Source organism: Macrosteles quadrilineatus, unplaced genomic scaffold (assembly GCF_028750875.1).
Source record: "Macrosteles quadrilineatus isolate MER2022 unplaced genomic scaffold, UCM_ALF_1.0 Scaffold_2__2_contigs__length_208266976, whole genome shotgun sequence".
Classification (NCBI taxonomy): Eukaryota; Metazoa; Arthropoda; class Insecta; order Hemiptera; family Cicadellidae; genus Macrosteles; species Macrosteles quadrilineatus.
Window position 1 is genome coordinate 29,376,599 of NW_026542595.1, and position 131,858 is coordinate 29,508,456.

General features: G+C 36.8%; 1 protein-coding gene across 3 annotated transcripts; it reads right to left on the reverse strand.

The window, feature by feature from the left end:
• Window positions 1-11,005: 11,005 nt before the first annotated feature.
• LOC128987148 (nuclear factor NF-kappa-B p110 subunit) lies at window positions 11,006-120,489 on the reverse strand. 3 transcript variants are annotated; one of them, XM_054407878.1, is made up of 21 exons: window positions 120,409-120,489; window positions 112,721-112,843; window positions 108,338-108,486; window positions 103,036-103,229; window positions 86,911-87,049; window positions 85,898-86,051; window positions 83,218-83,322; window positions 78,580-78,691; window positions 78,224-78,354; window positions 72,282-72,472; window positions 68,296-68,437; window positions 66,766-66,993; window positions 65,225-65,414; window positions 58,148-58,268; window positions 46,992-47,193; window positions 39,496-39,692; window positions 32,394-32,507; window positions 27,624-27,728; window positions 24,756-24,795; window positions 17,999-18,186; window positions 11,006-13,253 (listed from the first exon to the last, which is right to left on the reverse strand). In XM_054407878.1, the coding sequence occupies exons 2-21, from the start codon at window positions 112,758-112,760 to the stop codon at window positions 13,131-13,133; spliced, it is 2,865 nt and encodes a 954-aa protein (XP_054263853.1). In that variant the 5' UTR covers window positions 112,761-112,843; window positions 120,409-120,489; the 3' UTR covers window positions 11,006-13,130. The 3 variants fall into 3 exon arrangements, with proteins under 3 accessions (XP_054263853.1, XP_054263852.1, XP_054263851.1); XM_054407877.1 differs by lacking the exon at window positions 120,409-120,489 and adding an exon at window positions 120,304-120,403; XM_054407876.1 differs by lacking the exon at window positions 120,409-120,489 and adding an exon at window positions 120,073-120,380.
• Between the last annotated feature and the right edge of the window lie 11,369 nt (window positions 120,490-131,858).

Genomic DNA, 131,858 nt, shown 5'->3' on the forward strand with positions numbered 1-131,858 from the left:
AGCAAAATTTTCAGAACTAGTTTGGGTTTTATTCAGATTTGGTAAAACATGATGTTCCACCATATCAGCAAAATTATTGTTTAATATATTTGAAACAGCATATGGGTCCTCTATTTCGGCACCATTCTGCATTAGTATAACATTATTATGCACCTTATCTTTTTTACTTTTAGTTTCAGAGTTCACAATCTGCCAAACAGTTTTGTTAACATTGGTCGAGTTCCTAATTTTATTGTTAAAATGATTTTTTTTCTTAAGCTTTATAATTTTTCTATATCTTTTTTTACGTTCTTTAATACAATTCTTTAACTTAATGTTACTTCTATCATTCCTGTACAATTGGTGCTCTGCAATTAATTGACGGTGCTCATTGATAATTTCATCATCGATCCAGCTGTTATTTACTTTACTCGTGACTATTTTAGTTTTTGGAAAATGTAAATCAAAATAATATTTAAGTGTGTTATAGAAGTAAGTAAATTTGTCTTCAACATTACAGTTATAAAGCTTTGTCCAATCCTCCTTGGAGAGATCATGAATGAAGAGTTTAATGTTTTCAGGTTTAAATCTTCTTTCAAATTTATGTATTTTAGAATTTATATTCTTTTTACTTTTTAAATTTAAAATTTTGAAGAGTTGTCCATCATGGTCTGACAAAGCTGTGATTAAACTTTCTACTTTAAAACATTTGTCATCTATGTTGGTGATAAAATTATCAATAGCTGATTCATTATGTTCAGTAACTCTAGTTGGTATTTTAATAGTATATTGAAAACCATGCATTTGTATTATATTCACAAAACTTTTTAGCGAATTTCCCTATAGGGAAGTAGCTATTACCGTAGGTCTCATGGTAAGACTTAGGCCCGGGACCGATTTACTTTTTCATTTTGATGTCCCCAGAGGCCAAAAACACCATTCGTTCAAATTTTTATATATGTATATATATATATATATATAGATATATATATATATATATAGATTTATATATATATGTGTCCGTGAACACGATAACTTGAGTAATTTTTATCCGATTTTGATGAAATTTGGTTTGAAGGTGTAAGGCGGGATAAACTTGAATGAGTTCGCGATCCAGCATGATCGGACCATGGGAACAAGATTTTATGGGGGGTTTTATGGGGTAAAAATTGGTTTTTCTCACTTTTGACCCTCAAAACAAAAAATTTTCCAATTTTTCTCTAAACCTTCTTAAAGAGCTTAAAAAAACAAACAATTCAGTATATCAAAGTGTTTTTGTACGGTTATTGGTTACTGTTTTAATACCGTACAGTATATAGATTAATGAGAATTCATTAGTTTTGATTCAAAGTATATTATTTAATTCAGATACAGTTATAAAGCAAGAACCTTCAAAATATTTACAATTCAAAGTCAATAAACCAACAGATGTTAATTATAACATCTGCTTAATATTACAACATCTCTCCTTTTTAGTTGCCCTCGTATCTTTTCACAGGTTTCACGATTCTTCCAAACCTTGTTCTAACTTCTTCATTAGATTGGAGACTTGGTTGTGAATAAGAAGGATTGTTATTGTTTACAAACAGCCTTGTATTGAAAGTTGGTGTACTGGTATTTCTAGAGACTTGTCTTGGTGCTTTCTGATTACTCTGATTAGTGTTGTTGGTTTGAGAGGTAGGGGTTTTGAGTAAGCTCCGTTCATTGTTTAAGTCTATAGGAGTTTTCGGAGACTGATCGTTATTTTTAGAGAAAGGAAGTGGAGTAATACTTGCTGATTGTTCAGGACTGGTTTGGCTTTTGTACGGAATCAAGTGGTATCTGTTTCGGCGTACTGTGTTTCTTTCAGTATTTACCCAATAAGATCTTGGCTCATTGGCTAGGTTTGTTATTGTACCCTGACGTTTTAGATCTTTGATCCACACTTTTTGTCCTCGTTGCAACTGGGGTAAATCCCTGGTACCGTGATGCTTATCATATTGATTTTTGTAGGATTCTCTGTATTTTTCCTCCCTCTTCTTGAAACTGGATAAGTCAGGTCTTTCAGAAAGCTTCTGTGGCAATACAGGTAAATTATCTCGTAACCTCCTGTTGAACAAAAGTTGTGCTGGGCTAAGCCCGTTGGCTGTAAGGGGTGTGTTCCTGTAGGTGCAAGGTATGGGTCTTCTTTGTTCTTTCGTAAGACACTTTTAGCTATTTTTACAGCAGCTTCTGCAGAGCCGTTACTTTGATGATGTCCGGGACTGCTTGTTGTTAGTTTGAAGTTGTACTTTTGTGCAAAAACTTTAAACTCAGAATTTTCTAAGCATGTCCGCTGGGAAGCAAACTGAGTTCCACAGTCTGATCTAAGTTCGACAGGTATTCCGTGGCGACAAAAAATTGATTTGCATTTCTCTATTATCTCACTTGTAGTTAATGTTTTTAATGTTGCTATTTCAAAGTATCGACTGTAACAGTCTGTCATTACTAGAAACCAAGTCCCATTAATTTTGAATAAATCGATGCATGCTTTCTCCCATGGACGAGAAGGAATTTCAGATGTCATTAGTGGTTCATGATGCTGGGATCTAAATTCTGTGCATTTAGGACACTCATTAACCGTTTGTTCTATGTCCGAAGATATACCTGGCCACCACATGCTGTGACTTGCTCTAAGTCGGCATTTACTGATTCCAAAATGTCCGGAATGAATTCTATTTAGCATATCAAGTCTTAGGTCACTAGGAATAATGAGTCTATCTCCTTTCAGCAAAACACCTTCACAGAAGGAAATTTCGTGGCGGACTGGGAAGTAAGGTTTTAATGCATTAGGCAATTTGGATTTGTCCGGCCATTCAGAGGAGCAAAACTGCTGAATTCTTCGGAGAATCGGGCATGATTTTTGTGCATCACATATTTTCTGGATTATAGCATCGGTTGTACCCAAATTTGTAATTACTGAACTAACAGCAAATTCAACTTCTTTTTCTAAGTCGTATGATTCTTTAGAAGGCAGAGGGCTTCTTGAAAGACAGTCGGCTGTCGCAAGATGTTTTCCTGGAGTGTATGTAACTCTATAGGAGTATCTCATAAGTCTTAGACGTAGTCTCTGAATACGGGGTGTTAGGTCATTCAAATCTTTGTTTGTTAGAATACTAACGAGAGGTTTGTGGTCTGTTTCAATGATTATGTCTTTGCCAATTATGTATTGTTTTAGTTTATCACAGCTCCAGGTTACAGCAAGGGCTTCTCTTTCTATATTGGAGTAGTTTTTTTCGCTCTCAGTAAGTGTTCTTGAGATGTATGAAATAGGTTTCCATTTGTTGTCTACTTGTTGCTGAAAGAGTACTCCACCAAGACCTGTTTGAGATGAGTCAGCAGACACCATGGTAGGGCGGCTAGAATCATAGAACGCCAGTTGGGGAGCGGAAGCAAGAAGTGACTTTATCTCTTCAAAGGCTATATTTTGTGTTTTGCCCCAAACAAATTCATTTCTTGTACTTAAAAGGTCTGTAATTGGTTTAAGTATTTGGCTTTTATTTGGAATATATTTTCCTACAAAATTTACCATTCCAATAAATCTTTGCACACCTGCTATGTTAGTAGGAGGAGGCAATTTTGTTATGGCTTCCACCTTTGATTCATCAATTTTGATACCATCCCTTGATAATTGGTGGCCTAAAAATGTGAGAGACTTTTGTGAAAACTGGCACTTGCCTTTATTTAGAGTAAAGCCTGCATTTTGAAGCTTTCCAAGTACTTCTTCAAGAGCATGATCGTGTTCTTCTTTGGTTTTTCCCCAAACAATGATATCATCCATATGAGCGACTGCATTCTTTTGTCCATTGAGGGTCTTGTTCACTAACTGTTGGAAAATCTCTGGTGCTGAACTTATACCAAAGGGCAATTTTAAAAACTTGAAACGACCGAATGGCGTTAAGAAAGTGGTCAAATCTTGTGATGTCTCATCTAAACTGACTTGCCAGAATCCGTGGTTGGCGTCTAATTTTGAATATAGCGTTGCTCCAGAGATTTGAGCTAGAGTTACATCAACTGGTTGGATAGGATAGTATCTTCGCTTTACACTCCGGTTTAATTTTGATAGGTCTACACAAATGCGAACTGTATTGGAATCTTTCTTGGGAACAACAACCATTGGAGCACACCAATCTGTTGCATGGTGGACTTCAGCTATGACTCCCATGGAGATCATGTTTTTCAATTCTTCTTTTGTAGCCTGCCACAGAGGCAAGGGGATCCGGCGAGGGGCATTGATAGCATAAGGAACGACATTATCTTTTAGTTCGACTTTATACTTTTCAGTAACATTCCCTAAGCCATTGAAAAGTTTTGGGTAATTAGCGAACCACGAGTTAGAACTTATTTCATTTATTCTAGATACAAGCTGGAGCTTTTCAATTGCTGGTTTTCCTAAAAGAGGAACAGAAGTCCCTTTAGAAACATATATTGTTTCATAGCATGTTGTATTCTTGTATGACATTTTGACAGTAGCCATCCCTAAAATTGACAGATCTTGCCCATTAGCCCCTTTAAACTGTTTAAGGGTAGGCGACAATCTAATTCTTCTGTTTAATTTAATGTCTGATGGCACGACTGTTACATCTGCTCCTGTATCTATTTTGAATGCAACACTGTCACTGTCATTGATATTTAATAATACTGTCCATGGATCAGTAGGCCTAGATGAATAAATTTGGCTTGGAGTCACCGAACCAATAAAGTCTTGTGATTCAGGGTTTAGATTATCAATTGATTTAAAATCGTCAGTTTCAACATGGTTTACGTTTTTTGATCGACAAACTTTTGAGAAATGTCCAACTTTACCACAGAGTTTACATGTGTGGTTTCTAGCAGGGCACAAATACTTTTGGTGAGATGGAGTCAAACCACACCAAAAACAAGATTTGATATTTTTATGAATGGCTTTAGCATTATTGGGTTTGTTAGGAAAAGTATCATTTTGTGAACTAAATTGATTAGTACTTTGGTTTGCATGGGAATGGTTGGAAAAGTTAGGATTCATTTTAGTGATTGTGTCTACTTCAGAGTGTGATAGTTCATGCTTTTGCTTCTTTAGTTCCTCAGACTTCCGAATAGTGTTTACAGCAAAGTCAAGTTTTAGGTAATTTTCTAACTGAAGACGATCGCTAAGGGGTTCGTCATGCATACCAACTATCAAGACCATTAAAATCATTTCCTCTTCAATCTGTCCCCATTCACAACTTTTTGCTAGAGAATGAAGAGCAGTTACAAAGTCTTCTATAGACTCTGTTGATCCTTGTTTACGCTTTAAAAATTTAGCTCTTTCAAAAATTATATTCTTTTTTGGAATGAAATACTGTTCAAACCTATTCAAAACAACATTGTAATTGTTGATATCTGATTCATTTAGTTTAAATGAATCGAGTATTTGTTCTCCCTTTTCTCCCATGCAGTAAATAAGCATATCTACCTGTGTTATGCCGCTGGCTTCTTTAAGGCCGCTCAATGAATGGTATCTTCCAAAACGTTTTCTCCATCTTGGCCATTCACTGGGTTTGAATGTAAAAGGTTCTGGTGGTTTCACATTTAGGGAAATTGCAGCTTCATGAGGCACATTAAGGGAAACATTAGGTTCATTCGACGACTGCGCCATGTTTTAATACCGTACAGTATATAGATTAATGAGAATTCATTAGTTTTGATTCAAAGTATATTATTTAATTCAGATACAGTTATAAAGCAAGAACCTTCAAAATATTTACAATTCAAAGTCAATAAACCAACAGATGTTAATTATAACATCTGCTTAATATTACAACAGTTACGGAGAAAACTAAAAAAAATTTAAATTTAAAATTCCCATGTTATTCTTATGGAGAATATTGTAAAATGTTGTAGTTTGCTTGTTTATGGATATCTTTTGATCAAACTTGGCAAATATATTCATTTTATACTAAGCATGTAGCAGCAAACCTAGGTACTCGTTAAACCTAATGTTATTTAAATAGATCAATTGAAAATCAATTCAGCCAAATGGAAATTCGCTTAGACGGCAGGTTTGCTGCGGCGGGGGTATTTTCTTTTTGTCTTCCTTCAAAACATCAATATTAAAATCGGCCCCCAGTAGAATGTTACGGTTAATTTTATTTAAAATTCGCAACAGTTCATTTAATTTGTCTAGATAGATTTCAGCATTATCAGATGGGGTTCTGTAAAGACCCACAACTAAAAATTTTTCTTTCCCAATTTTAATTTCAGTTATACAAGATTCAAATGTTTTATCTTGATTAAGTGATGTCAAAGAATTAAATGATACATTTTTGAAATTGATATTTGTTGATACCAGTATTAAAACGCCCCCTCCTCTAAAATCAGTTCTAGCAAACCAGGTAGCCACTTGAAACCCAGGTATTTTGAGTGTCATAATTTCATTTTGGTTTAATTTATGTTCCGTTAAAATAATGATTTGCGGCTTTAGTTCTACAATAGTAATAATTAATGAATCAATTCTAGTAGCTAAACATTGTATGTTTTGGTGGAAGACAGTTATGCTAGACTGCTTATTTATGTTTGTTAATACAGCCTTAGTTGCTTTAGAATTAGGCTCAATTACTTCACAGGTAACCCTGGCCATAACCATAAACCATAAACCAGATATTTACTTTGCCTTCACTTTATATATTTAAAATGATGGTGAATTTTAAAATTAATTATTAAATGTACAATGATAAACAAATCAGTCATCCGTATCCTACAACGCTCAAAAAATTTTCAATATCCAAAATTTAAAAATGATTTCAAACAAAACCTTTTACAGAAAAATTATTATTTGATTTCTGATTATTTAAATGTAAGTAAATGTATTTTAATTTAAGCTATGTAGATGGTTTTATTTTCTAGTCTTTTTTATCTTTGACAATATCACATGTTTCACCAGCTAACGCTGGATTTGTGAAATGTTTCGTGATAATCAAGTAATATTTCATTTTATTTCAGAAAAGAAATAGGCGTCTAGTCTTACTTTAAAACAATATTAACCATTTGCCTATGCTTGGGCCGGCGACTTCCCATCTCTGTCCCTCGGGACATTTACTTGGGATGCCCTCTTCCAAGTTAACCCATCTAATAACAAAAGCTCAGTGTGAGCTCGGGATCGGTTGGAGGAGGGCGATATTTCAAGTGCGTGGAGAAACATCCTTTTTTGGTGAGTCGGTGGCTCAGTTGGTAGCGTCATGGACTTCGGGCCTAAGGCAACGATGTTGTGGGTTCGGATCCTGGTCACTGCCACTAAAATTTATCAGAACAGGTCACCTTCGTACTTTACCAGCTCACCCCTTGCTTTGCTGGATACGTTCCACGCACAGATCTGTAGTCTATGTGAACGGGCAAATGCAAGGTTAAAAGAGGCCGCCAACTCTTAAAAAATAAAAAATTACTTTCATCCCATTTCTAATAATCGTATAGGCTTATACGATATGCATTTTGAATCTGATAATTTAAGAATATGACGGAAACTAGTTGTGTTGATTTGAAAAGCCTTGAAGTGAGATTGGTGGCTGATTCACACACACTGGTTTCATACCACCAGTTCAGTTACATACCACCTTCCATTGCATTCCTTCACTTACCGTACATTATCTTACCTCCTTGGCCACTGAAACCTTAAGAGGATTCTGGCCTCCCATTCTCTTCTGATGTAGATCCCAGTTTGGAGATGTCTTCTTGGTCTTTCCACTTCATTCTTGGTCTTCCCAAGTATCGTCTATCTTGTGGTACTCCTTGGAATACACTTTTAAAAGATTATGTATCTCTCCACTGCGGATAGTGGGTGTTTGTACATTTTTTGCCTTCTGTTCTTTTGTATCTCAACCTCTGTTTTAACTGTATCTGTGTCTGTACTTTGAAATGGCCCTTATATTTTCTTTGCACTCTATTCTCAAACCCAGTAAAAAGGTTTTTCGATTCTTTGGTCAGTGCCCAAGTTTTTGAACCATGCAGTACTACTGGGATAGTTATAGTTTGGTATGGATTGATTTTGATTTCTACTGACACGATGCAGCTTAGTCAACAGTTTTCCAGAGACCTACTACACCAGTTGACATTTTCATTACTAACCAAAATTTTGTTATGCCGACAAGTTGTAAGACACTTGCATATTATACTTTATATTACTTTACTTTGAAATGGCGACCATACGAAAGTAGGTATTTTAAGCCAAGTATTAATGGACATGAGTGTAGTATGAGTTGCGCGATCTTGTAGTCTTGTTAGAGACTAAGGGCGACAAATTCCTTAGCATACTTGGGAATAACGAATAGAAATTCTAACAATTATTGATATTCGTTAGTCTTTTCGGCTAACTTCTATCATATTTGTTAATTTTTCAAAAGTACTGGAAATAACTTCTACTCAGTTAGATTCTAGCTAACGAATAGATAATATACTCATTAGTAGTTTTAGAGGTTAAATAGCTAGATTTTTGGATGGACGGAAGAACCTCAAGTACGAGTTTTTTGCGCATTCAGTAAGATTTGAGTGTGGCCATAAGGGTCAGCGCCCTTTGTCACAATCAACGCAGGGGGTGGGGAAAGGGAAAGTCCAGTTGCTTTGGTATGCGCGTAAGCAGTGGGCCCCTGGCAGCCAATAACAAAACTGCAAGTACTGAGGGGTGGGGAGGCGGGATGTTTGTTTGGTGATTTGTCTTTTTAAAACATTGTCTTCATTTAATGTCCTGTCCATTCTCTGACAAGTGTGAAGTTATTTTTTCTGTGGTAGCAGCCTAGACCCATGATAATCAACTCCCGATTAACCGGGTTAAAGTAGGGTTAAGGCTTCCCGGATAAAATCTAGTTAATCGGTAAAATAGTATTAAATCGGAAAGTGTATTAAAATACTATAAAGTATTAAATTATGATAATTAACGTGTAAGCATTAAAACACAACTGAATGTTATATTTGACAGAAATCACAATGAATGACATACGTATTTGAACACAATGACACTTACTTGTGCTGTTTTGTTTTGGTTATTAAGACTGGCTGTCTACATTTAATTTTACATATTTTTCCTGGAAAGTGTCCCTGTACTTGTCCCTGTTAGGCCCCAATGCGGTTAAAACGATTACGGTATTTCGCGAGTTGAGGGTACATGCTTTAAGCTTTTTAAGTGTTTCTTAGTTGTCATATTTTAGTAATAGTTAAGTAATGGGTTTAATAAGTTATTAAGGTAATTTAACAATGTTTAGTTAGTAATAGTTAATAGTTAACACAACTACAAGTTAGTTACTACTAAAATGTGTCATTATTACATTTAATACATAATCCTTTAAAACAACTGCCCAACAAACAACAAACTTCTCCGAAAACTAACTTTATTTTCTATCAGTTAGTTTTTAACTAACTACTGTAATAACTTCTACCAGTTACTTTTTATGGGACTAACTAATAAAAACTTGTAACTAGTTAGAATTTTTGACTAAATTTCCCAACTATGTAAAAAAATATACAGCTGTTAACTAATAGCCATATAGCCAATGGCAACTAAGGGACATACAATTTATAGTGGAATCCGATCCACATTTTTACCTTGTAATAAACCAATTGGTCTAATTATCAGGGTAGTACTGCGAATAGTCGTAGTACTCACTAGTGCGGATGTTAATCCACACCAGGGAGTATCGCATCCACAGTACATGCCTATAAATATCCACAATTTGTAACCTCCAAGTAGCTGGATTACAGGACGACGGCACCACCCCAGTCATCGCTTTATCAAACAAGTTTTGCTAAAAATTAGTTAACATTTGTACTGTACCTATTTATGAACTTATAATTAAAGAGATTGCATTTACAACAAAATTTGATTATACGATGTTTGAGATATATAGTTCAAAATTACACATTTCCTGATAATGCAGATCCTTTACGATAGGAAAAAACTACATTTTAAAGTGAAATCGTGTTTAGGCAAACACTGACTAGCAATATGTTTGTAAACAAATAACTTGTAACATAAACATACAGCACAAGACAAAAAAATAGTATCCGTATCAATCAACCATCGCAGAACTACACTAGCACAGACTAGCCCTCAATACTCAGGAAGCAAAATTTTCAATAAATTACCACAAGAAATAAGATTTTGTGAAGATCAAGCTAAATTCAAGAAAATGCTGAAGATGTTTCTATTAAATAAAGCCTATTATTCAGTAGAAGAATTCCTTGAAGAGTGAAGGCTGACAACTACCAATGACGACCACGGCTGAAAAGCTTCCAGTGGGATAAATACAAGTATGCAAGTAAGTAAGTAAACATTTCAATGACAGTTTGAAACCAGTTGTTGTTAAACCAGGACTGAAACGGCTTTAAATTGTTAGTGTCGGCTGCTAGGCTTTTTACAAATTATAAATTAATAAAAAAAACTCAAACCCTAAACTAAAATTATGGCTTCTACATTCACTTCTTTTTAAAATTATATTTCTTTCAAGACAAAACTAAAGATAATCGATCAAATGGTAGATTCAGAATTGTGAAATTTAAAAAAACCCTGTGACGTGTTATATGATAGCTTGTTTTAGAGTGGTTTTAATTAGTGATTAGTGGGTGAATTAGTGAACTACTTCACCAGTGCTCAAGGAACATGAGCGTCCGTCATGGTGGACACTTCCTCGGTGCTTGTGGTTGATTATTGTCCTATAGTTTGATAACGTCACTTACTGCTGAATTGATGTTTATACATATTTTGTTGTTAAGAAGTATAGATCGCGCCACTCATCCTACACTCATCTCCATTCATACTTGGCTTAAAATACCTACTTTGTATGGTCGCCATTTCATTGAAAAAATAATATAACAAAACAAAAATTTCAGTTCTGCCTAAAATTTATTTAAACATTTTATTATTAGTCAATGTGTCAAACTAACTCATGGATAATTAATTGTGTTAACTGACTAAAGGGTGAAAAATTAATATCTGTCCAAACATTAATATCTCTTGGATTCATTGTTTACGGCCATGGGTAAATATTGAATGAATAAATAAAAATATTACACAATTAAAAGTTTATTAAACAACTTCTTTTGGAATTCAGAAACATAATTGTTGTACACAAGTCATGACTACAATAATGCGTAGGATCAACAAACGCAACCCTTCACTTAATGTATAATGTACTTGATTGCAAATTTGTTGATTGGAAAACAAAATTTTACGTGGGACCAACAAACTTGCAAGCACCTAATAAGGCAGCTGAACCAAGACAAAAGACAAACCTCTTGTAACAATTTCCCCCTAATATGGCCTCAGTGAAATCCAAGACCATAAAATTTAAGTTCCAGGCATACTCAGTTAAATATTAGTGAAAAGTATCCGGCCAAAGTTCTGCATTTAGCATGATCATTGCTCATCAAACATATTAAAAATTATCACCAGTCTTCATTAATGCTTTAACATACACATTTGGGAAAGTATACCAAACAATAGCTTAATAAACAGTCTTATCATATTTACTAAAAGGCACTTCCAAAACTTTACAGTTATACAATAATTACAAAGTATTGTATGCATCTACATGAGGAATTCGTTTGGATAAAATATGTTGTACAATACACTTAGTAGTATATTTACATAAATTGCATGATAATGTTAGTTGACCATCGTGATGATGCTTATTTACATTGGACCACTCACTCTTGAACTTTTTAAAATACAGTAGACCCCCTCTTAACCTATATTAACGGGACCAGTGCTAGGTCGGATAACTCAAAAGATCGGTTAAAACAGGCAATCCCTAAAAAAATAAAAATAATTACTCCTAAATTACTTTTTATTATTTTTTTAAACAAATGAAGTACTATTAATTTGGAATCATATAATCATTATTCTGAAGTTGTGTATGCAAAATTTACAAATTAAACTACACTTCTCTCCTTTTTTTTAGTATTGGCAAAAGAAAAATCACTAATAAACCCAAAACAAGGTAAAGTCAAATACTTTCAGTTAAATAAATTATAGTCAGAGGCAAGAGTCAATAAAAATTCTTTTTTAATACCTTTGGTAAATAATATTAATTTATGCTTTAGAAATCCATCGTAATACAGTAGATACTAAGTAAAAGCAACAATTTTGTTACAAGACTGGATGTTTATTTAAAGCTGAGCGTGGGAGCGGAAATGCTGAGATTCCTAGAAAGCGGCGTTTAATCCAAACTGCTCTCAAAACAAAAACAAACTTAATATTTTACGAGCGAGGGCGGATAATCTGGTTATCGGTTAATGTGAGGCCGATTAAGAGTGGGTCCACTATAAGAACAATGATCTAAATAAAATTAGCAACAAGAGTAATAGTATGCTAGCATCATTTCTATACGTACTATTCAGTGATACATAAAGTTTATCATGATTAAACAATAGTAAAATGTACACTAGCACAATTGCAATAGACAAAAAGATTGACAATTGACAGCTGTCTAAACAGCTGCTTATTTACAATAACAATCTTGAAAATAAGTTTCAAGTAGTTTTGAGGGGTTATCTTTACATGAAAGTATTTTTTCCTATCACTTCGTGGAAATGATCAGCTGTCGATCCGGTAACAACCAGTAAGCAAATAAAATAACCTTAAAAAAACAAAGATAGCCTAAATGGCATTTTATACATCTACAAAGTTAATCTGTCTGTTGTAAAAAGTTAATTAGGGTGGTAGGAAGAATCTTGTGTGTATTACGAGCACCAACAGTCATTGCAGCACTCAGCTGAGCGGCAATGATGTACTTTGTGCTCTTAAGTGTTTTCTAGTTTTCCAAATAATGTTGCAGAATGACAAAAAATTTAGTTCATCACACGGGCAAAAAGTGTCTTTTCAAAGAGTCAGAATAAGTCACATTATGCCACCACTTTCTTAGTGATGAAATATATAGTATTTTAGTCATATAAAAATTTTATGTTGTTTTAAGGAACCACTGAGAAAAAAAAATAATAAGGATGTTTTGCTTTAATTTATGTTTCTAATTACAATCATACACCCCTCAAAACCTTAAATTAATATAAATTTTAGATTACACAATATACAAATACACAACTAAGTAGTAATTTTATATAGTCAATTGGACAAAATGTGTCATTCTAAATGCTTTACATGTTAGGTAGAATTTACAAAGTTGATGTAGGCCTTAGAACACACCCATGTTTGTCAGAACCATATCATCTATGAACTGAGCTGCTTTTCTGCACTCAGCATTAATTCCCATAAGTAGGTCTCGCAAAGTTTCTTTTGTCAGATTTGGCATTTCTTTCTGGAAAATAAGTATCAAACTGAATGCAATAAAAAGACAATACAAATCAAAGTAAATATTGTACAGCATTATTACAAATTAAGATTCTTCTGAAATGTTCAAATCAAGTAGATTAATAGTGTCCTCCATAAAATCTACCCCTGGTTATTTTAGTAGGCATGTTTTTGAGTATATATATATGTATATATACATATATATATATATATATATTTCTAAGTGAATATTAAAATACCAAAGTACTCTATGGACACAGAAAAAGTTTTAAGGGTACTTTTATCTTTTTGCTACTTTTTTTTAAGTAGCCCTCATTTGTGTATATGATAACAACAAAAATTATATATATATACAGGGTTAGTAAAAAGTCTGGAGACCCCCTGTTAATTTTTTAACGGCCCATACTAGAAAAACCAAACTCGGCACACCTTTATGGCATGTTATGAAGTACTTTTTGGGCATAAGCGCTACTGGGTGTACATCCCCAAAATGGGGGATTTTGGGGAAAACTCAAAAATTTCAAATAGTAAGACACATCAAGCGATCCCTCATTTTGAAGGTCCTGGTAAAATAAAACGAACAACGCAAACTAGAGGTCTCTGTCTAAATCCAGTAAAAAATGGCAGTCAATTGAAATTCTCCGAATTTAAATTTAACTTACAGCTTTCCAAGACTTGAGACCCCTTGTAAAGTTTATAACATCTCACATTAGGAAAACTAAACTTTTGCACACCTTTATGGCATGTTATGAAGTACTTTTTGAGCTTAATTGCTACTTGGTTCCCAAACCCAAAATGGGGGATTTTGGGGGAAACTAAAAATTTTTAAATGTTAAGCCCCATCGAGTGACCCCTCATTTTGAAGGTCATGATAAAAGAAAGTTAACAACGCAAACTAAAGGTCTGTACCTTAACACAGTAAAATATGGCAGCCAATTGAATATAAAATTGCAAGTTAATTCTGTTTTCTAAAGATTTCAATCAGCTGCCATTTTTTACTGGATTGAAATAGAGACCTCTAGTTTGCGTTGTTAGTTTTCTTTTATCAGGACCTTCAAAATTATGGGTCGCTCGATGGGTCTTACCGGTACCATTTGAAATCTTTGAGTTTCTCCCAAAATCCCCCATTTTAGGGATGTATACCAAGTGGTGGTTGTGTCCAAAAAGTTACTTCATCACATGCCATAAAGGTGTACCGAGTTTAGTTTTTCTAGTATGGGCCGTTAAAAAATTAACAGGGGTCTCCAGACTTTTTACTAACCCTGTATATAATGAAATGAAATGAAATGAAATGAAATAATGAAATATGCTTTATTGTCTTTTGAATTTGTACAAATCATCGACAATGTCAAGATACAGCTACAATTATAGCATAGTCAGGTAATTAATTAATAAAATACTTATAGCTAACTTAACAAAGGGAGACATATTATAATATATATTCTAAATGAATAATTACAACTGAAGAATCTTATTCTTAAAAAAATCTTCCAAACTATAAAATGGGTTATTGGTCAGCCAACAATAAAATTTACTTTTGAAATCCTTTATATTGTGTAATTTAATTATGGATTCAAGAAAGTTGTACAGTTCAGTATTGTTCACATTTCCAGTATCTTTAAGCAAACTATACAAACACAATAGCCTTTCTTTCATTTGACCCAACTCTTTAGTATACCATCCCTTGTTCAGTTTGTTCAAATACTTAGGTTTGAATAGTTTACCTTTATTTTTATTTGGGACCATAAAATAATTAATATTGTTGATTAGTATATTAAATAAACATTGTAACTGCATATTAGCACTACTACTCTCAGACTTGGACATTAAAGATAGCCAATCATAAGTAGACAATTTTAGAGACAGATGTACATGACTTTTAATAGGTAGATAAAACTGAATGGGATCTTTTGAGACTAAATGAGATGTATTATCTATAACTAATGGTTCATTCTGCATATTAACAATAATTCCATCATGGTCCGAAAAAGGAAATTTGAACAAACTTAAAAAAGAGAGCCTAGCAGATTTTTGGTTTACAAACACATTATCTAGACAGTTTGTGCCTCTAGTTGGTGAATTATTTAAATGATAAAAGTTGTACTGTTTAAATAGATTTAACAAGTTTTTTACATTTCTTTTGCTTTTAGTAACATCAAAATTGTGGTTGAAATCACCACCAATGACAATATTATAGTTGTTCCACTGAGTTATAAAAGGTAAAAAAACATCCAAAATCCTTAAAAACTCCAAAGGTCTACCATTAGGCGAATGATACAAAGAAACAAATATAGTTTTTAAAGAATCTATAAATACGGATGAAACCTCAAAATCCAATTCCTGACAGAATTGGCTTACATCACACAATCTTGAGTTAAATTTAGTATGTACAAATATACAAGTATTCCCTCTTATATGTTTGATTCTATTATAGGAGCTGGCACAATGAAAATTATAAGGAAAAGCTAATTTTATTTCGTCTTCCTTCAACCAGTGTTTAGAGAGACAAATAACATAAATATTTGTGTTAATTAAAAAACTCTCCAAAGCTGAAACCTTGTCTTTTAAACCTTGGACATTTAAATATAAAATATTCAGACTATCATTTCGCCTTGATGAAGGTGTACCATTATGAGCAAGGACCTTGGATGTGTTAAATACAAGGACATAGAGAGTTATATATGTGTCCGTGAACACGATAAGTTAGTTGAGTATTTTTTTCCGATTTTAATGAAATTAGGTTTAAGGGTAAGGCAGGATAAACTTGAATGAGTTCACGAACCAGCATTATCAGACCATGGGAATGGGGTTTTACAGGGGGTTTTATGGCGTACATATCTCTCAATTATCTATTCTTCCTAATTCTCCAGCCTTTTTTTTCTCAGAATCTTGTTTTCAAAAATAATAAGTTTCTTTTCCCATTATTTTGTTAGCGCCTATGTTTCCGATCCATACAGTAGTACTGGAAGAATGATCGAGTGGTAGATTTTAATTTTGGTATTTTTTGACAGAGTTATTGACTTAAGCATATTGATTAGGGACCTGTAATTGCTGAGGCTACAATTTTTCTCTATTTTGAATTTCTTTTTCCTCTTTGTTATCATGTGTTATTGTTATGCCGAAGTATTTAAACTCATTCACATGCTCAAACTCCAAATCTCCAACTTTTAAATTCTCTTTCCGGGCTACTCCTTCGGTTCTAGCTACTTTCATAGTTTTTTGATGGTTTATTGTTAGTCCAACATGGTTGGCTTCTTTTATTAGAACTTTTGTTAAGCTCTCTAGATCCTGTCTGTTTTCTGCAATAAGTGCCACATTGTCAGCAAACGCTAGCACATTTATTTTGGTTCCAATATCAATTCCTGCTGCTAACTGTATAGTCTTATTGAGGGCATCTTCAATACTAAATTAAAAAGGAGAGGTGAAGGAGAGGCTATCTCCTTCCTTGACGCACTCCTGCTGTTACTTCAGAACTTGAAGTCTATTCTCCATTTATTTTCACTTTGCAGCGCAGTGGCGGATCCAGAGGGGGGGCGAAGGGGGACCGCCCCCCCCCTTGGGCATACATAAACATATATTTTTACTGTATGTAATACAGTATTGCATACAAATTGCGTAACATAATTTGTCACACTAACTTTGGACAAAGAAATGGTATAAAACTGCCATTTCGGAGACTTAGTTTACACAAATTTTTCCCCGAACCCCACCAGGCCCCCTGGTTCGCCCCCTTGAGACTGTTCTAGATCCGCCACTGTTGGAGTGTGGTTTTTGAATACACATTCTTGTCAAATTAATAAATTTGTCAGGAATGCCAAACATTTTCATTTTTTCATGCATTTTCTTCCTAAGTACACAATATCATATGCTTTTTGAAAATCAATGAACAGTAGGTGGAATTCTTTATTATATCCCCAATATTTCGAAAGATATTGTTTGATGGTAAATATCTGGTCCGTTGTGGAGCAACCTTGGATAAATCCAGCTTGGTGGTCTTCTATTTTTTATTGTATATATACTTTTGGCCTATTTAGAATTACTTTTTGTTTCTAAGTCTTCCTGTTCTTGGGCTTGAAATTGTTTTATTTTTGCTTGAAGGTCTTCTGAGCTGGTTTTTTCTTGACATGCTGAGGTTGTTTCCACCCCTTTGAAGTTTACATTCCTTGCAGCTCCATGATTTGTAACCAGCTTTAATGATTTTTTTAAAATCACTGGTTGACATTCCAGTACATTTAGAATGGAACCACTTTCTGCAAGGACCTGTGCAAACTATTGCTGAGTCCCTTGACTCCAAGATTACATGCACCATAAAGGAGTCTTAGACATTGTTTGATTTTAATGGATGAAATTAAGTACACAGTTTTCAGAGTTTGTTTTTAAAGAAAATATTGTGTTTTATAGAAGGTATAATAGTTAATTAAATAATGTGAAAAGGCAGTTTTTTGTTTGAGGTTTGGCTGGTTTCTCAGACTAAGTTAAAATCCATCATAAGTAATATAAAATGGGTCCAGTTTTTTCTTGGAGGTTTGGCTGATTCCTCAGATTCAGCTTGATTAACTGACAATCAAGTGTCATGTCAATGTAAGCAGATGTTCTGTGTAGGTAGGCAGAGTGCCTAGGTCACAGTTGCTTAGGTTTCAAGTGTAGGACAGAGTTTCTTCTTCTGCAGAGTCCGCTACCAATTTTTATGACACCCTGTATAAAGGTTACAAAGAAGGTAGATGCGTAAAAAACTTACTGGCGGAAACTTACCGCAATAAACTTTAAGAGATACAATGTTGGGCTCCATCTAGTGCTCAGTTGGTGAAGTAACATGTCCTCAAATAGTGCAGGGTGATTTTTTGCCAAAGCTTCAAAAAGGTTCAGCCAGTTACGATTGTCATCCAAGATTTGACAAAAAGGACTAATAGTCTGTTTATCCATCAGCTTCAATTCAGCAACTGCAACAACAATGAAATTAGTTTAACAATTTAGGTAGGCATGTTTAGCATCAGTTAAGCTTTCAACAGTAACCTGTCATGAGGGCATTTAATTGCTACTTGATTGGAATCAAGTGTAAAAAAGAACAGGTGGAAAGTAAAACAAATATTTTATATTGTAACATTAAGTCAAAAATAACAATTCTTAAAGCAGGAAACCCACAACATGATATTTTTGACAACATACACAATGAATACAAAACTTTACAAAATACAGGCTGGCAAATTATCTTGGTGACTATGACATCTTTCATACGAAGTTTCAACGATTTAAATTAAGTCTAAATAGGCTAAATGTCAAGTTATTTTGAAGCTAGACATTGAGTTTTGGTGCCGTTTTCATTGGCATCTACCACTTCTAACCTGCACTAAGATGGCGGACCTGGCTTCAACTGCTTGTATGTTAGTTAGATAGGCGTGCTCCATCTATTGGTCTTATGTGATTGTTGATTTAAACTAACGGAATTCTGATGAAAATTTTAACATGAATTATTAGCAGTTTTGCAGGGATGATAAACAATAGTTTTTTTTTTTTTAATTTGAATTGCTTGTCAGTTGGCAACAAATCTTAGAGATGTGTATACATTTTTTAGGACAAAATTGAATTGGCAGATATCATGGTAAAGAAGCGTACTAGAAAAAGTTACTGTCGCCTCATCCAATTTTTACAACAGTCAGCTGTTGACATGCTAGGCGAGCAACCGCGACAGTGAGGACGGGGAACAGCTTATTTCATGTTCCTCGTTGGCAAATTGTCTGCTAGCTACTAACATACACATGCATAAGCCATCAGCGGTAGCACAGTAGCCTCATTGACTATATAAACACTTGTGTTAAGGTTTAAATACAGTAGTCAATGCTATAACTGAATTTGATACTATACATATTGTTACTAATATATGAAATGGAGAAAAACGTTACCTTAAAAATACAAAATTTCCCAATTTATATCCAGACCTTTTTAAATAGCTTAAAAAACAAATAATTTTGTATATCAAAGTGTTTTTGTACGGTTATTGGTAACAGGACAAATTCAAAAATTGTAAATTTAAAATTCCCATGTTATTCTTATAAAGAATATTGTAAATTGTTGTAGTTTGCTTGTTTATGGATATATTTTGATCAAACTTGGCAAATTTATTTAAACCATTACAAAACTATTTGGATCATGAACGGTACTCTAGTTTTCTCAAAGTGGAAACGTGAATTGGAATTTTGACAGAAACAATCAAACAAACGTACAGATATTGACATAAGACTCGTTTCGGCTTTCTTATTATATAACACGTAGAAATAACCAAACATGGATCTATCATAACCATTCATGAATCTACGCAATGTACAGACAAAACAGTAAAGACTTTATAATCTTATAATTAAGTATAGTGTTTCTGCCCATGCTTCGCAACGGGGTGAGAATCTTTGGGTCTCTAAATCCACCGTAAAAAATAGTATATTTCGTACCTAGGGCCGAAAGCGAGGTTTTGCCGACTCGAGATCAGGTTTCAAGTTTGAGACGAATTCGAGAACGTGAAACGATCGAGAGCTGCAAACCCATTTTGGCTCGTGGTACGAACGCTATTTTTTACCCAAGTATGTTTTGCAATATAACGTCCCTCTTATTTATGTGAAATATTTTGAGGAATCAGCAAAATCAAAAATAACAATAAATAGTTGTCTAGGCAGCAGTGACAAAAAAACAAGTCTATTGCAATGCCATGGATACAGCTTGTGCATTTAATATAGCCTACATTAATCTTTTAAGTAAATAAGCGATCAAGTGATTTTGCGGCCCTAGGGATGTAAACGCCTGCTCGGCCCCTATATGAAGATGACATATATAGGCTTACCTCCGTCAGTAGTCCAAAATTGTGTCTTTTTCAACTAATGTTGTTCAAAGCTTACATGTTTCGTTGCACTGCAACATCGTCAGAGCTTTTTGTCAAAAACATCAAATGATTTACACATAAAACAAAACACGGAACACGAAACATTTAAACACGTAATAACACGATAGCGCTATCGACACGGCACGGCAGCGGTTGTAGGTAGACTGGACACGGGTTAAGTAACTTCGTCCCGTCCTTCTTCGCGAAGTTACTTAACCCGTGTCCAGTCTACCTACAACCGCTGCCGTGCCGTGTCGATAGCGCTATCGTGTTATTACGTGTTTAAATGTTTCGTGTTCCGTGTTTTGTTTTATGTGTAAATCATTTTATGTTTTTGACAAAAAGCTCTGACGATGTTGCAGTGCAACGAAACATGTAAGCTTTGAACAACATTAGTTGAAAAAGACACAATTTTGGACTACTGACGGAGCCCAGGGGCTATCAGAATGAATAATATGAAGATGACAGCTGGCATGGTCAGAAAAACATAACTTTCAGCCACCAATTAACGTATGTAAAACAGCTAAAACATTATAGTGTGGTGAAAAATTCGTTACACATACTTTTACATTACCATGAATTAATTATATGCATACAGAAAAAACGGAATCACTCTTATTGCGTATTTTAAGGTAAATTTCTTGTATATTCCCATGAAACTGATAATTTACCCAGCACATTAAGGCCTTTAATCCAAGTATCTAAGTTCGTAAACCATACATATAATGTGGCGATAAAATATCAACGACATAGGATGTAGTTTTATGTAATCCTCACGACATTTCATTTGGTCCATTGACTTTAAATCCAATAATTGTCAAAATTATTGGAGCTTGGAAAAAACTGCATGTAAAAAATCGTTACACTAATAAAAGACGACGTGAGGAGCGCGGGCAATGAGCTACAGCGGCTAGAGCATAGCCACATGAATACAGAACGGAATGAAGGAATTAGAACAGAGAACTGGCAACAGCACACGCGAGAAGTAGGGGGGGCGAACACACCGCGCAAGCGCTACAACGCATTAGTGGCATCCTGTCCACACACTGTTGATATATACCGATTTGTGGCAAGGTGCCACAATTAAAAACTGGAATGTTAGATGTTAAAATGGAGTGTTCATTAAAAATATCGATGCACACATGTTTCTACCACCTTCCTTCATCCACTGGTGGCCGCAGTTTGAAAGATGCCACAATTAGGTGTTTGCGAGTATGCGGTAAAACCCCGTATGTGTGTGTGTGGGTGTGTGGGCGCGCGCGTGTGTGTGTCTGAATGCATGTGTTGGGAATGATACATTGTGAGTTCCGATGTATGGATACACACCAACAACGTGAGCTCCGTTTTCAATGTGAGTTCCGACCCCCCGGAGCTCGGATTGAGAAAGCTTCTGATTCATTGTTCTGATGACTTCGGCATCACGGAAATACCCGAAATAACTCGACATAGGTTGGACCTCACTTTACTGCTTTTTACCAAAGTGTGCGAGTGCAAGAGCTTCCTGGACTCGACACCACGTCGCGCTACGATCGCTTTTACACACTACGATGCACACCAACTTAGTTCATACAGCCAATGTGAGCTCCGCCATTGTTCTGACTTCCGCCCCGCAATCCGTTGTTTTCAGCACGTTATTCTCGTATTTATTGTGCCAGGACGTGTTCCAGTTCGAATATATACATCGAGGTTGTGTCTATACGCACTGAGGAGGGGGAGGTAGCTTCGTCATAACATTGTTGTAGTCTGTTGCGTTCTCCAGCTGTGTTTACGGCTGGAATTAGAAATAGACTGCAAATAAAGATAAAGATAAATGACACTGACCAAAGCCTACTCTCAGGCTCCCCAGGTACTTATTTATTATTCTAGTTGCTCTACCAATTCTCTGAATCAGTAATCAATAGTCAGCTATCTTGAAACAGCTGTACCCGTCTTCTGTTCTTTACCATGCTAAATTGTATCCACAACTGTTTACATTTCATGTCAGTATTTAAAGTTACTGTACTTGTAATTCGGGACGTGATTTTTATTTCCTTCCCAATTTTCGGGGTAAAAAAACTAGATTAAATATTATTGCAGATAGCAATAATAATGAGAAACAAAACCAATTTCCACTGTAATAAAAACAATAATGGATAAAAATACACAAGTAACAAGATCTGTTGTTGACTAAACAATTTTAATTCCAAACCAACTCCAATTAACTGTGAAGCATCAATCTAATTATAAACCACTGCTTGCTAACCTTAAATTAAATAGGTATTTCACACGAATACATTTTAAAAAAACTGTGTAAAGCCTTAAAGCCTGATAAATGGTTGCTTGTAGAAAAGCAGTAGAGTTTTTAGCACGCTAAATCATAAATGTTTTAACGTGTGCCTTTCGCAATGTCATTATTTTTTCATGACTTTAATATGCTTTAATGGTCAGTTGTAGCATAATTGTGATTAACCCATTTGTACCGTTTATTTATTTACCAAAAATCCCAGTATCACTGAAACATAAGAAATAAAAAAATATTCATTTGACTATTTTTTATGATGATTTATAGTATTTTATAGCTGAAAATAATAATAAAATATTTATTTTTATATTATTTTGAATTTTGTATGTATATTTATATGTATTTAGGATTAGGATATGTTTACACTATTTTATATATTTCTTAAAAAAAAAAATAGATACAAATACCTGCCTGAAAAAATATTAGACTATTTTTTATTTTATTTTATGTATTTTATAGCTTAAAATAATATAAAACATATAATGTATATAAAATTATATATTTTATATGTATATGTGTTTAGGACACGTTATCACTATTTTTCATACAAATAGTTAAAGCTGCCTGTATTACGTAAATATGAAATCATCGAAGGAACATAATATTTTGAAGAACAAATTTAAATATTATATGTATATATTGTAAGTATAAATGGTTCATTTTTTAAAAAAACCAAATTTTCTAATTTCATGGATGACGTACCAGTATGTCAGCCGTGATACTGTACATCACTGACTTGACGTACTGGTACGTCATCCGATGCAAATGGGTACCCCATCTCCCGCGATAACAGATTCTTCGTAACTATGTTCGCCGCGCTATATTCAGTTTCCCAGCTGTCACGATTGTTATTTAGTCAACACTTCTCGCAGTGTCGGCGCCTGATCCACACCACAACATATCCTATGCTCACTGCCGGATCGTCAACATGACCGCGGTCAAAGCGCCATCTGAACATCTTCACGTTCATGGCACCATCGCCAACATGTCCCACGCTCATGGCACAATCATCATCATGTCTCACGGTTGTGGCACCATCGTCAACATGTCTCACGGTCATGGTGTAATCTTCAACATGTTTTGCGGTTACGGTGCCATCATCAACATGTCTAACGGTCACAGCGTTATTGTTAACATGTTTTGCGGTCATGGCACCAACGTCAACACGTCTCATGGTTACAGTGTTATCGTTAACGATTTTTGCGGTCAAGGCGTTATCGTCAACAACGTATCTTGCACTCACGGTGCCATCGTCGACTTGTCTCCATATCACGGGGTTAACTTCAACATACCTCGTGGCACAGAAAACATACTATTCGGCGGATCCAGGAGACATCATCATTGTCTCCTGGGTCCGCCGAACCATTGTGAAATTCTCTTGCAATCACGGAAGTGTCATCATAGTCGCTTGCGACGCACCGAATCCCATCCCGATGATCGGAAATATGTTCCGAACTGTCCATCCCTCTTATGAAGTAATAGGGGATTTTAAGGAAGTATATAGCATACGTTACTCCAAATGGATTTCATTTGCAATTTATTTCTTAGATTTTCCTTTTGGAATATGCCATCCCAGTTATTGGGGTGTCGGGTCACTCGGGTCAGTTCAATTTGTGTTGTTGCGAGTGTGTGATTGACCTCCAATTTCCAATCTAAATATTGTTATAGCAACTTTCCGTAGAACGAAGAGGAGTATTGGTGTTAGCTTCGAACTTACCATTCCCGCAGCTCACATTGATCATACACTATACCGGAGCTCACATTGAGCATACACATTACCGGAGCTCACATTGAGCAAACACACTTCCGGAGCTCACATTGAGCAAACACACTACCGGAGCTCAGATCGACTTACATACCGGAGCTCACATTGCATTACAAAATCCAAGTTGTAAATTTTAATCAAACCTTAAGTTTTGAGTGTCCACAGTTAAATACAAAACATCTTTAAACAAATTGACATATATTTTCTTGAAATAACCTCTCCTTCTACAGGACCTCACATTACTGTGTAATACCATGGAGCTCACATTGGTTGCCAAACTCGTATGTGTGGATTTTACAGAGCTACAGACCACACCTGTGGTCCGATTTTGATAAAATTTGGTATGTGGTTGGGTACCAATCCATAGTATCTTCAGGTGTTTTTTCTTCATTTTTACAAAATATTGATACCATTTATTTTATATAATAACACAATAGATGCAAGCTGGAGACGGATAGAGGAGAGCTATTGTCAAGGTCAAAAACCTTCTTAGGTGGGTGTATAGGAAAGGTAAGATTCTAATGAAATTAAAGTGACTGATTATTATAAAAAGCCCTTCAGATAAGTATAATTAATTAAATAAAAACTGCTATACCTGATTTCCAGTCTTGTGCATGGGCTGATAAGCTTTCATCCTGCAAAAGATCATAAAAAGTTACATCAGTGTACAGCTTTGGACAATTAAATTTGAAATTTATATAGTTATTGCAATCACTAAGATAATTAACCAGATAAGCAAAGATAATTCACCAAAGGAGCGAAGATAAAAATATTCAGTTACTTTACAGTTATCAGGTATATCACTGAGCCGTGACTACTTTCCACCGACGAATGTCATGACTCATTTTCTGTTTCAATGTTCAAGTTGTTTAGTATAGTATGTGTTTTGCCATGTAACTGTTCGACATGCCTAGTGAATCTGTGTGTCACACACTTCTTCTTACTCCTGCCTGTAATTAAAGGCTCAGCGGTGTGTCCACTATCAACATTGTATCACTTTACATCCAAGTTATTTTCTCATATAATGTTTTATTACGGATATTTTCTTCATCAGAGTGACACATTTTTATCGATGGAATAAGTTTACTCTGCCGCTGGCACCTGTTGGGGCTCCGGAGGAGGACTATGGAGTAGGCCACATCAACCTCGGCAGAGGGGAAGTTCACACCCTGGCTGACTACTGGACAATGGCCCCCCTCTCTACCCTGCTTTGTCGCCCCTCCGGTGCTGTGCACCCGCCCACTATAAACTTGAAACCGTCCTACCGAAGGTTTTGAGAGATTGTGTTATATATATTTTTTAGATTTAGATTTTATTGTTGTTGTTGTTGTTCTTTTAGATATTTATTTAAGCCCAACATACTAGGTACCGTAAATGTAATTTTTTTTTCCAAATTTCATTATCTAGCCTATTTATTAACTATTTGCTTTATTTATCTAAAATATGGGGCCCCTAAAGTTATTAATTTTTTACCAAGACTAAATGCTTTAAACAGGAATATCTTAAAACTGTTTTAATTTTGGTAATTTTTTTAAGTTAAATCTATTGAATTCTTTCCATGATAATTTTTTTGATAAATTAAAGTACTAGCTGTGAGCTAGTAGGTTAGATGGGTATTCAAATTTGGAGTTTTTTCAGAAACATGAATTGTTGTTGATAATTATCGTTGTTGTTTGTTTATTAATTGTTATTACAGCTTGTTTCTCTCAAATGGTGCGTTCTTCCAGAACCTTCCTCCACAGGTTTTCTGGTTGTTTGGTAGTTTTGTGAGCCACTCCTCGTCCCTGCGCATGGAATCATGGTTCCAAGTAGTTTGTCTGGGTTCAGGTGCGGGGGCGTGGTTTAGATGGTAGCAGAGCATGGTTCTTTGTTTTTTTCTTGCGGTAAAGGTGGCATGCTTGGGCAGGTTTTTTTCTTTTGGGCCTCATCAAGTGCGTAGGCATTCACGTCCAGAAGCCTTAGGAGTCAAGTTGTGATCAAGTGATGTTTCTTGTTGAATGTGTTGAGTTTGATACTGACTGGGAGCAGGATGGGGGGTTTCGAAATGTTGTGTTGGGGGGGGGGGAGGAGGAGATAGGGGCGCAGACTCGGAAGTTTGTTTGCACCTCTGCCTCACCCTGTTGCGTCTGTTTTAAGTGGGTTTTGTCATGTACATTGTATTCCAAAAGATGTTATGAGTTAATAAAGAATTTCAATTTGAATTTTGAATTAAAAACAAAAAGGACAATATGAAAATTAAAGAACGAGACAGATCTGTACACTATATCAGATATTTCTTTTCTTTATAATTTATTATATAAAATACTAAAATATATTTGAATTAGGTATGGAATAAATGATTAAACTACTGTCGGGGAAATAAATAGGTGCACTCGAGTTTGAGCCTAATAATCTCTGAGATGAATTATCCGATTTTGTTGAAACGAAAATTAAATGTAAGCTTGTTTAAATACATTTTACGTGGTAACAAACATTAAAAAAATTTCCGTTTACTAGAAAAATTTATATAGTTGAAAGATCCTAAAAAGTACCGGTTTTTAAGAAACTCTCCACCAACACTGAAGTTTAAAAATTAATTGTAAACAAACCACTGAGCCAATCTTTCTGAAATTTTTATGGCTTATTGGTAGGTTTATTGTTAACATTTCCATGCACTTTAAAGTTTTTACTCACAATAGTTTTTATGCTGCTGTTCATTTTTAAAACGTATGCTAACATCGTTAATAAGCCGCTAAAAATGTCGTTCAAAATACCATCGTGTTTGTCATGACACAGGAAATAACACCAATATGACAGATTTAAAATGCGAACAAAGGTGTTTTTTAAACAGATTTATATTTGTAAACAAAAATTTCTCCCGAGACTGGCAGCGGGCCGCCTGGTGTTTGTACGATATTTCCCAGCCGGGCGGGAGCGCGGTGAATCTGCGACGTTGCCGATGTGTACCTGGCCACCACACTGACATTGCATCGGTATTCACTCATTTCGTATAAGACTATAAACGGATGAAACAATTTAAAAGCCGGTTTTACTGTGACATTTGTTTACAAGATGATTTTTCACATTAAAACTGCCAGAATTTGCCTTATGAGTGTTAACACTGTAAACTAGTTGTACTAAATTATTTAGAGGTAAGATTTTAACTGACAACTCGATCTCCTTATGTAGGACCGGTCCACACCTTGTACTATATTATATAAGGGTTTCTGTAATTGCTACAAGTATTTGGAACATATTATGTTGAACTCTATACTACCGATGAATGTTACATCACTAACAGAACACTCAGTTTCTCCTTAAATTGATAGTGTCAGTTTTGTGTTGGTAAGAACTGTGCTATATGATATAACAATTTATTTTTACTATCTATAAAATGATAAATAAGTTATACAAAAATATGTAAAGAAGCAATTAGTACTTAAATATTCTCATAATAATATAGGCATATAAATCTATAACTTACCACATCGTCAACCATCTCCACCTCATCTTGAGCGTTTTCATAATCATCCTCCTTCAACTCATCTGACTTTTGGCTTATTTTTGGGTGTACTAGTAATGGGTCTGCCTGTTTCACAACATTTGACAGTTAATCTTTTTATTACAACCTCATAGTATGATTGTTTGAATAAAAATAAAAAAAAACGCAATGATATGCACGTGATAGTAATATGCCATTTATTTCAGTTCTTGACAAACATATCACTAATTGACCTGTTGGTCAATTTTGCACCTACGTTTTATGATCTTGAATCCATTCTAAGATGTACATTTGAGAGCATTTAAGACAAACAAAAAAAACAACAGAGTTATTTAAAAAAAACTGAGAGTGGATAAGAACCACAGTAGTATCAAATAATTACTGTATTCAAGTTTTTATGAGAATACAAGGATTGATTATTTCCAAGAACTTGGTTAAGTTCCAAGAATCTTATTGATTGTTTGTACCTTGTCTATTGTTGGTTGATTTAATAGTAGTTTACGCAACGATTGAGTAAAGATAGTGTTAACGACAGGAGTAGAAAATTTAAGGTACGAGCCTTGACGAGTGCCTTAAAAACTTCTATGAGTGTCATTAACACTATTTACGCGAGTTGCGTACACTACTTTACCTACGGCAGTGTTTTAAATACTAATTATCACTACTCATAACTTCTAAGAGAAAGAGAGGTTAGGTTTTCGTTTATAACCTCTCATTTCCACTAACAGTGATGCAACGAAACATTGTACCAAACACTAATTGCACCACTCAATAATTAAATTGGCCTGAACCTGAACAGATGATTAGTAGGTGTTCAAATCATTACAATTTTACTACTTCTCTCTCAATCCTTGAACCTCATTGGTCCCTTACCCGTATTGTTATGAGTAAAACTATCCTGTAATGAAAGTAAACAATGCTTCTATGAGAAACTTTTCAATTCTAAGAACTGAACTGAAACGGCTACTTTAAAAAAAAGGTCGTAGGTAAATATGTTTATGTTTCTTATATTTCTAAATATCTTATATCTTATGATTTCGTATATTTAAGCCTATGAACAAGAATAATTAAGATATTCACTTTGCAACGAGCTATAGCAAGAAGGCTTGTGTAATGACCCTCAAGATGTATGAGTAAGGCACTATTTATTTGGCTGTCCTAAATAATTAGGTCTAGGTCTGGGTAAAACATACTGTACAAATTGATGATGATAAACTAATGTTTTATGTGTTCATGTCAACTTCGAGAAAAGAATCTTACTCTGTGGTAGTTAAATTTTGCATTCTAAATGTCTTGTGATATTAACTTATCCCAAAAACACCCAAAAGCTTATCCCAAAAGTCTTGACTGCTTTGTTACTGTAATATGTTTTATATATGATATATGTTTTTTTCATGACTGTTATGCCCAATGACAATAAAGGGTTTGATCAGATTGTTTTTATATATTTATCTTAGAACAAACAAATAATTAATTAATTGAAGATAATAATAATTTTTAGACTGACAAGAAAGATGCTCAATTCATTTTGTATTGATCATGTCTAATATGTCACAACTAGTGATGGGTCGATACCACTTTTTAAAAGACGGTACCGGTTCCTAGCCAAAATCAATTCTTGGGTCTGGTACCATCGTACCTAATTTTAAATTTTTAGGATAGGCTACTTAATTTTTTGTTTTTATAACAAAATATCCAAATTTCAATTTTACAGTACTTTGCATTAGTATAGGTTGGTACAAAACTCTAGGGATTAAGAAAATAAAACTTATTAACAAAAAAAAAACGTACCTAAATAACTTAACACATTCAAATCAAATTTAATATAGCAGAAGTGTTAAAAATATTTGATGAAATTGGTGATACCAAAATTATATTAGTTTTACCAAGTTTTCTGAATCGATTGGTTATACAGTAGACTCCCTCTTATCCGGACTCCTCGGGACCGAGGCCAGTCCGGATAATGGGTTATCCAGTTAAACCGACGTCCACAAAAACTCTTTAAAACGGACCGTTTACTGTGATATTCAACTTAAATTTAGGAGAGCACTGTATTTAGACACGTGATCACACGTCTCAAATCTTTCCCACGAGAACAGTCGTTTCAGTATCGCCAACTTCCTGCCCATCTAGTCCTGTTAAACCATTGTGCTGATAAAAATTGTCCAGTTAAAGAGATGTCATTTCCGCCGAGTGTAGTCCGGTTAAACCGATGTACAGTTAAAAGGTGTCCGGATAAGAGGGAGTCTACTGTACTACAACAACCCCTGTCTTTTTGTATTTCTATTAAGTATTTTTGAGATAGGCTACTAAAGTGTTTTTCAAGTGAAAAATGTATGCAGCAATGAAACTTTCTAACTAGCCAATTTCCATGTCTAAACCATTCTTATCACGTCTAATAACTACCGTATTTCAGGTACTATTTAGTGATGTGCCACCCTGATATTTCCAGTCTGGCCAAACTCAAAGTAATACCGTGATAATCGTCGTATTCTGAGATTACTGCAAAATCCTAAACATTTTTTTCAATTACTGAAACATCTTCACGGTTTTTCACGGTCGCGGCAAGATCATGAACGTCTCCCGCGGCCATGTAAACATCATCATGAACTACCGCGGTCATTGAAATGTCTTCGTTGTCGTCTGCGATCGCAGCAAAATCATGAACACGTAGACGTCATCATCATCTCCCGGTATAACAGTAACGAAATTGTCCGTGATCGCAGTTGTGGAAAAATCATCATTGACTCCCGCAGTCAAGGAAACGTCATTGCCTTCCGCGATTGTGGTAAAACCGTGATTGTGGTAAAATCATGAACATCTCCCGCGGCCTCGTTGACAACATCATGAACTCCCGGGATCACAGAAACGTCTTCGTCGTCGTCCAAGATCGCGGCAAAATCATGAAAACGTAGACGACATCATTGTCTCCCAGTATCGCAGTAATGTCATCGTCCGCGATAGCAATCACGGCAAGATCATGAACATCTCTTGCGGCCATTTAGACATCATCGTCTCCCGGGATCGTGGTAACGTCATCAGCGATCGCAGCAAAATCATCTCCCGCGGTCATGGACACGTCATCGTCGTCTTGCACGATCGCGGCAATATCGGTAATTTTCCGCCATTATCGGTACCGACATTTCACCATCGGTTGACGTGAAGTACTGAGCCATCACTAGTCACAACCATTGTAGCCCAAATTGTAAACATTGAGCTTGAAATTATTTTCTTCCCTAAGCTTGTCAACAAACGTATACACATTTACTTAAGTCTATGGATTTTATAACTACTAGCAGCAAGCGTAACTTTGTAACTTCATAATCTGTAATTAATTGAATTAATTTACAATAATTTATTGCACTGAGTTAAGTTGAAAATTATCTATTTTTTAGGTGATATTCATTAACTTTTAACTTATCACTGACTTGTATTTTTTTAAGCAAACCTTGAACATAACTTTGTAACAAAATCTAACGTAGTAATTTTCTTCTTTACATTATATACAAATAACATTACAATATTTTACTTGAATTTGCTAAAACATCACCAACAGCTGGATAACCCCATTTTTGGATGTAAACAACATTGTATCATGGTAATCTGTTTTGATGTAAACAATAACAAATGTAAACTTGAAAAAGTTCAGATGATTGACAACAGAGTTCAGCACAAACTCTGAAATTTTAAAAGCCTATAGGACGAAGGGCTTTCATGGAAAATCATCCAAACCCGCAAAAGGCACATCTAGTGAATAAGAGCTTTAAATTGATACCCAATATGCCTATAAAAATAAATATTTAGGGGTTGATTTGCAGAATACAAAAATCCAACGAATTCTTTTAATAATATAGATCCTACTAATATTATAAATGAGAAAGTTTGGATGTATGGATGGATGTATGGATGTATGTTTGTGACAAGTGAACGCGAAAAATACTGGTCGGATTGGGCTGAAATTTGGCATGATGATAGCTCACATTCCCGATTAACATATAGGCATATTCTTATTTCAAAAATCCTATCGGGCTCCGCCCCAGTGGCTCTGGAGTTTCCCATGTTAACCTTATGAGAAATGGAATTATTGAATCTTAACAGCTGTTTCAATTAAACAAGTTTGTTCTGTTCTATGATGTTCAATAGCATTAAAGTTACACAAGGATTACCAACAGGGTGCAGCACTATTATTTCTTTTACATTTATGACAACAGCTAATTTGCAACGAAAAGGTGAGTGAGCGTAGCGAACGAACTTCAACCTAAAGGTGAGTGAGCGTAGCGAACGAGCTCCATTCTAAAGGTGAGTGAGCGTAGCAAACAAACTTCAACCAGGACGTGATTGAGCCATGCGAACGAGATAATCTTGAAAATTAAGAAGTTAAACGGGGCAAAGCCCGCGGGTTCAGCTAGTTCTTAATAATTTTACTGGTAAATTGAAACAGATGATTCCAAAAATAAATTGTTTTGAGTTAAATGGTTGAATTTACTGTAAACACCCTAATGACTTTTTGTTTGTTACCGTACATTTCTATGTATATAATTGTTAACACAGTATCAAATAACATGATAGGAATAAATAATTTAAGTGCCGACCTTCAAATCAAATCCAATTTCATTGTCACAAAACGTTTATACATAGCATGGCTACAAAACGGATGACATTGTCAAATTATAAGAAATACATTTAAACCACCATTTAAGCCGGTTTAACATTGAACTAAGATATACTCAAATACTTTTATTGCACATTTACCTTATTCTTTAGCAGTAGTTCTTCAATTTTTAAATCCTCACTTGTGTCAAATGAAACATAGGCCAAAGGTGTTTTGTCTTCAAAATTTTTCGCATTGACATCGACACATTCCGTCTGAAAGAAAGAATTAAAGTTTATACAAACAACACAGTTCAGTACAAATATTACAGTTATGTTGCTTTTATTTACGTGCTAATAATATTTATAAAAAACTAAGCAACTAAAAAACTCTCCTAGGCCACACTATTATATTTATGAAAAATATAGGAAAAGTACCCATTATAACTATTTGATGTATGCAAGAAATGAAACATTTTCCTCCTTAGAATGATACCTTACAATCCAAGCAAATGTGTTCCGGTTAAGGTAACATCCACTTCTCTTTAGTCAAGATACAAATATTGCAACAATTTGAAAATTATAAACATAAAAATATTTTATGTCAGGGTCTTTTTTCTTTTATACTGGGCGTTCCCTATGAAATGAGCCTCTAGTAGCAAGATATACGAGGCTTATCCAGAAAGTAAGTACCGTTTTTAAAAAAAACATACAGATAATTTTTTTAACAAAATTTATTTCTACAAGAAAGAATTTATTTCTACATCTTAAACCATTTTTCTACATAGTTTCCACAATTGTTTAGACGTTTGTCGTAGAGAGGAACCAGCTTTCCTATACCCTCTTCACAGAAAGATGCCGCCATTGAAGAGAAACATTGCCGTAAGCATTTTCGGAACCCAGCAGGAACGCATCTTGCGATAATTCAAGTGATTAACCACAATATCATGCAAAGAGATTTAGAATGTTTTGGAAATTCATCAGAAAGCATTCTTATTGTGAAACATGTGTTTTCACACATTTTTTTCATTCACTTTTTTAACCAATTCCTGACTCACAATAGATGATTGCCCGCTGCCAGCCTCGTCATGAACATTGGTTCGCCCATCATTGAATTTCCGAACCCATTTTCTTAACATTCCATCACTGATAACTTTTTCTCCGAAAACTTCTGTACGTCGGCGATGAATTTCAGGCTTCACGTTCCTTGCGTTCGAAAATCGTATTACAGAACGCACTTCACAGTCTACGGGATCAGAAATTGTTTCAAACATTTTGGGTGTACACTAACGAATGTAAACACAACTAAATTTTGCCGCTATTGCGTCAGCTGTTCAACAATGAACCTCAGTGATTTAGGCAATGAGACTTGGTATGATGTTTACCAGTCATCTGTAGATAAAAAGTATGATGCATTTTTTTCTATTTTTAGTTACATTTTTGATGTTAATTTTCCCAAAGTTTTAAGTGCAGATGGTGGATATAGTAAATGCAAATGGAATTCAAAGGAGTTATTTAAAAAAAGGAGTGAGTTAAATGAACTGGAAAAGCTAGGTAGGATAAGACAAAATTTTGACACATATCAAAAGATAAAGGTTAAGAAAAAGGAACTAAAAGAATCAATACACCAAGCCAAACAAACATTTTATAATGAGAAAATAAAACACTCTTCTAATAAAACTAAAGCAACGTGGAACATAATTAAAAGTGAAATAAAGCTTAACTCAAAAAGTGATTTTACCAGCAACATTCCGATATGTATAGAGCAAAATGGTAAACTCCTTAAGCATCCAGTAGCTGTCAGTAACAACTTTAATAATTTCTTTGTATCAGCTGTGGAAAAGCTTATATTGCCACACATTTCTCCTTCACTTACACAAAAAACAGATATCCAGAAAAATATTTTACCTACAGATAAGTCATTTAAGTTTCACACAATAACAGAAGAACACCTCACTAAAGTGGTCCTTTCCTTTGAAAACAAGTACTCTGCAGGTTTTGATGAAATTCCAATCACCATAGTTAAAAAATCAATACACATTATCCAGAAACCACTAACACATATCATAAACTCTTCTCTTATTTCAGGAATCTTTCCATCAAAATTAAAATTGGCTAAAGTTATTCCCATTTTTAAAAAAGGTAATAAAACTGATCCCTCCTGTTACCGCCCTATATCTCTCTTACCTGTTTTTTTCAAAAATTTTTGAACGCATTGTTTACATTCAGGTCTATAAATATCTGGAAAATAATCAACTATTTGATAAAGAACAACATGGCTTTCGGCAGGGCAAATCAACAATAACAGCTGGTATTGAATTCATAGAATCTATAATAAATGCTGTTGACAGAGGAGAAAATGTTGTAGGAATCTTTTTGGATCTTAGTAGGGCATTTGACAGCGTGTCACATAGTATATTGTTGACTTCACTAAAAGAAATGGGAATCTATGGAAAAGAACTTGCATGGTTTACATCATATCTAGAAAATAGAAAACAATTTGTTGAATTGGATTATGTTGTGGAGCATGCAAGCACTAAGTACGTTGAAAAATGTAGATCTCAGCATCAGACGCTGAAATATGGGGTGCCGCAGGGATCGATCCTGGGGCCTCTACTTTTTCTCTGCTATATTAGAGGTATGCCAGGAGCAATTCCTGGAAACGGCGGGTCTATGTGTCTGTTTGCTGATGATTGTAATGTGCTGGTTCCGGGAAGATCAAAAGAACAGATTGAAACGTTTTCTCAGGGGAGTCTTTTATCCACTAAAGAATTCCTTGACCGAAAAAATCTGCTTATTAACACAGAAAAATCCAATTTTATATCATTTTCCACTAAACAACGTAGATAAAATTTTGAACCAAACATTTGCATAAAATCAGAAAGAATAAACCAAGTAAAGCAAACAAAATTTCTTGGTCTAATTATCGATAAACATCTATCTTGGGAGGGCCATGTGAATTATGTGGTTAAAAAGGTATCTTCCGGTATCCATGCTCTGCGACAGATGTTCAGAGTATGCAGTGTAGACACTCTAAGAGTTGTTTATTTCTCATTAATTCATTCACATATTTCATATGGAATTGTTCTATACGGGGCAACAACAAAAACTAATTTAGATAAAGTACTAATTAAGCAGAAAAAAGCTATCAGGGTGATGAAAAATCTAAAAAGAAAGAGCCAGTCAAGAGCATCTTTCGTGAATTACAAATATTAACAGTTTATAGTCTTTATATTTATGAAACAATAATTTATGCAAAACAGATCCAACTATCATCCAGCTCAACAGAACAATTAGTATATAACACCAGATTAAAAATTAACCTACCTCGGCATAATCTTGAATTTTACACTAAAAAGACATCTTACATAGGGCTAAAATTTCTCCAGTCTATACCAGCTCACATCCGAAAAGAAACCAAATTTAATAAATTCAAGCAGCTCTTAAACGAATATTTTTTAAGAACTCCCTGCTACTCAGTAACAGAATTCTTTAGTATTAGTAAAAAACAGTTAGGCCTAACTTAATTTGAATTCCAAATACTGTAATCCTTAAAGTCATGATTTTGTTAAAAGTTAAAGTAAAGTAATTTTAGTACTCTTTTTATGTATTTAATTAGCAGTAAGCAATTTTGAATTTAGCTCATGACTCTATTCAAGTTCATGTAATGTGAAACTATAATGAATAAAGAATGTTTTGACTTTGACTTTGAACCAAGGAGACTAGTGCGCTTGCGCGTAACATCGTTATTAACGCTGTGCCGGCGATAGAATAAAACAGTACTTACTTTCTGGACAAGCCCCATACTATATATTTAAGCAGTTTATTTCTCATCTATTATTTCGATTTTCAAATAAAAACTGTAAATGTGATCAGCTTAAAATTAAAATTATAATAATATTTTTTTACATAAGGCAATAATTATTTTCATAGATAATGAAGGTTATGTATTGTCAGAAATATTTGCAGTATTGTAGGCCTACCATCTAAAAAATATTACTGTACACATCATATAATTGGAGACAGTGGGAATATATATATATTCTAGAGTAAAAAAAGAGAAAACATTTTGTCAACAAACTCCATAATTTTGACTCTATAGAATAACGATAATAAATCCATGTTATTTAATTTTTGGATTCATTAAGATGCTTGTGGCCGGAGAAAGAAAAAAGTTAATATTCGTCATACTGCAGCAAAAACAGTCGTTTTTAATAGCTTGCAGGCCTAAAAAATTTCTTTTACTTTCTAAGGAGTAAAGGTCAGCTGTTGTTAACACAGTTGTAAACTTTGATTGTAAGCAATCGAATGAATCAAAATTTAGTATCGCTCGTTTTAATCGATTGTAGATTATTGTTCCATTTTTGTTAACAGATCGATGCTATAATGTACACACAATCGTAATAGTCAAAATAACTGAATCACTTACTAAACAGCTGCTTGTTTGCATCAGCTAAATTGAAAACGAGTTAAAAGTTGTTTTGAGAGTTTATCTTTACATGAAATGTATTGTTGTTTTCTAACATAGTTTGCTTAAATAATGGTGCAATATGACAAAAAATAAAGTTCATCACACGGGCAAAAAGTGTCATTTCAACTCTCACTCATTTTCTGACCTTGGCTTCACCTCAGTCTTGAAACCTGAGCTCAGGTCGAATAGAGTCTCTACACCCTAGTGATGAAATATACTATTAGTTGGTTGGATCAAAATTCTCTTGCTACTTTTATTGGATTACGAGTTTTCAGATTATCATTATTAACCCTGCAGTGGTAACGCACGGTCTCCAAGACCGACGCAAAGTTCAGTTGTAGTTAACCATTTCCCCGAAAAGTTGTGTTCGCTGCCGCTCGAGTTATGCCTCCTTTTAGTGTACCTTCAGCTGCTGAGGTGGAATTTTGAAGTTAAGTTGTAGTGTGCAGCAGCTTTCAATGGTCCCCTGCATCGACGTTACAAAAAGTGTGAGCGGTCTGGTACACCTACGTCACCATATGGGTTCTGGCAAATGTATTTATCCCGAATGGCAAAATACATTGTACATAGTATTACATTACTATATATTATTGATTACGTCTTAGAAAACCCTTTTTCATTGTTTGACATTACTATACTACAAATTTTAGGAACATTTAATAATAAACGGCCCCACAGACCGACGTTACTTAAATAGGGACTTTGCATATTTGCATATTGACTAATTACCTAAAAATAAGTAGGTACGGTACACAATTTTTTTTTCAAAACACAATTTCAATATTTTATCCAGTGTTGGGGAAGCTACTTTTAAAATGTAGCTAGCTACAACTACTGCTACATTTCCAAAAAAGTAGCTTAGCTACAGCTACAGCTACAGTTCCGAAAAAGTAGCTAGCTACAACTACATCAGCTACAATGAAATGTAGCTACAGCTACAATTTTAGCTACTTTTCCAAATACATTACTTTTTATTCCACGCACATTAGGTAAATGTAAAATTAATTGCAACAACATTTTTATTGAACAAACATTTAAACAAAAAATGTCAGTATTGTATCTAACCAAGGCCCCACTAGAAAAAACAATTACTTGGAAAACAAATTATTCCTAGATTGTATTTAATTTGTTGGCATTATAAAACTAACATTACAACAACAGTACCAAATAGTTGGGTGTCCCATCATATTTAGTACTTATTTTTAAATATTGCATTATTTTTAAGCATCTTATATGTAAATTTCATTAAGTTCAAAGGACATACAACCAAACTATATTTTAAAAGCTCATTTTATTTATTTAATATAGGCTAGATTCATTTATAGATGTCTTATATCAACAATTAAGACCATAAAAGGGTAAAACGATTATTTAAAAATACTTTTTTGTGTTACAGAGCCTAGCCTACTGAAATTGGAGTTTATTGCCTTTCTTTACTTTTTAATGTTAAAAACGACATTGCCATAACTTTTAACCATAATGATAAGTTACTTATTCTATGAATAACACTTTTCAATGTCAATAAATCGTCCTTTATGCTCATTATGCATAGGGCAAATTGTGCTTCAACCTAATTGGTACAGAAAACAGTATTCAGCAACTTATCCTGAAATCGGCTTTTAATTTAAACATGTTGAAATTTGTAAAGTAAAAATAACATGTAGGCCTACTTGGCTATGTAACAAGTAGGCTTGTTCATGCAAGGACTAAACAGATATATTCCTAATAATTGAACTTGGAACTTTGTATTCGTCTTAAACCATAGCATAGCCTAGGAATAGTCCTATTACAAGAGCTGTTAGCAGGAGCAAACTATGCTATTTTTTCAATGCAATTTTCATGTTATATGGAGATTTTTTCGTTACAATTATCATGTAGTCTAGGCATATCTTAAATCTCATCAGGTAATTTCCTCTTTATTAATTTAGGCTAGTAAACCTTTGAAAAATCTTCGTAATCTAACCAAGGAAGGGCTTGTGATGATAAACCACAATCAACAGCTGAAGCAAAGGTTGATAGACCAGCTTTCTCATTATTTTAAGGTTTAGTGTTGGTTTCCATTAAAACCCAAGTTGAAACACTATCGATATAATAAGGAAACTAAATTGATTACTAATTTCCCTGTCAATCACTTGCAAGCATTCAATAGCTTCTCTTGTCACCGGTAACGTTTAAACGTCGTGTACTCGTCTGTATCTAGCGATTTTATTTTATCTGACAGTAATCATAGAGTAGTAAATTAAGGAAATGAGAGCCAAAAATGTGGATAACACTCAATTAATGGCCTCCATGTCCACACAACATTGTAATAGGGAATGAAACGGCTGCAACCAGCTGTATGAAGCCAAGAAAGTAGGCCTAATTTTTTTGAAAATCTCAGTTTGAAAGAGGTTGTTTCACGTAAGGTTGAGGTTATGATAAAAATCACTATCTCAAACAATGTTAATGTAGCGAGAAAAGTAGCTAAAATTCCGCTACAACTACTTTAAAAATGTAGCTAGCTACAGCTAAAGCTACAAAATTTTAAAAGTAGCATAGCTACAGCTAACGCTACAAAAAAAGTAGCGCGCTACTGTAGCGTCGCTACTTGTAGCGCGCTACTTCCCAACACTGATTTTATCTACGTAAAAAATATTTATGTGAAAGTTGATCTCACAGAACGACATCACCAGTTGAAGCCACAAAATAACGGCACCACTGCAGGTTTAATATCAACTGGTACAAATGCAATTAATTTTATTTAAAGCCCCCGTAATAAATCTACAATGTTTTACATTTTTATGTTTGTCTTACAAAGTTGAGGAGAAGGCCCACAATGTCCAAGCACTTGTACTGCACAGCCAGATGTAGAGCTGTGTTGCCTTGCTTTCTTTCAGGCAAGTTGAGAACAGTCGTTACAGAGTTGAACCTCTCGGTCTCATTTTTGACGAGAATACTTGAAATAGCGTCAAATTTTCTTTTGATCACCAACAAGTGTAGTGCTGTAAGCCCTGAAATATATTGTTAGATTGGTCGTAAGGTCTTCACATTATGAACCTGTATTTATTCACTATAAAATACTACTATATAAGTCCTTGCACCCAAAGTTATCACTTAAATTTTTCAAGGGAAACAACTGTTAAAATACAGTCCAACCTTGGTATAACGAATCTGAACAGACCGAACTGAATATTTGTTATATCAAGGATTTCGTTATATTGAGGTTAGGTTTGCAGAAATTTCACCATGTCGAGTTTCAGAATTAGCATCGGTCAATATAGGTATATTTGACCTCTTTTAAACCCAATTAAGGAGCACATAGGCTACTTATTTACAGTTCAGTATTGACATTGTAAAATAGAACCTTTATTATCCGGGGTAATAAGGTGGTGGGAGACTACGGATAGTGAAACCCACGGTTAATCCAACATGGTATAAAAAGATGACAAACCCATAAAAACACTGTAATAGTGTGTAAATTAAAAGGGCTATTAATGTCAATTTAATTTTTAATTTTAATTTTGTATCAACACAACGCAATACAATATTGCATAATCATGACATTTCAAGTTATTGACATTGGTTCAGTATACAAACTGTAACGTTTAAAATTACAGCTAAAATCCACCCACCTAAAACCCACCCAGAATCTAGCCAAACACATAAAGAACAAAAAAAACAGTACAGTAGAACCCCTCATATCCGGCCTTGGTTTTACCGGTCCTCTGTTTATCCGGCCCCTTCAAGAAGCCATTATCAAAATGTTTTTCTCACAGCTTACGGACGTTTAGATGCAAGCACTAGTCTTTGTGACCGCTCAAGTCATAAAATAAATTGTTCTCTTTACTTATCTGTTTGTATATACATTTATTTGCTGAGTCACTATACTCAGTTGAGCTAGAAGGCCTAACCTCTGATCAGTTGGTTGATTATTTCCAAAGTGGGGTTAGTACAGTACAATACATTAATTTTTGTATTTCACAAAATAAGAATGTTGAGTAGAAATGCATGTACCATTTAAGTCCTAATTATCTTCAAGTACAATTTATTGTCATTTTTACCTCCATTTAATAGGGTTTGTTACCTGGAATCATAATATTTGTACATTCATTACTTAATGACTTAAACCTACAAATATTTTTTTTTCTTTTTACAAACATGTTTATTTTTCTAAAAATGATCCCAGAACAGAATTAAATGATACTTTTGATTGCATATATTGATTACCTATTATTATTAGGTATAAATTGTCATTTTCATAGTAGGTTGGTTTATCCGGCCAGGGGCTTGGTCCCGTGGTGGCCGGATATAAGGGGTTCTACTGTAGAGAGTAAGCAACTGTTTGCGATAGGCCAATAGGCTACCGTAGTGCTTCATCACAACAGAGCAATGTCAATAATAATTATCAACTATATCATTGGTGTTGCCTTAGTTGAAAAAAGTTTATTGAAAACAATAACTTTAGATTAGTAACAATAACTTTTAGATAAGTCATAAATGTGTTAATCATAGCCTACTCAAAGATAATAAAACACTCGTAATAAAAATAACGATGTTGCTATTTTTTCTCTTTGTTCTCATATCCTTTCTTAGGTTTCTCTTCCGTCGCCACAGTTACTTATCACCCAACCGCAGTTTACTAAGCATTACATCCGTCATTCTTCAGTGAATAATATCAGTTGTGACATAGCGCTCAGCAAACAGATGTGTTACATGGAGCAGATGAATGTTAGTGCAAGCGTTGACACCACCTTTCCATTTCTTCTGGGTATAAAATAACATAAAAAAACTGGAACCAGGGTGTCTAGTTTATTTTCATCATAAAATTCAAGACTAATTCCAGACTTTTCAAGACTAATTCCAGATTTTTCAAGACTTAGTGGGCATTGATACCAAAATGTATCGATTCTCGATTGTTGATACCGATATTAATTTTTATAGCTTAACCAAATTTTCTAAATAATACTACACCAACCCCTGTCTTTGTCATTTATTCATTTATTCATTTATTCATGTAAATTGTCACAAATTACACCATATACAGAGGAGTTTCCTCAATGGTAGATGACATGTCAAAAATATGATACAAAAATGTTAAAAACTAAATTAATGTAACTTAAACATAATGAGAAAACAAACTCTCCACATGAACCATTTTACAAACCACTATTACTATATAAAATGAAATCCTCTACTGAATAAAACATATGGCTCCTTAGATAGTTAACAAGTTTTCTTTTAAATGCTTTGGCAGAAGATTCATTGCGAATATGAGAAGGTAGTTTATTAAATAATCGGCTGCCTGTATAGAATGGTGTCTTTTCAAAAGCTGCTGTTCGATGTATCGGCAAAGAAAGATTGCATTGACTTTCTGCAGGCGTTTTTTGTATATGGATACTGACTCCCTCATGAATCGAATCGATTTTGGATCACCACGTATGTTTATTGTCATAAAGTAGTATTACAGGGTGTATACTATTTTATTAAAGTGAAATTCCAGGTTTTTTCCAGGTTTTTTCCAGGTTTTTCGAAGTTTTTCCAGGTTCCCACGTATTTGTTTGGTTCCACTTAAACTATAATCAATTTAAGACTTGCAGCCTAAGAATACAATATAAACTTGCATTAAATTTGTTTCAAAGTCCAGTGAGCTTAATTTGAGAAAGTAATAATCCTTATTATAGTAATAATTTTCATTATCATCATTTCTTAAGTCCACGGAAACATCGTCTCTCTCGATAGCAGCAAAATCGTTAATATTATCTTCATTTTTTATGAACACATTATCAACGGCGGCTAAATCCTGAATATTTCCTGCGGTCGTGTGGTCGCTTCCCACGGTGACATAAACATCATCACAGTATTACGTTACCATAGAACAATCCTGGACATCTCCCGCGGTATGTATACATTATCGCCATCTCTCGCGATCACGAAAACGTAATCATCGTCATCCACGATCGTGGCAAAATCACGAAAATCTTCCGCGGCCGTGTGGACATCATCATTGACTCCCACGGTCACGTAAACGTCATCGTCATCGACCGCGATCACGGCAAAATAACGAAAATGTTCCGAGGCCGTGTAGACACCATCATTGACTCCCGCGGTCACGGGAACGTCATCGTTGTCGTGCGCGATCTCAACAAAATCATGAATGTTTCCCGCGGCAGTGTAAACATCATTGTCGTTGTCCGCGATCGCGGCTAAATCATGAACATCTGCGGCCGTGTAGACAAAATCATCGTCGTCTTTCGCGGTCACGGCAAATCACGAATATCTTCCGCGGCCGTGTGGACATCATCATAGCCTCCCGCAGTCACGGAAACGTCATCGTCGTCATCGTCCGCGATCTCAGTAAAATCATGAATATTTCCCGCGGCAGTGTATACATCATCGTTTAGCCCGCGGTCACGGAAACGTCATCGTCGTCGGCCGCAATCACAGCAAAATCATGAGCATATCACGCGGCCGTGTAGATATCATCATCGTCGTCTTTCGCGGTCACGGCAAATCACAAAAATCTTCCGCGGCCGTGTAGACATCACCATTGCCTCTCGCAGATACGAAAATGTCATCGCCGTCTACCGCGATCTCGGCAAAATCATAAACAACTGCGGCCGCGTAGACATAATCATCGTCGTCTCCCGCGGTCACGGAAACGTCATCGTCGTCATCGTCCGCGATCTCAGTAAAATCATGAATATTTCCCGCGGCAGTGTATACATCATCGTTTAGCCCGCGGTCACGGAAACGTCATCGTCGTCGGCCGCAATCACGGCAAAATCATGAGCATATCACGCGGCCGTGTAGAAATCATCATCGTCGTCTTTTGCGGTCACGGCAAATTACGAAAATCTTCCGCGGCCGTGTAGACATCATCATTGCCTCTCGCAGATATGAAAATGTCATCGCCGTCGTCCGCGATCTCGGCAAAATCATGAATATTTCCCGCGGCAGTGTATACATCATCGTTGACCCCGCGGTCACGGAAACGTCATCGTCGTCTCCCGCGGTCACGGAAACGTCATCGTCGTCTCCTGCGGTCACGGAAACGTCATCGTCGTCTTCCGCGGTCACGGAAACGTCATCGTCGTCTCCCGCGGTCACGAAAACGTCATCGTCGTCGCCCGCAATCGCGACAAGACGCATTTTACGACTACAATCTTCTACCGGGGCTAAAATAAAAATCCCGGATTCGGTCCAAAAATCCCGGCTTTTTCCCGGTTTTTTCCAGGTCCCTTCAAATTCAAGGTTATTTCCCGGTTCTCCCGGTTTTCCCGGTTGGTATACACCCTGCATGATAATGTGGGGTTTTAAGTAAAGAAATAATGCAGCAATAAAAAATTTTAACTAGCAATTTTGGTTGTTTTTTTATCATGAAATCTTCCGCGTACCGTACGTTTAGACATCATCATTGACTGCAGCGGTTACAGAAACGTGATCGTCGTCGTCCGCGCGGCAAAATCATGAACATTTCCTGCGGCTGTTTAGACATCACCGTCATCTCCCGCGGTCACGGAAACGTCATTGTCATCACCTGCGGTCATGGAAACGTCATCCTCGTCGTCCGCGATCGCGACAAAATCATGAACATTTCCCGCGGCCGAGCAGATATCATCATCGTCTCCCTCAGTCACGGAAACGTAATCGTCATCTCCCGCGGTCATGGAAACATCATCGTCGTCGTCCGCGATCGCGGCAAAATCATGAACATTTCCCGCGGCTGTTTAGACATCACCGTCATCTCCCGCAGTCACGGAACTGTTATTCGGAACTGTTATCGTCGTAGTCCGCGATCGCGGGAAAATCCTCAGAACATTTCCCTCGGCCGTGTAAACATCATCGAAATGTCCCACGGTCGCCGAAATGTCATCGTCGTCTCCCGCGGTCACGGAAACGTCATCACCGTTGTCCACGATAGCGACAAAATAATGAAAATTTCTTGCGGCCGTGTAGACATCATCATTGACTCCCACGGTCACGGAAATGTCATCGTCATCTTCCACGGCCACAGAAACGTCATCGTCGTCTCCCGTGGTCACGGAAACGTCATCGTCGTCCTCCGCGATCGTGGCAGAATCATGAGAACACTTCCCTCGCCCGTGTAAACATCAACGTCATCTCCCGCGGTCACGGAAACGTTATCGTCCTCTCCCGCGGTCACGGTGACGTTATCGTTGTCCCCAGCAGTCACGGAAAGGTCATCGTCGTCTCCCGCGGTTTCGGAAACGTCATCGTCGTCGTCCACTATCGCGCCAAAACCGTGAACATTTCCCGAGGCCGTGTAGACATCATCATCATTAGCTTTCGCGGTTACGTAAACGCAAGACGACGATCGCGGCAAAATCATGAAAATTCCCAACTTTGAAATCAAATTTAAGACTAAATCCCGAATTTTCAAGACCATTTTGAAATTCAATACTAATTCCCGATTTTCCCGACTACTAGACGTGGAACCAAAGAAAAGAAAACCTATGTTTCTGCAAAGTAGGGGTGTGCGATGCATCAAAATTCAGTGGTGATCAAAAATCGATTCGATTCATGAGGGAGTCAGTATCCATATACAAAAAACGCCTGCAGAAAGTCAATGCAATACCCGCAATACAGGAGCGTGTTGTTGTTGCGTTTCCTTTTCGAAGGCGTTCTTATATAATTAATTCTTTGCTTGTAAATATTGCTTTAATTGTTTTATAATTTTCTTTTTAAATTGCAAATGAAGAGAAGTTTTGTTAAGTGTAAGCAGTGTGAGACATGTTTTACTACTGTAAACATGGCCAAACAAAAGTCACTCCAGAATCATTCTAAAAATAACACAAGTCTGAAAAATTTGTACTTGACACTAGTAAGATTGAGGTTTTAGACTGATAAATTTGGTGTTTTTGTAGGTCTGCTATGTATACCTTGTAGTTTGTAGGTCTGATTCTATCCTCTCATTTTATCAATGTAAACCAATTATTGAAAGTTTAAGTTTAAATCTTGCAAAGGTTTTTATTTGTTTACACAAAAACAAATCTTTATTTGTAAAATCAATATTATAAAATAGGTAATATGCTTAACAATATGATTCTGCAAGTAAAAATTATGAAATTGGCAAGTAAAGCAGCTCACTGACATTTCCAGCAACACAGGTTCTTCTAATATATGATTGAAAATTAATATTTTTTCACCTAAAGTTTATATATGTCATATGTATGAATAGGCCTAATACCACATCAACAAAAATGTGCGTTAAACAAATGTGGTAAATTTAATTAGCCTATTGCTATTTCACTCCATTGACAAGTATGAAAAAGCCGTATTGCTTCGAATCGAGTTACATCGATTCAAATTGAAAATATTTTGAATCAAATCGTTGCTTCAAAACAAACATTTTTTTCTGCCTTGCACACCCCTACTGCGAAGTACGGTTCATTCCTCAGCACCAAATTTAAAAACATAATGGATAACAATAGAATTACAGTCTCATTCAAAACTGATAATAAACTTGGATCTTTGTTAAAAAAAAACCTCCCCAGACACCTAAAGCAATCTTTGAAAAAACTGGTGTATACCAAATCAATTGTAGTGATTGTCCAAAGTATTACATAGGCCAGACATTTTAGGATCTATTTTAGTAAAAGGTTTAAAGAACATCTACCGAAAAAGACTACAGATGCACAAACTTCGATCTTCACAGAACACCTGGTTTCTCTCAACCACAAAATCCTACACCTATATCAAACGACCGATTCAATAGAAACACATTGGAAGAATTCAAAATCTATAGGGCCGTTAAATTTGACAGCCAAAACATGATCAACAACAGGATTTTGTTCCAATCCAATTGCATATACGACACTGCAATTAAGATACTGGAGCTAGTTGTAAATGAAACTATCAGCTGATCGGGAAATCCAGGCACGACGTCATCATTGACCACGTTGATCCTGACCGGCAGTCTAGACATAGCTCCCGCCCGATCACATCGTGTCCCGTAGGCCTAACATTTCAGTATTTTTTAGCACTAGATGTTCCTATTTATGTCTGTGTACGTGTTTTGTTTATTTATTTATTATAAATTGACGACCTTTGAATGAAGCGACAAGACATCTTTAACAACCTGAAGATAAGTACATTTTTGTATTATCCACCTGATGATGCTACAGTTATAGCGAAACATGTCATGGTGAATAATCTTGCTAAGGAACTGTTGACACAGGGTAAATAGCCTTTGCCTACACGCACTTCTTTTTTGTATTTAGACGGAAACCTCAGTCGTCTTGTACAAATATAGAGACCACACAAACTAGGTTGTTAAGCAAATAGTTTACCGTCTTTGTTGTAAATTGTCAAATCTGGAGATTTTTTTAGAAGGTGACCAATAACATTACAGATGTCTGGCTGTCCTCTGTTGGCCACCAGGTGGAGAGGAGTGTTGAGATTTATATCTCTTGCGTTCACATCTGCTCCACTGTCTACCAGGAGAGCTATTGTTTGTAAACTGCCCCTCTCTACAGCTACGTGCAATGCAGTCTAAACACAATAAACAAAACACTTTGATGAACCAACTCCCTGATTTACGGACAAGTTAATTAACATAGCATTAACATTGGTGTAACATAGCAAATAATCAATTACTAAAATAATTAATTTGTTTGCTATCTACTTATTATCAAATTTAATTTGAGTTTCAATTATGAGTTATAACAAAAAAACCATTCAAATAAAAATAATTAGATGATAAAAGAAGTTTGTTAGGGTTACCATATTTTTGGAACAAAAATCTACGTAAAATTGCCTTAAATTCATAGTTTTATAGCTACAATTATGTATTATGAATATATAACATAGTAGCTGTCATCAAACAATTTATTATATTAATGTTCTTCAGACATGGACATTTTAGGCGTGCATTATATCAATGGTATTTTCTTAATCAGAAACACACATGACATGAAACCCAATACAACTAAAACGTAAAATCTGAAGCAATAATATTAAAGTGAATAAATCTTGATTTCAAAACTGATAGGGACAAGGTGGTGATTGTCACCACCCAGCTCATGAGAGGTATTCACTATCCAGAGAGTAACAGCCTACCAGCAGTTACTAATGCACTTGTAACTTTTGTACTTAGGCCTAAATAATAATCAGTAGGGGTTTAATAGGTTGCTGATTGAAGTGAAAGTTCTTTTTGCAATACATTACAAACTGATTGCAATTAATTGTAGAATTTTAAATTAGTGATGGGCGGATCCAAGAAAATGTCGGTACCGGATCCGGATCTTGAAAAAATCGGATCCGGATCCGGATCTTCTGTAAAAATAGGTTTTTTTCTTTTTTCAAGGGTGGGTTTTGTAAAATAATTCATATGGCTAGGCAATGTCAAAGACTAACTGTGTCCATGTAAAAAACACTTAATATGTGTCGTTATTGAAAACAAAGCCATCACAGTTCTACGTTGCGCAATGATTATCTGATTATTCTGATTATCGATCGTAATTTTGAGGAGATACGAAAGAGACAAACTACCACCTATCGCGTTGTCTTTTTAACACAGCTATTCGTATCGTAATCTACAACGCAGTGCGAGTGCGTGATTGGCTAGTCGCTATGACGACACACGGTTGCCGTGACAACCTACAGTGCGCACTGAGTACTGCGCCTTGTGTGGGAGGGATGATTATGCCAACAAACTATTTCAGGAATTCCATTTTGGGACGGATGAAAGATAAGTAAGAAACAAAAAGTGGTCACGTGTGTAAAATGTAGTGGGCGAGACAATAAGGCTATAAACGAGTATTGTCGCGTCGGTGTTCCTTGTTTGTTTACTTTTTCAGATTCCCTATCAAACGCCCCTATCTGCTATCTCTCTCTCTCCCAGGGTGTCCACAGAAAATTTGCCATTGATTTCCATGATTATCCATGACCATTTACCATTGATTTCCATGACTCACTAACTTTACTCGAAAATTATAATGTAACATACACACACAAAATACTGCCTAGAAAAGTTATTTAAGAGAAAATACTGAAATATATATTAACAGGTAACAATGGAGTAATACATTTTGTAAAAATATGGTATTCAAAATATGGAAGGAAAAAAGAAAACCCAATCTACTCCGTCCCCATAGCTGGCCAAGTTCACTGTCCACTTTCCTTTTTCCTTACTGTATACTTTTTATTATTAATTTGTTTATGAGTTTACAGTGTTAACAAAAATGAGCTTAACAAAAAAGACATAACTTAAGACAAATCAAAACATTATAACAATATTTGTATTGCAATTTGAGTTGTAATAATGAAGTTGTAACATTTTAATATACTGTACCTACACTACTGTTGCAATAATATCCTAAAAATATTAAATTAAATTATAAGATAAAGTAGGTACAGTGTTTTTTAATGCGGGTTGAAAAATAGCAAATTGGTGAAAATTAAATGGTAAAGAAGGAGAGAGCAAAAGAGGTTATGACTCACCCTACATACTCAAATCAAGTGGGCTGAACTCAATCCTCTTCTAGCTAGAGTAGAATATCCTCAGCTTGTTTTTTAGTGCTCATGAAAGGCAGGTATTAGACAGGATTATGGAGTATGTGTGTGCAGTGGAATTGCCAAGAAATAAAGTTTGAAATACTAAACAAACCGCCCACCAAAACTGAAAGTTTTCTTTCTTCTCAAAAGGTAATTAAAATTCATGAGCTTGCACAAAAAAAACTACTTCCTTTTTTTGTTTTAAAAATGCAATTAAAATTTCTTCTCAATGGAAAAAGTCTTCTCTTCTTCAAATAAATAAAATAACATTTTGTAAAAATCTTCAAGTACTTGAAATTAAAAGTAAAAAACAAAAAAATCTCTTCTTGAAAACAAAACTTGTGATTTGACTTATTCTTTGGGTAGTGGACACAATTTAACCACTGGTCGTGTTAATTGTCCAGAAGAAGTTCGTAACGTTACAACTCTAACTGTATGGTCTTTTCCTGGATGTACAGCAACAATTCGTCCAGTAGGCCAGTAAAGAGGAGGTAGGTTTGGATCCTTTATGAGAACAAGGTCTCCTACTTGAAGATTTTGAATATGTTGAGTCCACTTCCTGCGCTGTTGGAGATGATGTAAATATTCCGAGCTCCATCTCCGCCAAAAATGTTGAGTTGCTTGTTGGACAAGTTGCCATTTAGTCAATCTATTGAGTTTAATATCTGTCACATCCGGTGAAGGTACTGCAGTTAACGCTTCACCAATCAAGAAATGCCCTGGAGTGAGGACATTATTTTCATTTGGATCAGGTGATAGTGGGGAAAGAGGTCTCGAGTTCATCACTGCCTCTACTTCAGCAAACAAGGTAGAAAGTTCTTCGAACGTGAAGATTTGGATGCCTATCACTCGTCTGAGATGATATTTTGCCGACTTTACCGCGGCCTCCCAGATTCCTCCAAAGTGTGGAGCCGAAGGAGGATTAAAGTGCCATTGTACTCCTTTATCAGTCAAACTCTTTTGAATAACCTCTGAAACAGGTGATTTAGATAGAAGCTTGTGCATTTCGGTAAGGTCTTTAGCAGCGGCAACAAAGTTAGTACCCATATCACTGTAAACATCATGTGGAAGACCTCGACGAGCAGTGAATCTTGAAAATGAAGCCAAAAAATCCTTTGCGGAAAGACTGGAAACTGCCTCTAAGTGCACGGCCTTGGTTGACATACAAATATAAATGCATAAATATGATTTTGTAAGCTGCGATTTTCTTAAAGCATTTGATTTGGTTTGAAAGGGACCTGCAAAATCTATCCCACATGACAGAAAGGGACGGCTACATTGTAGACGAACAGCGGGCAAGTCAGACATGAAAGGTTGCGGGAGTGAGGCTCGAAATCTTGTACACTGGACACATTTTGACAATCGTTTCCTGATAGTATTTCGAGCAGAACAAATCCAAAATTCCTTTGAAAGAATGGATTGCAAGAGCTTAGGCCCTGCATGCAAATAAACCTTGTGATAACTGTCTATTATAAGAGCGGTCAGATGTCCTTCTTTCGGAAGAAGTGACGGGTGTTTGTTCTGAAACGCTAAAGTTGAGTGCCGTAGTCTACCGCCCACCCTGATAACTCCATCTTCATCAAGAAATGGGTCTAGGCGAAGAATTCCTTGTGATTTGGCTAAGCCCTTGGTGTGTAGAGAAATTAAATCAGAGGGAAAATACTTCTGTTGGATGTTCTTGATCCAAATAATTAATGCATCATTTAGTTCACTAACAGTTAACAATCCCTTAAGTTTTTTAGACTTGCAATTCTGGTAGAATCGTAAACACCAAGAAGTAATTCGTTTTAACTGTGAAAGCGATGAGAATCGTTCTAGAACAGTGAGATCAACAGTAGGTTCCTCTGTGGTCAAAGCACACAAAACTTTACGAAGTTCTGGGACATCCTCTTGGGTCTTGTTCACAATATCTTGCGGAGGCCAGAGTTCTGAAGCCGTTAAAAGCCAAGGTGGTCCGCTCCACCAGAAAGGATGATGGATGATTTCATGAGGAAATATACCCCTTGATGCACAATCAGCAGGGTTAGACTCGCCAGGAGCATGGAACCATAAAGTAGGACTGGTGCTTTCTTGAATTAAAGATACCCGATTCCCCACAAAAGTTTTCAAAAGATGAGGCGAGGTATGGATCCAATTAAGAACAACAGTAGAATCTGTCCAGGCATACGTTTTCCACTTTAAATTCGGAATTTGCATCAAAAATGATTTGCAGAAATCTAACAATTTGGTTAACAGTACAGCTCCGCACAATTCCAATCGTGGAATGGAAATCCTCTTCAAAGGGGAAACGCGAGACTTTGCAATGACCAGATGTGTTGAAACCGAAGAGTCGTTATGTGTAACACGAAAGTAGACTGCTCCAGCAAATCCTTGTTCTGATGCATCACAGAAGCCATGGACTTGAAGATCGGTGAAGGTCTTCGGTAAAACAAGTCGTGGAATAAATATTTCTTTCAAACATGAAAATTCTTGTGCAAAGCAGGTCCACTGACATTGTATCTCATGGCTAGGAAGATCATCCCAGTTAAGACCTTCTGTCCAAAGTTGTTGGATTAACTGTTTTGCCCACAATACCACAGGGGTCAGCCAGCCTAAAGGGTCAAAAATGCGTGATGTTTGAGATAAAATATTTTGTTTGGTTGGAGGACAATCCATAGTATCAACATTGTACTTAAACACATCCAGAGAGGGAAGCCATTGTAAGCCAAGAATTTTTTTTACAGAATGTTGGTCGACATCGAATGACATTGGTTTGTCTTGACAATCAACAGGAATGTCTGATAAAAATTCTGAGTTGTTACTACTCCATTTCTTTAACTCAAAACCTCCTTTGGCAAAAATATGTTCAAGTTCTGATTTTATACATTTAGCTGTTTGTAGGTCGGAGGTACCAGTTACTAGGTCATCAACAAACATGTCATTGCGTATGACTTGTGACGCAAGAGGATAATTTGACCCTTCATCATTAGCAAGTTGCAAAACTGTGCGCATGGCAAGGTAAGGCGAACATGAAAGTCCATAAGTGACAGTTTGCAAAGCATATTTATTTACAGGCTTATCGAGGGATGATCGCCATAAAATTACTTGGTAAGGTTGATGTTCATGATGTACTAAAATCTGGCGGTACATCTTGCAGATATCAGCAGTGAAGACTATCTCATGAAAGCGAAAGCGACAAATAATATCAGTTATGTCCTTTTGGAGCTTAGGTCCGACATGAAGGACGTCATTAAGTGATTTCCCGTTTGAGGATTGAGCCGATCCATCGAAAACTGTTCTGAATTTATTAGGCTGTGTTTCATCTTTAAAAATACCATGATGTGGGATGAAGTATTTAGAAGATGTGTCATCGGGAGATAACAGTGTCATATGTCCCAAAGTTTCATACTCTGTCATGAATTTACAATAGACTGAAGTTAAATCTGAAGATTTGTGAAGTTTCCGTTCCAAAGAATATAGTCTACGCAGAGCAGGTTGAAATGATTCTCCTAAAGTAGGCGGGTCTTCTTTAAAGGGCAGTTTGACAACATACCGTCCGCTACTGTCACGGGTATGGGTTTGCTGAAAATGATCTTCACAAAATTGATCATCAGGACTTAACGCTGGTTTTGAAGGAGTTTCTTCAGTTTCCCAAAACTTCCTTAAGCTTTCATCAAGTGTTGATTGTGATGCAAGAAGACATAAGTTGGACATGACAGGCGATGCGCTTGACGGGTTGAAATGATCAAAATACTTTGAATCAACTGAGCCTAACAAAACCCATCCAAAAATACTGTGAAATGCAGAGGGTAAACCATCAGCAATAAAAAGTTTTCCTCCATCAAAAACTTGGGGGAAAATATCAGCGCCAAGCAAAAATTCAATTGGCGAAGGGATGTCAAAGTTGATATCCGCTAACTGGATGTGATGAAAATGCTCTCGAACACATGACTTCAGCTTACGAGAAGGAAGATGATTTGTGATACGATTAAGTACAACAGCAGTAGTGACTACTTCAAGGTCATCACTATGAGGTGATTTCAAAACGCACTTTACAACTCCTTTAGGTTTTGAAATGGGCACCTGGGACAAACCAGTGATTGGTACATTGTACTTGATGCGAGGCAAAAAAGTTTTTGAACGCATGTTTCAGAAATGCATGATATTTGTGAACCTGGATCAATTAGACCTCTAATTTTAACAAATTGTCCAGCTACATTCTGAGCTAAAAGTTGAACAGTGCCCAACAATACATAAGACAAGGTTTCAGTAGACATAACAATTTGAGACGTACAACTGGTTTTGATTTCATTGTCTTGAGTGACAACCTCACCAGCAGAGCTTCTAGGCCTATGTACAGAAGAAAGTTGAGACTCGGGAGTAGTATCCACATGTACCAAAGTGTGATGCCGCTGTGCGCATTTACGACAACTTGATTTTGAACGACATTGTTTACGCATATGTTGACTAGATAAGCAATTAAAACAAGCTTCCTTGGATCTAACAAACTCACGCCTCTGCACTGAGTTCAGTTTTAAAAAGGTCGGACATTTGTAAAGGTTGTGCATATCCGAACAATAAAGGCAAGTAGGTTTATTCCCAGAAGTGTCAAAAGCGGATAAAAATGCTTGCCGGGACGACTCTGCCCTTTTAGGCTGTAGTCTCGATATTTGACTAGATTTTGGCAAATATTTGTCACTAAGCTTATAGGCTACATTAGGCTTAGTAATAGATGACTGACTAGCTATTTCTACTGCATGGCAGTGATTGTTCAAAAATTCTAACAGTTTATCAAAGGTTGGCAGATCTGTTTTGGGACAACTTTCTTCAAACAATTGGCGGGATCTCTTATCTAACTTTCTCAAAGTCAAATGTACTAAAATAAAATCATCAATGTTGTCTGATTTAAAGTTCTTAAGTGCTAGCCTATTTTCAGATACTGTGTCGATCATATGGCGCAAAGCGTTAGGGTTCTCACTAGTGAGACATGGTAAATTCAGCACTTCATCAATGTAAAAATTGGCAAGTACACGCTTGTTGTCATACCTGTCCAAAAGTTTCTTCCAAATGATTGAATAGTTATCATTAGTTACAGGCAACGTTCTAGCTAATGAAAGAGCCTCATTTTTTGTGGAGGACAATAAATAATGAAATTTCTGAATATTTGAAAGTCCACTTTGGTCGTGGATAAGAGATAAAAAGGTGTCTTTAAAACCTGGCCAATCCCACAAAGTACCATCAAAAACTGGCAGACTTATTCTCGGTAAATTCAAATTGTGAACTGAAGTCGAAGCCGCTGGCTCCGGTTCAGGAGTGTTTGGATTGAAGCCTAGTTTGCTTTTCACTGACAAAATTGCATAGTATTTCTCATCAATACCTTCAAGTGATTTTTGCAACTCATTTACGTCAACAGTTATCTCAGCAAGTTTACTTAACTTAATTATTTCATTAATGCACTTGGAGTAGGCTTCATAATGTGAGTCAAGGTTATGTAGCCTAACCTCAAATGTAGAGAAATTTGGTGATTCTTGGCTTAAATCTACTTCTTGGCTTAGCGTGTAAACAGTATCTATTTTTTTTGCTCAGGTTTTCCTTTTTAAAACAAAGGACATCAATTTGAGATTTTAATTCAAGTTTGGCCTTTTCTGAAATAGGCATTTTGCAGGCAAATTGTGTGGGTAGACAACAGGTTCACAAGAAAATTTCAAGTTAGGTTGAGAAATAACTTAGGCCTATCAGACGTAAGCCCGATATAAATATGTGTTAAAACATTAGGCTATAGGCTAGGCCTATGTTCATCCTTGAAAATCCAAAAATAAACTTTAAACAGGCACTAGGCCTAATTCAAGGCAAAGTAGACACTTTTTCATATAGGCTAGGCCAGGCCTATGTTTAGCCAAAACTCAATAAAAAAGGTAAAAAGCAGGAAATATCAATTGGATATGTTTAGCAGCATCTTCAATTGGCATTAAATCACAAGTCGAATCTTCGTTAGGCTAGGCCTAGTTAACAGGTAAATCAAAAGTTGTAACTTACCATAAGATGGGTGTATGGTAGGCCTAATTAGGCTAATAAGACTCAATGTCAAATCCAGTTAATAAATGCAAGATATGTAAGCAAATTAGGCCTATGCTTCTTCAATTGTGTTTATAAGATGATTGTAGATCAAAATTCAATAAAATTCCAACTTCTTTCAAGTCCAAAAACTCCACTTCCTGTACAAACTTGAAGACAACTTGTAGAACTTTGTAGAAACTTGTAGAAGGTAGACAAGTTGAAGATTCCAAAAAATTGGTAAAAATAGAATTCAAATATTGAAAACACACTTCAAAAAGATTTAAATTTGATATTCCTCAAAAGTTAAAATAGTTTTAAAAGCAGTGAACTAATTTAGATTGCAAAATATGAAGTTCAGAAAGTCACATGTTAAAGTTTGAAGTTGAACTATTAACTTGCACACAGTAAAAAATCGACTTTAAAAGTTAAAAAATGTAAATTAAAAGGCGGGTTCAATTAATTATGCGGTTGCGAAGGACCATGTTTTTTAATGCGGGTTGAAAAATAGCAAATTGGTGAAAATTAAATGGTAAAGAAGGAGAGAGCAAAAGAGGTTATGACTCACCCTACATACTCAAATCAAGTGGGCTGAACTCAATCCTCTTCTAGCTAGAGTAGAATATCCTCAGCTTGTTTTTTAGTGCTCATGAAAGGCAGGTATTAGACAGGATTATGGAGTATGTGTGTGCAGTGGAATTGCCAAGAAATAAAGTTTGAAATACTAAACATACAGATTGTAGTGACTATTACAAACTCGAAACTCTCATCAACTAATACAAACACTGTAATAAGTTCAAGTGTTGTGAATTTATGAAAAATACTGAAAAAAAGCTACAATAGTAGGCGTTGTTGCCGACTAGAGTATTAAGTCTCCTCAAACCCATCCATCGTTGGGAATTTCCATGACTTTCCATGACCTTTTGCCTATTTCCATGACTTTCAATGACCAGAATTTTTTTCCATGACTTTCCATGACTTTCCCTGACTATCCCTGACTTTCCAGAATGTGGACACCCTGCTCTACCCCCCTCTCTCTCTCTGACGATGTACTGATTAAACAGATTGTGGTTGACGACTTTTCTACTTATAAGTTTCCCTACGGTTATTTTAGTTCAATCAATCCCACAACCTTTCTATTGCTTATCAAAATAATTAATTAATCTGTTTTGTATTTTATTTCCTTTAAACCAACCCCTATTTACCATCTGTATTTTATAGAATAAAATGTTTGTTTATAAAGTTTGACTGGCCACACAATTTTGTACCTATTTTATTTTGTGTAAAGTAACAGTTACTTTGATGATTATAAATATCAATAAGTGCTGCGTGCTGTAATAAATGCTTTTTATTACCAAAATAAGTAATGAATTATAAATTTTTGATAATACATGGGTCATTGAATACCATAATGTCATGTAGTTTCCTATTTGTAACTTACAAATAATAATAATTGATAGTTAATTCTGGAAAATGAAAAATAGTGAATGCATTCATAGCCCTGTTGTCAAAACAGCAACGCGGGTGTAAGGGTTTATTGTTTCAGAGGCTAGGGTGTTTCAAGGACAAAGTGCTGGGCCTCCCGGCTCAGGGGGGGAGGGGTGGTGGCGAGACTGAGAGAGAAGAGGGGGAGGAAACTGGTTTTGGCTATTTATTGATTAGTTCACTGACCCTTCTAGACAACAAAATTGACAGTGACAGTGTTAAATCACTGTTCTGTATTTCATTTCTTGTTTACTTTGTGTGTTATTCTATAAATTTTAGTGTTTTGGTCTATTTCCTCCTAGTCTCTTGCAAATTGTATTATCAATGCTAAATAATTGTGGTAAATTCAAATTATATTTTTGATTATTCAAATCTCCTACACAAAAAGATAAAAGTCAAACCAGGCAAGGAAAAACCGGCTATTGTAATCCCGTACCCAGCCATTTGGGAAGTGGGAAAGTCGTCTAAATATAGCTCAAAGGCTCACCCTTCCCTTCCCCCCCCCCCCCCAACCCCCTACTCAATGTTGCTCGAGGTCATTGCACAACTCCTCCCTCCCTTCTATTGTTTTGCCTTTATAGTGTTTCTATTCTGACTTTTATAAACATAAATTTATTGCTTACAACAGTTCAGTAGTGGAATTTTCTATTGTGAAACAGTAGGCCTACTTTAAAACAAAATCACTACCGATCATGTCATTCTATTCTGTGTCAAGTCCGTATACCATTGCCAGTCAGTTGCCGGCGACTGCATGAGTTGACCTATTCTGTCGTGACAGCACTAACAGCTATAAAAATAGGTTAGGACAGCTACCTCTTGCTTATTTCTATATTTGTATTACTATAGAATCTACAGTAATACAAATTATTCATCATTTTATGTAAACACAAGTTACATTTCAACAAATATTGATTATTTACAATTTTAAACCAAACTGGCGAGTTCAAAGATAAGCTCAAATTTCAAGGCCGTACTCTACTGGAACTCAAAATCTCGAATACTTGCCCGTTTTGTGTTAATAGTATAAAAAAAATCGGATCCATTAAAACCGGATTCAGCCCAAGATCCGATTTTTTGTGGATCCGATCGGCCGTCGGTTCTAGCTCAAATCCGGTGGATCCGGTAGTCCGATATCTGGATCCGACCATCACTATTTTAAATTCATTCGGCTAAGAAGAAAATGGACAAGAGCCAGGTTGTGATTGATTTTAATGTTCACAAAGAGTATTCCAATGGTAGGCATTGTTTAGTGACTCTTCAATTAGTATAGAAACCCAATACAAATCAGTAAAAAGTAAAATAGGTAATAGGAAGGAAAATAGCTAAAAAGTACTTTTTGGTACCTATCTGTTGTGTGGTACAATAATAAAAATTTTTTGATAACATGGCAAGAAGACATTTTAATTGATTGCAATTTCTTGTAATCACTTACCTGTCCTTCAATATTTTTCAAATTTAACACTGACTGAGAAATATTGTACATTTTCAAGATATACAAAAATCTCAGCATTTCAGGACGAAAGTCTTCACTCGATGACATAATATGAAGTACTCTGAAATTAAAAAAATGTACAGTGTAAGAATGAAATTGTAACTAGAGGTAAACACTAAACAGTAAAATAAATCTCCTTCAAATTTAAAATAAGTAGTCGTTTTTATTGTTTCAAAGATAAAGACCTCCAAAAAACACTATGACCACTATGACTATCTTTGTGCTCTCAATATAATATAAAAGTCCTTTTTCCCTTGACTGTTATAAAAGGGGTTTATACAATGAATCATCCCTGTACTATGATATTAATAATATGTGTTAGTTATATGTGTTATTTTTACACCAAAGTGTAAATTATATTAGGGGTGAGCTGCACGAGACCCCTAGTAAAATATGTGTTAATAATAATGATAGTCAAACATCTTTATTCATAGATCGAGTCGCCGGAATTGTACCCCCCTGGAATTGTACCCCCGGGCGATCGTTGACGTCATTTTGACTTCACGCCTAGGGGGAGTACAATTCCACCCCGTACACTTTGATTTGAACGAAATCTAATCTATTTAGTGTGGGCAAGTGATCAGTGAACCGGATAATTATATTAGATATTAAAAAGAGCAGGAGATGTATGGCCCAGAATTGTACCCCTATGGAATTGTACCCCCTGCCAACATCAAAATATTTACGTACGGGGTAGAATTGTACCCCCCATCAGAAAGCCAAATGTGTACGGGGTGGAATTGTACCCCCCTCTTGGACAGCTAGCTTGGCTTGTGTACGGGCTGGATTGTACCCCCACCCACTCGATAAACTTAATTGGTATTATGAAAATGAAGTAGTAGAGAATGAAACATCTATTCTATATATAATTCAGTTTTAAAAATCTTTGTACAACTAAATCTAGAGTTCTACTGGGCCGATTTTATTAAATAACTAGTGGCTTATAGGGACATAAGTCCCTAAAAAGCTCAAATGTAAAAAAAAAACTTATTGCAATTCCGGTATTCAAACAAACTCAGAATAACATTATCTAGCTATGTGTCAGGATAGTGATAGGTATCCCTGTACACCATATCTTTTGTGTAAAAAACAGTTTGTTGTTTGTCTTTGTTTTCTACTGTTAATGTTATTTTCAAAAAATAATTTGAATGACTCCAGAGGTTTAACATGGAAACATATCACGTTAAGGTGAGAGGTTTAAGGCAGCAAATATACCATTGTTTGTGAATAAATATTGGTTTACTAAGGTAGCTTTGATTTTGTGGTTAATAAGGATAAATAAAAGCTTCCCTGATTGTAGGGTTCCATTACCCAGTTAATGAAACCAATCACGAAATTACTTTTCATCAGCGTCTTTGACATCCATATTTATGGTTAGTTTTAAGAAACAGAAACTACCTCTAGGTTTTATTATTATATATGGATGCTCCCTTTACCACCGTGCGCTAGGCTATATTATTTGAACCTTTTTTGCTTGGAGCAACAGGTAATACCTGGTTAAAATATCCTCCAAACAATATTGTTTTTTCGCCTATTGGAACTTGTCATAGTATTTAATGAACAAATATATTGTTTGTGCGAACCTATTTCATCATTATTCCCAGGTTGTTTTCTAAGAGTGGCGTTGAGGTTATTCCACTGCATACACCATTTTTTGATTAAACAATAAATCTCAAATTAAAAATGCTAGTATACCTATATACAAAGAAGTTTAGAATAAATCTTTAACATATGTTTTGAAATCAAAACAAATCAGAATTTTTCCATTTAATCTTGAATCATTAGTTATTTAGTCAATGTTGTTATTTTGTGTTAAACATTCCTTCAACACAACAATAACCTTTAAATTAGAAATAAATAACTTGCTTTTTTCAGCCATTCTAAGCTTAGTTCCTTCTCCTATGATTCTACTACTTATCATACGCATAACTAATTTACTTAAAAATACACAAACTTTGCAAATTGCACAGTAAAATAATTGATTTCAACATTCTATGACGTAACTAAAAAGTCTTAATTATTACAGGTAACGTTATTCCTGGTTTTATATAGTATACAGTACATTGCAGAATTTACTGGCAAATGAGTAATCCAAATGTAATATTGCTTATTTGCTTAGTGATAAATCACGATCAGCTGTATTGAAGTAAACAAAAATCAGCAGTAAATGACTTCTAATGCTATTCTTATGGAGAACATTTTACCTTATATCTAATTTTGTGTTAACATTATGGGAATTTCACTATTTTTCCCGCCGTCACGGGGTCAAGACCTTTAATTTGAGCCCTCTCCCGGCATTCTACGACTTCCCAGTCGCCCACAATTTTGACACAAAGAATCGGCTTACGTAATTAATATATAGATAGATGGGTCGTTGGAAAGCTTAAGTCGTGTAGATTTGCAAATAATTATGAAAGTTTGTATTTGTTATGATTTATGGTGATAAATTTAAAAAAAAACGTGTTTTCCATAAGAAATACATTGAAAACAGTGTTTTTCACAATTTTTATTTGGGCGCGACTTTTAGCTGCCATTTTTTAATATTTCCAAGAAGTGCATGGTATCAATTTGTAGGAAATTTTATTATCTTTCAGAATATCACCTTCCACTTTGGTCGATTTCCTCACCATTTAAAAGTTATTTGCAAAAAAGCTAAGCAACCTCCGAATTTATAGTAATGAGAAAATATTGAGTTTGGGATATTTTTGTTAAACTTTGTACAACTAAATCTAGACTTCTACTGGACCGATTTTGTTAATTAATGGGTCATTAGAAAGCCTAACCCATGTAGATTTGCAAATAATTATAAAATAGTGATTTTTATAAATATTTGTGGTGAAAAATTAAAAATAACAAAAATACATTAAAAACTGGGTTTTTCAAGTTTCTGTTTTCAAGATTACATTTGTAGCCAGCTTTTGGCTGCCTTTATTAAGTATTTTCAAGAATTGCATAGTAGTCGTCTCCCGCGGCCACGAAAACGTCATTGTCGTCTCCCGCGGGTCACGGAAATATCATCATTGTCTCTTGTGGTCATGGAAACGCTATCGTCGTTTCCCGCAGTCACGGAAATGTCATCGTCATGGGAACGTCATCGTCGTCTCCCGCGGGCACGGGAACGTCATCGTCGTCTTCTGTATATCCTATATTAGGATCCTGTATATCCTATTTAGTCCTAACATAAGTTAAAGAGCTTAGGTTTTCCTGAGCAAGTAGCCATTGCACGTAAGTAGTTACTATGTTTAGTATAGATTGCAAAAAATCCTTGAAAGATTTTGATAACCTTAACTTGTTTATAATTGATTTTCCTTTACAACAAATTAATAAACATAGCAAACACATGGCATATAATTAACACATGACAGCTGCTTCTAACTTAGTACCAAGAAGGCAATGAGGAACAAGATTATAAATAAATTCCAACACCCCTCCTTAATCTTGATCCTTCATTGGGGTAAGACCAAGGTCGGTCATGAAACCATCATGCTTGATTTTGCCAAGTGATTTTGTCAAAATGTCCGCTACCATCCTGGAAGTTGATACGTAATTCAGCACAACTAGTTTTCTCTTGATTATGTCTCTGACAAATAAATAACTGTTTATGAATTATATGTTTGGTCTTGTCATTCACGGTTCTCTTCTGCAAAATCTTCATTGCTGGCATGTTGTCACAATGCAAATTTACATGCTCAAGAAATATTCCCAGCTCTTCCAACAAGTGCTTCAGAAACATTGCTTGCTTGCATGCCTGAACCATTGCTACAAACTCTGACTCTGTTGAGGAATCAGGCATACATCTCTGTTTCTTACTTCCCCAAGACACAGGTCCTTCACTCAGTTTAAAAACATGTCCCGTACAACTTTTCCCATCGAAGTAGTTTCCATGACTGGCATCAACAAAACCATGTAGAGGTTCTTCATCACCTTGCTCCTCCACAGCATGCTTCCACAAATTCTTATTCGGATCTTCTATTGCCTCTTGATAACTACTTGGCTCTAGATCCTCACAGGTAACCATGTAGGTAACAAAATCAGGAAACATTTTAGGTTTTCTTACTGTTAGAGGGTACCTACTCCCAACATTGATTTCAACAACTTCCTCATCATTTCCCGAATCCCCTTCAGCGGATCCTCCAGTTCCAACATCGTCACCATCTTGCTCAATGTCGATATTATCAAGAATGAAGCTCTCCTCTTCTGCCTCAGGATTCCTGCAGGGTTCATCGAGTTTGGCGGTCTGGATGCTTACTATGGTCTCGACTGGTTGTATAGTTTCATCACCATTATTTTCTTCACGCCCATTATAAAATAAGTTTTCAAAAAACTTGACATCTCTAGAATAAATCAATCTACGGGGAGACTTAGGATCGACCAATTTGTAACCTTTGACATCCTCACTGTAACCTACAAAAATGTGAGGAATACTCTTATAGTCCAATTTGGTCATTCTCTCCTTAGGCACATGCACATAGCCTATGCACCCGAAAACTCTAAGGTGACTGAGGTCCACCTTCGATCCAGTCCATTTCTCCTGTGGCGTGACTCCAAAAACAGCTTTTGTAGGACTTCGGTTCTTAAGATAAATAGCTGCCTCCACAGCATACTGCCAGTAACCCTTGCTCAAATTTGAGTCACTTAGCATGCTTCTAGCCTTTTCAATAATAGTTCTATTTGCACGCTCTGCTACCCCATTCTGCTCAGGACTATATCGAGTAGTGACCTGGTGCCTTATTCCAAATCTATTACACACTTCTTCTAGTCTCGCATTCATGTAATCCCCGCCTTCATCTGACCTAACAGTTTTTATAGTCTGGTTGGTCTGATTTTCAACTAAAGTCTTAAACTTAAGAAAACAATCAACTACTTCATCCTTTGATTTCAAGAAATAACCAAAGGTCATTCTGGTGTAGTCATCAATAAATATAAGCATGAAGCGATTACCTTGAAGAGACTGAACATTCATAGGCCCACAGACATCCATATGGATTAACTCTAATTTTGTCTCAGCTCTCTTACTTTGAGTGGTTGGGAAAGATTCTCTGGAGTGTTTCCCCTCTACACAGGGAATGCAAGATTCTGGCCTCTGATTAGGAAAATCTATACCCAAAGCCATCCCCTTTTTCAAAATACCCATGCTAACATGATTCAAGTGACCCAACCTTCTGTGCCATAAATTATGAAGGTCCACACTAACTGACTGGTCAACTTGAGTAGACATAGCCAAATTGTCATAATTTGGATCAATGTTGCATTTACTCTCTGTATCCAACCGATACAGTCCGTTTACATTTGTTCCAGTTCCACAGATTTCACCTCTTACTGAAAACCCATCTTTTATGTAAATATTACACCCTTTGTCATCAAAAACTAAAACTTGCCCTTTACTAGCTATTATGCTCACAGATAGCAAATTTGTAGATAAATCTGGTACATAAGTCACATTCGATATCACTCTCTCACCAAAGTTTTTAAGGTTCACAGAAACTTTCCCAGATCCCGCAGAGTAAATTTTGGTATTATTAGCGACAGTGACCTCTTTAACTCCCTCATTCGAGTTAAACGTTTGAAAACTTTCTTTACTTTTAGAAAGATTGTCAGAACAACACGAGTCTAAGTACCAGCTTTCAGGTTCTACCTTTACATTCAGATCAGTTATCCAACTTACATTTTTATTTTTGTTTTGACCATCTGACTTACCAATTTTGGAAATTGACCTATTACTAATGTTTGAGCTACTACTAAAGTTAGCTTGATTATTTTCAGGACAATCCTTTATCATATGGCCTGCCTTTCTACATTTGTAACAAGTAGGAATAAAAGGCTTTCTTGTCTTTGAGCTTTTATTAGAATTAGCTTGATTAGTATTTGATTTTGATAGAAAAGGCTTCCCAGTACTGCTTTTAAAAGTTGAAAATACTACAGAGGACTCAGTGGTATCCTTTTCAGCCATGCTATTTAATTTTTCTAGTACTTTACTATATTCTACTTTATCTGTACTCTCGACTGCCATCCTAAATGCCCTGTAAGACTCAGGCAAACCTCTTAGAAGTAGACACGCCTTCATTTCATCATCCACGGGTTTCTCTATGTCAGCAAGTTGAGCATTGAGGTCAAGAAATTTAGAAATATACTCACTCATGCTGTTGCATACTTCCAACTTTAAATCTAAAAGCTGGTCCAGCAGAAATATTCTCCTGTTTGTGCTCTTGACTTCATACTGCTTTGCTAAAATGTCCCATGCTTCCTTCGCTGATATGGCCATCCTGACATGTAGTTTTGGAGCTGCCTCCAGGTGCATGGCAATCTTGGCGAGTGCCCTCTCATCTTTGTCTGGATCCACAGTTAGCGGTGTCGTCTCTGCAGTAGTCCTTCGTGGTTCAATGCAATTCCACAATCCCTCATACTTTAGAGCCATCTTCATATCAAATTTCCAACTTGCATAGTTGGCTGACCCTTTCAACTTAGAAATTCCAGGGGCTGATGTGGAGTATTCAACTTTGTCTCCCATCATAGTATAAGTGTTCATTCAATGAAATTTACTATAATATTTCTTAAACACTTCCCTCAAAAATTAAACTGTTCAAAATAGGCCACAGAGAATATGTTACAATAAAAGTGAAACTGGGCCCATAACCACTTGTTTATAATTGATTTTCCTTTATAATAATAGGAGTAAAATGACTACACAGTATGGTTTCTAAAGTCCATAGTGGAAGTGAGGTTTATTTACAACAAATTAATAAACATAGCAAACACATGGCATATAATTAACACATGACAGCTGCTTCTAACTTAGTACCAAGAAGGCAATGAGGAACAAGATTATAAATAAATTCCAACACCTTATAGATAAGGATTATGATGATGTTATTGTGTAGTTTGTTTACAACTAAGGTTGGCTTCCTAACCTCTAACCTAGGTTAGCGATTCCAGGTCAAACTGGTTTATCCCCCCCCCCCCCATTCAAAATAGCCTCGTTACAATATTTATTTTTGCTTGAATTTTAAATTGACTTACCGATCATTAACCTCTCCGACACAGGTTCCAAAGACTTCTGAGAGGTAACGCTTCACAGCATTTTCTGTTATTTTCTTAGTCTTCCTTGAGAATTGCAACAGATTGATAACTTTCACCACTTTTACAACAATATTATTGCTTGTAAGTCCTCTTTGGTCAAAACTATTTTTTTCAAATTCTATTTCCATTCCTGAAAAAAAAATCTTTATCTTAGTACAGTAGCGCTAAATAAAATACCCCCACTGGAGCAAACCTGCAGACTACACAAATTTCCATTTTCCTGATGGGATTTTCCACAAAAATATTTCCTTTAACATGTCAGATTTATTTCTAATTTAAATTACAATAGGTTAGGTTTAACGAGTACTTAGATTTATTGATTTATTAAAGTTATTTTTTTTTTAGAAATTTTAATAACTTAGTATGAAATAATCAATTTGCCAAATTAAGAAGCAAACCAAAAAAGCTTTGTGGATTTTGTTCATTATAAGAATTACATAAAAGTTGTAAATATAGGCTTACAGTTACTGTATTTAGAATTTTTTCTATAACCATTATGCGTACAACGTCTAAGTCAAAGTGCTGAGTTATTGGTTTTATAAGCCCTATATGATGGATGTAATGAAATGATTGGGTATTTTTATGTGTTAAGTAAGGGTAATAATGTTAGAAACCACTTTTAAAATTTCAAAAAACTATAAATAAATTGAAAGTGTCTGATGATACGACCCGATCTAGCTAGTTGGTGAACTCATTTAAGTTTATTCAGCCATTGACATTCATATTCATTTTGATTTCATCAACATCGGACCACAATTGCTTGAGTTATCACAATCATGGGCACATACTATAGGCCTATAGGGAAAAGTTCTGGAACGGAGAAAAAAAAAACAATGAGCTACAAATCTTAGCACAAGGTAACTGGGCATAAAAATCATTAAAGTTCTCTATACGAAAATAAAGAACATCTCAAGTTCTTTCCAATGGTGCCAACCACTTCCTGTTTAGGCCAAAATTAAGACTTAGATGGTACCCGTCAAATGTTGTGGAAAATCAATGGTAAAATTGGTTCGTAATGGTAATATTGGCTACCATTTTGGATAAAGAAGAGATAGCAACCTCTAGTTTTCACCATTCTTTAAGTTTTTGTTAACACTTTAAAATGAGGTATCACTTGAAGGGGGTTTACATTTAAAATATTTGAGTTGCCCCCCAAATCCCCCCTTTTGGGGAGACACTCAAAAGTTTCAAAATCATAAAATGAAACTTCTTGCTAAGATTACACGATCACCAAAAGGATATATCTGTATATTTACTTGGAAAAATATTGGAGGGGGGTCTTGACTTATTATTCATCTGTATAACAAATTTTTAAGAGCGTACTACAGGGCTAAGTCAGCCAGGTAAAAAGGCCGCATCCTCATGCATGAGAGTGTGTGTAGCAGTGAGGGTCACCTAATCCTTCAGCGTCCACTGGGCTCGTGCCAGAGTATAGATTTTGCAATATTTTAATATAAAATACAGTCTGCAATAATATTTACCAGTCGTTTCAGCAGCAGGTGGAGGTTGCTTTTTCTTGAGCTTCGCCCCCATTGCCATTTGATGAGTTTCCACTCCTACTCTCAAGCTGGAAGAACCATCTGTTTCAAACTCATCAGAAAAACTAAGCGGCCACTGCTGCTTATCTTTTAAGCTTGTTACTTCTGATGTTATTCGTGCAATGTCGGTGTCTGCCACTCCATGACATTTGGCCCATTCATTAAAATTACCTGCGCAAGAAATAAATAAGGGTAGGCTATAAAAAGTTTAAGTACAATACATTTACTTGAGTACTTTAATCAGCATTTATAATATCCTTGTAAACTATATACCCTTATTGTACCTTTAAAAAAAGTTGTACCCCTTATTCGACTTAAATATCATACTTTTAAAAGTTGTATCTCAGGTTGATGCCAACAATACAAAATTACCAAAAGAATGTACTATTTTTATACCTTTTAATACTGTACTCCAAACCAAGGGTCTCTATCTCTAACCTTGTTAACTCAAGGGCAATATTGTAATTTTGTGGAAGAAAGGCCAATAATATTTAAGCGCAGAAAGCTTGGCCCCCCTCTAAATAATCCACAACGAAGAGCTAATTTTACAGGTCAAACAACTTCAGAGCAATCTATTTAAAGTGACAGCAATGCCACCAATTTAGCTAAAAACTTTAGGAAGAGTTCTGTTCACAAAATAGTAGGGATGGTCAAGTCTTGAAATTTCGGGAAATTTTCAAGAAATTTTAAATCTCGTTATACGAGACGAGATTTCTTTTTGGCCGAGATTTTTACCGAGACGGGAATAAAAAAAAAAAATAAAAAAAAAAATTTAAAACGCCTGCAGAAAGTCAATGCAATACCCGCAATACAGGAGCGTGTTGTAGTTGCGTTTCCTTTGTGAAGGCGTTCTTATTTAATTAATTCTTTAAATGTAAATATTACTTTAATTATTTTAATAATATTACTTTCATTATTTTAATAATATTACTTTAATAACATTTGAGAAGTTTTGTAAAGTGTAAGCAGTGTGAGGAATGTTTTATTACCTACTATAAAAAGTCAAAACAAGTAACTATTTTATAAAAATTAATATTGCTTTTATTTTATGATTTATTTTATTTTAGGATAAGTTGAACTCTATCCTAACTGATATCACTATGTTTCCTAATCGTAGGCATTTTTAATAAGTTAGGCGTGATTATAAAAAAAAATGTTATGCTGATGTTTTTTAATAAAAGTTTGTAAATATTCTTGCCTATTATCATTATTTTTGTATTTAAACAGTCATCTAACAATGTTACAAAATCAGGTAATAATTTTGAACGTGCATTTCCCGTTGTGTATGAGAAGGGAAATCCCGTCTCGATCTTGTCTCGAAATTTTATGAGAAATAAAAAATCTCGTCTCGTCTCGTCTCGAACTAAAAATCCAATCTCGTCCATCCCTACAAAATAGTCCCTTCCATAATAATTATGTATAGATACCTAATGATTTTAGAAGGAATACCGAAGTAGTAATCAAAATAATTACCAGACGTTATCATTTGTTTAATGATGTCAGAGTCCCCAGAAGGAATGTTTGAAAGAACCTCTTGTAGTGAGGAATGTGATGATGATGGAATGTTACATCCTTCTTGTGGCTCTACCTCCATTTGAAAATCTTCAAATGGGACCTACAACACCCATTAATCTCAAAACAAGATAGAGTTAAAATGATCTAGAAAATACATTGCTAGATAGCTTGAGCCATATAAGGGTTTAAAAAACAAATAAGTTCTTAATAGACTTAATCCTGTATTTGAAATAATGTTTACAGTGCAAGTATATCAAAACCTCAAATTTACTTCTCCGTTCAGTTCCAATTATTTCTTATTCATCAGTATTCAGAATATATATTGAAAATCAAAAACGTTAATCTACAAATACTAACCAATACTTGCTTGTCCTAAAATGACATTATTATTAGTAAAGGGGATAGCACTTAAAATGTGAAATTATCTCTTAAACTCATGAATATCAAATTAAGTTCAAACAGAATAGGAATCATGAGTTTCATTGAAAATAGGAAAAAACACAAGGGCAATAATCAATACAGAGACATGAACTTATAAAACTAAATAAAAAATAACAATTTAATCACATGCTTTCTTATATCCAGATCATGAGTGAAAGTCCAACACTCTCCCTCACAAATGATCTTGGTTAAGTCCAAGTTTTGTCACATGTCTTTCAAAATTAGGTTTTCCGAGAGCTTTGGTGGGAACATCAGCCGTCATTGATTTTGTTGGAGGATATATAAGTTCAATAGACCTTTCTTATTTTTTTCTCGAATAAAGAGTAATCTTAAGTTTATATGTTTTATTTTACACTGATGACAGGATTTGGTTACACTACTGGATAAAGTAGCCAGTCATATTTATCTACATCTTATGTATTGTTGTATTGTGTTTTCTTGTGGGAAATAAACTTAATTTATTCATTTTAAAAATTAGGCTGCATGATTATCATTGTAGATAGTTATCTTCTCATGAGAATCTCCCATTTCATGAATTAATTTTCTTAAGTGAATTGCTTCTTTAGTAGTTTCTGTGATTGAGTAAAATCATAGACAAATAGAAAAAATATAGACTGTCAAAGGACGGTTTCGGCACCCACCGCTAGGAGTGCCGTGTAGTTACGGCGCACACCGCTGCAGGCGAGGAGCGCAGGAGCCGTATGATACCAGACGCTGCAGCGGTGTGCGCCATAACTTCACGGCATCCCTGGTGGTGGGCGCCGAAACATATGCTAACTGCAGCACTGCTGACGGTCTATACAGGGTGTTGAAAATGTCTGGAACCAACATTATACCTGGTGAGTGGTTAAAGAAAAACAAATGATATTTTGTGTACGGATATACTATGGTTTTACCTATCTTTTGGTGCCTTATGAAAATTTTTACCACTTATAGGGAACGTCCTGTGGAGGATGCAGTAATAAGTTTAGATGGAAGCCTATGGTAAATGATACATCATTTTAAAGGCCATTTTTTTCTGAGTAAGGAGCCACAAGTTTCATCTCAAAAGGACCACCCTAGCAAAAATGACGACTGTTTGAAATTTAAATAACCACTTATAGGGAACGTTCTGTGGAGGATGCAGTAAAAAGTTTTCATTGAGGCCTATGGTAAATGATACATCATTTTAAAGGCCATTTTTTTCTGAGTAAGGAGCCACAAGTTTCATCTCAAAAGGACCACCCTAGCGAAAATGGCGACTGTTTGAAATTTAAAAATTCCGTTCCCTATAAGTGGTTTTTTAAATTTCAAACAGTTGCCATTTTTTCTAGGGTGGTCCTTTTGAGATGAAACTTGTGGCTCCTTACTCAGAAAAAAATGGCCTTTAAAATGATGTATCATTTACCGTAGGCTTCTATTAAAACTTTTTACTGCATCCTCCACAGGACGTTCCCTATAAGTGGTAAAAATTTTCATAAGGCACTAAAAGATAGGTAAAACCATAGTATATCCGTACACAAAATATCAGTTGCTTTCCTTTAACCACTCACGAGATATAATGTTGGTTCCAGACATTTTCAACACCCTGTATATATTCTATTTGTCTATGGTAAAATTTATCTTCAGCAGTTAAAAGGGGTGTACTCTTCTGTTTTCAAGATACCCAACTGACACTTCCATTTGCATACATGAAACTATATCCAGTGAATGATTTTCCGTTTGTTGACAAAGATCCCTAGTCAGCATCAGCAAATCTTGCAAGTGGTTTATTTTATTTTTCAAATTTGTATTTGTATTTGATAGTGACTTATCTTTTGTTGCTTGAAGGAACACATGCTTTGCAGCTTCCCTGTGCTTTTGAGAATAGCTATTGTTAAACTGGCTCAAATAACTGACAATATATGCTATGTCGGGCCTCGTTGCAACTGATAAAAACATCAGATTTCCTACCAGACTTTGATAAGGCTTGCTGACTGTTTCATTTAATGTTGGTTCTTAGAGTATTACTTTAGGACCCTGGGAGTTCCAATTGTCTTACAATCAGTCATATAAAAATTCTTAAAGACATCATCAATGTATTATGATTGTTTGCTATCAGGAGTTCCAATTGGCTTACAATTAGTGATATTAAACTTCTATAATACATCATCAATGTATTTTGATTGTTTGCTATCAGGAGTTTCAATTGGCTTACAATCAGTGATATTAAACTTCTATAATACATCATCAATGTATTTTGATTGTTTGCTATCAGGAGTTTCAATTGGCTTACAATCAGTGATATTAAACTTCTATAATACATCATCAATGTATTTTGATTGTTTGCTATCAGGAGTTTCAATTGGCTTACAATCAGTGATATTAAACTTCTTTAAGACATCATCAATGTATTTTGATTGTTTGCCATCAGGAGTTCCAATTGGCTTACAATTAGTGATATTAAACTTCTTTAAAACATCATCGATTTCTTTTTGATTGTTTGCTATCAGGAGTTCCCAACTGGCTTACAATTAGTTATATTAAACTTTTCTAGACATCATCAATGTATTTTGATTGTTTGCTATCAGTTTTCCTTCTTTTTGTTCAAATTTAATTCCTAAGCAATGGTTCAACCGGCGGGTGGATCCCGCATTTCAAAATGACTTCATCAGTTTGTTTCTTAATTTAATTTGTGAAATAATTCTTCGTTCTTAGAAGATGCAATGATGAGGTTATCAATTGAGATTAAACATGACAGTATGAAAATATAATGAACCACATATGTATAATATCGTACCTGTATGAAAATCACATGTTGTAAATTCTAACTAAATCACCTCTAAGAACCACTAACATAAGGAGGGTTGACAAAATACAACAAAATAGCCAAAATAGCAACTGCACTCAAATACGGCTTTTGCTACTTTCCTATCTCGTGGGGTATCTGTGTCTACTCATTTAATATATGCTACCCACCGTCATAAACACTAAAGCATATCGTATAAAAGGTTTTATACGATATGCTTAATGATAATAACAATAAGAATTGTTATTATAAAAAACAGATTCTGGGATAGGAAAATTTTTGAGAAATCAACGTCTCCTGAGGTCATGGAAAGTGAAAACATCATCATAGTTTTCTGCGATGGCAAAATTGTGAACAAATCCCACGGTCACAGAAACACCATCAATGACTTCCACAGTCAAATTCGTAAAATTTAAAGCGTAAATTTTTCGATTTTAAAATTTTCTGCAATCCCGAAGTAAAAGCTCAGCTCAACCTGGCCCATTTTAAATAAAATTCTCAAAATTTCAGTAAAAATCCAACTATTTGAATTGTTTATCATCCAAATGTGGTACAGTCCCAATTGATTTAGATAAATGGAGTTCTACTGTACTTATTTTATGATATGTATAAGTGTTGCACACTTTGACAATATTACGCTTGCAACAAAACTAGTCAGGTCAAGGTCAAAGTAACTGATATTTATTCAAACACCTTGTCATCAAATTTTTAATTTTCAGATGCAATAAAGTCCTACCGAAAGGTCGAATTCCTTTAGAATGTCAAAGTCACTGAGACTGAACCCTGATAGACTATTCTCACTGCAGGTGGGAGTTGCAGACGTCAAGTCACCGCTGCTGGTGCTGGGGTCAGACATGTTCCATTGTGTGACAGAAATGGGGACAGGAGGGCTGCTACGTCTTGGTCTCTTCCTATTCCTAATTTCATCTGAAAAACATATTTTGTATTATATAGAAAGAGTTTTATTCTAAAGCTAGATTAAACCAGGATTCCTTCCAGAGCGGTTAAATCAAATCAAATCAAAATTTTCTTTATTCATTGTATTAGTAAGATGTACACAAAGAGTACAGAATGGTGTCAACAAGTACTATTGTAAACTAGTAAGTACAAGTATATATATAATACAATCATATATATTAAAAAGTGACAGGTTTTTTTAATTTCACGATTTAAAATCAACCACTTGACGGATTTTCATACTTTTTGTGTTGAAAGAAATATAATTTTGAGAGCTAGAGAATGTCAAAGCCATAATTTTAGTTTAGGGTTTCAGTTTTTTTAGAAATTAAGTTTAAAATTTTAAAAAGTCTAGCAGCCGACGCTAGCTAAAGTTGTGTTAGTTACAGCGTTTATAACTAGAAAACTACTGAACCAATTGGCATGAAAATTTACAGGGATATTCCTTAGGTACTAGAATAACATAATAGCCTGTTTCCGTTTCAAAAACCCTTAAGGGAAGCGTCCTATGGCCCTTTGCAGTTTACATGTTAATCTTATGGAAGAATGTTTTATTTTGTTTACCATGCCATGTTTGTCATTTCTTGATTAAATTAAATTAAGGAAACAGCTGTTGTAATGATAACCTAATTTTTAAAAACAAATCTATGCATAACAAATGAGAGCTATCAAATAGGTTTCTATTCCATTTGTTTTTTACGAATATTTGTTGTCAATGTAACTGAAGGAAAGTAAGCGCAGCGAACGAGCTCCAACCTAAAGGTGAGTGAGCGTAGCGAACAAACTTCAACCAGGACGTGATTGAGCCATGCGAACGAGCTCATCTTGAAAATGAACGAGCATTTGACATAAAACCACATTAGGACAGGACGACGTCTGCCGGGCCAGCTAGTTTATACTATGTGTAATGCTATAATCATTGATACGTGCATTTATGGTAAGAGGATGAGAGATCATTTAAACATACATAGTAAAATAATAGATGTTCTAATGTATTTTTGAACAGTCTATAAAATCTTTAGTTTGTTTTAGTGTAATATAATTTGTTATAACCAACAGCTGGTTGAATATAAAAATATTCTAAGAACTATGAAGTTAGTTTATTTACTCTGTGATTTTGTCATTGATTATAGAAATTAAGTAAGATTCTATCACAATTGCTGTATACGAATCGAAGCTCACGAGTCTTCGAAAGAAAGCTTGTGAAAATTGTTTTACTACCCGAATTTTTTAGGACAGGTTGGGAAAGTAACAACAGCACAAGTTTTAATCAATCTTGGCAGCTTTTGCTTTACAATAAATTTTGAACTGCTTAAACTAAGCTTGAATTAGGAATAGACATATTGATATAACATAACTATATACAGTTTTAATGGACTACTCGATTCCCGTACGTAGGACGGGCCAACAGCTCGTAATAAATTAAAATTGTAATCGCTGTAAGAAATAAAATTAACTGTTACAGAGAACATATGCTAAAAAAATTCATTAAAACTGTACAAAGGTTTAACAATAATAAATTACTTCAATTTCTTTTTGAAGGACCCAAAATCAGTTATACATTTAGTGTTTTCTGGCAATGAATTATAAAATTTGATGGCTGAATATGTTGGCTTCTTCTCATAAAATGTTAGCTTATGTCTATTAAAACAAAAATTATTCTTATTCCTAGTTTCATATCTGTGGTTAAAACCTAGCATACAAAGACTATTTTGATTTTTTTTTATCCACAGAATCAGATCATAAATTAATTGGCCGCAAACTGTCATCTATATCTATAAAAGAGGAACTATGTATGTATGTATGTGTGTGTGTATGTGTGTATATACGTTATGGACTCCGAGACCGCTAGACAGATTGTAATGAAACTTTCAGGCATTGTTAAGCATCTTTCAAGGATGGTTCGAGTGAAGTTTGGTGCAGATCCGTCAAAAGGGCTCTGCCCTAGAGGGTTTTAAGTGGGCCAATGTCAGACTTTTTGATCCACTAGAAGGTCACATTGTTTTAGTTAGTAGAGTTTTCTTTTTATATTTTATCTTTTGTACATTTCATTATAAACTTGACTATTCCAATGCAATGTAATTTTGTAATTCTGGAATAAAGAACTTATGACTTATGACTTATGACAATGTTTACAAATGAATATAATTTAAAAGCAGATGTTTACTTTCACCAACTGTTTTGTAGGTTTGAATAATCACAACATTCTGTATTAGCATTAGTCATTATTTGAAATAGTGCCACAGTGTTTCTACAGAGTGCAGCACAGAAAACTATTTTACTTTTTAATAAGTCCAAATGTATTAAACCCCAATCGCAGCACACCTGTGCACTCAACAACGTTTAAATTCTCCAATGTTAAATATTAAAACATAAAAATCTTTATCAAAGTATTATGAACAATAAAAGAGATGACTTTTTTTTAATTTATGACAACAGTTAATTCGCAACCAAATGGTGAGTGAGCGTAGCGAACGAACATCAACCTGGAGGCGAGTAAGCGTAGCGAACGAGCTAACCTGAAAACAAGTGAGCGCAGCGAACGATTTCCAACCTGAAGGTGAGTGAGCGTAGCGAACGAACTTCAACCAGGACGTGATTGAGCCATGCGAATACTTATGAAGTTAAGCGGGGCAAAGCCCGCGGGTACAGCTAGTTATTCCTAAATTTAAAAAAATGTTCTCTGGCTGACTCAAACCACTTAAGTTTCATTATTATTCCTATTAGCTGTTGGCCCGTCATACGTATGGGAATAAAGTAGTCGATTATATCTTAATGTAATCCAGAACAGATATTTTACACACATAAAGAAAAATTGTGGCAGTTTTAATAGGGAAAATCGTCTTGTAAAGTAATACCACGTGGCCATCTATTTCTTTCATTTGATTACAGGTCTATACGATATGCATTTTAAATCCGATAATTTAACAATAAAACAGCGATTGTGTAAATTAGAAAAGCCTTGAAGTGGGATTGGCGGTCGATTCACACACACTGGTTTAAAGTACAGTAGCTAAATATAACCTTCCATTGCCTAATATTACTTAAAGGGTGCCTTATTTTACCTCAGTGGCCACTGAACCCTAAAGAAGATTTTGGCCTCTGATTCCCTTTATCCCTTGCCTCTTCTAATGTTGACCCCAGTCTGGAGAAGCCTTTCATTGCTTGGTCCTCCAAGTGGTCGTCTTACTTGTGGTGCTCCTTGGAATACATTTAAGTTGATGTATCTTCTCTCCACCACGCATAGCCTGTCCATCTGAGCCTTTAACTTCTGGAAATCACCTATATATCTGGGTGTTTAAACATTCCTCTTAGCTCTCTGTCCTTTCGTATCTCAACCTCCATTATCTTGAAAAGGACATGTATTTTCTTTGAACTTTATTCTCAAATCCAATAAGGGTTTTCGGTTCTTTGGCCAGGGTCTAAGTTTCTGAACCACAAAGTACTAATAGGGTATGGTATGAATCGAATTTGGTTTATAGCACACCCTGCAGCTTATTGGTCAGTTTTCTAGAGACCTACCACACCAATAGACATTTGCTTTACCAACCAAAAATCTGGTATGCCGAAATAGTTCTGACATAGTTCTGAAGGTGTTCAGTTAAATAGCATTCATTTAGAAAAAGAACTTGTCACCTGTAGAAGGGTTTTAAAACGTAAACACGCTAGTAAGGCTAGTGACGTAAATTTTCAAGGTTTATTATCCATATCGTTATCCGTTCTAAAATCCATGATAATTACCCACCCTCATTGAATATATTTACCTACATCTTAATTTCCCGTATTCATTTATTCTAACTATAAGATATTTAGTTAAAATAAAAAAGTCATTTTCCTACCATCAGCGCATCCACACGTAACCACTCGTAACCACACATGAACACGCGAAAAACAACTTTCTAGATTTTACAAAAGGTTAGTAAGTCTACTAACTTGCAGTATCCTAGGTCTATGATACCATTGTGTTTCATCTATGTCCATCCATCTGTTTATCTCTGGATAAAACCTGTCAAAGGTTGTGGTAATAATTTAAAATCACTATTCCTGATCATCTTTGATCTCCTTGTTTGATAACATCAATATTTTCAGGCCTAATTCAAACAAAGTTTAAGCAGTCGAACATTTATATTGTAAACAAAAAGCTTTCCTCAAAAAATAGAGGAGTAAAACAATTTGCATAGTCTTTTCTTTAAAGGCTCTTGAGTAGAGCCTCAATTTGTATACAGCAATGGTTTTACTTATCTCTGTGGTCTACTCATCTCTACTAATCTTACTTATTTTCTATCAATGGCAAAATCATAGACTTAAAAAAATAACCTCATAGTCCTATAGAATATTTTTATATCCATCCAGCTGTTAGTTCATGTCAAATTATATTGCACTAAAACAAACCTAAGATTTTAAAGACTGCCATAAAACATAAATTAGAACATCTAGTATTATTATGTATACAGTAGACTCTCTCTTATCCGGATACCTTTTAACCGGACATCGGATTAACCGGACTACACGGCGGAAATGACATCTGTTTAACCGGACAATTTTTATCAGCACATCGGTTTAACCGGACTAGATCGGCAGGAAGTGGGCAGTACTGAAACGACTGTTCTCGTGGGAAAGATTTGAGACCAGTGATCACGTGTCTAAATACAATGCTCTCCTAAATGTAAGTCGAATATCACAGTAAACAGTCCATTTAATGAGTTTTTGGGGACGTCGGTTTTACCGGAAAACCCGTTATCCGGACTGGCCTCGGTCCCGAGGAGTCCGGATAAGAGGAAGTCTACTGTATTTAAATAATCACACATGCTCTTGTCGAATAAATTAACGTATTATAGCATTACACATAGTATGAATACGTCAACCCTACGTATTTAATTTAGTTTTTATCCAAATGCTGAATTTGTGACACAAACTCTGAATGTTTACAGCTGTTACGTTAAGCAAATGGTATTATACCAAAAGCTTGTCTAGAATGTTAGCGTCGGCTGCTAGACTTTTTGAAAATTAAAACTTAATTTCTAAAAAACTGAAACCCTAAACTAAAATTATGGCTTCGACATTCCCTAGTTCTCAAAATTATCTTTCTTTCAACCATACATACGACTACATAGGTAGCATAATTACGACTATAAACATAATTCAAATCATATTATTTAGAACTAATTAGAATACATCAAAAAAGGAGCAAGTATATAATAACTTCACAACTAATTACGATTATATACTATCAATTATTGTTAAACTGGCACTGCAGAACAGATCCAATTCCATCGTTTCATTTGTCCAGTCAATGCTACATAACACCGCCGACCCCATGGGCTCACAAATTTAGGATTTTGAAATACAATCTGTAACATTGTAAGCACCATTTCATACTAAAAATTAATCTATTGAACTGGTTCCATTTTCATAGTGAATAAGCACAGTTTTGGCAAAATTTTGCACGTTTGCGGCAATACCCGGAGTTGGACCAGGGTGGGGATGAGTCGCGGCGTTGCCACATCGAAGGCCGCGGCCTTATACTACAGACGGTTACGGTTAAGCCCTTATTGAGTAAATTGTTAGTCAAACACACGGATCTTCGCTAGTCTTCTCAAAAATGCTGCTATAAGCAAAAAACACAGTAATAGTATAATGGGATAGCAAAAACCAATACATCAATACAAAGTTACGTTGGTTGGACTGACATCTTGCTCTAGAACACTGTGTTGTACATACCTCTCCATCGTTCTGGGTCTGGAGTATATTCAAACTCCTTTGGCTCACTTCTACCATGATTTGATGGCCTCTCCAGTTGAAAGTACACTTGCACATTATCTTTTATGTCCGTATTTCTGTATCTGGGGGTTCTAAAAAATAGATAAACCAAGTTAATCTACAGTTTCAAAATTTTAGATGTATAACCTACTTTTTCTCCTACAGAATCAATGGTCATTAGAACATGAATATTACAAGATTAAGAAAAGAAACTTGTACTTGACTTGGTCCATTAATTTAATTTCCTTAGTATGGTTTATTGCTTAGTTTATAAATTAACTGTAATTAATTATGAATTTAAAAAGGACTACACTAACCTAAATGCAATTGCATATTGAAAATGAACATCATCTTCATTCAATTCTGCATCTGCATGCCATATTTCTTCTTTATTGTCATCAAGTTCAAAAAATCGAACTTTAATGTCTTCTGAAAATCAGTTGAGTTAGTTTCAGCACAACAAACAAGCTGAAGAACAAAAATTATTTACTTCAAATTAATAGCTAAACCAACATTAAATCATTAGTTATCGGTATGATGGATAAAGGAACTTTGGATATGGACAAAAATTACTACCACGGGGATGAGAAAAAATTAATCTTAACGAGAACCTACAGTGAGACTTACCGATAAGAGTTGCCAAATTAAACAATACTGTTAGTCTGTTATTTATCGATATAATATTTACATTAATTTGTGTTTTTTCAAATGGGTAGCTTCCGAATTATAAAGATACAATTAAAGTGGTTTAAATTCCTGTAATGTTGAGACCACTTGGATTGTCAACATTATAGGCATTTAAACCACTTTAATTCATTTGTGTAGTAATTAACGATAACACTGGTTTACACACTGGACAGTATTTTCCACGGCAGTAATATCCAGGACCAACTAGAAAGGGCCGCGCAATTTCACCTGCATGCAACTTCCGCTGGCGCACCTTTGTTAGTTTATATTTCATTGTTATTTCGTCACCAGCATGGGTTGCCCATGCAAATTTTTTTTTTAATTTTACATTCATTTTTCGTGCTTATTTTTGAATCTATTTGAATTTATAAAGGAATTCTGCACACCTACAGAAAAATATCTTTCTTACAGTATGTGCAGATGTTCACGAGCTGAGAAAAAAGGTTTTAAAGAAACATGCTTGCCTATTAATATATAGATTTGTTTTCATCTGTATTTTCCATATCTGTATGCGTATTGTTTTAAAGTTTCTGCCTGAAAACACAATACAAAATTATATAGCTACAATTTTGAAGAAAACACAGCAAACCTTCATACTCAGTGAATTTCAAATGGATATTAATATGTACCTCAGTACGGCACAAAGCCACCTACCATTTTTCATTAAAATATATTCATCTCACTTCCTGACCAAGGTAGAGTAATAATATTATAAATATTGGATTCCATGCGCCCAGATTGATCTGGCCACAGCTGTGTCAGGCCAGCGACGTCACAGAGCTATACCCCACCCCCACCACAGTGAAGCAGCACCATGCCAAGATCAAAGAAGAGGCGTAGTTCTTTTCTAGTTGGCCCTGGGTAATATCACTGTTGCAAGTTCATGTTGAGAAAATCGATGTCCTTACACATGTATCGGTTAAAATACCGCCACTCATATATATCTAGAAAAATACCACCAACTTCAGCAGCTACACACATTTTTGTGTGTGTTTGTTATTTATCGAGTCCTTTTATAAATAGCTTTGTGTAGTCCGGCTTCCCTGTTTTATGATAAATGTTAAGTTATTTTAATGTGCATTTTAAATGAATAAGGCAACCACTTTTAGCACTTTTTTTACACCGTCAAAGGAAAAGAAGACAACAGGATGATTGCCTTTTTTCGGCTCATCCCACAAACGTAAGTAGAAAAAAAGTTAGCACATTTTTAGTAAATCCTTTGTCTATTGCTAACTCACACATTTTCTATAAAACATTAACAAAACGCCCCTACACAATTTAATATTCAAATTGAAGATGTCTATGACGCTGTTGACAACTTCTGGTCGACTGAGGAAATGATAGAAAACCCACCAAATGTGTAAACGACCATTTGATCACGTACGGCAATGTGTGGACAAGAGCGGCAGAAAAACCGCCTACTGCATTGGCAGTGGACAGCTGCACATAAGCCGCGAACGGCAATATCGCTCTTGCCCCTCATGTAAAGGTGTGTTTGTAATCTTCCATTTAAATCTATACAAACTAACTGCTAAAACGACAGCAATTGCAATTGAAAATAACAAGACATCCACGTCTCCAGCAAAAGTGTCAAATATCCTCAATATTAAAATTCCAAATTCAGTAGAGTAAGGCCGGGGCCACACTTGTAATTTTTAACCACCGAGACTGTTTTTCCCGTTTTCACGTGCGACGCACGTGAAACAGTTTGCCCGTGGCCACACTCGTCTTACGAGATAGGTTTTTCGGGCAAACCAGCGAGACTGATAGAGCATGCCACACTGGCAATAAAAATCGTCCGTGTCCGTGATACGCACTCCCCCCCCTTCCACGCTTTCTGTACAGGTTAAAACTAGAAACGTCCGTGGAAAAAGTTCAGCGAGATAAGATGAGTGTGTTCACTCCCATAAGCCGCAATGCCCCGCGACTAGTTTTACGTGCAACGCCCGTGGGATGTTAGTAGAGAATACACGTGCAATTCCGTTTGTCAGTCTCGCTGGTAAAACCAGTGAGACTGACAAACGCGTTCACGGACGTTTTTACTCTAGTGTGGCCTGCCCCATATACCGTAATGTATCTCTCAAACCCACGGGTAACGCCCGTGGAAAAAATTCAGCGAGATAAGATGAGTGTGGCCCCGGCCTAAGTGAGAAAGTTTCTAGGACTTGTAACTTATTATTCAAAATTGATTCAAGCTGCTTCTACGATAATTTACCTGCTTTTACTCATAAAGAATAAACCATTTAACTGTACAAAAAATTGTGAGAAAGCTTTCATCAATATCTAGAAGGAAATATGAAATATAGCCTCAGATGAAGTGATAGTTCCTTTTGACCCAAACCTTCTCGTATCCGTAGCCTGTGATGACAGCTCACATGGGATCTCAGAAGTGTTACATTATAACGGAGAAGAAAGGCTCATTGCATTCGTCTCCAGCTCACTTCCAAAATTGGAGTCCCAATAAAGTCAACTTGATCGTGAACTTGGAGTCGCTATTGTGTATTCTATTGGAAATTTGTTTTACTAAGTCTATGAAAGAAAATTTTATTTGAGAACAGATAACAAACCACTCACATGAATATTTCACCCAAAGAATGTTTCTCCATTGACAGCTGGTCGACTTTTAAATAAATAATAAATAAAAATGTATTTATTTGCTAGCGTTTCTCTGATACATATTAGTTTTCCAGAACAACTATTGTCATTAAACGACAGTTTATGCTATTCAGTTTTCCTCACAGGATTTGAACATCAAATATCGGAAATCAGACTAACACCTAAACGTAGACTTTCTATCCAGAACTTTTCAAACAACAGAGTATATTGGTATCAACAGAGCGTTGAGTAAAGAAGAAGATGAAATAGAACAGAATTCAATCCTTCGCTTCAAGTTTCACCTTTTTTTCTCTCATGTTTTAGATGAGCTTCTTGCAACACACGTATAGGAGTTGTGAGAAAGAAACTACTCGCAAGACTTCACTGTTGCCAATGCCCGGAATCGACAAAGACATTGAGCATAAGGCTCGATCATGCACAACTTGCGCTTTACAATCAAAGAAAACAGCCAGCAAAAGTATTTCAACCTTGGGAAATCCCTAAGGAAAATGCTAAAAGAGTATGGACTATGCAGGACAATTTAATAGAAATCCCTTCCTAGTTGTGATTGATGCTAAATCTAAATGGCCTGAGGTGTGAATAACCAAAAACACACCATCCACAGCTATGACAATAGAATTTCTAAATGACATCTTCTCTACACGTGGGTATCCTGCTGTACTAGTTTCTGAAAATGCCAACATTTTTATCAGCCAAGATTTTACAGAATTTTGCCAACAAAGAGGCATACTTCAAAAACTTATCGCCCCAGGACATCCACCAACTAATGGGTTAGCGGAACAATGTGTGCAAATGTTGAAGTCATCTTTGAAAAAATGTGCTGAAGATTCCAGAAAGAATATTAAATCAAAATCACGAATTCAAGACATAATGTTTTACTACCGAGCTGTACCTCTTCAATGCTGAGAACCACTGGCAAAACTGTATCTGAAACAATCCGAACAAAACTAGATGCTCTTATACCACCTAAGAAAAACGCATCAACACATCCACACTTTTAACTAGTACGCTGCTCATTTAAAGTGGGGTAGAGAATATTGGTGCATTCCATAGACAGTTGGAAGTTCGGAAAAGTTATCTTTTAACTTGGAGCTCTGCAATAAGTCAAACTTGACAACATCAATTGTTACATTAGCAAGCGACACAACAATCAATTGAAGAGAACAACAGTGCCCGAAAACACCAGACAGCACACACTCCAGCTCATCTCCTATAAAATAAAATCCCAGTTCTCAACAACAGAACGAGACATTCAAGGACAATGATCTGGAAAATGCAGAGAACAGGCTTTAACCCCGTGAAGATAATAATGCTAAAACAGATGACAATGTCCCAACAGATGTACTGCATAAATCATCCAGAACTAGAAAGCAACCATAAAGAATGGACTTGTGAATCAATTTTAGTGGGTAAGAAACTGTTGTATCTCTGTGTTCCCTGCAATCTGTACCAACTGCTATGCTTTTTATTAGTTATTTTTAATCATCTATCATTGTTCTAATGTGTTTAAATTAATGTTAATAAAATATCAAAAAAATATCACCAGTGTTAAAATTAGGCTTATTCAACTTGTACTTATTCACACTATTTTTAATATTCAAAACTTCTAATACATAACATGAACCATGCCATAAAGCAGATTAAATACTTACTTTTGTTCACCTTATCCACAAATATGAACACTTCTTCTTTGCCCAGACACGTCCCTGCTATCTTGTCAATTCTACAGATTTTCAAATCATTGAACTGCGCATTTTCTGGAGAGTGGATATAATATATTATGCATGGATTGTTAAAAGTAAAACAATAACGTATGTGTTAAGGATGCAGCTAACACACAAAACTTATACCAGTGTCAAAAAATGCCCAAAATGAGTTTTAGATGGGTTCCATAATGTTCAGTGTTCAATATGTTGAATTGTAAAATATTTACAAAGGCAAATAATATTTATACAAGATATAAATACATCTTTCATTTGTATAGTATTTTAAATAGGGGTGTGCGAATAGTGATTTTTGGGTTCGAATCAAATTGAATTGAATACTCCATAATATTTTCGAATATCGATTATTACCGAGCAAATATTTATGTTATTATTATAGACTCCAAAGAGTTTTCCAATCACAGTTTTGGAACTCTACTAAGGTTAATAATTCTGATTTTAACCAATGTAACATTTTAAAATAATAAATTTTTGCCCTTACATAATATGTTATTTGTTCTTGGTACAAAATGGTACAGGTGTTCTTGGTACAGGGCTTCCAGTATTTTTCTCATTTTATTTAATTGATATTACTATAAAAATGAATAATTTCCTACATTTATGGTTTTCTAACAACAATTATGGTATCACACATTATCAACACCTTTGACTCCTAACATGATTATGTCGAGGAAAAAAACAGATAAGATAAAGGCTTAACCTATTTTACTACTCAGATAGGTCATAGCCATAATAAATTAGTTAAAAATTAGGTAAAGAATTTTTAGGAATAAACATGATTGCAGCAACATTTTGACAAGATAATGTAACACGACTGGTTACTTTTTCCCAACCAACAACAATAACAGGTTGTTTAATTTAAACTTTTAAAAACATAAATGCATTTAGTTAAGGGTCTGCGGTGCACCGAGTACTATCCTAAAAGGCAAAACAATAGAAGGGTGGGATGCGGGGTAGTTGTAACAGCTTTGATTTATGCTGTTACAAATAATTTATTAAAACTATCCTTCCAAAACTCGTGACCTAGAAAATGACTATTAAGAAATTATTGGTTGGTGATTAAACTACATAAATCAGAAATAGCTAAGAATTTACTGAGAAGAACTATGGAATCCTTCTGGGGAAAACAAGTTGCCCTATTCATGTTAAAAATGGCCTTCAGTCTCGAACCGTAATTAGTTCCTACATAATATCCAATGTATAGATATATTTATGTGTGTGTGTGTCCGTTAGCGCGATAAATCAAGCAAAAATGATTTGATTTTGATTAAATTTGGTACAAACGTGTAAACCTACGTTTATTCGAACGAGTCCGCGAACCAGCATAATCGGACCATGGGAACCCAGGGGTTTATGGGGTTTTCCCATTTTGACCCGAAAAACCAAAAAATAGAGCTTAAAAAAATAAATACAGTAATTTAGAATATTGAAGCGCTGTTGTATGCCTAACGGTAACGGAGAAAATTAAAAAATAGTGTAATATAAAATTCCCATGTTATTCTTATGGGGAAAACTAAAACTGTTGTAGTTTACTTGTTATAGATATACATTGATAAAATTTAGCAAATTTATTTATTTCATCCTATAATATTGACGTGTTTTTAACTAAAACTGTTGTAGTTTACTTGTTTATGGATAGGCCTATATATTGATAAAATTTAGCAAATTTATTTATTTCATCCTATAGTATTGACGTGTGGTCAAAAAACACTCTTTACCTTCCCTGTAGCAGCAAACCTAAGCACTCTTTAAATCTAATGTTATTTAAATTGGGAATAAATTTTATATCTTATTTATGGAAATATTTTAGTAAAAATGTAATCATATAAGTTGAAATTTGCTTAATCTGCGGGTTTGCTGCGGCGGGTGTATTATAAAATATAGTAATACCTAACAAAAAATGTCTAACATAGAGCTTGTTCGACACTAAATGAGCGGCAATACCACCGCTCACACAGGCAAAGATATACGGTGCCGGGAGCCATTTAGGTTAGGTATCGCTGTGACGTCACAGCGGCGGAGTGGAGGGGAGCCAGCTGGCATCACTTTCTAAGCTCGCGTGGCCTAGCCCTTACTGTAGGTCTCCCCCTTTACCTTGCTAACTAGCCTGACATTATTACTTAATTTCAACCATATAGTTATTCTAGGACTTGGCCATTTGGTGAAGGTTTCTTGGTGAAGGTTTCTGGAGGGGCAGATGTTGAGAGCGGTTTTCTTGAAGTTAGATGACAAAGTGGGAAGAGAATTGGAAAGCAGGTGGGGGAAGGCGTTCGCTTGCTCGCGGTCATGCAGCCCTGCCACGCGAAGCGCTGACACTATAAGAAATACCTATAGCGTGCTGCTATGCATCACAAACTTCATGGTAATTTATTGAAATTTGTTTACCCATGTATTGTGGTGATAACTTAAATATTTGTAAATTGTAATCTACAGGTTTGATAATATTTTTATAGGCTGGTATTGCAATTATGTTTAGTTTGGGTCTCCCTAAAAGTGGTCAGGGTAACATGCTATTTTTAAAATATGGTGATCGTAAAAAGATATACCGGTAACCTAAAATTTTATTAGTAGTTAGTAGTTTTTTTTTATTTTCATAAAAAATACTTACTCATATTTTTGATGGGTTTTGAATATATTGGTTGGCAGATACTAGTGTAATGCGGTTGGCCAATCCTGGCTCCTAAAGCTTCAAATTTTAAACAGGCAGTGTTTAGTCTGTTTACAGTCATACTTTCAACATCTTTTTGGGCTTTTTCCAATAACTGAAATCATTTAAAACAAAATATAAACCGAAGAAAGTTGAGAAAATGGCTATCCTTTTGAAAGCCATTAATGTTAATACATTGTTTGAAAAAAAATTTTGGAATTTAAATTCTAGATTCATGTGTGTTTTGTGTGAGTAAGTGTACTGATCTGAATGTAACAGAAGTTTACATCTTGAGCACCAAACACTGCCATACAATTGGTAGGTACTCCAGCAGCTACCAAGTTACCAACAAATCAAATCAAATCATATCAGCTAAAATTCAGCTGATCATACAAAATCAGTTTACTGTTCAAGTGGGCGGAAAATGAAATACCCTTGTCGCAGCAAACCTGCATAGTAAGTGAAATTCTAAAGGAAATGAAAGCTAAAAAGGTATGGCTACATTATTCCATAATCATTACGAGATGGGGATGCCACCTAGGTGCGTATTTTAACCCAAATATGAGTGAAGGACGAGTGTAGAATGTTGTGAGATGATCTGTGTAGCTTTTTTACTGACTAAGATCAGCTGTTTCTTCAGTCAGGATTATTTTTTTAATTGAAGCCCAATGATCAGAGTCAACTGGGTCCAGTTTCGAACTATCAAAATGCTAACATCTTTGTTTCTTAGGATAAAACCAGCGACTTTTTGATTGTTTGGCGAGCATTTTAACCCCTCAGCTACCCAGTACAGATAGTGATGAAAGGAGAACTCTCATCAGACAAACATACAGGTCACTCTGTGTATGCTCCCTGACATTTGGCACCAACGTAGGGATCAAAAATCATTCTTCAGAATCTAACTAGCGAAATTCATTGATTTATATTTTATTTTTAACTGTACACAATTAATTGTTCTTGAAGATTAAACTTACTTCTTTTTCATCATCTTCTGTGAAAATAATGATCTGCATTGGATTTGTTAACCATTTTTGTAGATGTCTCTTCTTTTTGTTTACCAATTCAGTTACCTGATCATCTTTTTTAATGAACAAGATCGTCATGTTACCAAACCTGAAAACGTCATACTTAGTCAGATACAACGTTATGTGCTTGTGTGTTCATCTATCTATATAATACGCTAAGCTGATTTTTGTGAACAGAACTCCTCCCTCATTTTTGGACCGATTTTCATGATTAAAGTGTCAAAAAAATTGCCCTAATCTTTAGTTTTGCAAAGTGTTTTTCGTTTTTTGATATCTTTGGGCAGGATCTTCCATCAAAGTTGGGTTTTCTCCCATAAGATTAACATGGGGGAATCTAAATATTTAATTGGAAATTTTGTCTCCACTAATTGAGAGAACAGCTTGGCATAGAAACTTGGTAGAGGTGTCCAAAGAAAGGTCTTGGTCTGTAGATGAGATATCAAAAGAAAAACTACTAAGTAAATTCGTTTAGGGCTCTGTCCCAGAAGCCTTTAAAGATCCCTCCACAGATTTTTTTACATTTTGGTCATGTGTGGATAACACTTTTTAATAAAACAGCTGTTAATTTTAAAATTGTATTTCAAACTACACACATTTATTGGGAGTTACTTAATTGTCCAAAAGAAGTATTTGTAAAGTTATTTTCTGATTCTAAAATTGATTTTCTTCTGTGTCAAGTCATGTGTTGTAATATACAGTTCCATTATGAAATCAGTGGAAAATCCTTTTATCACAATAACTCTTACAAATATTTCTTATTGAACTATCTTGTATCTATTTTACAGGTTGGTGTCTGCCTTTTTCACACCTTTTCCCTATTAGGCCAGTAAAAATAGGTTTTTGCTTGGAAATAATTCCCGGAAAGCTGGAAATCGTTTTAATCCTTTTGTTTTATAGAGAAGTAAAATAATTTGAAGTTTGTCCCATTTTCCCAGGTGAGCTTCTGACCTGGGACCACAAAAACCTTGAAATTTAGGGCTACTATTTAGTTTTTGCTAAAACGTCAAAAAACCGTCTAGCCGACAGAAAAACACATCATAATGGAATTGTAGAGCATAAAATTCTGCATCCATTGAGTATCTGTTGATGAAAATCGAATCAACAATAAGAGATTTATAGCAAGTCGAATAAAGTTATTATTTTAATAAATAACAGAACATTGCATTTATTTATTCTATTTTATTTTATTTTGCTTATTGATGTTGGTAATACTGTTCTCAATAGTATAATTAAACATTGTAATTCTCCCGAATCATCAACTATACACCTCTTGAAACCATAGGTAAAGGGCAGTCCAGTAATACTTTTTATTCCCCAATGACCTTCAAATACTCTTCGACCGTTAAGAGCAAAAACCTTTTTTTTACACGTATTTAGTGGCTGAGATACAACATCAGCCTTCTTCGGGCAGGGCAAAATGAAATTTGTTAAGCTTGTGGAAAAGGACAACCAACCACATTATGTGTATACTGTGTTTAACAATCCGCTTTCGACACCACTCGAAGTAAGTGCTGCAGGGCAAACATTTATTGTGACCCTGTACAGTACCAAGTATAAAAAAGGCACACCGCTACATCAAATACAATATGAAATGTTTGCGAAGAGATTACTGAAGTCTCAATTCAACCTCGCTTCTCTTCCGCCCACCGCAGATGCAGCCAGTCAACATTCATATCGAGCTTTCCTTCAAATTAACATTTGGAATGGGCGGCAGGCAAATCCTACCGATTGGGGATGGAAGTCGTCTAAACATGGGATACTTCCAGTTCCAACAAATGTTGATGCTGCACCACCAGAGCTTCTCAACACAATCTCGTGCAAGTGTGCAAAAGGGTGTAAAGGTGGTTGGTTGCACTTGTAGAAAGAGTGGAGTTAAATACATGACAATTTGTTACAACTGTAAAGGTGTTTCTTGCACCAATACACTAGAGGAAGACGATCTACAAATCTATGACGTGCAATGTGACGTGGATGAGATGGACAGTGTAGAGGAGGAAGAAGTAAGACCTGAAATTCAAGATTCACGACAAAAGAGGCGCAAAATCTAATGATTTTTTTGTAATTTATATTAAATACTTTGTAAATAATAGTGTACTTTGAATCGATTTTATAGATGTAATATAAATGTTTGAATATGCCATTTTCAGTAATTTCTTAATAAAAGTACTTTATTTAAATTACTGTAAATCACTTATTTTTGGTTCAATTTTCATCACCAGGCACTCAATGGATGCGGAATTTTGTGCTTTACAATTCTTGTACGATGTGTTTTTCTGTAGGATTCATAGTTTTTTTTTTACATTTCAGCAAAAAACTAAAAAATAAACCTAAAATTCAAGGTTTTTGTGGTCCCAGGACTGAAGCTCACCTGGAAAAATGGGACAAACTTTAAATAACTTTACTTTTATATAAAACAAACACATTAAAACAATTTCCAGCTTTCCGAGAATTATTTCCAGGCATGGCCAATTGTTTAACTAATTTTACTGGCCTATATATTTTATCACATTGTTCTAGACAGATCATCATAGGTTCATGAGATTATTGTCATACATGCTTTCAATCATTGAAAAAATCTTCGATTGTGTAATACAATACAAAATAATACAAGTGCAGAAGAGCACGGTGCCCATTTGAGCCGTGTCCATATTTTGTTAAATGAATAGTGGTTTACAGCAACTGGATAAAACATTTTACAATATTTATGTAGAAATATGTGCATGATTAAGAAAGTCATTAGCTGGAAAACTGCAATATACTGCAGAATTTTCAGTGAGGTTACTTTGATGTATTCATTCAGCTTAGTGAAAACATAATATAGATATGTATACTAATAAGAACTCTTAGAGAGCTTTTGAATGTTATTAGACTAACGAAAAGGGTTGTGCATGTTTACTAGCGCTACTCAGCAAAAAAAAAAAAAAAAACCATTTAATTTATCTCTAAAAAATATATTCTTAAAGTGCACTGAACAGCAGCCTAAAAAAAAATCTACGTAAGTTACAAAATGCTCAAACTCGCATTGTGACATTTATAATTCGGCTTATATATATTTCTCCAACAGATAATTCATCTGCAGAAGAATTTGATTGTGCTCTTACCGTGTCTAATAACATCCAAACACAGAAACCTTGCCTAAAATGGTACCTATCTTGACAAACTAGGCAGTGGCCTACATATGTAACGAGTCAAATGGGTAGGGGGGTAAAAAATATAACGATCTAGACCACGAACATTAAACAGCTAAACATAAGCTGTTGAGTAAGCCTAGTCGCGACGCTAAACTGACGTCGTACCTAACCTCCAATTCCAAGACCGCAGACGACGTTGGTGTCAGTTTGGTTGTTTGGCTGTTCGACTGCATCTGAGGCCGGGCTACGGGAGAGAAGATGAGCAGCGAGGTCACCTTTGAGCGGTACGCGGCTGTAAGCCTGTTAAAGCTGCCATGCGCCTGCCTTCGCTGCCAGTTTTTTTTTTGTTTCGGTAACTCGTTGACCAATCAGGAATCGTTTTAACTTTCGTCTCGATTCTGAGACGAAGGTGAAGTAAGAAGAAGTTTTGTGAAGTTTTCGTCATTCGTATTCCCGGCTTTTGAAGGATTCGCTAATACGTCTTTTCGTCTTCGATTTGAAGAGTTTTGTTCTTTTTCGTTCGTCGCTTAAAAGTTCGCCTACATTAAGTTCGTGGTGCATCGAGTGTGCTAAAAGTGTTTTACTGTAGTATTGCTTCGTTTGGTAAGTTGTGTAAAACTAAGACAACTTAGGTTTTTCTTTTGTCACTTGTGTTTCGGCAGAACTTTGTCGAAGTTCCTAGGCTAGGCCTGATTCGCAGACCTCGTCCTACGCTTTAACCAACTCATTTAATTAAAGTATCGGAGTTGGTGACAGATCATTTCGATTAACGTTTCGTAATCCATATCTGGGACTTTCTTTTTAAATTCTTAAACCCCTTTATAAAGTTCCCGAACGCCCCGAAGTTGGCCCCAGCAGACAGGTTTCTGCTTGATAATTATTGCAGAAGTTTGCTTAAGTTGAACACGTGGGGAAGTTGAAGTTTTAGTTTTTCTTTTTTCGTATCAGCTCTTGAAGCAGTTTTATTTTTAGTTTCAGTTTTTCTCCCGTTTCGTGTCTCACTTGGACAACTTAAGCCAACTCGTTTTCTTGTCTAGTAAATTCAGACTCTGTGGGAGTTAGGCTAGGTTAGGCCTATCTTGTACTAACCTTGTTTGTTTCAGGGTGACGACGTAACTCCGTAGGTAAGCGGAGTGCCTACTTAGCTTATTTGTTGATTTGTTAAGTTAGCTAGTAGTGTGTCATTTAGATATTTGCCCACAGAGTCAAGTCAAAATTATTTATTTCCCCACAAGCCCTAGGCTAGAGTGGTGATTTCGAGTAGGGTGTTTAGTAACCCGCAACGTTCGTCTCGAGCTCTGACAACCAGGGCTATCAAAGTTAGGCTATCCGAATCACTATCGGCTCCTGGGAAACTCCCCGCGACCAGACTAGGGCGAATCCTGGGATCTCGTTTTCTTACCGGTGGCGTAATTTACCTCTTGTCGTCCGCCAGGAAAATTACGTCACATAAATGGCGCCCGAAGCAGTTGGACCAGTGATTGGATAGTCTGATAGTACTTGGTGAGCTCAAGCTAAGATCGCTGTAGCAGCTGACGTCGAGTTGTAAGATTTTAGCCTACGTTAACCGCTCTAGCCTTTCAAGTATTCGCCTAGGCCTACTGTTATTTTTTATTCTACGTTAACGTTCTAGCCTAGCATTTCTAGTTTATTAGGTAGCTTAGGCCTACATATTTTCTGGTTTCGTCATTGTAGCCTATTGCTAGCCTAGGCCTATTGGTGTTTAGCGTTAAATATTTTAGCCTATTTGTGTGATAGCCTATTTATTTTAGGTAAAACGTTTACTTTATAGTAGCCTATTGCATTTTAGCCTTTTATTATTGGATTTTGGAGCAGTTTGGACTTGGTCCTATTTTAACAAATTTTCTGGGTTTTGAGTACCTAGTTGGGACTTAGGTTGGTAAAAAAAAAAAAAAAAAATTTTTTTTTTTTTAAAGTGGTCTTGTTTGGACTTATTTAGTGCTGTTTAACGTTAGGCCTGAATTTAAATAGGCCTATTGTGGATTTTCATAATTGTTAATCAATTTCAGCCTTTTAAACTATTTTTGCAATTTGTTTGTCTTGTTGTGCACTAATACTTTGCAGCTATGCCTAACTCACTCCCTGAAATTTTGACAACGACGCCAGGAGTTCTAACCATGGCTGGGGCCGTGGTGACTACGTCATCGGTTATCCCTACCTGCTCGTGTGCATCAACAGTTACTACTACGTCAACGGTGTACACACGACCGGTGACCTCGACCGGCTATACTGCTCCGCTCTACCCAACGGATGATCCACGTGTCGGCTGGATACATGAGCTGTCAAAGCAACAGTTGATGGTGGAGATGGCGCGACACCAATTGCCATCACATGGTACACTGGCAGAAATGCGCAAACGTCTCTGCACGTACTGGCGAAGCAACGCTGGTGCACCGTCTTCTCCAACCTCCCAGGAGGAGGTGTTTACGACTGGCCAGGTGTTAGATAACCAGGCCCGGAGTTCGATGCAGGAGCCTACTCCACGCCCATCGCCTTTCGACTACCGAACGGGGTCAATGCCTCAGCCTACTGCGTGGAGACCACCCGGTACCTATGGACTCGTAGGCCTACCCCCTGCTACGTTCCAGCGTCAGAGCCCACCTGCTGCGGTCACCTCGGCATCACATGAACCCTCACTCGCAGGACTGGAGAACTTGACTGACGCTCGACATGCCTTCGACTTCGCTCCGAGGTCTTCGCTCCCGGAAAATTCTGATGCCGATCCGGTACGTCACACTTTGGACCGCATGCGGCAGATGCTCGGCCTATCGCCCAATGCTGACATGCGCAGCCTAGAGCACACGTTAGCCGAGGTGTTGAACCTCGAACAGCGGGGCTCACGACGTGAGGAGGACTACGCCGAGCTTCCAGTCCACGGGATCGACCCGCTAACCTCCCGATACACAGTCCCGTCTCGGCCAAGGGATGGATGTGGAGGTGTCCGGTCTTCGTATGTCCTACGGAGTGATGACCGACCTGATGACGTTGCTAAAACGTCGTCCGCCCTCTGTGACAAGGTCCGGAAGTGGAACTTGCGCTTCGACGGCAGACGAGATGCGGTTTCGTTTCTGGAGCGTCTAGAGGAGCTGCGCGAGGCCTACTCTCTGTCGCCAGAGGACGTTTTGAAGGCTTTGCCTTCGCTTCTACATGGCCAAGCTCTCCTCTGGTACAGGAACAACAAAATGATGTGGCGTTCCTTCCTCGACTTTAGGCGGGCATTCGAGGTCCAGTTCTTCCCTGCTGGCTATCATCGCCACTTGGATGACGAGATACGGAAGCGCACTCAGGGTGAAACAGAGGCATTTAAAGATTTTGTGATTGCCCTGACAACCCTGATCCGACGGAGCGGCACTTTCTCTAACCAGGAAACTATCGACCTGGTGTACTTGAACATGAGGCCGGAATACAAGTTCATGATACGACGTCATGACTTTGTCACGCTACCCGACCTCATCGAGCGAGCCGACGAATACGAGGAGCTGCTACGGGAGCGTAAGCTGTTCCGCCCTCCCCCTCCAGTCGCTCAAGCATTGGTGCCTGAGACTGCCTACACGCCCAGGCGTCGAACAGACCGTTTCGTCGATGTTGCGGTGATGGAATATCCGTTGCCTGACCGTAAACCGCAACCTACCTCGCCAAAGACCGGCCGCATTGGTGATTACCCTGCAAGGAGTGGGGGTAACCAGCCAAAGCATACGACAGCCACCGTTCCTAACAATAGAAACCGGGGCCTACCGTCTACGAGCCCCTCCCGATCATCGAGTAACCGCAACCCTCCAGTCTGCTGGAATTGTGATGTACGCGGTCATGTCTTCCGAGATTGCGATCAGCCGAAGGTGTTGCGGTGTTACTACTGCAAACAAGTCGGAGTGGCCACTACGAGCTGCGGTTGTCGCGCGGGAAACGCCAGACGGACTCAGGCCGCAGGAGGTCGCCTGAGCCCACGTCCCGTGGCCGCACTACCTCCGACGAATGGAGCTCATGGCTCCAGTACATAAGGGCCTTTACCGAATCGGGCTCAGGAATCGTGAGGTCACTTGAGCCCGCAGCGCAGCCACCTACGACCTCTACCGAGCTCAATTACGTGAGCACCTCGTACGTGTCGGCTGGAAAATCGTCAGAGTCAACCGACATCCGACCTTTTGTCGACGTCACGCTCCTGGGGAAGAGATTCCAAGCTCTGTTGGACACCGGAGCAGTTGTAAACCTCGTCGGGGATGAGGTTGTTCGTCACTTCGACGAGTGTGGGGTAAAACCTGAGATATCTTCGGCGGACCTGAGGATGGCTGATGGTACACGTTGTCGGATTGAGACGAAGTACCACATCCCGGCCCAGATCTTAGGTGAAAACCTCATACTCGGAGCCTATTTTGTGCCTGGGCTCACCACGGACGTCGTATTGGGTATGAGGTGTATTCGAAACCTTAACCTCATACGAATAAACGTCAACCACGATGGCACTTTCGACACGACCACGACTCTTCCTTGTGCGACGGGCACACTGGAACCGCTGACGTCAACGGAAGAACGACATCTCCAGAATTTTCTCGAGAAAGAACTTCCTCTCTTCGATGTTGTTGTGGGACCCACGGCGTTGACTGAGCATGTCATCCGGCTCAAACCAAACGCTGTCCCGATCAAACAGCGCCACTACCCTCGTAACCCTGCAATGCAAGCGGTCATCAACGATGAAGTAGCTGCCATGCTGAAGGATGATGTAATCGAACCATCCGAGAGTCCATGGAGCTCTCCGATCGTGTTGATCCGGAAGTCGACTGGGAAATACCGCTTTTGCATCGACATGCGCAGGGTGAACGACTCCTCGATCAAGGACGCCTATCCTCTGCCTAGGATTAACGCCATCCTTGAGAAGCTCAGGCAGGCCAAGTTTATTAGTACCTTGGACCTGAAGCAAGGCTACTGGCAAGTGCCATTGGCCGTCGACAGTCGCCCCGTGACCGCCTTCACTGTGCCAGGCCTAGGCCTTTTTCAGTTCAAGGTCATGCCGTTTGGCCTACACTCTGCCGGTGCCACCTTCCAGCGCCTTCTGGATCGAGTCATCGGGCCTGAGCTGGAGCCGAAGGTCTTCGCGTACCTTGATGACCTTGTGGTAGTGTCAACATCTTTCGAGGAACATCTAGAACTTCTAGGGGTTGTTTTTCGCCGCCTACGCGAGGCGGGCCTTCGTTTAAACCCCGAGAAGTGTCACTTCGCCCGTAGGGAGCTGAAGTATTTGGGACACATCGTGAGCCAAGATGGAATTGCCACGGATCCTGAGAAGGTCCGCGCCATTCAGGATTTCCCCGCACCCACGAACGTCAAGGGACTTCGCAGTTTCCTAGGCCTTGCGTCGTGGTATCGGCGATTCGTCGAGAAGTTCGCTTCAGTAACCATTCCGCTTCGAGGTTTGCTGAAGAAGAACGCCAAGTGGCTCTGGGGACCCGAACAAACTAAGGCATTCGAAGCTCTGAAGCACGCCTTGGTGACGGCCCCGATTCTCGCCTGTCCCGACTTCAGCCAACCCTTCGTGCTCCAGGTCGACGCCTCGAATTATGGCCTGGGAGCAGCGTTAACTCAGAGTGTAAACGACCGAGAAGTGGTCGTTGCGTATGCCAGTAGGCTACTCTCTGAGGCCGAACAGAACTACACAACTACCGAGAAGGAGTGTCTCGCTCTCGTGTGGGCTGTTCGGAAATTCAAGGCTTATCTCGAAGGCTACCACTTCATTGCGATAACCGACCATGTCGCCCTAAAATGGCTGCTTAAGCTCAGTGAGCCTAGTGGGCGCCTGGCTCGGTGGGTTATGGAGTTGCAGCAATTCGACTTCGAGATAAGGTACCGCAAGGGGACAGCGAACAGAGTGGCCGACGCCCTGTCTCGTCAGCCGGTCCCTGAAGCGCCCAGCTCGTCTGGTGAACCCGGTCAACCTACGTTTGAGGTCGGAGTTTTAACCAGACGCGGTGATAGGAAACGGTTGCGGTTACGACGCCTAACCGATGCTGAAGGTGACGAACCTTCACTCGGCGATGATCCGGCGGGTGACGTTATCGATCACGAAGCTCCTGGTCCGACGCAGCAGGAGACTGACGACCCATCTTCCGACGTGGACAACGATGGTAACCCGCCGGGCAGCCACGGTGCTTGGTATGACCGCCTTCGCAATCTGGTCAGCAAACACCCTGGGCGATACTCGAGATACCAGCTTCGCGACGGTAAGCTGTATCGTGCTGTCTCGAGGAAGGATCGACCTACGACATGGAGGGTGTGTGTGCCAAGCGACCAAGTATCCGTGGTGCTGCACGAAAACCACGACACGGCTACGGCAGGACATCTTGGGGTGAAGAAAACGTTAGCCCGAGTTGGTGGGGAGTACTTTTGGCCTACCTGGCGTCGTGAGGTGAAGGCCTATGTACGGTCTTGCGCCCAATGCAGGCCTATAAAGTACCCCAAACGAAACCAGCTGGGAAAATGTACTTCCGACAACCCCAAGGACCGTGGTACGCAGTGTCTGCTGACCTGGTAGGCCCATTGCCTAGATCACAACGGGGTCAGCGATTTCTGCTCGTGGTGCAGGATACCTTCAGCAAATGGACGGAACTCGCCTCCATTGCGTCTGCAACCGCAAAGAATGTGGTGACCAAGCTGAAGGCTATCCTACTTCGACATGGAGCTCCGGATGTGTTGATTACGGACAACGGCACGCAGTTTGTCGGTAAACTGGTTCGAGAGTTGGCGGCGGAGTGGGGCATCACGCTGCAGACGACGGCCCCCTACAGCCCGCAGTCGAACCCAGTCGAGAGGCAAAACCGGGTGGTGAAGACCATGATTGCACAGTTCGTAAAAGGCAACCATAGGTCTTGGGACAACCACCTGGTGGAGTTTCAGTACGCCCTGAACACAGCTGTCCACGACTCTACTGGATTCACTCCTGCGATGCTGTGTTTTGGTCGCGAACTGAAACCTCCCTGTGCCGTCCGTGGCCCTTCGTTTGAGGTGTCCGAAACTCACCAAAGTCCCTCGTTAAGCGAGACCCATCGCAAACGACTGGATGAGTTTCAGCGTCTGATCGCGCAGACACGCAAGAACCTCAAGGCCGCCTACGAAAGGCAATCAACCTATTATAACCTCCGTCGTAGGGAGGTGACGCACGAAGTTGGCGCGCGAGTGATGCGACGACTTCACGTATTGTCTTCAGCTGCCGACGCGATTGTCGGGAAGTTAGCGCCGAAATATCGCGGCCCCTGCACAGTTGTTGGCTGTCGGGGAACTAACCTTTACGAGGTGCGTGATGAGGACTCCGCGGCGGTGCATGTGGTCCATGCCAAAGACCTAAAACCTTTCTGTGCGCGCGTTTAGTGGTAAGGTGGTGGAGCTTAGTTGTGGCTACTAACTAACTCTGTAGTGACGCTTTATTTTACTCTTATATACTAATATAGCCTACCTTATCCCTTAACTGATTTCCCTTCTAGCTTTGTAGTGCTTGTACCTAGCTTGTAGCGCCTGTACCTAGCTTGTAGCACCTGTACCTAGCTTGTAGTACCTAGCTTGCATGGTCCCGCTTAGTTCTGGTTTTGTTGGGTAGGTACGATGGCATCCGATCCCCGCCCGTCTACGCCGAGCCGAGACATCCTCGACCCCGAGGACATGGTGCTGGACCAGGAGATCGGGGACTTCCTGGCGGCCAACTGGTCCTGGCCTTTCCGGGTGGACCCCGGGGACGTCCTCGACCTGGAATGCTCAGACCTCGAGGAGGGGGAGGTCCCGGCCCGATCATCGCCACGGGCCACGGAGCCGTCTCCTCAGCCCGACCGACCGACCTCGCCGACGGTGGATCCCCAGCCGGCCGTCGTCTCTCCGCCGGCTGCGTCGCCTCCGCTCCGAGTCCGGTTCGCTTCGTCACCTCGGCGGCGGATTCAGATTTCTCCGCCCCGTTCTCATCATCGCCCCGCCTCTCCATCTCGTCCTCATCGTCGCCCCGCCTCTCCATCTCGTCCTCCTCGTCGCCCCGCCTCTCCATCTCGTCATCATCATCACCCTGCCTCTCCACCTCGTCCTCATCGTCGCCCCGCCTCTCCATCTCGTCCTCCTCGTCGCCCCGCCTCTCCATCTCGTCATCATCGCCGCCCCACCTCTCCGTCTCGTCGTCATCACCGCCCTGCCTCCCCGCCCCGTCATCCTCGCCGTCCTGCCTCTCCGCCCCATCGTCGCTGCCGTCCCGTCTCTTCATCCCGTCATAGCTGCCGTCCCGTCTCTTCATCCCGTCATAGCTGCCGTCCCGCCTCGCCACCCAGTCGCCATCCTGGCCCCGCCGCACTGCCTCGCCCACGTCTTGTCTTGCCGACTCGTCGCCTGCCCGAGCGTCGCCGTCGCGACTCCCCTCCTCGCCGCCCCCGTCTGGGAGAAGCACCAGCTGGAGCCGGAGCGGGCCCAGCGCGCCGCAGACCGCCCCCATCATCTGGGAACCAGCTCGACCGAGTGGCCTGGCCCGAGCCCCTGTTCGCCGGACAGAGCCCGAAGAGACGGTCACCGGGAACGCCCTTCCGCTGTCCCGGGCAGTCCTACTACGGCTGGTAGCCGCCTACAACCAGCTCACACCGGAGCAGCGGCGCAACAAACGCTGGAGAATTATGCTGGGAGGCGACCGATACGTGCGGCTGCGACCGAGCCAGGTGCTGCGAGTCGTCCGAGGCCGACTGCCGGAGCTGAGGCGGCGCTTCCAGCAGCAAGGAGGCAATCGACCCCGCTAAACCGCCCTGGGCAGTTGTAGGGGCCGTCGACTCCTAATAACCACCTGGGAGGTGGTGCTAATAGAACCCGCAGAATAACCCCTGCCAGGGGTGATAAATCCGTACTACCCTACCTTCGTCAACCCCACCATCTTCGGTTTTCTTCGCTCCGAGTCATTTCCGTCTAGACCTCTGAGGCGATTAGGCCTCAGACTGTCTACCTCATTTCTAGGTTCGTCCGCTTTTCGTCGTCAACATCCTTAACCACATTCCTACTGTGGTGCCATCTACCGGAAAATTGTATTTTGTCTTTCTGTGTAATGTCAACGTTTGTGTTTAGGTTCAATTAATTTTGATTATTGAAATTGTCGAAACGCTCAGCACGAGAAAACCAAAATGGACATGTCAGGGAAAAGTTTGTCCAAGCCTAAAGTGTAGTTTTGTAAATTTCTGATACTTAGCCTTTCAAATTATGTATTTATTTGGTGTTCCTACAGAGGGATACACTTAGTTAAATTCTTTTTATGTGTTATAAGCGAGAATAGTTGAAAAAAAGAGACTAGTCGCTGACTATCAAGTTTGGAATTGACATGTCGTAATCGTAACATATTTTGGATTCAAAGACGAAGTAGTGAGGTTAAGGCCTAACAAACTTTTTGTGTGTAAATAAATGTCCTGTTATAGTATTTTTGTTGAAATTTTGTCAAATTAAAAATTGATTTTTGTGTTAAACTAAGACTAGTGTACCTGTTGCTCGAATTCGAGCAATTGCAATACAGGCGACTCAAAGATTATGGAAATACTCACAATCTACACAACAGTTAGATATAATCAAAATATTTTGTAAATATCTTATCTTTTTCAATAAGCTGATCTTGTTTTTTTAGTGTTTTCTAAAAATTTTTCCCTCTCATAGTCACATTAGGTTGTCTCTGATAACGATTATAAATGAAAAAAAAAAACATTATTTCTATTTCTTCTACTTGGTTGTGTTCTATTACTTTTTCTATGTTTCCATTGTTTCAAATCGGTTATTTCAATGATTGCTCAAGAAATGTAGAACAGTGTTAATTCAGTTTTATTTTTAGCCTATATCAAATTGTCCAGGATTTCTCACTCTTTTCCACTCTATACACCAACCCAAGTTTCGTCTACAGATGCAATATGCCAACGAATATCACCTACGTACAATCTCCAAGAAGTGGTATAAAAGGCAGAAACCAACCCATACAATAGATATAAGTTAACTCCAAAAGAAAAGAGTTACTGTGATAATAGGATTTTCCACTGATTTGGTAATAGAACATTATATTGCAAAACTAATGCGCGCTAATGCTGTTTCATGATGCAGAAGAAAATCCATTTTAAAATCAGAAAAACCCATTGCAAATACTGTACTTCATTTTGACAAATTAAATAAATCACAATTTAAATATGAACAGCTGTTTCATTAAAAAGTACTGTAGTGTAGAATTATGCATATGGTCGTAATGTAAACAAATCTGAAGAGGCAACTTTAAAGGCTTCTGCGGCAGAGCCCCAAGGGAATTTACCTCGTTCCTCTTTTGATGGCTCATCTACAGACCAAGACGTTTCTTTAGAGACCCCTACGAAGTTTCTACGCCCAGCCGTTCGCTCAAATTAGCTATGACAAAAACCCCATTTTCCTCCATAAGATTAACATGGGATGGGAATTTAAAGGCCACTGGGGCAGAGCCTCAAGGGAATTCACCATGTTTCTCTTTTGATGGCTCATCTACAGACCAAGACCTTTCTTTAGACACCTCTACCGAGTTTCTACACCCAGCCGTTCTCTCAAAATAGCTATGACAAAGAAAAACAGTTTCAAATTAATATATAGATGTTCTAGGATATGGTTGCCTGCAGAATCATGGCAAGTTGAGCACATGGTTGGACCTTATTAGTTTAGGTTATTTTATTACAACCATAGGTTACAGGTATAGTTGATAGTGGATCACAGAAATGTTTGATTTAAAGGAAGTTTTAAATTCAATTTTGAATTTTGTTGGCTGGAATTTGGCTTAGGCCTAGTAGGCTACCGTAACTTTTGTGGAAACTTTAAAAAAAAAATATATAAAAAAAATGTAAAATAAATTAGCTCTAGTCAATCTTATGTTTATTAATTACTATTTCTTTGATTTATGATGTAAAAATTCAGTCGATAGTACCTAACCTAACCAAGATGCTTACTAGCTTGCTCACCCCACTGAAGTGCGCAATTACAAGACTGTTTTGCTATCTCCGTTTCGGAGTGAATGAACAATATAATTATTGACACTCCAACCTTGGTTCCCGGCTAATTTTCCCTTTTGAGTGACTGAACTATTGCCTGTTCACAGAAGTTAGGCCTAGGCAGTGCATTGCATCGAGTTAAACCATTCTAAGACTGAACTATTAGAACTCTTGTGGTTGACCTCATAGAACAAACATTTAGTGCTACTTAAACCCACATATCTTACCATTGCAACATTCTATTCCCTTTGGGTTGTACAGGGAGCAGTTACGGACCAGAGACATTTTGGACTTCCAAGATCTGCCTATTGACGACCTCATCGCCGCTGCAGTGTCACTGTAACTTGCCACTGAAGTCTACCCTACCAACCGTTGGACGATCCGACCCTATCGCCATGGAGACTCTGGGCCCGAGATTCGACTGGAAGTGAAAGCGATAAGTCCTAAGCCTAAGTTAACTTACTGTGTGCAGGCAAATCTTTTCTGTTTCAATTTGAGCCGTCCCATTATCAACAAAATGGAAGACTGAGTGCACCCTGCCCGTTTTGGGGAGTGTTAGGTTAGGTTAGGTTGGACGCTCCGTTTCTGAAGAAGCAACGTAGGTTACGCAACATTCATCGTAATATTTATATTTATTTGTATCATTGTTTCATTGTGTATTATATTGTGTTTATCTCAGGTGGCCACCTAAATTCATGAAAATATTGTCTGAAATTTAATCATTTAATTTACTGAAGGAATGTGACAGGTCCTGGTTAGGCCTAGTGTATGTAAATAGTACCCTGTTTAAATTCCACATTCTAATTTGTTAACTTGTCAGTGTATATTTAAATCGTTTGTTTCATGTTCCAATATTTTTGAGATTTAAAACTCAATAACTTAAATTTGTTTCATGTTTTCGAATATTTGAGATTAGTAAATTTAGTAAATTGTTTCTTGTTTCATTGAAGGGTCTTTTCTTGTTATTATTGACCATGTTTTGAACCACTCGGTACTTGAGAATTACCTTGGTTAAGGAATTGTTTCTGCCTTTCTGTACTGAAATTAATTGTGTTCTTTAATTTTGAACCACTTTTCAATTCCTTGTATTGTCAATATTTGAATTTTTCTCTAGTAAATTTGCATTTTGTAACTTGTAATTGTATTGTATTATTGATTCCTTGCTAGTTAAGTCTTGTATTTCCCCTTGATAAAATGGATCAGTATCCACACAACTAGGTAGGCCTAACTGAATTCTAGATTTTCACGCTCACAGTTACCTCCAGATCTTGAGGTTAAGGTACATTTTAGTAATTTTAGATTGTAAGGTGTGTTCATTTTGGTCACGTAAAACTTGTTCTTTTGTCGTATTCGCGTCTTTCGTAATCAGGCTCACCTTACGGTCACCTAAATACCAGGCAATCGTCCAACCCGCTAGGAATTCCCTTTCCTCATTAATAGAACTCCCCCCTACCCTAAGGCAAATGAGGTGGCGCCCTGTGACTACAAGGTGAACTGAATACAAGACTGAAAATACAATTAGGCAACACCCTCGACCCAAACCGACTGACTTGGCAATTCATGTAACTCCCTTTGGGAGGTTACACTACAGTTTATAGTGAAATCCGAACCACATTTTTGCCATGGTATATACGAATTGGTCTAATTATCAGGATATAATACTGCGGATAGTCGTAGTACTCACTAGTGCGGACGTTAATCCACACCAGAGAGTATCGCATCCACAGTGCATGCCTAAAAATATCCACAATTCGTGACCACCTCGTTGCTGGATTACAGGACGACGCCATCCATCCCAGTCTGTAATGATAACTTTTTTGCTGTACACATGTTTCAGAATTGTGCCCTGTGAATCTACTCTTCAAGTGCTATAAGCTAGCTACCTTTGTAGCCTAGAGACGCACAACAGCAGCAGTGCTTCAAAGCCAACCTAGAATACTTACACTGCCTGGTAGTTTGGGCCAGTCACTTGAATGTCAATGGGATCATCAATCTCTATGGTTTTATGAATCTGAGTTTTCCCTTTCCCCTTGAGTTGGTGAACATGTGGTATGCGTGACTGAATATCTTCATCTGCAGTCATAACAGTGCAACGGATGATGACCTTTTGATCAGGTGGGGCATTATAATTGCAAATCTATAACAAAATACAATTTTAGCAAAGCAAAGTAAAAAGATGAGAAAATTAAATATAAAAGACACCTAGAATCAAGAGGTTTATTCCACCGTTGAGTAATATAATATTACAATAGGCTTCATTGAAAGACAGTACCAAGACCGCGCGGCAGCCGTGCTTATTGGAGATATTCTTCGGACATTACCAGGGGTTTTTTAGTTTGATTTGCGTGTTTGTTAACGCTTGTGTGGTGTTCAAACAATGTTTGATACAGACAAGCTTATTGAACTTGTCAAAGATGCTACAGACATACGGTAGTAACAAAAAACTCCGAACTATGGTTTCACATGTGCTCGTAAAAGGTTTGGAACACAAATGGTTTTTCCGTTATGAAAGGATGGACCCAATGATTTCTGTTAACATTTGTGTCCAGATCACCACACACTATTCTAATGCACAAACTAACATACGTGTTTCGTCCATGACTAAAAAGAGTGAACTACTATGTTTTAATAGAGTACTGATACTGGGAAAACCCAACAGGAAGCGGTTCATCCGCCCCGTGTGGCCAGGTACTTCGTGCGACGATATGATCTGAATTAACTAAAAATATATTCAAATTAATGCCATGATTTGCATTTTTACATCAAAACACAACATTGCCCAATCGTGATATATAGGTCATTGGCCTTTATTACGCATCTGGTTGTGTTGTTTCAGAAGCGTAATTATAAATTGAAAACAATTATTATTTTGTAGGCCTATAAAACATTATATAACTTATACAGATAACAACATACAAAGCCATTATTCTTTCATTCTTTCTGGGGTTTCCCTTCATTCACGCATTCAACAAGTTGTCATGGTTACTAATCACCCTGTTGGAGACTACTAAGCATTATTTAGCCTATCATCAGCAAACTTTTATCATCACTTAAGCCCCCTATACACGGGCGAGCATGTTCGCGAGCATGCTCGTGACGGTGTTGGCGGCGAACATGCTCGGTCGTGTGTGGGATCCGCGAGTCTTCGTACCAGCGAACATGTTGGGCTCGGTGCTCAGCTCGTCGCCATAGTCACCACAAATGGCCACAACACCATTAGCATCCATTTGAATTTAATCAAAATAAATTAATTAAATATATTAAATTTAAATAAATAAACACAACTTGACTGTCAGAGCTCAAGAGAAGCAAGAGTAGGCCTACTGGGTGGTAGCGGCGATCATGTTCTCGAGCATGCTCGTCCGTCTGTTGACAACGCCGAGCATGTTCGCGAGCATGTTAGCCAACATGCTTGGGAACATGCTCGCCCGTGTATGGGGGGCTTGACACTTATTGATAACAGCATTTTTATGAGTTTTATATTTTACTAGCTGTCCTATCCGTACCGCGATGAAATTGAAAAATTTAATCTTTATGTTATTATGTTGTATAAACTATTTAGACATCCCCCAACACTTTAAGAAATAAAACTCAACTATAACACTTTATTTGATCGAAATTTATGGCTTTTTAATCACTTAAGTAGTGGAAACACCATTTTTGATTGGATTGATTTTAAATTTTGTATTTGATAATTTAAGAAAATCTTACCAAATTTTCCAATAACATTAAACCGTCCCTAATAATAAGGTCTAGGCCTGGGTCTTTTGATTCTTTTGGAAAAGCTTTAAAATATAGCCTACTAAGAAAATTGAATTGAACCTAAGATAACAGGAACACCCAGTTATTGTGTTTGGCCTAGTTAGAAATAATTTACCAGTAGTTATTGAACAGATCAAATTGTTGTTTCAAAAATAACATTTATTCCTAAAAATTGTTAACTTATTTTTAAAAACCTCTTTATCATGGCTATGCTTTATTTTAGTAAATAAGATAGGTAAAGTCATCTTAACAGTGTTTCTTAACACAATACTGTTAGGAATAAAGGTTTTAATAATGTCTAGACTGTAATTGTTGTTAGAAAACCATGAATGCACGATACCATCCATTTTCATAGTAATGTCAATGTATTAAATTTAAAATATTGGTTTCAATACAATTCTGAGAAGAAGAAAAAAATAATGGTAGCCCCGTACCGTACCGATTTTGTACCGAGAACCGAGGTACAAAATGTACCGTACCGACCTTATATTCTGTACCGCAGACCCCTAAAAAAGAGACACTTAAATCTCCCTCTTCTCTGACAAGAAGCTCCAGTGAAGGATGTGTCAGCGCATTGTCCATGATAAGTAAAACCTTTCCCTTTTTTCCTGTTTCCTGTTTAATTTTTTTCACTTGAGGAATAAAGGTTTTATCGTACCACTCCATAAAATAGTGCTCTCCATCCAAGCATTCTTCTGATTAGTGTTGGTCACTGGTAAGTTGGCTACGTTCTTAAAATCCCGCGGCTTCTTTGCTTTGCCGATCAATAATAAAGGAAGGCGATGGGTACCGGTAGAGTTAGCGCAGACCATTATAGTGACGCGATCTTTACTGACTTTGTGTCCGGTAGCACTTTGTTTTCCTTTAGATGCTAGGGTTTTTCTTGGCAACGCTTTCCAATTCAAACCAGTCTTGTCAGCATTATACACAAGATCAGGGTCGTACATTTATGTTTCTTTTTTAAATGTCTCCACAAATTTTTTTAGCAGCTTCTTCACTATCAGCAGAAAGTTTTCACGGGCAATATCCAATTCCTGAATTCCGTGCCGATTCTTGAAATTGCGTATCCATCCCGTGCTTGCCTTAAAATCGGCAATACCCATTTTTTCACTCAACATTTATTTACACCTTTTCACATAAAATAGGTCCTGAAATCGATTGTCCAATAGATCTTTGTTGTAAAAACCAAGTAAAAACTGCATTAACCAGCTGTTCATCTTTAGCCTTTTTCATCACTTTTTGTGACGAACATCCATCACCAATTTCCAACGTAGTCACAAAACTTAAAATCTTTTCCCTTGCTATTTTTTATATCAGTAATCGTAGCCGCCCTGACACCAAATCTCTCCGCCAATACCTGTCCCGCCACTCCTTTTGTTAGTTGGTTTATTATTTCCACTTTGTCTTTAAGCCATAGTACAACACGTTTTCGTGTTGCACTCATTTTACTTAGTTATTTAACACCCGTAACCATACAGTAATGAAGATCACAAGTTTGACAATCTCACCACTCTATATAAAAATCAGCAATCCGCACAATAGGAAAGGGAGGAGCTAACTGACCTATAATCCACCTAAAATCGATAGTTCACGTGTCATTGGGTAGGGGGAGTGCCTGCAGGTGCATGCGCAGTACATTCTGCGCATCTAAACGCTATCTCGATGTCAATTCACTACACCTCCGCGTGGGGTGGCGTATTCATTGTGTCTACGTGGCAGTCGGTTGAATTTTTGCAATTAGTTTTAATTTTTAATATTAAGCTTGGAGCCAATTCGCATAATTGGCGATTCGGTTAATCGGCGTTCAGATAATCAGCGTTTTACTGTAGTCCCAACATTTACTGTGGGACCCAACATTTAGTTTACACTATACAGGGTGTCCATAAAAAACGTTTCAGGACTTTAGGAAATGAATCCTCTTACTAAAAGGAAGAAAAAAGTTTATGTGAAGGTATGTCTGAAAATGTATAGGCTATTTAACCAGTTATCTGCCATTTTGTTTTTTATACAAAAATATTTTTATCTGTAAAGTTTTTCATTTGATGATTATGAAATTTGGTAGCCGTGTTAACATGCACAAGACCTATTATAGAAAAAATAATAAAGTTGTTCCGATTGTAAATTTCGAAATGGCGGCTGTTTGAATTTGTATAACTTAAATAACTCAAAAACTGCTAATTCTATAAACAAATTTCAAGGATACTTTTTTTAAGCATTTTTAATTCCCTATCAAACAATACCAAGATCAATATCGGACAACTAATAATTGAAATAGAACAAGTTTTAGCTGTTAGACCAGGCAAAATTAAGGGTTCCCTGACTAACTTTGCCTTCATTATGCTTAGTGGCCCAGGATCACTTATTGAACTAAATGGTTTATATTACCTTTCCGTCATGACATTTTATAACAGCCCGATGATGGGATTTTAATCTCGAAACCGGTCGCCTAAGACGACAACAATAGGATCACTGACAGACAGGTAATATAAACCATTTTAACTTTGCCTTATATTTAAAAAAAAAAAAAAACTTTACATTTCAGTTATCTTTTGTCTGATCATTTTAATCTTGGTATCGTTTGATAGGGAATTAAAAATGCTAAAAAAAGTATTCTTGACATTGTTTCATAGAATTAGCTGTTTTTGAGTTAGGCTTTTTAAGTTATAAAAATTCAAACGGCCGCCCTTTTGAAATGTACAATCGGAACAACTTTATTATTTTTTTCCTATTATAGGTCTTGTGTATGTTAAAATGGTTACCAAATTTCATAATCATCGAATGAAAACTTCACAGATAAAAATATTTTGTATAAAAATAAAATGGCGGATAACTGGGTAAATATGCATTTTCGGACATACCTTCACATAAACTTTTTTCTTCCTTTTAGTATTAGGATTCATTTCCTTAAGTCCTGAAACATTTTTTATGGACACCCTGTATAACACATTCTACAAAAATCCTTTATAGAATAAAAATCATGTCTAGTAAGTCAATCATGAATCTTATTTTTAGATGATTTTAAATCCAACAACTTAACCCTTTTACCGCCAGCATTTTTTCATCCATATAATAAAGAACCGCCGTATAATCATTTGTACTTAAACGCAATGCTTATATAAAATGGCTACATTTTTTTTGTTTTTGCACATATTTTGATACAACTTTTTTCCTAAAATTGAAATAAAAACCTTTGTAAAAATATAATATTTATGAAGGTTTGAATTAATTTTTGTATGTTACTAAATGTAAGTAAAAATATTAAAAATAAATAAATGAAAATTTTGAGTAAAATCAAGATAACTATATCAATAAAAAATATTTTATCAATATGTGTTATTTTTTATTACTACACACATTTGTTAGTAAGCATGCAAAATTGATTAAATCAATTAAAAGGCTTAAGCCAGAAACTTAAAGAAGGAAGTTTTGTCTGAGTAGAAAGTAGGTGTTTTATAACGATATACAAACTAACAACCGTTTTACCTTAACAGAAGGAAATGTTTTCTTGCTCTTTTTAGAACCTGAGCTAATTCCTAAAATTGAGCCATGGGTCCCTTTCATCTCTGTGGGGTAACGAAACCTTAGCGACTCCACTGGTGGTTCGACCATTTGCAAATAAGGTGATAGATGAGCTGGAAAAAGTTAACACAAGTTAAAATTTTTATATTTTAGAAATTTTCCCATAAAGAATAAGTAATGTATTGATGTACTTTTTGTATGAAACTCTTAACTTAATGTTAAAAGAGTTTTGCTGTGCACAAGAAATTCCTTACGGAATTAGAATAATAGATTAGTTATACGGTTTAAGTTTCTGCGTTGTGCCAATGCAAAAATGTCTTGTTGTGTTTAACATGTTGTGGTAACAGCTGAAACTTGGCGTCATGCAATAAAAAGCTTCAAAATGAAACGGCAATTTCCCTGTATAATATAGGGCAGTGGTCACCAATTAAATGCAATGGAGGTCCATCCCAAGTTTCTAGAAGACTGTCACGGTCCGCACAAGGATCCGGGGGGTCTGGGGGGTATGGAATACCCCCCAGCCAAGAGGGAGGTCCGAGGGCTCTCCCCCGGAAAAATTTTCAAAATTTCAGTTAAAATGGTGTGATTTAAGCCTATTTGCGCATGCTATTTGTAACATTTTTTTGTTGCCTAAATACCATATAAAAGTTTGAATTTATTAGAAAATAGCCTATTGTTTAGGTTTGGAAAAAATCACAAATTATAAATTGTGTCATCAAATTTAATTTCACTTAGAAATTACATAAAGATACATAAAGTGCAAAAAAATACATAAAATACACATATGAGTATTCAAACTTAGTGAGAGAAATGACATTTTTTATTCTGGGCCACTTCTTTAAAGTTTGGAATGAGTCCTGTGCAGCTGATTCTCATCAGGTTGTTGAGGTGGCTGTCACTGAGGCGAGATCTGTATTTATTTTTGATAAAGTTCATCCTTGAAAATGCAGACTCACATGTGTACGTTGATCCAAACATTGTACAAAGTTTGATGGCCAAGTTTTTCAGTTCAGGATATTTTTCACTGCTCACATACTTGATCCAAAATAGCTCACACGAAAGTTCTTTCGGGACTTGTCTAAATTTGTCCTTCAGAGCAATGTCTTCCTGGAAATCTATTATTTCCATTTGCAGGGCTGCTTTATTACAATTCAAAACTACTGCTGCTTCATTGGTCCACTCTCCATTAGGCTTTAGAGAAAAACAGTTATTTAGGACTTGAACCACATTCCCTATTTTGTCAAAGTCACTAAATCGAGCTTCAAACTCAGATTTGAGGTCGTTTAAAAAGTTTACAAACTGTGTCATGTCAATAACGTCGTCGGTTTCACAAACTGAGTTCAGGCTGGGAAAGTGCACACGTTCGTTACTGATATCTTCACACCAAAGAACAACCTTTCTCGTAAAGCTTCTAATTTCTGAGAGAAGTTCACACACAAGAAGTCCTTTCCCTTGAATCTTTAAGTTTAACATATTGAAATGTCTGAAGACATCTGTCAGGAAAGCTATTTTTGGGATAGTGTCTTCTGTATCAAGCAGAAAGCCCAAGTGTTCATTTGCAACTTCTTCACTACACTCCGAAAGAAATACTTTTATGTCCTCCATAACAGCAAAAAACCGTTGAAGTACAAATCCTTTGCTCAGCCACCTTACGTTGTTGTGAAGTAATAAATCGTCAAACTGTGCTTCAGTTTCCTCAAGAAGTGATTTGAATTGACGATGCCTAAGTGAAGACTTTGATCGTATGAAGTTAATGATCTTAACTACAGTTTGCATTGTACCTTCAAGAGCAGGATTCAGTTTGCAACACAACACACTTTGATGGATAATGCAGTGGTAGGCTAGCAAACTTTCATTAAATTTAGGGTCTGTTTTCATTCGACTTACCAAGCCTTTGTTTTTTCCTGTCATCGCACGAGCACCATCTGTCGTTACTGATATATTTTTTTTCAAATCCAAGTCAGCTTTCTCAAAATAGTCCATTAAAACATTGTACAAGTCCTCTCCACGTGTTTGCCCTGATATTGGCAATATAGTTAACAATTCTTCCACAAACTGTTCTTTTTTAATGTCCAAAAACCTCACAAAAACAATCAATTGAGCTGTATCGGTAATGTCACATGATTCGTCTAACGCTAAAGCGTATCTGTCTGTAGCTGCTAGAATCTGTTTCAAGCTTTTAGAACTTTCTTCTGCTAAAACTTCAGTGTTTCGTGTGCTGGTAGATGCAGAAAGCGGCATGCGACGAATAGTGTCAACAACGTCTTGTTTATTCTCAAATAACACGTTTCCTGCCTCAATCATGCATTCTTTGACTATATCTGCATCAGTAAACGGTTTCATGTGTTTAGCGAGAGTCCACGAAATACGCAAAGAAGCCTCTGCACATCTTTCTTGGGCAGTCATTGTTCGATTTAATATCTGGGTACTAGCTAAGTAGTTCGAACGTAAACTCTCAATCTTAGACTTGCGAAGATCACTTCCTGTTGGGTATTTTGCATCAAACGGCTTGTGTTTAGTCTCAAAGTGTCGTTTAACGTTTGAACTCTTGACAACAGATACAGTTTGTTGACATATCAAACACACAGGCACAGCTCCACTTTTGTTTGGAAGTATAAACAAATACTGGTCCGTCCACTCTGGTAAAAACTGCCTATTTTCACTGTCTACTTTCCGCTTTTTGCTATCCATTGTAAGTAATTCGCACTACACTTTTTGCATAACTAACACACGGCAGGATGAATAATCAATGAGAGAACTAAACACCACATTAGTTAACAAACAGACGACGCGACATCGACAGTGCTGACTACAACAGCTGAGCTAGTGCGGGCGCCGGGCGGCCTGGCGATGACGACGTGACGTGGCCACTGGGTGGGCGAGTTCAATTAGCGACGGAGGGGAGGAAGCGTGAAGAAAAAGCCGGTGCATAGCATCGCTTATAACGGTTTTTATCTAGCGCGGAGCACGGCGAATTAACTATGAATTAACTATGTTTCGATAAAAATAGTTTTCTCGTATAAAATATTTTAATCTTTAATGGTTGGTACCGATATATCTTTAGGTTCAAATAAAGTTTAAATTCACTAAAAGATAAAAATACATAAAAAACACAGTTTGTGAATTCGAACTAACGGTCCGTAAAAAATCAGGCGGCGGTCCGGATCCGGACCGCGGTCCGCCATTTGGGGACCACTGATATAGGGGCATTGGCAAAAATAAAAAAATAAAAAGTATTTTAAGTAATTTTGGAGGTAATGACTGTATGAAGCCGAGGTAAATGTAAAATATCTTTTAATACTTAAAATATAAAAAAATGTTGTTGCCAATTTTTAAATTCAAACAAGACAGCCTTTTGATATATACATTTTTTCTTTTACTCCAAATAATCGAGGTACTACATTTTGATGTCAACAACACTTGGTAGCACTTGGTCAATAACATTACATTCAGTCACAACACAATTAAAGAAAAACTATAACTAGGCATCGCTTCTGCACATTTTTTTTTTTTTTTACTATCCCTTCACTCTTTCATAGGGGGAGGGGTGGATGTGGGGGGATGTATGAATTTGTTCATTTTTTCTTAGCTAGCCTAGTAAAATATTTATAATTAAGGTACGGGTGTATATAACCAAAATCCAGTTAGGGTCCATATTGTAATTTCAGTTAACATTAAAAACATAAACTAAATAATTTTTGGTTAATTTTAGCTTACTAAGGGATTTTTGTTTTATTTTAAACATCAGAAACCTAAAAAGACTTTTTTCAAATATATTTTGAGAGTAATGAAATTGTTCCAAATTTAATAACAAATTCCAAAATAACATTCATTTAGTTAATATGTAAACAATAAACATGCTAATGAGCTAATACCGGCATGATGTCCACTAAAACCTGCCCTCTGGCAGGACTAAAGTTGCAGCCTAAGCTCACTAATTTTTATCAATAACAGTTTTATCAATAACTAGTTTTTATCAATAACTCCCAAACTCACCGATATTATCTCTTAGGCTGGAGCCTAAGTCTACTAGACTCCCAAACCAGATATAGTTAGGCCCGAGATTATCCCTGCCTAAGGTAGACACGCACCTAACTAATTCCGAGCTCGCAAACCCGTTTTCTAGGCGGCAGTCTAAATAGTGGAAATATCCGGTCTTAGGCGCGGACTAGCGCTAAAAACTAGCTCCCAAACCGCCTCTTACGAGTATTAGTTGCATGTTATTGTTAACACTAATTTTTTATACAAAAACAACTGACAAATAACACACTTACCTGTCAATTGCTTTATAACTAGACTAACAAAAAAGTGGACCTATAAATAAAAATGAAAGAGTTAGTTAATTACCCGTTGGATCCTCCATAGTTGTTGTGTCTGGAGATCTCATTGGACTATTTGAACCCTCACAAAATCTGTTTGGAGTAGGAATCTCCGATTCACTACCGCTACTGCCATGACTGCTTGCACCACCTAAAATTTTATTGTGCTTATTACAAATTGAATGTAGGCTATATTAATACTCATACAAAAAACTTACACCAAATGCTTGAATGTTTGCTAGTAGTATTGTTTGAAATTAGCCTGCTCATACCAAATTTCCCTATTAGGCCCTATACTGGATTGTATGATAAATATATTTTTGTTAAAATCTTAGTACGACAAAGATTTGGGACCAGTTTACTTAAATGTGTTAAGGTCTTATAATGTAAAAAAAAAAAAAAAACACTGGCTTTGACGGGCTTAAGCCCCTTCCCCTTCATTGGACCCTGGATATATAATTACTAGGTGGCGTTCACAGTCGCGTCCACAAAATTGAGCGGAGTCATCAGGCCATTATATTGCCATTGACCTGCACCATCAAGCTTCAAAATTATTTTTATCTACAACTTAAAATAGAGAAAAAATTGTGTTGAGAAATTGTTAGGGTGATTGAAATAGTTACAAAATATTTCCCAGTGAAGAGAAACAATATGTCAAAAACACTGAGATGTAGGCCTATGGCCTTTTTTGAGACCTGCATTTGCCGCTACGGCGACATTCACGTCTGACCGTTCCACTCGTATATTGCCACCGCCGCAACATTTACAGCGTAGGTTTTTTATTAATAAATCCCTTTTATATAGTGTTTGCATGTTTTGAACATGTGTTAAATATATACTCAATGATGTCCTCATTCATTGTTCTACACAAGGGGATCTTACAGTAGTCAGTTGAAACCTTCATATATAAAGAACAGGAGTTGGTTTTCATATTTTCAGATATGCTGGCCAAACTATTATAGCCTATATAAACAAATACACAGTATCTGACAGTTTCAAGTCCAAAAAATGCTTTGTAGATCTATGAGCATTGTTGTGAGGTGTGGTCAGAGATCCGGGGTTTTTTTTTGCAAAAAACTTAAACCAATAGACACAAGTTTGTGAAGTTTGCGGAAACAACGTAATGAAGTAAAGTTATTTATTACGTTGTTTACAAAAATATGAAGGGGATATTTTGTTAAGTAGCCTATAAACTGTGGGGATATTTTGCACAAGAGTGATTGGTTTTCCTTCCTGGCACAACCTATTCAATAACTCCAGACTTGATACAAAGTTTACGCTCCTTGAAATCAGACCTCTTCATACTTTATACGGAAATTGACAAGGCTACATACATAGCCTAACTTTCGTAAATACAACGGTGCCATCACATCTTATCTCACATGCAATATTTGTAGAAAACAAAGCTAGGCTATGAATGTGGTCCCCAATGTTCAAGTTTAGTGGTCAAATTCACTACAATACTAAAATTCACATCGATACCGTTGTCCACTCCATCCACACAAAAATACATGCACAACATTGTGTGATGATCACTGCCCAACCATCTCATCAAGCATAGGCCTACCAGAGAAATGGCTTCACCGGAAACACCTCCCCCAGCACGGTCCAGGTTAGACAAAATGGAAAATGAAAAGGTAGGAGATATATCCCACAGCAAGCTCATGTCAGATAGATATGTCATCTATTAGATACATAACTGACTAATTTTGCCACTAAAGACGACTTTGCTGGCAATAAAACTTAGGACTTTGGATGATAAAACTAAAGGACGAAAACAATGCTCTAAAGGCAAGTGAAAAGGCATTATTTAATAACTTGAATTCGTGGATCTAGAAGGAAGGTCTCGGAGAAATATTACGGTAATCAAATCCCATGTTCCACCTTGTTGTCCATTTTGTAAATCCCTGTAACTTATATAATTATAGACCTATGTAAAGGCATGTTTTAAAAATAATATGACTTAGCTAATGCATTGTTCTGTAAAAATTCTTTCTAAATAAATTATTTGATTTGATTTGTTGTGTTCTACGTTTCTTGATGAAAAGGTGGGAAATCATACGCATTTTAATAACTTAAGCTAGGCCTACAAATCTTATACCGTACGGTATGGTACGGTACCTAAAATATTTATGGAACACTTACTATTTATGAATGGTTAGTAGGCCTAGCTATTTAATTTCTTGGAATTGTGGGAGACAGTTGGACATAAGCAGATAACTTAGACAACCAGACAAATTTCTACCCACTCCCCTCGTACTTTTTTGCGGACAAAAAATGTAGTACGTACGTAACGTAGTAAGTTAATATCACACAGAACATTAGAGTTAACTATATTTACCCACCACTCTCTGCGCCCACACGTTACTCGATGCATACGCAACACATGGCCTGTGGACGCTCAGATAACACAAAATGTGCCTTATATAGTAACTCCTTTGGAGATAGTAAAGATCGTGTCGGGGTTTAAATCCTCACGTAGCCCGGATATCTACGGCATGTCAACTGTTGTCCTCAAGGCCATAGTGGATGTAATTGCTCAACCTCTATCCATGATTATAAATGGCTGTCTGAGCATTGGAATTTTTCCCGATCTTTTGAAAGTTGCACGAACGGTCCCTATCTATAAAAAGGGCGATCCTTCAAACCTAAACAGCTATAGGCCTATTTCTGTAATTCCTGTGTTTAGTAAAGTAATAGAAACCATCATCAAGAATCAACTAGTAAATTTTTTTGAATCAAACAACCTTTTTTCCGATCTTCAACATGGATTCAGGCGTAATAGATCTACTGTGACTGCGATGGCCGAACTTGTAACCAGAGTGCAGGATGCTTTTGAATCTTCGGACACGTTGGCATTGACACTTTGCGACCTGAGCAAAGCATTCGATTGCATCTCCCACAAAATCCTGATTGACAAACTCGAACGTTATGATGTGGGTGGTGTCGCCCTACACACATTCAAATCCTATCTTGGTAATAGAAGGCAAGTGGTCTCTTTGAGTGGTGCAAAATCCCAGGCCATGACTGTAGCCCATGGAGTTCCCCAAGGCTCGATTATGGGGCCTGTACTGTTCCTTGTCGCCATAAATGACCTCGAATTAAATGGTATGGCCCTTAATTTGCGGATGACACTACCATTTTCTCGTCTGGTGCAAATCCTACTCTTGCACTTGAGACAGCTGACATCCAATTTGAAGAAGCGAAACACTGGTTTGCGTCCAACAAACTAAAACTGAATGAAGACAAGACGCAGAGACTTACTTGTACTCTCAGTCACCACGTACAAGATGTACCAAACGTAAATCTTCTTGGTTTTGCAATTGATCCAAAACTTGCTTGGGATAAACACATCCAATCAGTTGGAAAAAGACTGTCCAGGGTGGCCCATCTACTTCGGAAGTTGACTAGGCTTGTCAGTAAACCTTATTTGATTATAGTGTACCATGCTCTGTTCCATAGTATTTTAAGCTATGGTCTCCTTCTCTGGGGCCATGCACCATCATGTCTTGAAATTCTCAAATTGCAGAAGAAAGCAGTACGTATTTTAACTTCTAGTAAAAGAAAAGACCATTGCAAACCTCTGTTTGTCAGCACCGGTATTTTAACTATTGTCAGTCATTACATTTTTTTGTCAGCCGACCATGTGAAGGCAAACCTACATAAATTCCCTACAAGAAATACTGTTCATAGCCATGGTACAAGACATCGCTCCGACCTGGACATACCGTTCTGCCGGCTGTCTAAAACCAAAAACTCTTTCCCAACGCTTGCCCTGAAGATTTACAACCACCTGCCTACGTCAATCAAAAACCAAGGGGAAACGGCCTTTCGTACAGCCCTGAAAAACTTGTTGAGGAAGAAACCATACTACAGCCTACAAGACTATTTTAATGAAAAACTCTTAGGTCAATAAGCCTGCGGCAAAATCATCCACCGCCAAAGTACTTTTAATACAGTTTCATACTTCAATCTATGGAAGTTTTTATGTATACATATAGTGTAAATAGAAAAAAGAAATTGACGCAACCTATCCGGCTTTGCTGGTCTCGGTCAAGGAGGAGGTAAAAATGTATGGCCAGCTCACATTCCAGTAAGAATAGGGAATAGGGACATTCTTGTTACCACTTGTTGTACGTTTTTTTTTTGTTCTCTTGTTGATTTTATATTTTATTGCTCAATCATGTTCCCGAGTTTTGCTCAGTTCTCCTAATTTATATTTCATCACTGTTTGTTTTCATCGAATATTTATGCCACCTTAAAATTACTTTTGCTATTGCTTGCTTGCTAACTTAATGTATTGAACTGTAAAAATGTATTTTTTGTAAAATGATGTTTGCTGTTGAGAATTAATTAAGTTAGGGTAGTCTAGTTTTAATTTATTTTAGTGGACAAGAAAAAAAATATCAGAAAACTAGCTCACGATACCAATACCGGTACTGATTAAGTTAAGTTAGGCCTATTCCGATTATGCCTACATATAGGCACAGAAAACATATTACTATAACCCAGAATGCCAACCGCATGGTAAAAAGCATTAAGTGTTTTGAGAGAGCTTTGCCTGTCAATCGTAGGCAGCGCCACCAGCGTTGCTATGCTGAGTGCATGGCAACGCTGGTGGCGCTGCCTACGATTGACAGGCAAAGCTCTCTCAAAACACTTAATGCTTTTTACCATGCGGTTGGCATTCTGGGTTATAGTAGTATGTTTTCTGTGGTATAGGCCTAAAATTTCTTTCCTCTTACAGATCCCATTTTACTCCTTTTACAGTACTTAGATTAACTTAATGTCTAGGCCTAAACCTTATTAAATTTGCCGGTCATGAGATCAGTACCTAACGTACCAATACAAAACATTTTTGTAGCCTAACTTAACTAAATTAAAGTTACGGTACCGGTAGTTGGCAAATTAATTTAAGTTACTTTAGGCCTAAACTTGTCAGTGCTCAAAAATGCTATGTATGTAAGTTATTCTCTTAAATCAAGACCACACATTAAGTTATGGGACAAGAATGTAAATAACTTAAGTTAGGCCTACTTAATTAAGCTAAGTTAAACACAATTAAGTTAATTTAGCGTTTAGAAGAAAAATAGGTTAATATGCATTTTAGGGTTTGCACGCGATTTTTGAATTTTTTTTTTTCATTCTACTCGAAATTTAACGCTGATTCCGAAAATGACGTTCTTTTTCCGCGGAAAACGACCATAACGCGGAAAAACGACCAAAACGACCAAAAACTCTTTTTTTACCAAAACACGTCATGTGGGTACTCAAATTAACCGGAATATTTAGCAGATCACGACTATGCAAGAATTTTTTGGATCCGAGGTCAAATAAGCGAGATATTCACGAAAACGTGATACTACCAGCAATAACTCCAACTCACTAGGGGACAGGTGGGAATTCGGGGTTTTGGGTGGGGGAGACATCTAACGTGGTTTATCGTTGTAATTTAATGTGTAAAAAATAATGGGTAATTAGTCGGGAGAATTATGGGAGATATGCTTGAAATTGGGAAATTTTTCAGTACCAACCTATTCATTGGTTGTAGTAGCACTGCCATGTTGCTCGTTAGGTTAGGTTAGGTTGGTTAGGTTAGGTTAGGTTGGTTAGGTTAGGTTAGGTTGGTTAGGTTGGTTAGGTTAGGTTTGGTTAGGTTGGTTAGGTTAGGTTGGTTAGGTTAGGTTAGGTTGGTTAGGTTAGGTTGGTTAGGTTAGGTTGGTTAGGTTAGGTTGGTTAGGTTAGGTTGGTTAGGTTAGGTTAGGTTAGGTTGGTTAGGTTATTTTGGTTAGGTTAGGTTAGGTTAGGTTGGTTAGGTTAGGTTGGTTAGGTTAGGTTAGATTGATTAGGTTAGGTTAGGTTAGGTTAGGTTGGTTAGGTTAGGTTGATTAGGTTAGGTTAGGTTAGGTTAAGTTAGGTTAGGTCAGTTTGGTTAGGTTAGGTTGGTTAGGTTAGGTTAGGTTGGTTAGGTTAGGTTAGGTTGGTTAGGTTAGGTTTGGTTAGGTTGGTTAGGTTAGGGTAGGTTAGGTTAAGTTAGGTTATGCATAGTATCATCCCTTTTACCTGTTAAATTAAAACATAAACACCAGATAACACAGACAAAAGTTAGAGCAAAAATCCAAAATAGCATCGCATATTTACGTGAAAATCTCGCTTATTTGACCTCGGATCCAAAAAATTCTTGCATAGTCGTGATCTGCTTAATATTACGGTTAATTTGAGTACCCACATGACGTGTTTTGGTAAAAAAAGAGTTTTTGGTCGTTTTGGTCGTTTTTCCGCGTTATGGTCGTTTTCCGCGGAAAAAGAACGTCATTTTCGGAATCAGCGTTAAATTTCGAGTAGAATGAAAAAAAAAAATTCAAAAATCGCGTGCAAACCCTAAAATGCATATTTAACAAAAAATATTTCCCGCCACTGATTATTTGGAGGTTATGACAACCTAGTGATGACGTAGTCAGCCTGAGGTAACTTATAACATTTTACTGTGACGTGTGATCGTCGGACCAGGAGGGGCGGTACTAGAAGGGAGCGGAGTTATTGCTGATCTATTGCCAGTTTCACGACGATATTTATAACATCTGGGTCAGATTTAGGTATATTCAGACAGTTGAGTAACTTAACTTAAAGGCTAAATTAACTTAAGTTAGTGAGTCGGTGGCTCAGTCGGTAGCGTCGCGGACTTCGGGCCCAAGGCAGCGATGCCGTGGGTTCGGATCCTGGTCACTGCCGATAACATTTTATCAGTACAGTTCACCTTTGTACTGTACCAGCTCACTCCTTGCTTTGCTGTAAACGATCCACGCACGGGCGCTTAGTCTATGTGGACGGGCAAATGCAAAGTTAAAAGAGGCCGCCAACCTCTTAAAAAAAAAAAATTAAAATCATTGCTGGAGGACCTTATCCTTCAAACTTGTGGCTGCACTTTACTTGACGTCCTACACTCATTCGAATGAAAATATCGATCGATGATCGATTAATTGATTGCTTCATTCGATATATCGTTTGGTTAGTTAGGTAAGGTTAACCTAACCTAACTAACCAAACGATATATCAAATGAAACAATCGAATGAAAATATCGAATCGAAAAACAATCGAATGGGTGTAGGACGTCAAGTAAAGTGCAGCCAAACTTGTCTAGCACTTATAGGCTAGGTCTGGTAAGTTACTTAGGTACTTTTTTTACCCACAAAAGTTTTCATGTCAACAGCTTAGGCCAAATCCTATCTGGCTAGGCCTAATCAGCCTACGTTAAGTAGGCCTACCGGTACCTAAGCTAAGGCGAGGCAAGTGATATTCAGATAAAAAAGTAACTTAAATTAGGCCCAATTAGGTTAGGGGCCCAAAACCAAGCCATGCCTTATTGCTAAAAAATATACCTGCAATTACAGTTGAACAACTAGGAAATCCTGAAACTTGCTGGGGCTGACTAGTCCACTGGTGAGAGGGAAGAAATGATAAGTTGTCATCATAATACTTTGTAGTAGGCATGTTGTATTTTAACAGAAACACTGCTATAAACAGGGCTAGTGAACCTTTTTCACTGCAGTACTTAACTGATTTAAATTATACTGACAAAACAAGGATAAAAGGTTTTCCCAATGACTCACCCATGCCTGTCGCCATTTATTTGCAGAAACATGAGAGTTTTAACAGTAATAAACAACAGTGAGTACAAGCAATGTTTACGTCATTACAGATAGGATAGGAATTACCGTGCACCGTGCGTGAGCGTGCGTACTTTCCTTGTATTTGAGTCTTGGTCTTGCTCTTGGAGAACCGTCACTACCGTCACCGTCACGGCACGGGCGGCTGAATTTTTATTTCAGCTGCAGTATTTTTAATACGGTCAAAATGAGAGCATTCTATTGGCTGAGGGAACCATTACCGCAACGATACGGCTTGTAGTAGCCCTGCTTGTAGCCATCGGCCTCGGTGGTCTAATGGATAAAGTGCTGAGAAGCTATAGGTGTCGGTTTCGAAACCTGTCGGTGGCATTAACTTTTTATCTAAGATTTTTGCATTATCAGCAAGTTTGGTTAGGTTATGACAGTTAAATTTTATAATAAAAAAAAAATTAAATTGAATTTGAGGCATTTATAGTTTTATTTTATGAACAGAACTATTTTTTTGATAAGTAAACCTTAATTCAATTTTTTCATTATCAGCAAGTTTGGTTAGTTAGGTTAGGTTATAACATTTTAATTTTATTATTAAAAAATTAATTTTAAATTTTTTTTAGTTTTATGATATTTTTTTATTTCTAATTTTTAGACTCTCATTTTGTCCGTATTAAAAAACTGCAGCTGAAATAAAAATCGTGCGCACGGGCGTCACGTCATCGTCGTGAAGTTAAGTGAGTGGCTCTTTTCAGGTGGATTCCCGATTCACACATATCAGTTCAGTCTCAGTCACAGTTCCGTTACAGTCCGAGTCCAGTTACAGTTCAGTCTCAATTGCATCCGCCGGGTCTGACAGGGGAGGTACGATTGAGGCATTCGTTCAAAATTCCTCCGTGAACAGCGCTGTAGTAGAGAGCACTTTGGCAATGAAGCACTACTCTATATATATAATTCCGTAAGTCAAATTTTTGTAAAGAAATTGTGAGTGACTGGATGGCCGTAGAAGGCTGGGAGGGGTCTTATTTTAAAGGTCTTGACGTGAATTTTGAGGGAAAACTATTCATTTTTCTTATTTTTTTACAATAAATTAGCAACAGAATAAAACTTTTCCCATTAAAACAACATCTATATATATAATTCCGTAAGTCAAATTTTTTTAAAGAAATTGTGAGTGACTGGATGACCGTAGAAGGCTGGGAGGGGTCTTATTTTAAAGGTCTTGACGTGAATTTTGAGGGAAAACTATTCATTTTTCTTATTTTTTTACCATAAATTAGCAACAGAATAAAACTTTTCCCATTAAAACAACATGGGGTTTAATTTGTTTACATCTTTTGAAATTGAAACAGCTGTGCCACAGATTTGAAAACAGTGATCAATACACGCATTTGGTTTACTTTTAGCCAGTCAACTATGAAATGTATACTAAAATAAAACTGAAATATTGAAGATTAGTCGGGAAAACGTCTGCATTCTTTGTTTATATTTAAATCATATACTCAAGTTTCATTTTTTCATGCTTTTACGTTATTGTCGTGTTAAAGGAATAAACGACATAGAATAAATATTCTGTATAAATAATCAAAGAGTCGAAATTAAATCTAACTTCTGTTTTGTTTTTATTTTTAAATCATATGTTCAAGTTTATTTTAAATGATGTTGTTTTCTTTATATTTCTACACATTTTAAGGTTAAGGTTGTGTAAATATATACAACAAAAATAACCTATAAATGTTATTGGTTCTAAAATGGTGTATTTGCATTCCTTCGTAAGTAAATTGTTTTAGTGCAGTGAATATACAACGTAGAGTAATCATATTCGATCATACTTTTATAAAATCACCAGGGATTCAAGATGTTTTGGTATGTAGGCTGCTGGATATATATATTATTTTCATTATAAGTACTGTAATTAATATGAACGCCAGGGGAATACCACAAAGGCGGGGAACTGTTCATAGGAATGACAGTGCGCGTAGGAGAGCAAGAGTAGATAATGACGAACTTAATCAAGATATGTTACAACCCCTTTTTAGGAGACCCATGGTAGACGAGAGAAATGTAAAGATCCGTGATGCAGGATTATTGGACCGAAGAGTGCATTCAATGTAGTGCTCTTCGTTTTAGAGAAGAACTAACGAATAATCATTTTTATTACATGTTGTCATAACGGACTTATTAACCTTCCTCAGTCAAAAACTAATGTAGAACTTAAAAGTTTGTTTGAAGAGAGCCCACAACTGTATAAATTCATTCGACAATGCAACAGTGCGATGGCTTTTGCTTATTTTTCAGCCAGTAAGAAAGATATTCCAGGAAAAGGACCATACTGTTTCAAAATTCAAGGACAGATTTATCGTTCAATCTCTGATTTGCTGCCTCGACATGATGAAGACCCCGTGTATGGCCAATTGTACATTATTGACACATCAACAGCAACAGAAATTCGTCAAAGGCGTCTAGAAAATAGTGACTTAAAACCTGAAATATTGTCAAAACTAGCTGAAATTCTATTAGAAAATCCATTTGCACAAATTTACAAAAGAGCATCAGGAGGAAATGGTTGTACAAGGTGACAGTGAATTAGAACTTAGGTTTGTAGACAGGATAAATATGGATCGTCGTAGGTATAATAAGCCTACTGCAGATGAAATTGCAGGCGTCTTCAATTCATCTGAAGGCGAACCTCCAATGAATTTTTAAAATTCCAAACAGGGAAGCTTTTATTTATCCTCATTAACCACAAGACCAAAGCTACCTTAGTAAACCAGTATTTATTCACAAACAATGATATGTTTGCTGCCTTTTCATGTTAAACCACTGGAGTGATTCAAATTATTTATTGAAAATGACATCAACAAAAGCAAACAAAGAAGAACAACAAACTGGTTTTTACACAAAAGATATGGTGTAGGGATGCCTATTCTGACACATAGATATTGTTATTCTGAGTTTGTTTAAATACCGGTATTGCAAAAAGTTGTTTTACATTTGAGCTTTTTAGGGACTTATGTCCCTACAAGCCACTAGTCGCTAAATAGTTCTGTTGATAAAATAAAATTATAAATGCCTCAAATTAAATTTTATTATTTTTTAATTATAAAATTAAACTATCATAACCTAACCGAACTAACCAAACTTGCTGATAATGGAATAATATAACAAAAGTTTAGTAATAGAAAAAATAATTCTGTTTAAAAAAAAAAATAGAAATTGCTCAATTAAAATTTTATAATGACTTAATAATAAAATTAAACTGTCATAACCGAACCAAACCAACCAAACTTGCTGATAATGAAAAAATCTTGGACAAAAAGTAAATGCTACCGACGGGGTTCGAACTCGGGACCTTCAGCATATCAGTCCGGCACGCTAGCCTCTAGACTACCGAGGCCGATGGCTTCAGGCACAGATAATATACAGACGATCAGAGATAATATACTAGTAGGGGTTATATTATCTGTGCTTCAGGTCGTATTGTTACGCTAATGGCGTTCCCTCAGCTAATAAGAAGCCCACAGCTGTCATCGTAGCCTCTTCTATACCTCCCCTGAGTAAATACCCGCAATTAAGGTCGATTCACACACAACAGTGTGCATCAGTCCAGTCACAGTCCCGTTACAGTCCAGTCACAGTTGCATCCGCAATTTCTCAGTCAATTGTCCGTTAGTTGGTTTCAGTCAGTCTTCCGTCCCTAATAGACCAGGCCGTGGTTGGGGTTGAGTATGCAAAATTATTCGGACGCACTTTCTCTTTTGATTGTTGTCATGGACAAGTTGGACAGTAAGAAAACGCATGTTGCCACGATCGGCGTTGGTCGAGTACCAATATGGCTGCCATCCAAAATGGCGGACCACCTGACTTGACCTTGATCGAGAAAAATTCAAATAACTCCATTGTTTTTCGACTGATTTTGATAATTCTTTTATAGTTGAAAAGAAGAAGAAATTTCCTTTAAGAGTCTCCATTACACTTATAGTGATATCCCGTTTTAAAAAGTGATAAATTAGATTTTAACAAAGATTTTACTTTTAAAACGGATTAAATATACGTTGAGGTGATTATATTTGAGTTTTTACTGACGAAATACGTCCGAAATCAACCCTGAAGCTGCTTGGGTAACAAAAACGTAATTATTCTTTATCATTTAATAACCAAAATCTAATAATTTGTAATTTAATAATCCATATATTATTAATGTTATTAATTTACAACCAAACACAATTGGAGAAGATACGTTTTTAAAAAAGAGCTATGCAAGAAAAGTTTCATGTAACAATTGGGTAAACAGCTTTTTTAGGATAATATCGACCCTGCTGAGTACAAATCTGCGTGTTGCCAAATCGAAATTTGAACCGGAAGTGCCGTATCCAAGATGGCGGCCAGACCCTGTTTGCCCCATTACTCTTTTGTTATTTGGCCTATAATATTGGTTAAAAATCTGCATAGGGGTTTTCTCAGATTCCAAACACATTGCAATACTCAAAATCTACTTACATAAAAACATGCCAAAAACATTTCAATACTCAAAACTTAATTACAAAAACCTTTGAGGTCATATTTTTCAAGATGGCACACAATATGGCCGCCAATAAACTCTGTTTTCGTATATGTGCCTTGTTTGTTTGTTTGAAATTATTATTTAAACGTCCATAAAGGCTTTTCCTATGATGTCAAATGGATTGAAACACTCATTATATACTTCCTACGATTGTGTAGGACCTAGGTTCCAACATCGGCCGCCAAAACTTCTGTCCTCGGAAGTAGGAAGAGAACAAGAAATATGAGAAAAAGGCCATTTAAGAGAAAATAAATTGTTAATTGCAATATTTGAAAGAAGATATGAACAAAATGAATAAACCATTTAAAAGAGTCAAACATTGTCGAGAACGGTAGCACAATTCTTTCGATTCTACTTGCGCGTTTACATTATAGATAGACACTTTTATAAACAATTTCACTCTAGGAGATCTGTGGAGGCTTTTGGGACTGACTCAAATCTGACAAGGATGGGATGTACTGGTGTCAGTGAAGCCCCCACCCATGTAGCACAGATGGTTGGGCCAACGTTGGCCAACTGTGGGACAGTTGGTCGATGGTTGGTTGGAGCTTCCACAACCAACCAACCGTTGTCCAACTGTATATCTCGTAGTTGGGCCAACCAATATTTACAACTGTGGACCAACATTGGTTCATTGTTAATGAAATACATTAATATGCATTGCTGGGTATCATACATCAAGCCAACCGTTGTCCAACCGTTTTTCACTCCGTTGGACCAACAAAAGATACTTTTGTTGGACCAACGATGGTCCATAGTTGAGTTTACACGACTTTCATTCTCTGGGTCTAGCTTTCACAACATAATTATAATAAAATATCTGGTTTTACAATACCTTTATCAGTTCCAAAAGTTTCCAAATGAATTTTAATAATTATAATAATGCAAATATTTTTTAAATTAATATTCTTTAACTTATTTGCAACAATTTAAGGGGAAAGAGTAATTAATCATATAACAGTCAATTATACGTAATAGCATTAATAATCTAACGGCAATTAATTAATCTATATTCAAATACCAGTATCCTCTCTAACTAAAAAAAAAAAATATAAAATAACTACTTATGATGCCTTAACAGATTAACAGAATCATATTATACTGTGTAGTATCAAAAATGTTTGAAGTATTGCGACCATTGCAACTGTCGGCTACTCTTTCACCACTTGAAAACTCTCCATATCAACAATCACAGATAGCTCAGTGGTAAGGTAAGAGGCTGATAAGTCGAAGGACCCGGGTTCGAGACCCGTCTGGGCCAACAAATTTTGTTCTAGCTTTTTTTTCAAAATTTGTTTTTATGAACTATTTAATCAATTTACTCAACTAATAATTATGCTTTTCATACTAAATCTTTATTATTTTGTGTGAAATAAAACGGTTGGTTGGATATCAGTTGTGTTATGGTTAGTTGGCCATCAGTATTTTTGGATGGTTGGGCCATTGTTGGACAATGGTTGGCTGGAAAACAGTTTAAAGAGGTGACATTTCTACCGTTGGCCAACTGTGTGGCTCCACAATTTACCAACGTTGGCCCAACCATCTGTGCTACATGGGCAGCTATATGACTCGGAGTCCATCTTCACCGATCAGACAAGATGACCATTTTCCAACACGTTCAAATGGAACGTTTTCAAATCTTTCAGTACAACAAATCATTTAGTTTGTAAAACCATTGAGGATAGTATCTTACGATCGTGTCTTTGTCTAATGTCATCTTAGGAATCACAGTACATTACCTTTTGGAGGCTAGGGTTACGGTTTTTTTTCATTACAACAAAAAAGGTGTATAGCCTCATCCCTGTTGGTTACGTCTTTGCCTACCTGTTCAGGTGAGAGATTTCCGGATACAACAACTTCAAACGTCCCAAAATTATGATGGACTCTTGCGAGATGAAGAGGGCGAGACCAGATTTGTTTTCCTCAGTGCTAAAAAATTGTTCCAATCTTTTGGCAGTGGAACTTTTCTCAAGATATTTTCCATCATAATTTTGGGGCGCTTCAAACGCATCTTCTTTTTGGTGCTATAAAACATCAGGAAGCCTTGCCTCGAACACGTAATGTACGGTGACTACAACTCCTAAGATGTCGTTAGGTAAAGACACGATCTTTATTAGGGGTATACTATAATTGTAATTATACCTAGGATGTAATTGTTTATCCAAGTGTCTATCTACAATGTAAACGCGCAAGAAGAATCGAAAGACTTGCGCCAAATTGTGCTACCGTTCTTGACAATGTTTGACTCTTTTAAATGGTTCATTCATTTTATTCATATCTTCTATCAAATATTGCAATTAACAATTTATTTTCTCTTAAATGGCCTTTTTCTCATATTTCTTGTTCTCTTCCTACTTCCGAGGACAGAAGTTTTGGCGGCCGATGTTGGAACCTAGGTCCTACATAATCGTAGGAAGTATATAATGAGTGTTTCAATCCATTTGGCATCAGAGGAAAAGCCTTTATGGACGTTTAAATAATAATTTCAAACAAACAAACAAGGCACATATACGGAAACAGAGTTTTTTGGCGGCCATATTGTGTTCCATCTTGAAAAATAAAACCTCAAAGGTTGTTGTAATTAAGTTTTGAGTATTGAAATGTTTTTGGCATTCCAATAACACCCCTATGCAGACGTTTAAATATTATTTTAAGCCAACTAATAAGAGAGATATGCGAAAACAGAGTTTTAGGACGCCATCTTGGAACATGTGCCCCTAAATGTGTATGTAAGTAAATTTGGAGTATTGCAATGTGTTTGGAATCCGATAAAACCCCTATGCAGATGTTAAAACTATTATTTTAGGCCAACTAAGAAGAGAGATATGCGTAAACAGAGTTTTTTGGACGCCATCTTGGAATATATGCCCCTAAAAGTTGATGTAAGTAGATTTTGAGTATTGCAATGTGTTTGGAATCTGAGAAAACCCCTATGCAGATTTTTAACCGATATTTTAGGCCAAATAACAAAAGAGTAATGGGGCAAACAGGGTCTGGCCGCCATCTTGGATACGGCACTTCCGGTTCAAATTTCGATTTGGCAACACGCAGATTTGTACTCAGCAGGGTCGATATTATCCTAAAAAAGCTGTTTACCCAATTGTTACATGAAACTTTTCTTGCATAGCTCTTTTTTAAAAACGTATCTTCTCCAATTGTGTTTGGTTGTAAATTAATAACATTAATAATATATGGATTATTAAATTACAAATTATTAGATTTTGGTTATTAAATGATAAAGAATAATTACGTTTTTGTTACCCAAGCAGCTTCAGGGTTGATTTCGGACATATTTCGTCAGTAAAAACTCAAATATAATCACCTCAACGTATATTTAATCCGTTTTAAAAGTAAAATCTTTGTTAAAATCTAATTTATCACTTTTTAAAACGGGATATCACTATAAGTGTAATGGAGACTCTTAAAGGAAATTTCTTCTTCTTTTCAACTATAAAAGAATTATCAAAATCAGTCGAAAAACAATGGAGTTATTTGAATTTTTCTCGATCAAGGTCAAGTCAGGTGGTCCGCCATTTTGGATGGCAGCCATATTGGTACTCGACCAACGCCGATCGTGGCAACATGCGTTTTCTTACTGTCCAAAGTGTCCTTGACAACAATCAAAAGAGAAAGTGCGTCCGAATAATTTTGCATACTCAACCCCAACCACGGCCTGGTCTATAATATTTACAGTCAAAAATGTAAATTTTAAACCTATATTCTATTAAATTATCATTGCCCATCGTGTTGATTGTTACAAACAGTACTCAAAATACAAACAACCATTTAAATAACAATAACACTATTTTCTAACCTCAAACAGTTCCGTCAGGCGTCCGAACAATCAAAAAGTATCATTGGAAAGAAATCTGAAATTGACTGACGGATGCCAGCAGAGTGACTGACGGGACTGCAACGGATGAGTGTAGATAGCGCAATAGAAAATCCATCAAAGAATATTGACGTGCCTGAAACGAAAGTGGTGTGAATCGACCTTAAAGGTCGATTTTGAGGTTAGAAAAGGTTAAAGGTTTGAGGTTAGAAAATAGTGTTAATTGTTATTTAAATGGTTGTGTTTGTATTTTGAGTACTGTTTGTAACAATCAACAAGATGGACAGTGATAATTTGATAGTATATAGGCATAGATAAAACATACTCTTAGTCTATGATATAGGTTTATAACTTTAAAATTTTGACTATAAATTACTGTGAATTTTAGAGACGGAAGACTGACTGAAACCAACTGACGGACAATTGACTGAGAAATTGCGGATGCAACTGTGACTGGACTGTAACTGGACTGCAACTGGACTGTAACGGAACTGTGACTGGACTGATGTGTGTGAATCGACCTTTTACTCAGTCAATAGTCCGTCAGTAGGTTTCAGTCAGTCTTCCGTCTCTAAAATTCACAGTAAATTAAAAAGTTTTAAATTATCTTTTCTATACATATATAATTCAGTTTTAAAAATCATTGTACAACTAAATCTAGAGTTCTAATGGACCGATTTTATTAAGTAATGGGTCGTTGGAAAGCTTAGGTCGTGTAGATTTGCAAATAATTATGAAAGTTTGTTTTTGTTATGATTTATGGTGCAAAATTAAAAAAAAAAACATGTTTTTCCTACAGTCACCCGACAAAGTTGGCTTCCTTGTACTGTTTATAGTACAGAAAGCTGCTAATTGCTGCATATTTATACTTTGCCGTACGGTTTATACTTTGTCGTACAGTTTATACTTTGCCGCACATCGGGATTCCAACGAAACAACACAAAACAGCGTGGTTCTATTATGTACGTAATCCGTGTACGCTTGGAAATAGGTTGGCAACACTTTTATTAACAAGATAATAATACTATGAGCAGCTGATTGACTATTATAACTACGATTTAACCTGTCATTTCGTGTTTATCGTTTCGGTATTTCTGAACTTTCTGGACTTTTCTTTTAAACGTTTTTAAAACGTTCCTACGATCTTAATAAACAAGAAAATCTTTAAAGCATTTTTTTAGGCGCGGAAACCACTACAAATTACAAAAATATACGGAACTATATTCTCAAAACGCGGAGCTTGTAGCGTAAAATTGTAGATACCTTAATCAAATCGTCATAAACAGTTCCCTTACGCCAGACAGCTCGCCTTGACTACTTCCTTCACCACTTCCTACGTCACGGACCTGTTTCCTTCTCTTTCCATAGCATTTTAGGATTGCAGATACCTTAATCTCATCATCATAAACAGTTCCCACACTCCGGACAGCTCGCCTTTGCTACTTCCTTCACAACTTCCTACGTCACAGACCTGTTTCCCTCCCTTTCCATAGCATTTTAAGATTGCAGATACCTCAATCTAATCGTCATAAACAGTTCCCACACTCCGGACAGCTCTCATTTACTACTTCCTTAAACACTTCCTACGCCACGGACCTGTTTCCCTCCCTTCCCACAGTATTTTAGGATTGTAGATACCATAATCTTATCGTCAAAAACAGATCCTTCACTCCAGACAACTCGCCTTTACTACTTCCTTCACCACTTCCTATGTCACGGACCTGTTTTCCTCCCTTCCCATAGCATTTTAGGATTGCAAATACCTTAATCTAATCATCATAAACAGTTCCGACACTCTGGACAGTTCGCCTTGACTACTTCCTTCACCACTTCCTACGTCGCGGACCCGTTTTCCTCTCTTCCCATAGAATTTTAGGAATGCAGATACCTTAATCTAATCGTCATAAACAGTTCCCACACTTTGGACAACTCGTCTTGACTACTTCCTTCACCACTTCCTATGTCGTGGACCCATTTTCCTCCCTTCCCATAAAATTTTAGGAATGCAGATACCTAAATCTAATCGTCATAAACATTTTGCACACTCCAGACAGCTTACCTTTACTACTTCCTTCACCACTTCCTACGCAGTGGCGTACCGATGGGGGGGGGGGGGGGGGCGGCAGGGGCGGTCCGCCCCAGGCCCCACACCAACATAGGCCCCCAAATCAGGGTCGTATTCCCCTAACTTCGAACACGGCCATTGCCGATGGCCTCTTGGCCTAGGAAGGGGCCTTACTTGGGCCTCAAATATTGGAAAATAATTTTTGCTGTTGAATATAATCTCATCTGTTCTTACAATCACCGGAAGCGTCTGCAATGATTGTGCGATCGAAAATCACGACTCCCAGCGATCACGAGGGACGATAATAAGGTCTCGCAACCGCAAAAGATGTTCCGTGTTCACGATTTCGCCGCGATTGTGGGGGACGATAATGTTGTCCACGTGTTTGCCGGAGATGTTAACGATTTCGGCATGTAGAATATATCCATGCGTCCGCAAAAGATGTTCACTATTCAACCGTAAACCGTGTAAACATAGTACATGTTTACGATTGCTCCGGGAGACGGAGATTACGACCCCACAAACACGGACACTCACAATTTCGTCTGCACCGAGGTCAATATAGTTTTTTTTTGCCCCGATTACAGAAGTCGTTTGGACCAATCATAGTAAAATATAATGTATAATATAAAGATAGGCTAATATAATTATATTATTTATTTTATACAAAAATAGTAGGCCTATCTCCTAAATAAAAAAATTTTAAAGAAGTGGCAGAAAAAAACCTGATTTGTGTTACTTCTTGGATTGCTCGTGCTTATTTTGAATCTCAAACTCATAAAAACTTAAAATGTTTAAAACTTAAGGGGAAATTTATTTTAGCATCATTCAATTTTTCTCAAATACAAAAATAAATTACATTTAAAATAGTTGAAGTAAGCTAATTTAATCAGTGATACAAAATACATTAAAGGCGTATATTTCTTTTTAGTTCTAATCACTGTTTAGGGTTTGGTACCCTGTTTAAAATAATTTTAAACATAAAATGATTTTAAACAGGTTTGGCCTACTATGGTATTTAAAATTTCACTTGTATATATATGTATGTAAAAAGGCCCTCTCATCTAAGCCGCCCCAGGCCCCCC

Bases quoted from the DNA above. Each gene is read 5' to 3' on its own strand.
- LOC128987148 (XM_054407876.1), bottom strand. From the start codon at position 120,184: ATGCCTACTACAAAGTATTATGATGACAACTTATCATTTCTTCCCTCT. The intron at 83,323-85,897 runs GTAAGTATTTTT...TCCACTCTCCAG, and splicing joins AAAACCCATCAAAAATATGA to AAAATGCGCAGTTCAATGAT. The intron at 58,269-65,224 runs GTAAGTCAATTT...TTTTAATTTCAG, and splicing joins GTCGGAGAGGTTAATGATCG to AGTACTTCATATTATGTCAT.